This window comes from Neoarius graeffei, chromosome 15 (assembly GCF_027579695.1).
Source record: "Neoarius graeffei isolate fNeoGra1 chromosome 15, fNeoGra1.pri, whole genome shotgun sequence".
NCBI lineage: Eukaryota > Metazoa > Chordata > Actinopteri > Siluriformes > Ariidae > Neoarius > Neoarius graeffei.
Window position 1 is genome coordinate 13,761,800 of NC_083583.1, and position 144,179 is coordinate 13,905,978.

Sequence of the window (144,179 nt, forward strand, 5' to 3'; positions counted from 1 at the left end):
GTCCAGCCAATCACATAGCGTGACGTCACCAGCAGGCGCCGGAGCCCGAGCTGATCTGTAGATCTGATACCTACACTGAATCGACTGATGATCATCTGTCAGCTGTGCTTCACATCTCCGCCTCAGACATTCAACCTGACTTTGATGCACTCATTAAAGACCAACAGAGACTAGATTTCTCTCACTGAACAAATAAAAAACTGAAAAACATCAAATGAGGTGATTAGACTACAAATGTGGGCATCATTATTATAATATGATGCATCTTGCTTGATATTTGGAGTAGAAAGACAATATTGTGATGTCTTTATTGTGTTTTGGGGTGAATGTGACTGAAAAAAAAAGTACAAATGTTCACATTTTGTTAACCATTGTTTTGGGAAATTTGACTGAATAAATGACATTTTTGTAAGGCAACCTCGTTTTTTCCATACTCTTACCAGTCTTAGCAGCTTGTAAAAACAATGATATTTACTGCTTTATATAAAGAAATACACTTACGATTATGCAGAATTTAGTTCAGCCTTTTGGTCCGGCCCTCCACAAAATTTTCTGTTTCTCATGTGGCCCCATGGAAAAAAATAATTGCCCACCCCTGGCCTAGACGCTTACCAGTTTTTTGTGGCTGGCTTGGTAAGATGCATCTTCATTGGTAAAGCAACAGAAAATGTGAAGATTCTAATCAGAAAGGTTGGTATTTCTGAGGGATTACTTTGTTTATTTCCACTGGTAATTGACAAAGAGTCACTCAGCTTAAGCTTACATTATTCTACTAAGGCTAATCTCTCACAGTGACTAAATGAAACTCCTTTGAAACCTTGGATCACTGTTAAAAATGACAGTAGTGTATTAACAGCCCACTGCAACTGTATATGGCTGGCTGGGGTCAAGCCTGCTCACACCAAGTCCTGCTGAATTGGAGGCAGCCATGGGCCCAAAGGGTTGCCGGTTCGACCTAACCCCCAACTACTCCCCAGGCACAGTAGCATAGCTGCCCACTGCTCTGGGTATATTCTAAATGGGTATGGGTTAAATGCAGAGGAGGAATTTCACTGTGCTTGAGTCTACATCTCATCTCATCTCATTATCTCTAGCCGCTTTATCCTGTTCTACAGGGTCGCAGGCAAGCTGGAGCCTATCCCAGCTGACTACGGGCGAAAGGCGGGGTACACCCTGGACAAGTCGCCAGGTCATCACAGGGCTGACACATAGACACAGACAACCATTCACACTCACATTCACACCTATGGTCAATTTTAGAGTCACCAGTTAACCTAACCTGCATGTCTTTGGACTGTGGGGGAAACCGGAGCACCCGGAGGAAACCCACGCGGACACGGGGAGAACATGCAAACTCCGCACAGAAAGGCCCTCGCCGGCCACGGGGCTCGAACCCGGACCTTCTTGCTGTGAGGCGACAGCGCTAACCACTACACCACCGTGCCGCCCTTGAGTCTACATGTGATAAATAAAAGGCTTCTTCTATTCTTCTATGTAGGAGCATTACTATTTACAGTTGAAGCAGGAATTTGAATGATGAAAGCAAAAACATGTACGTCTGTTCCTTCTAAGTGGCTTATGCCTACAGAAAAGCATATTACATTCTGAAATTAAAATATTTTTGGGAATTCTTACCTTCATGGAAATGAAGTGAGCATACCATAGGGTTTTTGACCTCTCTGTTCGACGCCGAGTCCCGCCAAATGTTTGCGAGCCATTTTACCCTTATATGTTTCAAAATCTCTCTAGTTTTTTCCTCTTGAGGATGAATTACTTTTGGTAAATTAAAAAAAAAAAAAATCTGATGTCTTTGTTTCGTTCAGAACAATTCTGCACATCCAAAAACACAGCAAAACCTTCCCTTACTGATCACTAAAAACTAACTCATCTGAATGAAGCACTACAAGCTGCCTCCTGTCATGGCATTGTAGTTGCTATTGCTATGGGGGTCACGTAATGGTGCAAAGCCTCTATACCATCATATACCGTGTATACTGGTGAAATTTCAGAATGGTATGAAGGGATGAAAAAATAGATACCGCCGAAGTCTAGCGAGCAGCAGTTCTGTAGGTGAGACATGAAGTCCAAAGTAGCTGAAATGACCACTCTTTACAACTGTGGTGAGCAGAAAAGTATCTCCAACTGCACAGCATGCTAAACCCTAAGGTGGATAGGCTACAACAGTAGAAAAATAAATCAGGTTCCAACAACAGGAGTCTGAGGCTACAGGAGGCACAGACTCACCAAAAACTGGACAGGTATATGTTGGTAAAATGCTGCATAGTCTATTTCTTGTCCTATCTTTAACTGTTCAGTTTCATTGTGCCCACTGTAGCTTCAGATTCCTCAGAACATCCACTCACAGTTTGTTGTTTTTGTTGTTGTTGTTGTTGGATGGATAATTGCATGAATGAATAGGTGTACAGGTGTTCCTAATAAACAGTGCTATTAATGCATGCAAAACACTATATGAAGTGACCAGCGAGTGTATATTCAGAAATTCTACTGAAATTTCTGTGGATCTTCTCCAGCTACAGGCCCCTAGAATTCTCACCCTGTATCTGCAGATTGTACTCACTGCCTAAGCTAAGATGTTTATGACATTTCTTCTAAGAGGTTTGTTGCAATGCATAACAAAGTTGTCTCAGTAATGCAGCAAAAGCAATTCCATACAGTTGATTCGGGCAATTATAGAGCAGTGAATACAACGTGCATTATTCTATCCACATTCACTGGATATGAGCAATCATGTGCTCTGATTGGCTACTCTACTACTAGGATATCAGCTCATATACCGTAAGTAGAGAAAAACAAAATGGTGGAGCGTGTTGCTGAACCAACCGAGGATGAAATAAAAACTCGACTCAAAAACAAAACCCCCCAAAATACAAAAAAGGCAACAAAATATAGAATAAAAGTGTTTGAGGGTAAAAAATATATCTCTTTTTTATTTTTCAAGAATTATTATTATTATTATTATTATTATTATTATTATTATTATTATTATTATTATTATAGCATTTTGTTTACATTCCTAGCAGAAATAATTTTGTCGGACGTTTTGTATAAAGTTTTTATTTATTGAATTTGCAAAAAAAAATTTTCTGTTTCTCAAAATCCAGTGGATGTGCATAGAATAAAACAATTATTTATTCCACTCAATCTTGTCGTACATGGCTTATATATTTAATTGTTTTGCAAATTCGATAAATAAAAACTTTATACAAAACGTCCAACATGTTTTGTATAAAGTTTATATAATGTTACAGGTGCAGAAACTTGTCTCATTTATGACACTAAATGAGATAATCACTCACCTAATGGAGTTAAATTTGATTAAAATGTGGCGATATCAATGAGACATTATGATATCCATACGTAATTCCATAACATATTGAAATATATTCATAATGTTTTGCATATATTTATTTAATAATTCACTTGATGTACTTCCAATGTACAAGAAAAACAATTTAACACTGGCAGCAGATTCAACACCAGTCTCCACCCATTGATTGTGAGAGTCCCTCGGAGGCGCATTGCATTCTGAGTATTCGGCTGCAAGCAGATGCTCTTTGTTGTGAAAGAGTTATCCAGGTCCATCGTAAGTTAAGAGCAAACTAAAGCACTACTTTGGCTATGACATTGTTTGCGAAACCCATGTTATCTTAACGATGGAACGTAAGAGGCAGTTAAAGATGCTCTTAGCCTTAAGAGGCTTTCAGGAAACCCACCCTTGTTCGATTGAAAAATAAAAATGTATTATTTTGTGTTAATGTCTGAAAGCTGGGATCTTGTAACAACCAGGGCAAATCACACTGCCTATGACTATACATTTACTGTTCTCTGCTTTTCTTAATCATGTTTCTTTTCATTACAGGTGCTCTCTTTTTAAAACTGTACGTACCAAAAGCACAGCCCCTGCACTTTTATGGCCTGATGCCATCATGCCTATCATCAGCAATGCAAATGACTTCAGTAATTTCTCCATTAGCACAGATGACAGCAGCCTTGACCATTTTTTTACTGAGATCCCTGAGACAAAGACCATTAAAGGAGTGTACTTTCAGCGAGCCCAGCGAATACGTGACCCCTCTGCACTCACAAATGTCGATCACAGCAAACTGGCCCTCGTGAATGTTGGTGGGGATCGTTACATGTTTGCCTGGAGCACACTGGATGACTTCCCACTTTCCCGTTTAGGCCAGCTACGTCACTGCAGCAGTCCCGAAGACATTGCCCGGCTGTGCGATGACTATGATGAAGTTAGCCATGAGTTCTTCTTCGACCGCAGTGCCACTGCCTTCCGCGTCATCCTGAACTTCCTGGCAGCAGGGAAGCTGAGGCTGTTGAGGCAGGCATGTGCTGTTTTTCTCTCAGATGAGCTTGCTTATTGGGGCATTGAGACCAGTGGGATGGAGCGCTGCTGTAGACGTGTTATGATCACCTGTGTGGAGGAGGTGGCTGAGAAGAAGCGGAAAGCGGAAGCTAGGAGGCAGAAGAGGCTGATGAAACAACCAACACATGAGACAGAGGAAGGTTTCCGTGGCTTCTTGAGCCGCCTCCGAGACGTGGTGGAGAACCCACACTCTGGCTGGCTGGGCAAGAGCTTTGCCTGTGTCTCAGTGGCTATGATTGCTGTCACCGTGGTTAGCTTGTGCGTCAGCACTATGCCTGATCTCAGAGAGGAAGAGAGCCGAGTAGGTGCATCACTACAACACGTTTGTCATTATAGAGTGATTGTCTAATTAGAGTAGCGAGAGAGGAAAAAGTACCAAGAAACTGTACTTAAGTAAAAGCATGGGTATGGTATCAAAATCTGAATTAAAAGTAGAAATATTGAGATCTACTTGAGAGAAAGTCAACACATATCTACATTTAAACATAATCAAGTATTCAAGAATAAAAAATAAATTATTTTAACTGACCACAATTACCTCATGCCCGACTAGCTGGATCACTAAGAAATCAGCTATAAGAAAAATACTCCACAAACTCAAACAAACCTAGAATTTGGCTTGCAGATTAGCTAATGTTTAATAACCCTTTTGGAATGAATGCTAAGACATATTAGCAACAAAAACAAAACCTAACTAGATAGCTAAGTTAACAAGCTGATTTACAAAAAAAATTAACTGGCTTGCTAATTTAATTAAGCCTCACTCACAACCCGCCGTACATGCTGCTACGGGCAGTCTACGGTAAAAAAAAAATTGGCAAAACCATGCTTGAGACTTGTGCGACACTTGCGTGTGTTCAGCGCCGTAGAAGGTCGCAGACTGCCCGTGGAGACTTTTGGTCCTGCACATTCAAATTCTGTGGGTCTTGCGACAAATCAAGAATGCATACACTACATACAGGACCCGTACTCCTTTTGTACACCTGAACCAAGTCAGCAGCACGGCTAGTAGGGGCTTTTTGCAATGACAGTAAGACGCATGAGTGACACACGGTCATTGTATGAGTGACGTGCCTCAGAAGTACTACACAAGCATTCCACACTATTTGTGCGGCTCGCAAGACAAAAGTACATCCCACGTTCTACCCCGTGTGTGGTGTGCACGCAGCACACGCAACCTGCACGCAGCGCACGTGACCTGCACGTAGCGCACACAACCTGCATGCGACACGAGGGGCAAGACTCTGGGAGTCAGAGTCTAATGCCGCTTTTCCACTACAAACGCGGCTGAGTCGGGCTGAGCCGTGCCGTGCTGAGTCGGGCTGAGCGGGGCTGTTGGAGTTGCATTTCGACTACAACCGCGCTGAACCGTGCTGGCTGGAAGTGGGTGGACACACTGGGTGGAGTTAGCGAAAGTGGGTGGACGTCAGGTGATGTCGTTAAGCAGCGCAAACAGTGACATCAGTGATCTTTTAAGCGGTAGTCTCACAACCCGAATAGTAAACAATAAACATGGAGGACATGGAGTCGTTAGTGTTGCTGGTCTTGGTGCTGTGGCTTGTTGTCACCGACAACGCGGACAGATACTGGCAAGAGCGTATAGATGAGGCGAGGCGCATAAGGCTTCAGAAATTCTCGTAATTTGTAATTCTTCTCCTTCCGGGTTTGCGGTGTTTACAGATCCCAGTGCGCTCGCGGGGTGTGTGTGGGCATGTGAGGACACTCCTCCTCACCAATCAGTGCACAGGGGAGTGTCTGCTCACGCCCCCAGCCTCAGTCGGCTCGCTTTGGCTCGCTTCAGCCCCACTCCAAAACGGTGCGAGTTTTAGGGGCTAAGCAGGGCTGAAGCGAGCTGAGTCGTGCTGGTTTTTGGTAGTCGAAACGCGAGCCGTGTCGGGCTGAAGTGAGCTGAAAAAGGGTAGTGGAAAAGGGCCAAAAGTGTCTTTCAGTGTTCAAACTGTTGGGCTATTTAGTTGGGATTTTTTACAATGTAATAAAATGCATTATCAAGGAACCGATCATGTAGCATGTAGCATTGTAGAAAGGAAAAAGACCACCTCATTTGCTGTTTTTATTTGAGTATATGTTAATTTGCCATGCAAACGTCAAATAATAAAACATGAGTATAAGGGAATAACGCATTTTATTACATTGTAAAAAAAAATCCCAACTAAATAGCCCAACAGTTTGAACACTGAAACACACTTTGACTCTGACTCCGAGCTACTGTCCTGCTCCTACTCCTGCTGAGTGGTGGGACAGGGTGTTGGGATGTCCTTATCACTGAGCATGGCACAATGGCCTGACAGCAATGATTGCTGTGATTGCAATGTCCTCACTTCTGGGCGATGTTAGCTGAAACTTACATGAAAATCAGCATATAGTGGTGCTTGAAAGTTTGTGAACCCTTTAGAATTTTCAGTATTTCTGCATATGACCTAAAACATCATCAGATTGTCATACAAGTCCTGAAAGTAGTTAAACAAATGAAACAAAAATATTATACATGGTCATTTATTTATTGAGGAAAATGATCCAATATTACATATCTGTGAGTGTTAAAAGTATGTGAACCTCTAGGGTTAGTAGTTAATTTGAAGGTGAAATTAAAGTCAGGTGTTTTCAATCAATGGGATGACAATCAGGTGTGAGTGGGCACCCTGTTTTATTTAAAGAACATGGATCTATCAAAGTCTGATCTTCACAACATGTTTGTGGAAGTGTATCATGGCACGAACAAAGGAGATTTCTGAGGACCTCAGAAAAAGCATTGTTGATGCTCATCAGGCTGGAAAAGGTTACAAAACCGTCTCTAAAGAGTTTGGACTTCACCGATCCACAGTCAGACAGATTGTGTACAAATGGAGGAAATTCAAGACCACTGTTACCCTCCCCAGGAGTGGTTGACCAACAAAGATCATTCCAAGAGCAAGGTGTGTAATAGTTGGCAAGGTCACAAAGGACCCCAGGGTAACTTCTAAGTAACTGAAGGCCTCTCTCACATTGGCTAATATTAATGTTCATGAGTCCACCATCGGGCAGCACGGTGGTGTATTGGTTAGCACTGTCGCCTCACAGCAAGAAGATCCTGGGTTTGAGCCCAGTGGCCGACAGGGGCCTTTCTGTGTCGAGTTTGCATGCTCTCCCCGTGTCCACGTGGGTTTCCTCTGGGTGCTCCGGTTTCCCCCACAGTCCAAAGGCATGCAGGTTAGGCTAATTGGTGGCTCTAAATTGACTGTGAGTGTGAATGGTTGTCTATGTGTCAGCCCTGCAATGACCTGGCGACTTGTCCAGGGTGTACCCCACCTCTCGCCCATAGTCAGCTGGGATAGGCTCCAGCTTGCCTGTGACCCTGTAGGATAGGATAAGCGGCTACAGATAATGGATGTATGGATGGAGTCCACCATCAGGAGAACACTGAACAACAATGGTTGCAAGGAGAAAGCCACTGCTCTCCAAAAATAACATTGCTGCTCATCTGCAGTTTGCCAAAGATTACAAGAACAAGCCAGAAGGCTATTGGAAAAATGTTTTGTGGACGGACGAGACCAAAATAGAACTTTTTGGTTTAAATGAGAAGCGTTATGTTTGGAGAAAGGAAAACACTACATTCCAGCATAAGAACCTTGTCTCATCTGTGAAACATGGTTGTGGTAGTATCCATGGGCGTAGCGGACGCAGGGGACATATCCCCCGCACTTCCTGTATTTGTGCCTTCTGTCCACCGCACTTTTTACAGCCATTACAACCACTCAATTCATTTTTAACATGTGGAAACGCGTTTTTCCGAGCCGCCTCTAAACTCATCATGAGCAGGCGGAGCTGAGGCGGCAAACAAACACCGCTGTCATGTGTGATCAGAGACGCTTTAGAAAATATTGCATGAGTATCTTTGGTGTGATTCAGATCTGGGCAGTGCTTCTGTATGTTCAGCAAACCAGCCAAGAGGCTAAAGACTTTAGACAGTTTTTTTCCAAACAAACCGTGTAAGTTGAGTAATGCTGTTGAATGTAGATAATGATTAGCTAAAAGATGACAATTTAGTTAGTTAAGCTAGCTAGCTAACTTAGAGGCGGTAGTAACTAGTTACATTTACTCCGTTACATTTACTTGAGTAACTTTTTGGGTAAATTGTACTCTTAAGAGTTGTTTTGTTGCAAAATACGTTTTACTTTTACTTGAGTAATATTATTCTAAAGTAACAATACTCTTACTTGAGTAACATTACTATTTTGGCTACTCTAAGATTACTCACTTCTGGGTAGAAAATAAGAATATAAATGTATTTGTGTTCCTTTGACTGTTATTTTTGTAAAGATTTAATTTATTTTGTGGTAGTTAAAGTTTAAAGTACATGAGCTTGCTGATTATTATTACGATATTCCTAATTCTATTTCAAAATGTTGCTTTCCACATATTTTTTAATCTTTATTGCCGCAATAGAAAGAGCAGGGTGAGAGAGGAGACAGTGGACCAGAGGCCAACAGGGATGACTATACAGGGTCACAGGTGAGAAGAGAATATAACTAGCCATGTCACTACTACTATTCTTAATTATATTTATACATTTTACTTTATAGATTTATAGATTTTGACTTTAGATTTTGATAGTATATCATTTTAAAGAACTAAAGTCGGTTCCCTGGTACTGTGCTGTTTGTGGTTATGTGGTTCTTTAGCTGCTAAGGAGAGGTGCAATTGAATGCGAGAGGATGATAAATCACTCAATAGACCTCTGAACAATTTGTCCCCCTCACTTCTAAAATGATGGCTACGCCCCTGGTAGTATCATGGTTTGGGCCTGTTTTGCTGCATCTGGGCCAGGACAGCTTGCAATCATTGATGGAACAATGAATTCTGAATTATACCAGTGAATTCTAAAGGAAAATGTCAGGACATCTGTTCATGAACTGAATCTCAAGAGAAGGTGGGTCATGCAGCAAGACAACGACCCTAAGCACACAAGTCGTTCTACCAAAGAATGGTTAAAGAAGAATAAAGTTTATGTTTTGGAATGGCCAAGTCAAAGTCCTGACCTTAATCCAGTGGAAATGTTGTGGAAGGACCTAAAGCGAGCAGTTCATGTGAGGAAACCCACCAACATCCCAGAGTTGAGGCTGTTCTGTACATAAAATTCCTCCAAGCCGGTGTGCAGGACTGATCAACAGTCACCGGAAATGTTTAGTTGCAGTTATTGCTGCACAAGGGGGTCACACCAGATACTGAAAGGAAAGGTTCACATACTTTTGCCACTCACAGATATGTAATATTGGATCATTTTCCTCAATAAATAAATGACCAAGTATAATATTTTTGTCTCATTTGTTTAACTGGATTCTCTTTATCTACTTTTAGGACGTGTGAAAACCTGATGATGTCTTGGGTCATATTTATGCAGAAATATAGAAAATTCTAAAGGGTTCACAAACTTTCAAGTACCACTGTATATAATATTAATTACATAAGCATATAGATACTGAAATGAATGTTTAAAGCATGTGTATATACCTGTGAAAATCCCTCTGGCAGGATGCTGTGCTTTCTGCCGGCTTGAAGGCATACTTCTCCCTGTCCGTGCAGGGCTTGCCGGGGCTGCTACCATCGTCATCAAATTCTTCCTCCTCTTCCTCCTCTGCTGTTTCAGGCTGGGTTACTTCACTTTTGCTTGCTTCTTCTTGGGTCCTATTTTCTAAACTTTAAACTGAAAATTTTAAAAATTTTTCCACAAAATGGGGGATAGTGGCTCAGTTGGATAAGGCACCATACCATAAATCTGCGGACCTGGGTTCGATTCCGACCTGAGATCATTTCCTGATCCCTCCCTGTCTCTCTCTCCTGCTCATTCACTGTCCTATCTAAAAAAAAAAAAAAATTTCCACAAAATATCCAATGTTCTTCAGTCGAAAGACTGCTGCAGACACGCTGGTTTTATACCCACTCGTGGCTTGCATCACACGCAAGTTATGAGTGATTGTAACATGCTAATCACATGCTTCACAAGTGCGACCCGAACTCATAGCACAGGAAACTGGTAAAATGCAAATCTCACACACTCCGCACTGATAACGTGCGTCAGATATATGCTTTCCACAGGCTAACGGCGCAATTTTTCCCATGCCTCGAGGAAGTCAGGTGTGCAACCTGACAAGTACTTTGCCCGTACTCCTTCCCCAAACTTTCCCCCGGGTTCACCGCACCCCTGTGGCATGGCTGCGAGCCACCAAACCCTGCAACCCGTGTGTGTCCAAAACACTTACGGCGGGTTGTGAGTGAGGCTTTAGCAAGGTAATTTAACTAACTTACAAACCTATTAGCTGACTACCAAACAAAGTTATTTCTTTATTTTTTTATTATTTTATTTATTATTTTTATTATTTTATTATTTCTTTAGATTTGATTTGATGAATTGTCATGGAAATTTGCTCACATCAAAAAGAGTCAAAGGTCAAGGAAGTTGCAGAAAATAGACTTTTATTGAGTCAAACAAAAGCTGAGTCATCAGTCTGCAGAGTGATTCCTCAACAATGACAGAATTTCTCATTTTACAGTTCTAAAACATCATACCTGTAGTTCACACCCATTTTGATATTACCAACAATCTCTTTGGCTGACACTTCACATCAACCTTTGCCAGAATTCCACCAATATTTAACAGTTATTCCACAAAATCAAGTCGTACATGAGCTGATAGTCGATGAGGCACATAGTGCTGAATTGGCTATAAGCCATATATGATAAGATTGAGTGGAATAACTGTTTTATTATATTCACATTCACTGGATTTTGAGAAACAGAGCATTTTTATTTTAATTTTTTTGCAAATTCGATAAATAAAAACTTTATACAAAACGTCCAACAAAATCATCCCCACTTAGAATGTAAACAAACCAGTGAAATGACAATATCAATTTGTGAAAAATGCTATAATAATAATTCTTGAAAAATAGATACGTTCTTATCATCAAATACTTTCATTCCATATTTTGTGGCTTTTTTTTTGTATTTTTGGAGTTTTGTTTTCAAGTAAAGTTTTTATTTTGTCCTTGGTTGGTTCAACAACACGCGCCGCCATTTTGTTTTTCTCTACTCACGGTATATGAGCTGATATCTTAGTAGTAGAGTAGCCAATCAGAGCGCGCGATTGCTCATATCCAGTGAATGTGGATAGAATAATTTCTATTTGTCAGTACATCTCTCCTTATTCATACAATGTACGTGTAACTACCAATATTTCCAAGCCATCAACAACATGACTAAAAAAACACGTGATTTAATAGCACGATTCATGATACTTGGCAAAAACAGTAGTTAATTTTCTTTCTTTTACTTGTTAAACTTTAATACTGTATAAACATTCTTATAAGTTTTACTTTAACAGAATCAACTTTATTTATTCTTAATAAAATCAGCATAATAACTCACATGTCCCTCCAACTCATGCTCCTTACTTTCTCATACTTTGTCAACCGTGTGAATCAAACACTCCAATACATGAACACAGGATTGAGAACAAACAATACACAACTTAGGATGCTTTTGATACATTAATTTGCAAAACCAGCACAACACATAATTAAACCAATACATAATACAGAGTGGACAATTGCTTAATTCAGACTGACACATGCCTTGACTCAAAATGGTCTCGGCTAGGTCATGAAAACATATACTGCCCTGCCAAAAAAAAAATTGCACACTTTAATATTTGGTTGGACTGCCTTTAACTTTGATTACAGCATGCATTTGCCATGGCATTGCTTCGATAAACTTATGCAATGTCACAACATTTATTTCAATCCAGAGTTGTATTAATTTTTCACCAAGATCTTGTGTTGAGGACGGGAGAATTGAACCACTGCGTAAAGTCTTCTCCAGCACAGCCCAAAGATTCTCAATGGGGTTAACGTCAGGACTCCGTGGTGGTTAATTCTTGTGTGAAAATGATTCCTTATGCTTCCTGAACCACTCTTTCACAATCTGAGTCCTAATTTTATGCCCGTGCCATCAGGGAAGAAAAAAAATCCATTGATGTGATGAGATGATAACCTGGTCATTCAGTACATTCAGGTCATCAGCTGACTGCATTTTATTGCCCCATAATGTTGCTGAGCCTCGACCTGACCAATTGAAGCAACCCCAAATCATAACTCTGCCTCCACTGGCTTGTACAGTGGCCACTATGGATGAAGGCTGCATCGCTTCATGTGCTTCCTTTCTTACCCTGATGTGCCTATCACTCAGGAATAGGGTCAGTCTGGACTTATCAAACCATATGACCTTTTACCATTGCTCCAGAATCCAATCTTTATGCTCCCTAGCAAATTGAAGCCTTTTCTTCTGATTAGTCTCACTAACAAGTGGTTTTCTTATGGACACACAGCTGTTTAGTCTCAATCCTGTGAGTTCTCACTGCACTGTGAGTGTGGAAATGCTCTTAATTTCACTATTAACCATAGCCATGAGTTCTACTGTCGATTTTTTCCCTTTTTTTTTACGATTCAACTTCACCAAGCATTTAAGTGATCTCTGATCATGGTCAGCCAGGATCTTTTTCCAACCACATTTTCTCCACAAAATTGACGGTTCACCACTATCCTTCCAGGTTTAAATAATGCCTTGGGCAGTTATTAACCCAATTCCAGTCATTAAAGCAATCTCCTTAGTTTTCTTTGCTTGATCCAGGCCAATAATTTGACTCTTCTGAAACACAGTAGCATCTTTTCCATGAGCACGAGCATATGTCTTCGGACATGTTTGTTTAAGAGCTGAGAAGCTACTCACTGCATCAGTTAGGGTTAAAAGGATTGTTACTGTACCAGCTGAAACAAATTAATCACTGCAGTAATTATCCAATCAAAGGCTCTTATGTATTTGCATATTGAAATCCAAATGGCAAGTTTTGTTTTGGCTGGGCAGTGTATAAAAAAAAATCGCAGTGCAGGTGCAGAAGTTAGAACAATACACAATTTAGAAGGAAATAGGTTAGAATGACTTTGCAGAAAACAACCTCTCAGTAACATCAACCTGAACTCCTTTAAAAGAAGTAGCATATGAGTAGGCCAGTATAAAACATGATTTGGGGGGACTGAGGCAAATGAAATATGAATCTCCCAGTAAAGCCTCTTTAACACCTTCCACGTTTTTCACTTGGAAATGTAGCATTCAGTTTCAGTGGAATGACTGAATGATAGTCACAGTTCCACACATAACCTATGTTTATTTGTAGAAAATTGTAGGCTTCATCCGTGTGTGTGTGTGTGTGTGTGTGTGTGTGTGTGTGTGTGATTGCTCCAGACAAGATCCAACATGTTTCCCTGTACGAAAATAACCACAAAAACCATCCTGACTAAAAACTCAGTGATGCAGCATATCTAAGGGTGTTCCAATAAAAAAATTGTTTTAAAATTCTGTGAACATATAACAGCTTCAAAACATTTACATTTACACTTTAATAATAACATTTTTGACTGACAGAGATGAGAGAAAGTCTTATGAAAGCTGTTCTTAGCAAATCACTGCTGTAAAAGTTACTCTTATTGCTTAATGGTTTTTACAGTATCTGTGAGTGATCAGCAAAAACTAAGGCACATTTGTACATAGCAATTAGGTGGCAAAAGGTAGTTCCATGTATGTATGATAGGATTAACTATCTGAAGTCACCCAGAAGAGGTTCCATTTTTGCATCTGGTTTCTCTGCAGGTTTCTTCCTCATGTAGTCTCATCTGGTTTGTTCATTAGGGATCTTTAGGGATCTAAATCCACATTTTCTGTAGCTTTCTGTAAAGCTGCCTTGTGTATAAATATCTATTGTGAAAAGTGCTACACAAATCAAATGATACTGAATAGATTTATGCTGAATGGTTCATGAAAGCTTCTATAAAAATACACATTCCTCATAAATGCTTGTTGACTTTATACCCCTACAAAACAATCCTGTTTTATCAAGCAGTATCCTTTCTTATTACAGGGAAACGTCAAAATGCTTGTTTGTAGTAATCACACATACACATACTCTATAGGTGTGCTAAATTTAGATTAAGGCTTAACATTGTTCACAAACAGGGCGAATGTTCCCCAAGGTGTCAACAGATGTTCATCGTGGAGACTGTGTGTGTGGCCTGGTTTACCCTCGAGCTTGCTCTACGCTTCCTGCAGGCCCGTAGCAAGCTAGAATTTGCACGTGGGCCACTCAACGTCATTGATGCTGTGGCCATTCTGCCGTACTATATTTCCCTGGTGGTGGATGAGAAAGATCTGAGGATGGGAGATCGTATAAATGTAGGTGGAGGGTATTTGGATAAGCTGGGTCTGATTCTGAGGCTCATGCGTGCCCTGCGTATCTTGTACGTCATGCGGCTGGCCAGACACTCACTGGGTTTGCAGACTCTTGGCCTGACGGTGCAAAGGAGCATGCACGATTTTGGTCTTCTGCTACTTTTTGTGTGCGTGGCTGTCACATTGTTCTCTCCTCTCATACACTTGGCTGAGAGTGAGCACCATGGCTTCAGCAGCATCCCTGCCTGCTATTGGTGGGCTATCATCTCCATGACCACAGTGGGCTACGGTGACATGGTCCCACGCACCATCCCGGGTCAGGTGGTGGCCTTCAGCAGCATCCTGAGCGGCATCCTTATCATGGCTTTCCCAGCTACCTCTATTTTCCATGTGTTCTCACGCTCCTATCGTGAGCTGAGACAGGAACATGAAATGATATGCAAAGAGGAAAAAGCTGCCTTATTAGCTGTGGAGGAGGTCTGGATAGAATCAGAGAGGGACTCTTTTGGTTGGATGCAAGAATATCTCAACAAAATCCATGAGGATAAGAATGAGGATGGGCCTGAAAAATCTGTTTTAACAGCAACAGCATGCTCAGACTTGCAATAGATGCTGGAACTAGTGATCATGTGGGTCGCAGTAGCACTTGGCATGGTGAGTTAATCTTGCACTATAGAAACAAAAGACTCAGGATTGGAGCTGTAGCTTAAAATGCTTCTGGAGTTTTCTTTTGGTCTTGTCACATCATGACTTCTAAATCCTGGTATGTTGAAGCAAAGTACATGACTGAAGTACTTTACTGCATACTACCAGTAAGAGCATGTGTATCTCTTTTTATTCTATTCACATTCACTGGATATGAGCAATCGCACACTCTGATTGGCTACTCTATTACTAGGCTGTCGGCTCATATACCATGAGTAGAGAAAAACAAAATGGCGGAGTGCATCAAGTCAGATATAATCACTTTATTATCAAGTATTTAAAAGAAACAGAAATAGCGAAAGGAATATTGTACCCCCCCATATATCCTGTTCCACACTCCAGCCCAGTTGGTGGCAGTAATGCACCTTTAAGTTGGTTTGCCAACCACCAAAAAAACCCTGAAGAAGCAGAGGAAAATGGTGCCTGTGTTGCTGAGGACAAACCGAGTGCAAAATATAAACTCTGCTTGAAAACAAAACCCCAAAATATAAAAAAAAATGGAATGAAATTATTTCATGGTAAGAATGTATCTTTTTTACTTTTCAATAATTATTATTATCATCACATTTTTCACAAATTGTTACTGTCATTTCACCAGTTTGTTTACATTCTAAGCGGAAATTATTTTGTTGGACGTTTTGAATAAAGTTTTTATTCATCGAATTTGCAAAAAAAAAAATAAAAATGCTCTGTTTCTCAAAATCCAGTGAATGTGGATAGAAGAAAACAGTTATTCCACTCAATCTCGTCGTCCATGGCTTATAGTCAACTCGTGCTATGCGCCTCGTCACTTACCAGCTCATGTATGACTCGATTTTGTGGAATAACTGTTACATATATGTCTAAAATATTCTGTCTGCACTTTTCATAAAGAACTACAGCATCAATGTGACCGAGTATTGGTACAGTGGTAATAATAACACAACAACTGTGATTTAGGATTAGACTATGCTTTCTGCTTTTGGTTTGTCACAGGCATAATCTTGAAGATTACCGAATTAACCTGAATTATACCTTGGGCTTGTATAGGTTTGAGTTTCAACAACATCTGTCAAAAATTCTCCTGGCTTTAAACTCAGTGATGTAGGATATCTAAGGATGTTTCATCAATAAACGTTTAAAGTTTTGTGAATATATAACGTTTTCAAAACTATTACATTTACACTTTAATAATAAAAGTGTTAGACTGACAGAGAGATGAGGGAAAGTCTTGTGAAAGCTGCACTTACCAAAGCACTGCTGTAAAAGTTATTCTAGTTGCTAAATTGTTTTTGCAGTATCTGTGAGTGAGCAGCAGAAACTAAGGCACATTTATACACAGCAATTAGGCGACAAAAGGTAATTCCATGTATGTATGATAGGATTAACTATCTGAAGTCACCCAGAAGAGGTTCCATTTTTGCATCTGGTTTCTCTGCAGGTTTCTTCCTCATATAGTCTCGTCTGGTTTGTTCATTAGGGATCTAAATCCACATTTTCTGTATCTTTCTGTGAAGCTGCCTTGTGTATACAGTAAATGTCTATTGTAAAAAGTGCTACACAAATCAAATAATACTGAACAGATTTATGCTGAATGGTTCATGAAAGCTTCTACAAAAATACACTTTCCTCATAAATGCTTATTGACTTTACCTCATACCCCGACAAAACAATCCTGTTTTAGCAAGCAGTATCCATTCTTATTACAGGGAAATGTCAAAATGCTTGTTTGTAGTAATCACACATACACATACACTATAGGTGTGCTAAATGAAGATTAAGGCTTAACATTGTTCACAAACAGGGCAAATGTTCCCCGAGGTGTCAACAGATGTTCATCGTGGAGACCGTGTGTGTGTTTGTGGCCTGGTTTACCCTCGAGCTTGCTCTATGCTTACTGCAGGCCCATAGCAAGCTAGAATTTGCATGTGGGCCACTCAACGTCATTGATGCTGTGGCCATTCTGCCATACTATATTTCCCTGGTGGTGGATGAGAAAGATCTGAGGATGGGAGATCGTATAAATGTAGGTGGAGGGTATTTGGATAAGCTGGGTCTAACTTTGAGGCTCATGCGAGCCCTGCATATCTTGTACGTCATGCGGCTGGCCAGACACTCACTGGGTTTGCAGACTCTCAGCCTGACGGTGCAAAGGAGCATGCACGATTTTGGTCTTCTGCTACTTTTTGTGTGCGTGGCTGTCACATTGTTCTCCCCTGTCATACACTTGGCTGAGAGCGAGCACCATGGCTTCAGCAGCATCCCCGCCTGCTATTGGTGGGCCATCATCTCCATGACCACACCAGCATGCTCGGACTTGCAATAGATGCTGAAACTAGTGATCATGGGGGTTGCAGTAGGACTTGGCATGGTGAGTCAGTCTTTACACAGTAAAAACAAAAGACTGTAAAAAGATTGGAGATATGGCTTAAAATGTAGAAAAACTGGGTCTCTCTCTCTCTCTCTCTCTCTCTCTCACACACACACACACCTGAATTACTAGCTACAATTTTTTTTTTCTGAGATCATAAGATAAGATAAGATAAGATAAGATAAGATAAGATAAGATAAGATAAGATAACCTTTTATTATCCCACAAGGGGAAATTTACACTGTTACAGCAGCAAAATAAATACATTATATTGCCAAAAGTATTTGCTCACCCATCCAAATTATCAGAATCAGGTGTTCCAATCACTTCCATGGCCACAGGTGTATAACATCAAGCACCTAGGCATGCAGACTGTTTTTACAGTTTGGAGCTGGCCCCTTCCTCTTCCAACATGACTGTGCACCAGTGCACAAAGCAAGGTCCATAAAGACATGGATGACAGAGTCTGGTGTGGATGAACTTAACTGGCCTGCACAGAGTCCTGACCTCAACCGGATAGAACACCTTTGGGATGAATTAGGGCAGAGACTGAGAGCCAGGCCTTCTCGTCCAACATCAGTGTGTGACCTCACAAATGCACTTCTGGAAGAATGGTCAAAAATTCCCATAAACACACTCCTAAACCTTGTGGACAGCCTTCCCAGAAGAGTTGAAGCTGTTAGCTGCAAAGGGTGGACCGACATCATATTGAACCCTATGGATTAGGAATGGGATGTCACTTAAGCTCATATGTGAGTCAAGGCAGGTGAGCAAATACTTTTGGCAATATAGTGTATAAAGAGAAAACGGTGAAATTTTTGTATTCTCATCATCTCTAGCCACTTTATCCTGTTCTACAGGGTCGCAGGCAAGCTGGAGCCTATCCCAGCTGACTACAGGTGAAAGGCAGGGTACACCCTGGACAAGTCGCCAGGTCATCACAGGGCTGACACATAGACACAGACAACCATTCACACTCACGGTCAATTTAGAGTCACCAGTTAACCTAACCTGCATGTCTTTGGACTGTGGGGGAAACCGGAGCACCTAGAGGAAACCCACACAGACACAGGGAGAACATGCAAACTCCGCACAGAAAGGCCCTCACCGGCCACGGGGCTCGAACCCAGACCTTCTTGCCGTGAGACGACAGCACTAACCACTACACCACTGTGCCGCCCTGTAGATTATCTGAAGTGTTAAAACATTAAAACCCATAGTTTGAACCAAGTGCTCAGTGACCTGAACTCATTTAGTGAATCAATCACTCTTTTGACAATACCATAAACAATCTTCACCTAGTGAAACACAATTTGCAGATCTTATTGACTCTTTTTGCAAAACTCTAAACACATTCTCATGCATTTTGTACTGCGATGCACTTACGATGCATCATGGTAATCACAAGTGGCAAAAGGTAAACACAAATAAAGCACAGATGTCATAAATTAAACATGACTCAAAATTGATCACACTTGTTTCAAATGATGTGACACAACCAATATAAGCCAGTTCAGAGTGTACACAGATTGTTGAAGGTTGCAGGTTCATATCAACAATGGACAGAAACTGTCACAGGTAGAGGACGAGTGTGTGTAAGAGGTGGGGTACAAGGAGGAAGAGGAGGGTGGCAAGGAGGAGGAAGAGCAGGCTGAGGAAAAGCAAGACAAAGAATAGTAATTTCTGATGAAATTTGAGCTACAATCGTCAACCATCGGAGGGAAGTGATTCCAAGGTATAATGTTCTATTAGTAATGAATTCAAATAGTAGATTGGTGTTCATTCATGAAACAGCAAACCAGTGTTGTAACAATTAGGAATTAAGCAGGAAATGAAGTACCATCTTTAGTTGTGGATAATATTGGAAAGGGGGACTCTCACGGTTAAATTGAATCAGTACTGTACTATTCATACAAATACATTATCACATGCAAACTAACAGGGATATGAATCTAACACTGCATGAAATCATCAGCATGGATGATGCACTCATCTAAGTGCTACATAGAATTCATGCTCACCTTGACTCTGTGGACGCCTCAGTCAGGATCATGTTCTTCGACTTCTCAAGTGCCTTCAACACAATTCAACCTAGGCTGCTTGGTGAGAAGATGAGGATAATGAAGGTTGAGCCAGGGGTAGTCTCCTGGGTCACTGACTATCTAACCTGCAGACCACAGTATGTGCGGCTCCCAAACTGTGTCTCTGAAAAGCTTGTGAGCAGCACAGGTGCCCCACAAGGAGGAGTCCTGTCCCCTTTTCTGTTCACATTATATACAGCAGACTTCCAATACAACTCCAGCAGCTGTTTTCTCCAGAAGTTCTCTGATGATACAGCAGTGGTTGGGTGTTGTCAGGGAAGTAGTGAGCAGGAATACAGGGGCCTCATCGAGGACTTTGTGGACTGGTGCAGCCTCAACTATCTACAGCTCAATGTCCAGAAAACAAAGGAAATGACTGTAGATTTCAGGAGAAAAAGACCTTCTTGAGACCTAGTCACCATTCAAGGAGCAGCAGTGGAACAGGTCTCCAGCTACAGATATCTGGGAGTTGTGTTAGACAACAAGCTGGACTGGTCCACCCACATGGATGCCTTATATAAGAAAGGATAAAGCAGGCTGTACTTTCTAAGAAGACTACGATCTTTTAATCTCTCCTATGCACTTTTTATCAAGCAGTTGTAGCTAGTGTCTTTTTTTTGTTGTTGTTAAAGTGGTTGTTAAAGTGTTTGTGTCTTTGCTGCTGTAACAATCTAATTCCCTGCAAAGGATCATTAAAGTATATCTTAAATGTTTACAGGTCAGCCCATGCTAATACCACATTTACAGTTTTTTACTTTTGCTAAAACACAATTTTTTAAACTATGGCCCTTTTGTCAAAACTTGACACACAAAAACCAAAAACATATACACAAAATTTTGGACATCTCTTTCAAAAGCAAACACTTCATTCAAAACTATATAAACTCTTCTAAAAATGGTATTTTTCCATCACAATTTTACACACAAACAGCAAATAAACAGGTTTTTCCACATGCCATTTGCACACTGACGTACCAAGTATAAGACATTATTATCTAGAGTCTTGCATTCTCATTTGTAGCATGCTGTAAATAAGACTATGAACAAAAATGCAATGGGGAAACAGTTGTTTTTATTTTTTAAATCAGACACATTTACTGTAATTTCAGTTAATGTATGTTGCAATTACTGTCTATCCCGTCTTCCATGTGCATCCGGCCACAGCACTTCATCAACATCACAAAGGATGTCCTCTCTGGCCAAACATCAGGGGAAGGAATGTCTTGAATAGCATATCCAGCCCTGGCATGCCTCCACATCAACATCACCACAGATCTCTTCCATTGCCTTGCACATTGGTATGGTATGTAGAACTTCAGGGGTTACAATAAAGCAAGAAAGATTTGAGAGCCTGAATAGCTGTCTAGGAGGAAATGCGTACAATGTATTGAATTACAGTAAGTATTATATGAATATGAAACTGATTGCTTGTGAATTTTAAGTCATTTACCTTTCAACGCCATGCAGAAAAGAACTCCTCAATTGAGGTATTTCACCTGACGTCACAGGGTCACGTGACGCCCCGGTGTCCGCCATTTTGAACGTCAAGCTACATACTAATGCTGCAGACGTTCACACTGCAGGCTGAAGTGACTCAAATCCGATCTTTTCGCCCATATGTGACCTGTATCCGATCTTTTATTGACAATATGAACGACACAGATCCGATTTTTTCAAATCCGACCCAGGCCGTTTGGATATGTGGTCCTAATTCCGATTCCTATCCGCTCTTTTCATATGCGACTTCAGTCTGAACCGCCAGGTCGCATTCATCCGACTTACACGTCATCAACAAGCCACAAACGTCACTATTCTGTGCTGAAGTAGGCGGCGGGTCTCTCAAAAAAAGTTACAACAACATGGCGCATGACCACGGGCGCAGATAGAGGGTGGGACTCATCCCACCCAGATTTAAATTCACTTCGTTCGGTCCCCCCCACTTACAGGGAGGAAAAAACGTCTATGCTGTCTTTCTTTGCATAAGGCAAACCTCACGGAAAAATCAAAAGACTAATTACCATTCGGTTTATTGAGGTGCACAGCAGTGTATACATAGTTGCAACAACTCACATAAAACAAAACAAAGACTGATATTCGGTTGGTTGAGCTGCGCAGACTGCACAGGTTGCGAGCTCGAGCTTGGTTGCTATGGTTACTAACAACAAGTTTGACAGGCATATCGGGGTTGGGGTTGGTTTGCTGGCAGCTTTGTCCCTCCCAGTTTTTTGTCCCCCCCCAGTTCAAAAAACGTATCTGCGCCCCTGCGCATGACATCAATGCGAGGGACGCTTCGGGCTGTGAAGGTTCTGAATCTTCTCAATGTAAGGACGCAGAGGTTAGGGAGCTGATTTCCATTTGGGGGGATACAGCTATTCAAGCTAGATTGGATGGGTCATACCGCAACCGGGCAGTTTTACTTCCGTAAACACTGGCCATGCTCACTGCGTGTGACGTCGTCGTATCCTGCAATGCGCATGCGGAACACTTTTAGGTCGCTTTTCGTTCATACTGAGGATCACATACAAGTCACATATATTTGTTAATGTGAACGACCTCACAAAAAAATCGGATTTCACAAAAAAATCGGAATTGAGCATTAAGCCTTGCAGTGTGAACGTAGCGAGAGAGGGAGAACCAGCTTGAAAAAAAATGTGTTACAGACACCTAGAATAGATTAATTTGTCAGTAAGCACTCTATAAATAACCATGGTGTTTGCTTGTTGTGCTGTGGGCTGCCACAACAGACAGGGACAGCGTGCAGGACGCTCCTTTTACCGGTTTCTAGTGATGGGAATTTCGGCTCTTTTTCGAGAGCCGGCTCTTTTGGCTCTTCTTACTATAAGGAGCCGGCTCTTTCGGCTCCCAAACGACTCCTGATATTTTATTTTTGATTTAATTGCTGCAATTAACTAGTTAATTAATTACATTATTATTTATATTTTATCAATAGGATGTTTTCCATTTTATTTTTTAGTTTTTGTAGCCATTGTAAAGCTTTGTAAAGTATAGCAGTGTAACAATGTTCTAGCTATAGAAATAAAACTTACTTACCAATTAATAAATTATTTTCTCACAAACATAATGCAAAACTGTGTTATATTACCAATATAAAATACACAGCTGATTTTCCCCTCCTCAGGTGCCTCACAGACTCCTCTCCCCTGTGCTCCACAGCTTTAAGCATTACACCAATTTTCGTATTTTCGCAGCTGTGAATGACATCAACCCCCCCAACCAAAAAAAGTAGGCGTACACCATGCTTTTTTTCCTTTGAATGGTAATAGACAACACAAAGACGCAATCGGACAGCAACTGTTTTTGTGAAAGTCTCTCTCTCTGAGGCACCTAAGGACAAAAAACTAATTCGGCTCCCCAACTCGGCTCCCACCGAAGAGCCGGCTCCCGTCGTTCACTTCAAAGAGCCGGCTCTTTGAACCGGATCGTTCGCGACCGACACATCACTACCGGTTTCCTACTGACCCAGACAAGAGGGCCAAATGGATTGCAGCTGTGAAGAGACAGGATTGGGAGCCAACAGAGTACTCCAGACTTTGCAGTGATCATTTCATTTCAGGTTAGTTTATCAGTTAACGCAATTTTGATAAAATATATAGCAAAAAGTAAATGGCTCAGTGTTTGTTAACCCATCTGAGCAGTGAAACAAGGCAGTGTTAATTTGTCTAGGGTTGCATGTAGCAGACATCAGACATAAAACGCAATAACAAAGGCTAGAAAGAAACGGGACACAGAAATAAATAAACAGGGCTCCATACCAAGGCTGGGTACAGTGTTTGTGATAAAAGACAGATCCAATTTAACACGAATCACAGCTTACTTTCTTGTTAAAATGTGCAAAGGTCTCCACCATCTCATACCGCCTTGCACTGAAGGACTTAAGCGTGCCGTCCAAAATGGCTGTGTCACGTGACTTGGTCACGTGGGTGAAATACCTCAATAGGGTTTAGGAAAGGAGAGTATGGTGGAAGGGTGAGAACCTGAAACCTTGGGTGATTGGTGAACCAACTGTGGACCTCAGCAAATCGATGAAAACTTACATTGTCCCATGAGACAACAAATGTGAATTTCCCTGCCACATTGTATTGGTCATTAAGGATGATGCCATGCAGGGTGTCAAGGAATTCAATGATGTGAACAGTGTTATATGGGCCAAGAGTGGCATGGTGGTGAAGGACACCATTTTGGCCAATTGCAGCACACATTGTAATGTTCCCACCATACTGCCCAGGAACACTGACAATGGCCCGCTACCCAATGATGTTTCTCCCCCGGCATCTGCTTTTGGCAAGATTGAAGCCAACCTCATCAATGTATATAAAAACATGTGGGTCTGCAGCAGCATCTAGCTCCATAACTCTCCGATACAGCCAGGAAAAAGCATATGACAGAAAGGATACAGATATCAGTCCATATAGTGTAGCATAGTAATACAGTAAACTGGAATACAGTACCAATTATTTTAATGGGCTAATATATAAAATGTAACTTACTTGCACATATTCATAGCGCAGTTGTTTCACTCAGAGTTTCTCTCAAATGGCACTCTGTACAGCTGTTTCATCAGGATTTGATGGCGCTTCAGTAGACGGCCCAGGGTGGATAAACTTACCCTATCAATGTTGTTGAATGTTGTGTTGTCATTAATGATGTGGTGTAGCAGTTGTCTCAAAAGTATATTGTTGTTTGCAATGACCATGTTGATAATTTGTTGTTCCTGTTCTTGTGTGAACAAGTGATTTCTTCCTCCTGCAAGGAGGAAGTCACCATGCAATTCTACAAAAACAGTATGCAAAAGTTTATGGTCTAACATGTCTCATCTCATCTCATTATCTCTAGCCGCTTTATCCTTCTACAGGGTCGCAGGCAAGCTGGAGCCTATCCCAGCTGACTACGGGCGAAAGGCGGGGTACACCCTGGACAAGTCGCCAGGTCATCACAGGGCTGACACATAGACACAGACAACCATTCACACCTACGGTCAATTTAGAGTCACCAGTTAACCTAACCTGCATGTCTTTGGACTGTGGGGGAAACCAGAGCACCCGGAGGAAACCCACACGGACACGGGGAGAACATGCAAACTCCGCACAGAAAGGCCCTCGCCGGCCACGGGGCTCGAACCCGGACCTTCTTGCTGTGAGGCAACAGCGCTAACCACTACACCACCGTGCCGCCGGTCTAACATGTCCTTATGAAATACTGTAAAATCACCTGTTACAGTAAATCATATGAGATTAGGATTTCTTTCCTGTTCTCATTTTGAAAAGTCCTGATGATACCTCCTACAGTGCAGCAGCTCAAATTAGGTTGGACCCTCTGACCAGCCTCCTGCAGACTCAACCCATGGTTGATAACATGGCTAATTAGAGTTGCCCAGCTCTCATTTGTGACATTTCTCCTATTTCGTCCTCTTGCCACTCCTCATCCTCTTTGTCCTCCTACTCTTGTGCCTTCTCTTCTTCCTCCTCTTACACGAACACCTCTGACTCTGATTCTGTCTCCAACATAGGCCTGCATTGTTATGCAAGCCAAAGAGCAAACCCGAATCCTATGTATAGTGTTGAAGTTCTGATTTTCACGTGATTCATTGGTTACAGGTGTTTTCACAGGTGCATTCTGTTTACAGGTGATTGATAATTGAGTTTGTATCTCAGTGGCAGTGTTTAGCGAACAACACACACAGGCTTGTAGTTTTGAATGATGTGTGTAATGTAGATAATCGTGTGTAGTCATTTGCAAAAAGTGTGTTTTAGAATTTCAAATTCAGTGTAAAGCAGAGAATGTGCTTATGGTTCAGCATATCTGGTCAATAGCTCGGCTACATGAATTAGTGGTTTCAATAATTGTGCCACAAGCAACAGTTTTGTGTCTTAGCAATTGCAAAAAACTGTAAGCAGGAAATGAGGTGAATATCATCTTTTAGTTGTGGATAATATTGGAAAGGGGGACAAGTTATCTATTCACAGGAACAGTTAAGAGTACCCGAACCGGAAGAGAAGTAGGATAGTTTGCTCCAGGAGATCAGGTATATCTCAAGGTCTTCAGGAGAAAGGGAATGATTTGAGGAGAATTGGTCCTCATATGGTGATGACAGCAACCCTTACTGCTGTCCAGGTAGAAAACAGTACGACATAACACTTTAATCATTGTACAAGGGTGTTTGGAGATTTTCTCCTCAGGGTTCTACAGTGGTGCTTGAAAGTTTGTGAACCCTTTAGAATTTTCTATATTTCTGCATGAATATGACCTAAAACATCATCAGATTTTCACACAAGTCCTAAAAGTAGATAAAGAGAACCCAGTTAAACAAATGAGACAAAAATATGATACTTGGTCATTTATTTATTGAGGAAAATGATCCAATATTACATATCTGTGAGTGGGAAAAGTATGTGAACCTCTAGGATTAGCAGTTAATTTGAAGGTGAAATTAGAGTCGGGTGTTTTTAATCAATGGGATGACAATCAGGTGTGAGTGGGCACCCTGTTTTATTTAAAGAACAGGGATCTATCAAAGTCTGATCTTCACAACACATGTTTGTGGAAGTGTATCATGGCATGAACAAAGGAGATTTCTGAGGACCTCAGAAAAAGCATTGTTGATGCTCATCAGGCTGGAAAAGGTTACAAAACCATCTCTAAAGAGTTTGGACTCCACCAATCCACAGTCAGACAGATTGTGTACAAACGGAGGAAATTCAAGACCAGTGTTACCCTCCCCAGGAGTGGTTGACCAACAAAGATCATTCCAAGAGCAAGGCGTGTAATAGTCGGCGAGGTCACAAAGGACCCTAGGGTAACTTCTAAGTAACTGAAGGCCTCTCTCACATTGGCTAATGTTAATGTTCATGAGTCCACCATCAGGAGAACACTGAACAACAATGGTGTGCATTGGCAGGGTTGCAAGGAGAAAGCCACTGCTCTCCAAAAATGTTAAAATTCCTCCAAGCTGGTGTGCAGGACTGATCAACAGTTACCGGAAATGTTTAGTTGCAGTTATTGCTGCACAAGGGGGTCACACCAGATACTGAAAGCAAAGGTTCACATACTTTTGCCACTCACAGATATGTAATATTGGATCATTTTCCTCAATGAATAAATGACCAAGTGTAATATTTTTGTCTCATTTGTTTAACTGGGTTCTCCTTATCTACTTTTCGGACTTGTGTGAAAATCTGATGATATTTTAGTTCATATTTATGCAGAAATATAGAAAATTCTCAAGGGTTCACAAACTTTCAAGCACCATTGTAAATTGTAGTCATAGCTAAATTGATGATCTAGCCTAAATGAGTGGCCTTAATCAAAATGTGTATTCTGCAACACATCACAAATTATACAAATTACTGACACTTTGGTAACATTACCATAAGCCTCCAGCTTGACATAGCCAGCTACTCTGTGGGATAACACACCGATTTGGGTGTACATTAGCTTATGCTGTTGAACTGTTACATTTTTACTTCAGCTGGATTTCTGTTACAGTAGCGCTACATCTAGCAACAACTTCAGCTGACTGACTGGTGCTGCACTGAGCTTTCTCCTGCTAGCATTGGTCGCAGTAGGCTACGGTTTTTAGGTCAACCGCTACATCTCAATTCAGTGTGACAAGCAATGTTATGTCATATACAACATCACAAAATGTAGCTTACACATTTAAAGGCTAAATAACAGATGACAAACAATGTCACTTAGGCCTACAAGAAAAGATTATGATTCACCTGTCCAGGAGCAAATGAAACAAAGCTGAATGAATGACTTTAGTTTAGGCAAAGATTCTAGCATTCTGCTAAAAAGTTGTTCCTCAGCTCCACCAATCAAAATACAGGAAAGGCTATCGCCAGAGGTGTTCTGAGGCGGGTCCAGGAAAATGGGAAGGGGGGTGTCAACCCAGTAAAGCCGGGGGTCCAGGGACAACCAGAGGCCCTCGGAAGTCCTGCAGTTTTTAAATGCCTGGAGATGCATTTTGAGCTGTCAGCGACATGTTGCAAATGAAATCTCTTAAAGAAAATTACCATATCAAAAATATTTTTTAAAAGTAGTAACTTTCAAAACCATTTTATTAGTCACTGAAAATGATATTGTCAGAGTTGCAGGTATAGGGGAGAGCGGGGTAAGATGAGCCACTTTTTACATTTTTCATCATAACTACATGTTAAAGCCATTTTTGCTTCCAGTCTACACACCATACCAAATTTCAAAGTGTACTGTTACTATCTGAGCAAACAATAATTGATAAGCTCTTATGGTTAGAGTGATATTACCTCTTGAAAAAAAAATGTCAAGTGGCTCAACTTACCCCATGCACGGGGTAAGATGAGCCACTGTGTGGGGTAAATTGAGCCAACACAAAACATGTTAGGTTAACAAAGTAAACAACTTTTATTATTAGAAATGCAATCAGTGAATCAAGTCAAGTCAATCAAGTGGGGGATAGGGCCGTTGCATAGAGAAGGGGAGATGAAGAGAGAGGTGATAGAACGAGATGGGATAGGGAGGGATAGATAGATGGATAGAGAGAGAGAGATATGCATAGATAGATAGAAAGAAGGATGGTTAGAGAGGGAATGAGAGATATACTATATTATAGAAAGTACTAAAACAGTAGAACAGTGCCAAAAAATCTTATTTCTTTCAGTAGGTTAAAACATTGCTAAAACATGCAGCAATCATTCCATCAATCATTTCATCATTATTCAATGTTCCAAGCATTCAAATTGCAAGGGAACACCATTTGCCTCTCCCTCCGTGCTGTCCCCCCAACAGTAAAGGGGTGGGGCAATTTTTTCACAATATCCTGTCTTGACAGGACAGCCTTATCTTTCTCTTTGAAGACAAAGGTCGGCTTTCTTGCAGAGCCATGGCATGACCGGCTTCTTTTGACAAATCTTGCCTCTATTTCGAAGACATCCAATTTGATTATCTGGCTAATGAAGAAATGCACTTTCTTCTTCCCCATGAATTTTGCCACAACATAATCCCCCACATCTAACAACTGGTCTTCCTCATCTGATGTCATATATATATATATATATATATATATATATATATATAATGTTGTCATATATGACCAGTAAATGTGAAAACTTAAGTGTCATCCATATTGGGTAAGCTCAGCCACCAATGGGGTAAGTTGAGCCAGTGGCTCAACTTGCCCCACATCTAATGGCTCGTCTTACCCCGTGGCCACCATTTTGTAGAAAAATGCTAATAAAGGGGATTAGGCTAATCAAAATTATTTTTATTAGCATTCATATCGTAGCTTAGAAAGCCACTAACTTAACCCTAATGTGTCTAAATATTATTCTACTTTTGTCTTCTCTAAATCATCTTCACTGTGGACAAACATGGAATTGACTTAGAAAGCACAAAAACACATTTTTATAAATATCTCCCTCACCTAGTTTGACGTGGTGCTCCTCTCCACAAGTGTAAGTAAATGGTCCCGCCCCCCCTTTGAATGTGGTCACATGATCACATTTGTTTACTGTTTCTTAGAAACAGGGGGTGGCTCATCTTACCCTCTGGCTCATCTTACCCCGCTCTCCCCTATGCATAGAACATAATTACAACTGATATATTCATATTTATAAAAGTTGAATTGTCATATAATGCATTACCACATGGCACACTTCAGTGTAGTACACTGACCTCAAAACATCTTATATCAATAAATTATGATTTTAGCAACTGCAATCTGAGCTCCTGCTCAGGAGCTTCAATGTACATACAGACCCTTTCCAAAAAATTAGAATATCATGGAAAAGTTGTTTAATTTCCATAATTCCATTCAAAAAGTTAAACTTTCATAGATTATAGATTTAAATTTAAACAATTTCAAGTATTTATTTGTTTATTTTTACATAATTTGGGCTTCCAGCTCATAAAACCCACGAAAACAGGAATTCAAAAAATTAGAATACTGTGAACAAATCAGCCCAAATTTTGCAGGGCATGAATGTTTTAAACTGAGTGTCACACACTAATCATCTACTAAACTCAAAGCACCTGCACAGGTTTCCCCAGGTGTCATTAAATTGCTTCAGTTTGGTTCAATATGGGGAAGACTGCAGACTTGACAACTGGCCAGAAGACCATCATTGATACCCTCCATAGGATGGCCACAAAAGTTCATGGCTAAGGAGGCTGGCTGTTCACAGATTGCTGTGTCCAAGAATATCAATGGAAAGTCTAGTGGAAGGGCAAAATGTGGCAGGAGAAGATCTCATCTCATTATCTCTAGCCGCTTTATCCTTCTACAGGGTCGCAGGCAAGCTGGAGCCTATCCCAGCTGACTACAGGTGAAAGGCGGGGTACACCCTGGACAAGTCACCAGGTCATCACAGGGCTGACACATAGACACAGACAACCATTCACACCTACAGTCAATTTAGAGTCACCAGTTAACCTAACCTGCATGTCTTTGGACTGTGGGGGTAACCAGAGCACCTGGAGGAAACCCACATGGACAACATGCAAACTCCACACAGAAAGGCCCTCGCCAGCCATGGGGCTCGAACCCGGACCTTCTTGCTGTGAGGCGACAGCGCTAACCACTACACCACCGTGCTGCCAGCAGGAGAAGATGCACCAGCAAAAGAGATGACCGTGGGCTTCAGCGGATTATCAAACAGAGAAGATTCAAGAATCTGGCAGAGATCCAGAAAGAGTGGAATGAGGTGGGAGTCACAGCTTCAAAAACCACCACATTCAGACGCATCCGGGAGATGGGTTACAACTGTCGGGTTCCTTGGGTCAAGCCACTTCTGAACCTGAACCAACGTAGGAAGCGTCTCAACTGGGCCAAGGAGAAGAAGGACTGGACTGTTGGCCAGTGGTCCAAGGTCCTCTTTTCCGATGAAAGTAAAGTGTGCCTTTCATTCGGGAATCAAGGTCCAAGGGTTTGGAGGAAGACGGGTGAGGAACAGAACCCAAGCTGCTTGAGGTCCAGTGTGAAATATCCACAGTCAGTCATGATTTGGGGTGCAATGTCCGGTGCAGGTGTTGGTAAACTCTGCTTTCTTAAATCCAAGGTCACCGCAACAGTCTATCAGAATGTTTTAGAGGACTTCATGATTCCTTCTGCTGAGGATCTGTATGGAGATGCAGATTTCATCTTCCAGCAGGACTTGGCCCCTGCCCATACCACCAGAAGCACCAAAACCTGGTTTGATGCCCATGCCATCACAGTGCTTGACTGGCCAGCCAACTCGCCGGACCTAAACCCCATTGAGAATCTATGGGGTATTCTCAAGAGGAAAATGAGGGGCACCAGACCCAACAACAAAGAAGAGCTGACAGCAAGCATCAAGGAAATCTGGGCTTCCATAACTCCCAGGCAATGCCACAGGCTGATTGCCTCAATGCCACGTCGCATCGAGGCAGTGATTAAGGCAAAGAGATTCCCAACCAAGTATTGAAGATTGACATATCGTTTTGAAAGTACCATATTTTGATTGATTTGATGTGATCCTAATTTCTTTCTTTTTTTTCTGCAAAAACTGAGAAGTAAATGGTGATTTGTTCACAGTATTCTAATTTTTTTAATTACTGTTTTCGTGGGTTTTATGAGCTGGAAGCCCAAATTGTGTAAAAATAAACAAATAAATACTTGAAATCGTTTAAATTGTGGGCCCTGAATCTATAATCTGGGGTGGCACGGTGGTGTAGTGGTTAGCGCTGTCGCCTCACAGCAAGAAGGTCCTGGGTTCGAGCCCTGGGGCTGGCGAGGGCCTTTCTGTGTGGAGTTTGCATGTTCTCCCCGTGTCCGCGTGGGTTTCCTCCGGGTGCTCCGGTTTCCCCCACAGTCCAAAGACATGCAGGTTAGGTTAAATGGTGACTCTAAATTGACCGTAGGTGTGAATGTGAATGTGAGTGTGAATGGTTGTCTGTGTCTATGTGTCAGCCCTGTGATGACCTGGCGACTTGTCCAGGGTGTACCCCACCTTTTGCCCGTAGTCAGCTGGGATAGGCTCCAGCTTGCCTGCGACCCTGTAGAAGGATAAAGCGGCTAGAGATGATGAGATGAATCTATAATCTATGAAAGTTTAACTTTTTGAATGGAATTATGGAAATTAAACAACTTTTCCATGATATTCAAATTTTTTGGAAAGGGTCTGTATATACAGTGAATATTGAGGTATTTCACCTGACGTCACAGGGTCACGTGATGCCCCGGTGTCCGCCATTTTGGACGGCAAGCTAGCTAATGTCAACAACAGTAGCTGGTATGTTACTGTAGCAATGTTTACGTTCAGTCATTTGGATGACTGTTAAAACCTTTCAGTCTCAAGTTTTTCCTTTACTGGATTTACTAGTTTACTGAGCTAGCGTGTGCTGGCTCCCGGCTTGCTGGCTAGCGCGCGCTGGCTCCCGGCTTGCCGGCTAGCGCGCACTGGCTCCCGGCTTGCCGGCTAGCGCGCGCTGGCTCAGTAAACTAGTAAATCCAATAAAGGAAAAACTTGAGACTGAAAGGTTTTAACAGTCATCCAAATGACTGAACGTAAACATTGCTACAGTAACATACCAGCTATGATGTTGTTGACATTAGCTAGTGCTAACAGCTAGTTGCTAATACACTGCTACAACTACACCGACCCTAATAATACAGTTCTTAGTCATTGCCTGGTAACAGCAAATTTATAACGGGCCATGTCTCAACAGACTAAGAAGTTATTTCAATGACATTTAATAATATTTTGTTTATCCTGAGGACCGAAAGTAAATGAAAATGTGAACAAACCTTAGCTGTAATAAGATGGCGACCACCGGCTCCAGGGACGACCCGCTGATGTAGGCATGTTACCCAGCCTGACACAAAATATTTGTAGGCATCCAAACTCTTATACGCTTTCAGATCAATACCTGTGTATGGCGATGGGTTTTTAATGACATAGGTATACAGATCATGTGGGCCGAAGTCAGGTAAAGACAAGGGCTTCGTGTACTTCCGTACGTCAGTGAACAATCCTGGTGGAAGCAGGTAAACGTCGTTCTCTAAGCCTGCTAACCTCAATTTTTGCAAATACCTCTCCCTCTGCTTGCCCTGTAAATGCCCTACGTCGCTGGATAGTGAAGGTGTTTTCTGCATCTCGCTCCTTTTTCTTTTATGTTTTTCGTTTGTTGCCTTCCTCGCATACAAACTGATTCGAGCCGTGCCATCCAAAATGGCAGCATCACATGACTTGGTCACGTGAGTGAAATACCTCAATAGCCAGGTAAACTGAGGGAATGTAAGTGGCCACTTAAGACAGCTTAAAGCTCATAGGCAACGGTTTTAATTTTATGCACATTTGAAACTTTATATGTTAAACCCTCTGTAATTTTCTTCTGGTCCCAAGAAGTATTGTTAATACGTAATAATTAAAATAAGTTGGCGCGGATCGTGGCAAATTTCTGTTCGGCTATTTTCGTGACCACTCAGTGCATGACGTCATTTAAGCCAAACAAACCACTTGAGTTGAGTCCACCCTGGTGAAAAATAAATGTGCTAAGTGTACTAAAATTTAGCATACTTTTGTGTACTTGAAGCCACACTAATCATCAATATACTTCAAGTGTGTTTGATTAGTTAACTTGAGGCATGCTATTTTGAAACAACTAATTTTGTACTAAATATATTTTAATTGTAATTAAATTGTAGAAAAGTGCAACTTGAAGTGTATTTAGTGTACTTTTATGTGCTAAATTACACATCCTTCACTTAAAGTATATTTTAGTATAATATATTTCTATAAAGTTTAAAATAGTATAATTATTTTAAAGTGTGTTAAAAGTGTTAGCGTGAAAGCGTGATGTTAGTATACTTTTTATATATTCATGAGACCGACCCAAATGACTAGAATTTAGCCCCTAACTGAAGCTACTTCAGTCCGAGTGAATCACTCTTAAATTAATCTGTAGTGTTCCTCCACAGAGCAGGCCATTCAATTAAATGAATGTAGCAGACGCATGATTCCTCAAATGCAATACTTTTTAAGAATTCATTTCAATATAAAAATATATTTAAAAACATGCAAATGTAGCTCCAGTATAACTTGTATGAATTGGGCCTCAAGAGGCAGCAGTGTAGCAATGCGACATAGGCTCAGTCCACCTAACCCCACAAACCAAACAAATAATCACAGCACTCTACAGCAAAAGCCAAATAAAAAATAAAAAATAAAAACACACCCAAATAATACACTCAATAAGACCTGTTACAAGAGACACCCAAATGAAAATAACCCACAGCCAACAAAAAACAAGATATGCATGTAAGCCAGTACACTTGCCTCCCCCTTAGATGTAATTACCCAAGCCAGTACTGAGAGATTACAGTGCAATATAAAAAAAAAAAAACCCACAAATTATCTAAAATCAAAATGGACTTATCGGACAATACAAACAAACACAAAACAAACAAACGGACACACAGACAAACAAACCAACACTCAAGCACAGCACAATTAATGCAAGACACAGACGACACTATTCACCCTCACAAGTAGGAGACACGTCACCATGCACACACAACATAGACACCAAACATACCACAAACACACCAAGCCGCCATACAATGGCCCACAGGAAAAGTGGAGAGCAGCGGCCTTAGATTAAGACCCATAAAGGTAGTTTAGAAACGTTAAGCCAAGTAGCAGAAGATGGCAGTAGAAAGCAGCAACCGCATGCAGCATACGGTATGTAGCAAGCCGAATCGAAATAGCAAAGCAACAACAGCGAAGCAGCAGCCAACAAGTTTCTGTGGCGGTGCGTTTTGAGCTTACGACCAGGAAGCACTATAGTCGTCCCACACAACACAACCTCGAACTCGAAAATATTAACCTCGAATCTCAAGGTCCACTTTCAAGCGTAAGAGCCCTTGACGAACATCCAGCATACCTGTCTCCACACAAACGTGAGCTGCAATCACGCCGCCTGTGCCTTAAAAAGACCAACTGCACTGATGGCTAAATTAATGCCACGCCCCCGTTCTCACCTCCATTGCGCTTCGTCCTACCACATTTACAAAAAGTACAATTTGTGTAAGTACATTTTCAATGTACTATTGAAAATATGAATATACTTTAAATACAATAAAGTACATTTATTTTTCACCAGGGCACTTCCGTTTACTTACTTACTGCTTGAGTGCAGACATGCGTTCAGGAATTTCCAAAGAAAAAACATGCCTTATTGTTGTGCAGTGAACTGTAACAACGGGACCGGTTCAGGAAGAAGTTTTTACCTTTTACCAAGAGAGGAGAAGAGGCAGAGTGGATTGACTTTTTCCGAAAGAGGAGAAGAGGCGGAGCGAGAGGGTTGGCTTTTTTCCAAAAAAGGAGAAGAGGCAGAGCGAGTAGGTTCGCTTTTTTCCGAAAAAGGAGAAGAGGCGGAGAGAGTGGATTGTGTGTGTGAAGCCAGAGGGTTGTTTTTTTCCAGAAGAGGAGACGAGGCAGAGAGAGTGGATTGTGCGCGTGAAACAAAATCAAGCAGTCAAAGAAGAAATGGAGCAGCAATGCTCAAGCAAAAAGGAGAAGATTGGAGGTAAACATTTTTACTTTTGCTTCCAATTGACAAGTCAAGAATCCTGAGGGATCCTGTACAATCATTGTGGAAATGAGACAAAGGGATATTTCCTTGCTTAGAGTCGGCTATAAATAGTGTAATGCCGTGGATGGCTGGCAGGCTAATGTGGCCTACCGGCGCACTGTCAAGTAATTATTACCTATATCCACTAGGGAGGGTGGTTTAATTATTCTTCAAAAGGGCTCTTATTTAGTATTACGATGAAAGTAGGAATTTATCATAATTACCAGGATAAATCATTTGGTCGTGAGTCTTATTGAGGTCCGGGGTCACCGCGATCAGAGTCAGCCAAGTCGCTGTCCGATTCCGAGGCTGCACTGTCAAACCAGTGAGCCATATTCACCGATTGCTTCGCAATGGCCATAGGTTCATACTGGTTTCACCTCTCGATATTTAATTTGGAGAGTTCCTACTTCAAAATCGCTATCACTTTCCGACATTTTACACAGCCTCTCATGACCAAAGTCCGTACATGTATGCTCGGTTAGCAAGTAAACACAGAACTGCTCCCAGTCTGTTTGGCTTAAATGATGTCACGATGACAGTCCCCTGGTGGTGAAAGTGCGCATAAGTGAGATATAAACAAACCTTTGGAAATTGGGCAAAACAGTATATTTTAACCGTTTTATTCAATTTTAGGGTGCAAATTAAACATTAGGAAAATTGAATTCGCTTTTTGGGTCATTCTTCTAGACAATAAAGTTGATATTCTACGTTTCACCTCGGACCATTGCCTATGACCTTTAATACCGAGATAACGATAAACAAAGACTGCAAGAGCTGCATGTCTATAATATAAAGTCAGTAACCAAGGGCGGCTGGTGCATAAGGGCGATTGGGCGACGCACTGCCAAAACAAAAAAAAAAGGGTTTTTTTCTTTTTTTAAAACAAAACTTTCACCAGTGCTGCTCAAGGCCGTTTTAATCTGTCTCTGGATATCATTGTCCAATCAGGGTGGTCTTGCTTCTAGAGTACCGCCCCTTTTGGGATGATTTCAGTCACGCTGAAAATCGCCCAAGAGTTCACTGATAGAGTCCCATGTTAATATATATTTTTTCTCCTGACTGACACTTCAATGCAATCTCTATGGGTTCCGGGGGGCTTGCCCTAACATGCTTATGTCACTGCGAAGTGCAGCAAAGCTGCGTTCGATCCGCTCAGTTTCTGAGGTGAGATGGATGCGGAAAGCAATTCAGTGCGGTCCTTAAAAGAAGTTCCATTTAGTCAGCGATCAAATCGAGCTAAATTGGCAACAAAACAAGCTGGACCCCCCTCGACCAAATCTAAACATAAAACAAATTTTGACAAGGGGGGGAAATCATATACTCGAGGTTTTACTTCAACATGGTCCCAGCGCAAATCCTGGCGAGCTGGCTGCAAGGACGCCTCAGCGGTTTTCTGCTACCCCTGCTTACTTTTCCACCCTGGAGGTGGCTCCACGGACAACACTGCTTGGATGGTCACTGGAGTTTCGGATATGCATCATTTGTCGGAGAAAATAAAAAAACGTGAGTCATCAAAGATTCACATGGGCAGCTGCCTGAAATTTTCGGCTTTTGGGAGAGTGAACATCGCTACACAACCGGATGAGGGCTACAGGCTAGCAGTTCGCCGCCACAACGATGAGGTGAGCAAGAACAGGCACATATTAAACCCATAGACATATAAACATAGACACCGCATTCTGCGTAGAATCATATGTCATCCTCGCCGCCATATTGGATGTGGCAAAGTGGAGATTCTTCAACCGTCTCTGGTATAGCGTCTAGACAGTAGCCTCATAAAGATGCCTCATTCATGTGCTGCGTTTAACTGTACCAACAGGTTTACCGTCCAAACGAGATCACATGGGATTACCTTTCACAGGTGAGACTGGAAAAATACTTTTCATTGTATTTGGTCATTATAACGTAATTTTACGAACAGATTTTTCTGACTTTGTGGCTAATATGAAGGATTTTGACAGAGCAGGTCAGACAGTCAGGATCAGAGAGGGAGCCGTTCCTTCAGTCTTCAGTTTCCCAGCTCATCTCCACCAGGTAGGTGTATAGTTATAAGCAGTGAGAATTAGATAATACAGTGCCACACTATGATGAACGTTTTTGAACGTATGATGAATGTTTTTAACCTTTCTGAATGTGAAGGAATCAGTGATGTATTTTGTTTTGGTATGACGTTAGAACCTGGCCGAACTCAGTTTGGCGGTCATTCAGCTCACTTTATTCAATGAGAGTAGGTCTGTGTGGTGACTCAATAAATAAAACAGTAAATTTTTATTTTCATTCACTATTTCCAGTTTTTCCACTATTTCCATCATTTATCATATTCAGTCTTGTAGGTTGGTTATTGTGGCCTCAGGTTTTGGTAGCTTGCTACGGTATGCTGACTGATTAGCTTACCTGAGCTATCTATCGCGTATCTGTCGCTAGTTTGCAGTGTACAGGGTATTTCACACACTATTTATAACCATCACATTAAAAGTTATGTGTGTTGTTTTGATGCCTGTTTGTTTCCCAAATATATACGTGTGTGTCTTAATGGGTGAATAAAAGGCATCGAGTTAAATATTATTGTAGAAAGGGACTTTATGAAGTTCAGTCCATTTACTTGCATTGGTTTACGGAGAAGATTTGCCACATCAAATATGGCGGACGCTCTGACGTATCCCAGCAACGGGGCCACCAGTTCAATGCGACGTCTATGTTTATATGTCTATGATTAAACCGGCTCACCCAATGCGTGAAATTTTGTGGAGTGTTCGAGTTAGCTCTACGAGGCAAAGATGAAACTGAGGGCTCCAGTCACCGTGGTGTTTTTATGTGTTTGGTTGACTACTGACTTGCTACCTAGGTCAATTTACTTCAGTCCTGTGGACATTTATGGACCGTGTAGACATAATTGGGGAAAATTGCCCCCCCTGAAAAAAAATACACTGTCAGTAACTGCAATAGGAGCTCCAGAGTCTAAGAGACTGGGAGAACGATCCGATGATTGTGTGAGTTGCACATGAACAAGTCCTATAATAAGTCTTAGTTCCCAAGACTCAGGGGATTTCAAGCAGATTTTCTTCAGAGCCGTTGCAAAAATCAACATTTCTCACAGACCTATCCAGCTGCTATCGAAAAGATCAAAGCGAGGCTCACCCCCAAAACAGCATGTGTTCCATGTGCATACACAGGGTATAGTAAGTACAGGGATACCCTATTAATGAATACAAGCAGTAGCTGGACAGCTGACCCATGTGTGTACGCAGTAAACCTGCTGCAGCATCTTATCATTTTTGGCTTGTGAACGTGTGTTAATGATACCATAAACATAAAAGGATGGCACACACCCTTTACATGTAGTCTGTAGTGCAGTCCAGGAATACAGTATGTTGTTATGTCGATGCATGAAGTTCCCACACCCTGTTAAAAGCCAACAGGACTCGCCCAGTGTAGGGACGGACTGCCATGCCGTAGCCATAGTAAATTCCCTTTTACTGTACAGCACTGAACACACCAATCCCTGTACTCGATGCCATGTTCTATCTCTGCCCATTCTTCTGACTTCCTGTAATGGTATTGGATACAGAGATGATACCGGATACCAAATACAGTGATGTCATGACTGTGCTTTAAACCCGCGGCGGAATCGAAATTCCTTCTCTCTGGTGGTTGGTTTCCATGCTTGAAAGAGTCAAGTCAAGTCAAGTCAACCTTATTGTCAAATATGCTATACATGCTCGACATACAGCACAGATGAAATTTCAGTCCTCTCTGACCCATGGTGCAAACAGGCAATGCAATAAATAAAAATAAAAATAGAATAATTGAAAAAACAAACAATATAAACAGTATAAATACTCTAGATAGGAACTAGACATAGACTAAACACTCAGACAAACAATATAAACAGTATAAATAAACAGTATAAACACTAGATAAGAACTAAACATAGACTAAACACTCAGACAATATAAACAGTGTAAACACTAGATAAGAACTAGACAAAGACTAAACACTCAGACAATATAAACACTCTAGATAAGAACTAGACTAAACACTCATATGTTAGGGTTTTGCTGGGATTCAAACCTGGTTCACTGGTGTGATAATCCAGCAAACCCCCACTAGAATGACTCAAATGCAGAGGCATGAGGTGGAAGTAGAAAAGTATCAAAAGGTTTATTTACAATATATACAATCCACGGCAAAAAACAAAAGTAATCCAAAAGCTCAGAAGATAAAGGGAAAATAAAAAATATCCAAAAGTTCAAAGTCCAAAAATAAGAAAAGAAAAGGCAAAAATGCAAATGCTCAGAAGATCCAAAAAACAGTAAATACTAAGTCCAAAAGTCCAAAAAGCAAAGCAAAGTGCAAAACCAAAAAGACAAAGGCAAGGAACACGGTACAGAGGAAACTGGAGCTAAACATAACAGCACAAAGACTCCGTGACAAGAGGACTGAACTCAGGGGTATAAATACACAAACTAATTAAGGACAGGGCGGGGCAGGAAACAGGCAATAAGACAAAAACAAAACACAGAACACAGTGGTGACCTCTAGAGGCCAAAACAAACATGACCAGAAAAGGAAATAACAGCGGCCTCTAGAGGCCAAAACAGTCCCAGTCCTAACAGGACCCCCCCCCCCCCAGGAGCGTCTCCTGACGTTCCCAGGATGATCAGGATGGGCCGAATGGAAGTCCCGACAAAGTTCTTTGTCTAGTATGTCCCGAGCTGGGACCCAGCAGTGCTCCTCAGGGCCATAGCCCTCCCAGTCCACAAGATATTGGAGACCCCTGCGAACCCAGCGGGAGTCCAGCAGGCGGCGCACGGTGAAAACAGTCTGACCCTGGAAGATGCGGGGGGGCGGGGGGTTCCTAGGGGCAGGGGCATATGTGGACGTCAGTACGGGCCGCAACAGGGAAACATGGAATGTGGGGTTGATCCTTAGCGTACATGGTAACTGGAGCCGGTAGGAGACAGGGTTAACTCTGCGTACAACCTTGAAGGGGCCAATGTAGCGAGGAGCAAGCTTGCGGTTCTCCACCCGCAGCGGAAGGTCCTTGGTGGACAGCCAAACCCGCTGCCCAGGGCAGAAAGTGTGGGCAGGTCTCCTATGGCGGTTGGCCTGAGTCTGGTTGGTACTGGAGGTCTGGATGAGTGTCCTTCTGACCTTGCTCTAGGTCTTGCGACACCGTCTCACGTATTGGTTGACCGAGGGCACCCCAGCGTCCTCTGCCGGGGAATAGGCAGAGGATGCAGGAGACCCTGAGGACGCTGTCGCGGGTTCTTGGTTCTGGTGCAGACCTCACAGGACAGGACGAATGACCTTACTTCCTTCTCCATGTTAGGCCACCAGAAGCATCTTTTCAAGAAGTCCAGGGTCCTCCGAGCTCCCGGGTGGGCGGTGAGAGGGGAAGAGTGACCCCACTGGAGAACCTTGGCCCGGGCTTGACGAGGGACGTACAGGAGGCCCGGTGGCCCCGTCCCAGGATCAGGGTCCCGGCGTTGAGCTTGTCGAACGGTCTCCTCAATACCCCAGCAGACAGGAGCCACAATCCGGGATACAGGGATGATAGGCCCAACTTCACTCTCCCTGTTGTTTGGTGAGAACAGCCTGGAGAGCGCATTCGGTTTGGTGTTCTTAGAGCCCGGGCGGTATGATAGGGTGAAATTGAAACGGCTGAAAAACAAAGCCCACCTAGCCTGTCGTGGGTTCAGCCTCTTGGCTTGCTGGAGGTACTCCAGGTTCTTATGGTCCATCCACACCAGGAATGGATGTTGCGCTCCCTCCAGCCAGTGCCTCCACTCCTCAAGGGCTCTTTTAACCGCTAGCAGTTCCCGATCCCCCACATCATAGCGGGACTCCGCAGGGCTCAGGCGGTGGGAGAAGTAAGTGCAGGGGTGCAGATTCCCTTCCGAGCGTTGAGAGAGCACCGCGCCGACACCACTGTCCAAGGCATCCACCTCCACGATGAATGGTTGGAAGGTGTCCGGGAGAACCAGAATAGGTGCCATGCAAAAGCGGTGTTTGAGGTCATTAAACGCCTTTTCCGCCTGAGGGGACCAGACATACAGTAGCAGCAATTTAATTTTTCCCGTTCCAACCGCACGCCATGCGACTGCCATGCGACTGCCATGCAGTTCCCAGCTGAACGCCAGGGGGCTGCCATGAATGGCTCAGACCCCCCTTCCTCCCCTATTTTAATTCTAAACACGCCCATTCATTCGATTCCACGGTGTCGCCATTAGATGGCGCTTCTCTCATAAAAAAAAAATCTTGAAATGTTATGTGAAGCTTGCTGTCCTGCACTTCCCGATTTCAGTGAGAAAGTAGCTGTAGAATAGATACATAAATGTGAGGTAAATTTTACCCAATTTAAGTATTTCATAGCTTTTTATTTCAGTTATTTTATACTCAATATATGGAATTAAATCTACCCCAAACAAGTCAATGCAAATTGTTACCTCAGATTTATTGGGTAAATTCTATATGGTAGGTTACTTTTTCAGTGCAGGAGCAGACGAAACTGCGGGTCTTGGTAGTCTGGTGGTTACTGCACATGTCCTGTACCGGTAACTCCTGAAACATGGTTCGATTCTTGCCTTGGGTTTACTTGCTCAAAAATAAATATTTAAAAAAAAATGACTCTTGCAATGAAGCACTGTGCACTTTTTAGTGTTACATGTAGGTCCTTGTATCATCCGATCATTCAAGTATTCCATTAAATCTGAAAAAAAACACTCAATGTTTTGTTTTCCTGTTTTTCTGTATGACCAAAAAATGAGGGATGGGTTTGTTTTCCTTTTTCCAACTCAAAACAGAACAAATAATAAACAGGGAAACCAAAACAAAATAATAACTCTAATTTACGATTATTGATTTTCTCTATTCCCCACACTACATTAGTCTTCCCATGATCCTCAGCGACAGTCCATCATCATCTCTGCATCTATGAAACAGAAAAATTGCATGTGCATGTATATATGAAGTAATTTATTCATACATCCTATTCATTTAATATATTAAGCTGTTAATGTTAAGCTGATGATCTCTTAATTATTATTATCTCAATATAATAGTAATCTGTACTCGAGTTGAGGGGGGATGGGGGGGATGCCATCCCCCCTGGAATAAAAAATGGTCAAAATCATCCCCCCTCTAAAATGGGCATCCCCCCTCCCTTCCCTTGAGCAATTTTATCAATAAATGTGGACATTACTTCTATTTAACATTGGAATTAGAAATGCCATTCCACGTACTGTAGCTTTGCTGAAACTGAGCATACAGTAAGCTACCGTGAGAGAGGGTACGCGCAAGCGAAGCGTTTGAGGAGGTGACATTCAGTTGGAGTTCCGTTATTTTTTATTTAATTTGGCGTCAGTGACAGCAGCGGATTGCAGCATCATGGCCAAGCAGAGTGGACAGCAAGACCTAGGCAAGTTCGGATTTAAGATCGCAAGAAAAAACATGGGGCGGCACGGTGGTGTAGTGGTTAGTACTGTCACCTCACAGCAAGAAGGTCCTGGGTTCGAGCCCCGGGGCCGGCGAGGGCCTTTCTGTGTGGAGTTTGCATGTTCTCCCCGTGTCCGCGTGGGTTTCCTCCGGGTGCTCCGGTTTCCCCCACAGTCCAAAGACATGCAGGTTAGGTTAACTGGTGACTCTAAATTGAGCGTAGGTGTGAATGTGAGTGTGAATGGTTGTCTGTGTCTATGTGTCAGCCCTGTGATGACCTGGCGACTTGTCCAGGGTGTACCCCGCCTTTCGCCCGTAGTCAGCTGGGATAGGCTCCAGCTTGCCTGCGACCCTGTAGAAGGATAAAGCGGCTAGAGATAATGAGATGAGATGAGATGAGAAAAAAACATTTCAGGAGGTAAGTCAAGAGTTACGAATATCAGTCACACTTTCTGTGAGCCCACCACTATCATGCTGTAAAGTTACCGATATGTAGCCTAATTTGTGGGCAGCGGATAACAACACAGCTATCATAATGAATGTTAGTTTGGAGTCTATCCAGCTATCGATAGCTTACTCAGGTTCATGTTAGCTTTGATTTCTTGTATAAGGCCATTAATTTAATCAGCCTGGATGTTCGTTTGTTATTCTTCAGGCAACAAAAAGTGTTATTCAAGACAGGAAGGCTAAAATAAATGACACTAGCAGTTTTGAAGGCTTCATTGCCTCATTAAAGAGCCGGTCACAACATGTAAAGCAGAGCAGGATTGGTGTAGGACTTGGCAAAGTGTCTGCTAAAATGCAGCTTTCTTTTTCTTTGTCATAGGCTCTTCTTCTGTCTCCTCAATGGGCCTTTTCCCCTTTCCAAAGAAACTTTCCAAAGATGCCTGCTTTTAACTCATTTTGCTAGCTTGTATCCAGTATGTATCAAAGTGCTGGTATGTATCGAAGCAAAGTATCAAAGTATCCAAGGCAGCTCCTTGGTAACCGTCAATGTTAAGGTGTCACGTGACCTAGATAACAGCAGGAATCAAGGTTATAGAAAGAATCCGGTCATTTTTCAAAGCTCAAATCCTCGTTCAGATAATAAATAAATCAGAAATAACATTATAATTATATTTAATTAAATTATCTTATCCACTGCTCTTTATTCCAGATGACAGTCAGCAGCAACTGCAACACAGTGCGACAGGAGCTGGAGGACCCGGAGTGTGAGACAATACAGGAGCAGGAGCAAGCAGGAGAACCAACAGCTGAAGAGCTAAAGATTTACAATTTACTGTTGCTTGTTTTAGCTTATTGGTTACCTACCTACCTCTGTATTTAATTCAATGTTCCCAATGTTCAGCTTTGAATAAAAATTCTATTGACTTGATATGAAAAGATTCAGTTGTTCATTTACATTGCCTGCTGAGGTTTTAATAAATTATTTACCAAATTATTTAAAAGGAGCCTACCATGACTATGAAGTTGCACTTCAAATTTGTCATCTGCATTTCACCCTAATATGGAGAATGTGGTAGGTATGTCAGCCAGGAGACTGACTAAATATGACACGACATCCACACTGTGCATGTTTTACAGTAAAATACCAGTGTATTATGTTTTTTTACAACAATAAAAAGGGTACACAGTGTGTACTACACACTTTATCAGCACAAAATACTGTATGTCTGGTAAATGAACAAGGTCCACAGACCTACGTTGTATGCAAACCCTCCTAAACCAGTTTCCCACCGACGGACCGACCGATGGGTCGACACGCGACTAAAAATTTCACCATCCCCCCTGGTTTGATTTTACAACTCGACCACTGATAGTAATAATAAATAATGATAACAATAACAACATGGCATTCATTTTGTCGCTTTCAACATATTGTGTCAGACCAACTTTGCTTTTTATTAGAGGACATGAATCAGTGTATCATTCGTTCTTTCTATTTTCAAATGGCAATCAAAAATCAAAAAATGAAAAAGTGACTGGTTATTTTGTTATTTGTTTTTATTTTAACACAAAAAAATGAAAAAATGACTGGTTTTTCATTTTTTTATATGAGCCTAAAATTGAAATGAAAAACAATTTTTTTTTCATTTTTTGATTGCCAATTAAAAATGGAAAGAACGAATGATACACAATCCGTGTATCATTCGTTCTTTTTTTTTTTCAGTAATACGCAATGACTCGGCCAGGCCCTTTCTTTAGTGTAATAAGAGACAGTAGAGAGGTTCATGCCATTTGTCTATTTTTATTAACCGGTACAGTGTAATCACAAAACAGTATCATATTTGAACTGACAAGAGACAGTTACCATATCATTTCCCACTATGCCCTCCTTTGTTCCTAATAACCAGATTTATCACGTTTAATTATTAACAATTATAATAATAATAAATCAATATAAAACTCCGACATCTACAGAAGATTTTCAACAAATAGGGGGCAGGGAAGCTCGCACACAGCAGCGAGTGATCTGTGATGAGATGATTTTGAGAAGCAAAAAAAAAAACGCTCAACACCAGCAAATGTGGATTAAAGGAGAAAATTTCGTTAGGTAAAATCATTTTAGAAATTTTAGAAATCATTACATTCTTGTTTTTTCAATAAAAATAATATTTTTTAACTTTATAATGCTTAGTTACGTGCCGGGGCTCTGTCAGTCATTGATAGCCCAACTAATCACAGCGCTGTGGTTCTTTTCCTGATCCTTGGCATTGTTTTTTTTCTTTCTTTGTTGTTAATATTTTACCATATGTGATAAACACGGTTCATTAAAAAGGCCCAGAGATTTTCACTTCTGCTGCATGCCCCCTCCTCTCTGCAAAAATTGTGTATTCCTCTCAAGGTGCTAATTGTCTCCATTGTATTGTGAACAGCCACTCCACCCCCCACTGAGGTTGCTATTCATGAATGGTAATTTGGTTTTAGGTTACACCTTAATTTCAGTGACAATTTACTCTGCCAAGCTTATACAATGTCAGAGGACAGAGGACTGGAATTAGTGGCCCAAAAAACACAATTTCAGCTTGGAAAAACTACAGACGGTATAACTTCAGGAAGAAAATAAACATTTATTTCACACTAAGAAAAGCAGGCTTGCTACACATGGAGGCTATACAAAGCACAGAGATGTAGCATAGAGTTGTCCCATCTAGTAGTTTCCACATTCCCATGGTGAGTCTTTCCTATGGTACATTTGCCACAGGTGTATCTGTGGCAGCATACACAAAGTTCAGTGCTTCTGTTATTATTGCAGGGTGCACTGTCCTTCCCAAGCCCCATCCTCAATGCTCCACAAGTGCCTGGTCAGCACCCCCATGTTATATTTGGGTTATTATTCCATTATTATTTGAGGCTAGGTTTTGGGCTAGGGGCTAAGGCTAGGGGTTGGGTTAGGGGTGAGCCCAGGTTGGGGTTAGAGCCAGGATTTGGGGTTAGGGTTAGAACTGATCCTTCTTGGTTGCCTTGGTTGTGACGAAGTCTGGTTAGGGTTAGAAACAAAGAGGCTATTTCTCAGGTAACACAATAATTAGGCTTCTTTACACAACAATGGGAGGCAGGTAATGGTACGTTAGACTTATTCACAAATTTGGGGGGGATTTCATTGCAGACTAAAGTCTGCACTTTGGGCCTTCTAGTGTTAAAAATATGCTGTTAACTCAAAACACTTCTTTACGGAGCCGTAGAGTATGGAGCCGTAGAGGGGACATGGTGAATAAAAAAATAACAAAGCGTGGGAACGACTTATAAGGCGTGTGCACGAGATATTAATGCGCGCGCACGAGTTATAGACCCTTTTCACGTGACGTCACGACAAACGTGGCTGCCATTTTGGACATGTACTACCAGTAGTTTACCACAGCCAGCATTGAGGAACGGCAGCAAAGAAAGTGTTTATTTTCAGCAAGACTTCCATCATGCCACTATATTGTTGTGCACCTGGATGTAGTAACCATCAACAAACAAGGCAAGGGTTATCATTTTATCGGATCCCGACGGAGAAGATGGATAGCGGCCATAAACAGGAAAGCTTGGCAGCCCTCAGCATACCAGCGCTTGTGTAGTGACCACTTTGTTGGAGGTAAGACGAATAAAATTAGCCAGAAAAGGCATTACATTGCTGTTAACATTCTGTGGCGGCGAGTGTGTAACCAAATAGGCTAAAATAACCCATTGTAACCTCTTTGTTCTTCTGTAGTAGCTATTAGCTAACGACATTAGCTAGCGTTGTGTTCCTTTGCTGTTGGTAGACTGTAGGACAGATCAGAGGCAGTGTCCTACAAACAGCGCTTAATTTGAGGGGGAGCAAGCCGGAGCGCGCTCCGGAACCTCGGGCATTGGCTCCGGCAGCTATTTACACTGGATCCGGTGATCCGACACCTCTTTTGACTATGTAACAAAAAAAAAACAAAATAATTAAATTAAAAAAATGCAAGTTTATTTAGTGTTAATGTCTGATTTTGATATCTGTCTTGTTGGTGATTTCTCTCATGAAACGACATCCACAAAATATCTGCAGATGAACTTAATTTGCAGTGTTATTACAAAACATGCCCAGAAGCGCAGCGCCGCGCCCCCTCTTTTTTTCCGCACCGGAGCCGCTCATCCTCTGCGCTCCGGGACCTCTCACTTTACAAATTAAGCACTGCCTACAAATAAGTGTTCAAAACAAGAGGAACATGTATTTGTCTCTTAAATCCAGGCCGTTCCCTGTAATCTGTAACACTGGGTTGGAGAAAGTAATGGCAAATAGTGAGTGCACAAACCGTAGAAGGTAAACTGTACACAGCGCCAGGGCAGTGTGATGGTATGTCTACTTTTAGATTGTGTTAGCTTATCAATGAACACACTCGTCACTCGACGAGTTTCACGTCTTTACGACGGATACTTAAATGCGTGTTAGGTATTATTGTTGCAGTCTAAGCAGTCATTGTAGCAGCTAGATGAGCAAGAACTGAAAGGGTCTGTGCCATAAACCGTTATTTCTGTACGGCGTTGCTAATGTGTCGTTACTGTTGTTATTTCTCCCTCTGCTCGCCCTGTAAATGCCCTACGTCGCTGGATAGCGAAGGTATTTTCTGCATCTCGCTCCTTTTTCTTGTATGTTCTCCATTTGTCGCCTTCCTCGCATTCAAACCAATTCAAGCCGAAGTCCGCTACATGTCCAAAATGGTGGTCGCGTTTACGAAGGTCACGTGACTGAAAAGGGTCTATAACCCGTGCGCACGCTTTGCGTTAAGGCGTGCGCTCGGGTAGTTAAAAGTGAGGGGACGAGTTACAAATCATTCCCTCGCTTTCATTAAGGCGTGTGCACGAGATATTAATACGTGCGCTCGAGTTATAAAGGCGTGCGCACGGGTTATTAAAAAGTGAGGGAACGTCTTAAAACGCCTTCCCTCGGTTTATATCCAAGGCGTGGGAATGATATCCTATGTCGTTCCCTCGACTTATTAAAATATTCCCACAATATCCTTGTTTTCGTTGATCTCGTTGCCTACACACACACGTACACACAGGCTGTAGCTCACCATGGTAGCTCCGGAAATACTAGACGCTATTTTATTCTATTTTAATATTGGACTCAGATACACAGAAATCCTTGATGCACTTGCATCCCAACATGGCTTTATTATAAGTCTGAGACACCTCAAGAGAGTTCTGAGAGAGAATGGGCTTCGCCGGGAGGTGTCTCAGACTTATAATAAAGCCATGTTGGGATGCAAGTGCATCGAGGATTTCTGTGTATCTGAGTCCAATATTAAAATAGAATAAAATAGCATCTAGTATTTCCGGAGCTACCATGGTGAGCTACAGCCTGTGTGTACGTGTGTGTGTAGGCAACGAGATCAACGAAAACAAGGATATTGTGGGAATATTTTAATAAGTCGAGGGAACGACATAGGATATCATTCCCACGCCTTGGATATAAACCGAGGGAAGGCGTTTTAAGACGTTCCCTCACTTTTTAATAACCCGTGCGCATGCCTTTATAACTCGAGCGCACGTATTAATATCTCGTGCACACGCCTTAATGAAAGCAAGGGAACGATTTGTAACTCGTCCCCTCACTTTTAACTACCCAAGCGCACGCCTTAACGCAAAGCGTGCGCATGGGTTATAACTCGTGTGCGCGCATTAATATCTCGTGCACACGCCTTATAAGTCATTCCCATGCTTTGTTATTTTTTTATTCACCATGTCCCCTCTACGGCTCCGTACTTCTTATTCATTGCAAAACGTTTATTTCAGCGCTGTATACAGGTATTGAGCACACAATGTGACCGCTTTTATGCGATAGCCTAATAATAATAGAACAACCCGAAAATTGCAGGGTAACCCCAGACCTGCGCAAGTGATGCACTACTGGCAAAAGAGCCAGCGACGTATGAAAAAAACCCACACCTTGGACCAAATACATATTATTTTCGGCACGCTGCTCCACCAGTCTGTAATGGTATTTTTCATATGATTACATTACGGTGTAAATGTGGTCTTGAGAAAAAAAAACATGTTTGCAGACCTTTTGTTAAAATTGCTAAAAGTGATGTTGTAATATTAATATGTAATAAAAAATAATAATAATATCAGACACAGTGGTGTAGTGGTTAGCACTGTCGCCTCACAGCAAGAAGGTCCTGGGTTCAAGACAAGGGCCTTTCTGCGTGGAGTTTGCCTGTTGTCCGCATGGGTTTCCTCCGGGTGCTCCGGTTTCCCCCACACTCCAAAGACATGCAGGTTAGGTTAACTGGTAACTCTAAATTGAGTGTGAATGGTTGTCTGTGTCTATGTGTCAGCCCTGTGATGACCTGGCGACTTGTCCAGGGTGTACCCTGCCTTTTGCCCGTAGTCAGCTGGGATAGGTTCCAGCTTGCCTGCGACCCTGTAGGACAGGATAAAAGCGGCTAGAGATAATGAGATGAGATATCAGACATTATGATCTTAGAAAACGCTTTAGTGACGAACAGTTACAGACAGTAATATGTCGTGATATTATATTATAAAATATTATTTTTCATTAGGCTATATATTAAATTATATATTAAATTTATCTTCTAAAATAACAGACTGTACTCATATCACAACCGGTTTATTTCACCATTGGAGATCAGATCACACAAGACATGCATTACATGACTCATTTTAAGGATTTAAGTAGGCTATTTAAAAGCAATGCCAGCAGGATTTTGTGGCTCAGGTGGATAAGGCGCCACACCATAAATCCGGGGACCCGGGTTTGATTCCGGCCTGCAGTAATTTTCCGAGCCCTCCCTGTTTTTCTCCTGCTCATTTCTACACTGTTCTAAATGAGTTTGGATGTCTGTAAACCAATCAGGATGCTTTTTGTCGAGCATGCGCTACATGAACAGGCACACACACAGGCTCCCTCGCGCACTCCGTCATATGCGCGATGCAGACATTAATGTTTCGCGTGCACGCACTTGCTCTAGATTCCGGGAGATATTCTCCAATTTGCGGGCATCAGGGAGCCACTATCAATATGCGGGAGACTCCCGGAACTTCCGGGAGACTTGGGATGTCTGCACTCATGGATTAAAGCAAAAAAAAAAAAATTCATCTGACTGAAAAAAAAAAGCTCCATGTCGTTGGCCCCTACCACATCAGCGATGCGTCAAATTTTAAACGCCGTGTTGTCCATTATCCCCTCGGCCCCTACTTATAGTACATTTACATAATTTTAACAATGACTAAAGCTAAGGCAAGACTTTACCATTGTCATTACTGGCTATAAATGATGAAACATCAAGTTTTCAGCGCAAAGTGCAAATTTATTTCAACAATACTTTAGTAATGCACAACAGTGGTTAAGAGAAAAGTGCAAGTGCAGTCGAACTTGAACCATGCTTTCAAAAGAGTGGAACAGAAAGAACTTGCAAGAAAAGTAAAGTGAAAGTTCACTTTTTCTGCTTCTTCGCAGTGAAGCTAAAGTCATCTAGTTTTTTGCCATTGCTTCCATAGACTTTTTTTATGGCAAACTACACAAAAGCACACACCTGCCATTTTCATCTTTTTGCACCATGAACTAAATGGCTTGCCACTATCGCCCATTTCATTTAGCCAAGCCCATCTCCACTTATTCTTTACCGTTTTGTCGATGTCTGACACATCTGTGCTTTCATTTAAAAGAAGCGCGTCCATGCTGGCAAAACCGAAAGTAATTTGACGCGCTCTAGTGATGGAAATCGAAAGGCCTATATCTGGTGGCCTTATACGCAGTACTCAAGTTGGGGGGGATGTAGGGGGAGGCATCCCCCTTCTGAAATAAAAATCTCAAATCATTCCCCTTATAAAACAGCCATCCCCCCATCACATCCCTTGTGCCATTTTACCGATTAATGTGGAAATTAGCCTACTATTATTTTAACAAATATTACTATTTCAACATTAAAGGCTTTGCGCAGTGATAGCCTACATGTAGCCAGATAAAAAAGACGCATATTTATTTATTCGGTTGCACCTCTCATTCACACCTATACGGAGGTTTCAGTCACTGAAAACAGCTACTTTTGCAAACTCTGGGCAGAGTGGAGATTTCTGAAAACTCCATCTTCAGACACGAGTGTAAATCGGGAAAACGAAGCAGCAGTGGGCAAGAGGGCGCGCGTGAATATAATGAGTCATAGGTATGAATCTTTCACCGAATGCCAATTGTCCCGGTTCTTCATGAAATCGCACGTGCACGCACAAATTCATCAGATTAACTTTCAAATAACTGTTCTTGTGCACTTGTGACACCGGAGCCACTTTCCTGAATTTTGAGCTTCGGAGTATTGGCTTCTTTATCTATTTAATCAATGAACTTATTTGTCACATACATTAAATTACTAATGTAAACCATTAGTAGCCTATTTAAGCAATCGCTGTTTTCTCCACTGTTTTCCGACCTTTTGTGTTTAGTGAATGAGACACTTCATTACACTCCACTGACCGACTTCCAATTCCGGACTTTTTTGAAAATGTAAAATATAGGCCTACGAGATGTTTTTTGGGACTTAATTCACATTGGTCCTTCACTATTAATTTTTGAGACTGACGAGGCACTAAATACTGTGGAATTATTTTCTCCTTACTATGAAGTTTGACATCTTAAAGTGTCGGGAAATCTTGCAGCCCGACTCCGCAGCTTCCAATGTTTAAGCGAACTGCTGAAACCATAATGTTTAAAGATTAAATCGTAGGCTAATCAAACAAAAGAAAAATACAGCCTTTCCAGAACGTTGTCTGCCGAAGCCTGTTTAACCTACAAAAGGCTTAATAGCATAGGTCTTGCTGCGGCTTCAACTTTTCACCTGATCACCTTTCAGTAGGCAAATATCATTATTACTACTACTATTACAACAAAAGGCCTAGTATTAGACAAGTAGTTGCCTAGTAGTAGGACAGCCAAATAGTTTCATCAGTGGCCTACGCCGAGCCTCCCTGGGACTAGACAGTAGCGGAGGCTGTATTTATTTATTTATTTATTTATGCCTATGCTGCACTAGACAGTGTTTATGTAGAGAGCATGCACACTTCAATCAATCAATCTATCTTTTATTTCAATTATATATAAACATATTCAAACTTGCTGTATGAGCGCATTAAAATCTTATGGCTTTTTAACTCATGGTGAAACTCCTCCGGGTTGAATTAACTCACTGAAATCAGCTGTTCTCAGCATTTGATAAACCTGCTTTGTGAAACGGACAATCACTGCGCCTCCCCATGGAAAAATGAGGGATAGCAGCTGGTTTTCACACAAGCTGCTTAGGGGCGTCACCAGTCAGGACTGCATTGACTACGTCATTGTGGGGGATAAATTATCTGCACGGACCAATCGGCAGACAGTCACGAACCAGTCAGGGGATGGCCAAGGGCCTGCTGAGGGCCAGTCACAGAAACGTGGAACAAATTCAATGGCTGCCACTGTAGGAACCACCAGTCCTTTTGGTGAGGTCCGACATAGGTGCTGCTACGGAGCTGAAGTTCCTGATGAACTTGCGGTAGAAGTTAGCGAATCCTAAGAACCACTGAACCTCCTTAACGGACTTGGGAGTAGGCCAGTCCCGGATGGCCAGGGTCTTGGCTGGGTCCATTTGGAGTTGCCCCGTTCGTATGATAAATCCCAGGAAGGAGACCTCGGGGACATGAAACTTGCATTTCTGGGCTTTAGCAAACAGATTATTCTGTAAAAGTCTCTGGAGGACATGGTGGTGGTGCTCCTGTAAGGTCTTGGAGAATATCAGGATGTCGTTGAGGTAGACGAAAACGTATTGATTAATCATATCCCTCAAGACATTGTTGATAAGGGCCTGAAAAACAGCTGGTGCATTGGTGAGTCCGAAGGGCATGACCTGGTACTCGTAGTGCCCTGACGGGGTGTTAAAGGCAGTCTTCCACTTGTCTCCCTGTCGGATATGGACGAGATGGTATGCGTTCCGTAAGTCCAACTTGGTGAAGATGGTGGCGCCTTGGAGCAGGTCGAATGCTGTGGACATCAGCGGAAGGGGATAGCGGTTGCGCACGGTGATCTTGTTCAGGCCCCTATAATCAATACATGGCCGGAGCCCCCCATCCTTCTTGCCGACAAAGAAGAAGCCGGCACCAGCGGGTGATGTGGAGGGTCGAATGAACCCAGAGGCCAAGGCCTCCTTGATATACTCCTCCATGGCCTTGCGTTCTGGCTGAGAGAGGGAAAACAGTCTGCCATGAGGAGGGGTAGTCCCAGGGATCAAGTCGATGACACAGTCATAGGCACGGTGCAGAGGGAGAATGGCGGCCCTGCTCTTACTGAAAACTTCCTTGAGATCCCAGTACTCTGTGGAAACTTGAGATAACTCGGTGAGATCAGGAGGCTCGGCAGGAGACACAGGAGAGCTAGAGAGCAGACAAGAGGCATAGCAAGCAGGACCCCACTCCACAACCTGGCTAGTGACCCAGTCTATACGAGGGTTGTGGCGGGTAAGCCAAGGAAGACCTAGAATAACTGGGAACTCAGGTGAAGGAATCAGGTGCAGGGATATTTCTTCCTTGTGACCTTGAGACTGGAGGAAGACTGGAGAAGTAACTTGGGTGACTCTTCCATCACCTAACGCTTGGCCATCGAGGGCAGACACAGACTTCCGGACTTCAAGAGGCGCAGTCGGGACATTGATGCTTTGGGCGAAATGGATATCCATAAAGTTTCCAGCCGCCCCTGAGTCTAACAAGGCTTGACAAGAGTGGACGGACTCACCCCAGGAGATGGAGACCGGGATGTAGATTCCTTGGCCAGGGAGTCCGGGAGAGAGGGTAGGCCCCGTCACAACCCTCCCTCGGCTGGACGGGGCGGTCCTTTTCCCAAGAGCTCGGGACATGATGCTCGGAAGTGACCAGGCTTGCCACAGTAGATGCAGCACTTGTCCCTCCTTCTGCGCTCCCTCTCGGCTACGGAGAGACGAGTACGGCCAACTTGCATGGGCTCTGGACAGTCACTGGAGGAAGTAGACGGGCTCCAGGTAGAGGCAGGGAGGCCAGGGAGGCTCAGGACTTGGCAGCGTTCTCTCATCCTGTTGTCAAGGTGAGTAGAATGTAAGATCAGAGTTTCGAGGTCACTTGGGCATCCGATAGAAGCCAGATCGTCTTTGATGGGGTCAGACAGACCATGGTGGAAGGCTGACACCAGGGCAGTCTTGTTCCATCCACTTACTGCTGCGAGGGTCCGGAATGAGATGGCGTAGTCTGCAACGCTTCCCTCCTGTCGGACAGACATGAGCTTCCTGGCTGCATCTTTACTGATGTCTGCCTGATCAAAGACCCGAAGCATCTCCTCCGTAAATAGCTTGAAGTCAGAACACTCGGGTCCCTGTCTTTGCCAGATGGCCGTTGCCCAAGCTCGTGCCTTACCAGCTAACAAGGTTATCACAAAGGCAATCTTGTGGCGATCTGTAGTGTAGGTGGTAGGCTGGAGCTCAAAGGTGAGTTGGCACTGGGTAAGGAACTCCCGGCACTCACCGTCATACCTCTGTGGTGCAGGAAGGCTGGGTTCGCGAGGTGAAGGAGACAGCGTGGCGGGAGGCACTGGAGCGGGAGCAGGAGCCGGATCAGGATGAGGAGATGCAGGCAGAGGTGTCAGCTGTGCCAGGGTTTTCCCAATTTGCTGGAGCAGTTCCTCGTGGCGAGCACGTTGGCTGGTGAGCGTTCGTCCATGAGCTTCCATGGTCGCTCCGAAGCGGCCCTGAAGGTTGGCCGGGTAGACAGTTGAAGCAGCCTCTGCTGAGTCAGTCATAACGGAGTCTTTCCATTAGAGTTTTGCTGGGATTCGAACCTGGTTCGCTGGTGTGATAATCCAGCAAACCCCCACTAGGCCACCAGGCGGAAGTAGAAAAGTATCAAAAGGTTTATTTACAATATATACAATCCACAGCAAAAAACAAAAGTAATCCAAAAGCTCAGAAGATAAAGGGAAAATAAAAAATATCCAAAAGTTCAAAGTCCAAAAATAAGAAAAGAAAAGGCAAAAATGCAAACGCTCAGAAGATCCAAAAAACAGTAAATACTAAGTCCAAAAGTCCAAAAAGAAAAGCAAAGTGCAAAACCAAAAAGACAAAGGCAAGGAACACGGTACAGAGGAAACTGGAGCTAAACATAACAGCACAAAGACTCCGTGACAAGAGGACTGAACTCAGGGGTATAAATACACAAACTAATTAAGGACAGGGCGGGGCAGGAAACAGGCAATAAGACAAAAACAAAACACAGAACACAGTGGTGACCTCTAGAGGCCAAAACAAACATGACCAGAAAAAGAAATAACAGCGGCCTCTAGAGGCCAAAACAGTCCCAGTCCTAACAATATATACATACTTATACACACACACACACACACACACACACACACACACACACACACACACGTAAATTGGTGCAAATAAACAAACAGTCAAGGGCACTTGAGGTATAGCAGGTAAACATGAAATAAGCAGTATAAACAAACTAGCAGCTGTTAAGATGAGGTAGTGCGGAATAGTGCAAATGAGTAAGGTAAAGTGAGATCTGCGGTCCCTGAGTTCAGTGTGTTAATGAACGATGAGGTGTGTGTGTGTGTGTGTGTGTGTGTGTGTGTGTGTGCGTTTGGGGGGGAACTGTGAGGATGACATGTCAGATGCTGAAGGAGGGTGTGCGAGCAGAATCTGTGGCAGGGGGCAGAGGGGGGAGGAGGGGCAGAACAGGGAGGGAGTTGAGCCTCCTGACTGCCTGGTGAAAGAAACTGTTCTTGAGCCTGCTGGTTTTGGCCCAGAGACTCCACAGTCTCCTCCCCGACGGCAGCAGGCTGAAGAGGCTGTGAGATGGGTGGGTGGGGTCACCTGCAATCCTGATGGCTTTGCGGGTGAGGCGGGAGTTATAAATATCCATTAGAAAAGGGAGAGAGACACCAATGATCCTCTCAGCTGCTCTCATGATGCGCTGCAGAGACTTGCAGCAGGACACGGTGCAGGCGCCATACCACACGGTGATGCAGCTGGTCAGAATGTTCTCGATGGTGCCTCTGTAGAAAGTGTGCATGATGGGGGCCGGGGCTCTTGCTCTTCTCAGTTTGCGGAGGAAGTACAGACGCTGTTGGGCTTTTTTGGCCAGTGATGCGGTGTTGTTGCTCCAGGACAGGTCTTCAGAGATGTGCACACCCAGAAACTTGGTGCTGCTCACCCTCTCCACTGCAGCACCGTCGATAGATAGTGGAGCATGCTGGGTGTGCTCTCTCCTGAAGTCCACAACAATCTCCTTAGTATTTTCCACGTTCAGACGGAGATTGTTGTCCTTGCACCACATGGCCAAGTGGCTCACCTCACTCCTGTAGATTGTCTCATCGCCATTGTTGATGAGACCCACCACATTCGTGTCATCCGCAAACTTAATGAAGAGATTTGAGCTGGATGTTGGTGCGCAGTCATTTTTCAGCAGAGTGAAGAGGAGGGGGCTTAGCACACATCCTTGGGGGGCCCCCGTGTTCAGTGTGATGGTGCTGGAGGAGTTGCTGCCGACCCGTACAGTCTGTGGGCTCCCCGTCAGGAAGTCCAGCAGCCAGTTGCACAGGGAGGTGTTGAGTCCCAGCTGGTCCAGTTTATGAATGAGCTGCTGAGGAATGATTGTGTTGAATGCTGAGCTAAAGTCTATGAACAGCATTCTGACATAGACTTTTCTGAAAGAGATGTCGTTGCATCTGTGCTACAGAAGAACAAAGGACAAAGAACTAGCCATTGATACCGGACCTTTAGCCAAAGTTCAATGTATTTGATCTTCGCATAGTTGCAATAATAACTGAACCGGTTAGTTACTGCAGCCCATGCAGTATTTTAAAGACAAAAGGCAACCAGATCCCTTTTCCCTTTTGCAATGTCGACAAACTACAAACAAGATTCCTTCCAGATCATCGGATGACCGACGGGACACCGAAGATCTTCAGCTGACAAGCTGTAAAAGTGAAAGGAACAGAACTGTTTTCTCCCTGGACCTGCGCTCCGCGCGGCCTTCAGATAACAGACGGCGCACTTTCAGTCACCAAACAAGAGCGATCTCAAGTAAGGCTGGCATCTGGGCAATTGTTAGTCTTAGTTGTGGCTAGTTAAAGTGAAGAGTGTTGTTTATTTGAATTCATTTATGGTTTAAATTTGCGCATTTTGATTCACATGATAGTCGGTCTTAGACCGCGTGTTGTTTGATTTACTTTGTTTACTATCTGTATTTAGTTAGATTGTGCATGCTCTCTCTTTTTAACTCCCTCTGTCGCACTACACTCCTCAACAGTGGGATTTCAGGAGTAGCTAAGGGTTGAGTAGAAGTTGGGTTTAAGGCCTAGCCGAGACTAGTTTTTAAACTACAGATCCTTTGTCTCTCTCTCTCTCTCTCTCTCTCTCTCATGCACTCTCCTTGTTGCCCATCCCCCTTTAAGCAAGACCTAGCACAATACTCGCGCATTCCATTCACATACTTTCACACACACACCCTTACACACACACTCTCACACACACATTCACACAGACACACATAAACACGTGATTTCCCTCTCACATTTTAACAATCACTCGCCCCTACACTGTAAACTTGCATATAGCTTATTACTTCTGATCATCATTAGTGCTTTAGTTATTATCATATACACTATTGATTCTTATTGGGTGACATTGTATCACCATTTATATTGAATTATTCCTTGGCTGCTATTGTTGCTACGTCTGATCAGTATTAGTTTGCTAATTCATGTCAGCTATTTCAATAAATGGTACCATTGGAATAAACTGTGTCCTGTCTATTGCTACAACATTCACTGAGTGCCAACCTCTGCCAAACAAGTATTCTAATAGCCTTCACCCATTTGGTTGTTATATGAATGTTATAAATCTAGAGTAAATGTATTTAAATTAGAGCTACAATACTCACTAAAACCATAGCAACATCACCACTAAGTTATTCCATTGATTTTAATAGTTTAGCTATAAACTATTAGACACTTGAATTGATTAATGAATTTATGAGACTGATTCCTTTTTACATGAGACTGATTTGATAAGCCTGTTGCACCTACACACAGTTTGCTTTTCACTGCATTCAAGTCATGAGCGAAAAAACCTAAACTATAGGACCTACTATTAATTATAAATTTATACCATAAACTCTTCAGCTCAATCTCACATAGCAATTTACTTAAAAAAAAAAAACCTTATTGATTAAATAAAAAATGGCAAGGATATCTCGGTATCTGCAATAGTAATTTTTTTTTAAGGGCTTCCCCCCAAAAAAAATCTGCACTGGTGTTCTAGAACATCTCTGCTATCGGCCTGAGCCTGTCTTAAAGTGACCCACAAAACAATATGCAAGGCGTCTGCTGAAATCTGGTAGATGTTTCGGTCTGGGGTTTTTTCAGTCTTTTTTTTCAGGTCTGTCAGTCACGGTTAAAAACGGGAACATTTCCGGGGACAGACCCAGAAATAAGGCACCGTTTTTGGTGGCCTGTCCCCGGAAAATGGGGACGTCTGGGCACCCTACCTTATTTTGTACCTCAAACTTGCTGTTTAGAGCATTAGAATGTGATAGGATTCCTGTCCATAGCCACAGTTGTTTCTTATTTTGATAACAAGGCTCCATTTTATGAGGGCCAGACTGTGGCTACCTTTTGTTAGGTAAGGCTGTGAAGTGTTTTCCCTTGTATCCTTTTTTTAGCTAGTTTAGAAAGAGTACTGTCTCATTTCAGTATTTTATGAGCCTGCCACGCAACAAAAAAAAACTTAATTACTAGCTACAATTATTTTTCTGAGATCATGGTGAAATTGTTGCATTATTTAGCATGAATTTCTGATTATATTATACATAGGAGGTATTTTAACACAAATCTTTTTTAAGGTGAGTCTAGGTACATTTTCAGTTTAAATGTTCAGACAATCTTGTGTGAGAATGTGTCAGAAACCATCTTGTGGTCTTCACCACTGACTTGCATTAAAACCATTTCTTGTAACAAATACAGACTTGTTATGAAGTAGTAAAACCCTTAAAATGCCATATGGTACAGTGGACTACAGCAACATGGTCCTACACACCATCCCAGGTCACGTGGTGGCTCAGCATCCTAAGCGGCATACTTATCATAGCTTTCCCAGCTACCTCTATTTTCTATGTGTTCTGATGCTCCTACCATGAGCTGAAACAGAAACATGCAATTGATGTGCAAAGAAGAAAGAGTTGCCTTTTTAACCATGGAGGTGGCCACATTGTTCTAATTTTGGTTTGGTGTCACACTCTTACCATGAGCTGAGACAGGAACACAAAATGGTGTGCAGAGAGAAAAGAGCTGCTTTATAAGCCACGGAGGAGGTCTGGATAGAATCAGAGAAGGATTCTTACTGTTGGATGCAAGAATATCCCAACAAACTCCATGAGGGTGAAAATAATCAATCAATCAATCAATCAATCAATCAATCAATCAATCAATCATAAGGATGGGTCTAAAAAATCTGTTTTAACAGCCACAGTCTGTTTGGACTTGCAATAGATACTGAAACTAGTGATTATGGGAGTTGCAGTAGGACTTGGTATGGTGAGTTCATCTTTGCACAATAAAGACAAAAGACTCAGGATTGAAGCTGTGGCTTAAAATGCTTCTGGGGTTTTCTTTTGGTCTTGTCACATCATGACTTCTAAATCCTGGTGTGTTGAAGCAAAGTACATGACTGAAGTACTTTACTGCATATTACCAGTAAGAGCATGTGTATCTCCTTATATGTCTAAAATATTCTGTGCACTTTTCATAAAGAAGTACAGCAACAATGACACTGAGTATTGGTACAGTTGTAACAGTAACACAATAACTGCGATTTAGGATTAGACCATGCTTTCTGTTTTAGGTTTGTCACAGACATAATCTTCTTGAAGGTTACCGAATTAACTTGAATTATACTCAGGGTGGGGCAGCACAGTGGTGTAGTGGTTAGCGCTGTCGCCTCACAGCAAGAAGGTCCAGGTTTGAGCCCTGTGGCCGACAAGGGCCTTTCTGTACGGAGTTTGCATGTTCTCCCCGTGTCCGCGTGGGTTTCCTCCGGGTGCTCCGGTTTCCCCCACAGTCCAAAGACATGCAGGTTAGGTTAACTGGTGACTCTAAATTGACTGCAAGTGTGAATGGTTGTCTGTGTCTATGTGTCAGCCCTGTGATGACCTGGTGACTTGTCCAGGGTGTACCCCGCATTTCACCCGCAGTCAGCTGGGATAGGCGAAAATTTTGCTTATAATCCTGTGTGTGTGTGTGTGTGTGTGTGTGTGTGTGTGTGTGTGTGTGTGTGTGTGTGTTTTAGTGTTTTCAAGTACAAATTCAAAACCTATATTTCATTTTATTTATTTATTTAAATCACAAATATGTTTGGTACACGATTCCCATTCATTTCTAAATATATTATGCTTCTTAATTTAAATCTACTATGAAATACTGTACCTACAAATGTTTTACATAATCACAGACTCCCTTAATGGTATTTATGTACATGATGTGATCTATTGTTGTTGCATTCTTCACCAGAGCATTGCCAAAGTTAATTCCTGTGCTTTACCCCATGATTGTGCTAAGTGATTCTCATTCTGATGGTTTTATTTTAAAGCCCATCCACTCCACTGTAGTTTTATTTCACAAATAGTGAGTCCCAGGTTTGATACATTGATTAAACAGCAGAAATAAGGGGGGGGGGGTCAATATATGATATAGTGACAGAAGGAAACAGAGTCAGGTTACATGGGGTATGTGTCACTTTATACAATCAGCTTTCATCTAAAAAAATTAGGAAATCTGAGATGAAGCTTCCTCAAAGTCTATCTAAAACCACTTTTCCGTGGAGGTGCTTCTGCTTATAGGTTTTGAATTTGTACTTTAAAACACTAAAACACACACACACACACACACACACACACACACACACACACACACAGAGTGCACCAGACACAGGATTATGAGCAAAATTTACATGCTTGCGACAGCCGATCTTATCATATCTGATGCACTTTAAGGAAGAAAAATGTGTGCATGCAATCATCATTAATTATTAACTGAAACGTCTTAAATGCTCTCAGATTGCAATATTGCAAGACTTGATTTGTGTTTTGTTTTGTTCAGGAAAACATATATAGCTCATCTCATTATCTCTAGCCGCTTTATCCTGTTCTACAGGGTCGCAGGTAAGCTGGAGCATGTCTGTGAAGATTCTCAATCATCCAGGTCATAGTAAACTGTGGGTGGTAGAAATGGGCAACTGGACTTGCTTGAAGATTCTTGAAAATGTTTCACCTCTCGTCCGAAAGGCTTCCTCAGTTCTGTCTGACTAATAGGGAGTATCAGATATTTATGATCATAAATATCTGATACTCCCTATTAGTCAGACAGAACTGAGGAAGCCTTTCGGACGAGAGGTGAAACGTTTTCAAGAATCTTCAAGCAAGTCCAGTTGCCCATTTCTACCACCCACAGTAAGCTGGAGCCTATCCCAGCTGACTACGGGCGAAAGGCGGGGTACACCCTGGACAAGTCGCCAGGTCATCACAGGGCTGACATAGACAACCATTCACACTCACATTCATACTATGGTCAATTTAGAGTCACCAGTTAACCTAACCTGCATGTCTTTGGACTGTGGGGGAAACCAGAGCACCCAGAGGAAACCCACGCGGACACGGGGAGAACATGCAAACTCCGCACAGAAAGGCCCTCGCCGGCCACGGGGCTCGAACCCGGACCTTCTTGCTGTGAGGCGACAGCGCTAACCACTACACCACCGTGCCGCCTGAAAACATATGGGTCTGTCTCAGAAACTGGGTACTATAGGGGTACCCCACTAAACATGCTCACAGTCAATAAACTATACTGTACGGTTTTGAATGGTGATGTTGGTTTTAAATTGAAATAAAATGATGAAAGAAATAATACAGATAAAACTAAATCTTTGATGTGAATATTCAGAATTTGGCAAAAATTCTGCAAATTTGTGGAAAAATGGCAGCTTGATCTGAGACATGATAAATGGTTGACTACATCGCATTCCCTTAAAGGAACAGTCCACCGTACTTCCATAATGAAATATGTTCTTCTCTGAATTGAGACGAGCTGATCCGTACCTCTCCGAGCTTTGTGCGACCTCCCAGTCAGTCAGACACGCTGTCACTCCTGTTAGCAATGTAGCTAGGCTCAGCATGGCCAACGGTATTTTTTGGGGCTGTAGTTAGATGCGACCAAACTCTTCCACGTTTTTCCTGTTTACATAGGTTTATATGACCAGTGACATGAAACAAAGTTCAGTTACACAAATTGAAACGTGGCGATTTTCTATGCTATGGAAAGTCCGCACTATAATGACAGGCGTACTAACACCTTCTGTGCGCTTCGACAGCACATTGATACCTTCACTCCTCTTCAGGCACGGCCAGGTGGGCGAATGCCCTGGTCCGTCCGCCCTGTCTAAAAAAATGGTACAACTTGAGCCCCATGGTAAAATTGGGACTTTGTCATTTTTCCGCATGAGGCCCATGGTAAAACCACACTTCCAGGAGGGGCTGCCATCTGCCTCCCAAGCCGGCTGAGAGCGCTCCTCGTCGGGCACGGCCAGGCGGGCGAATGCTCTGGTCTGTCCGCCCTGTCTAAAAAAAATGGTACAACTCCGAGTGAAGGTATCAATGCGCTGTCGAAGCGCACAGAAGGTGTTAGTACGCCTGTCATTATAGTGCGGACTTTCCATAGCATAGAAAATCGCCACGTTTCAATTTGTGTAACTGAACTTTGTTTCATGTCACTGGTCATATAAACCTATGTAAACAGGAAAAACGTGGAAGAGTTTGGTCGCATCTAACTACAGCCCCAAAAAATACCATTGGCCATGCTGAGCCTAGCTACATTGCTAACAGGAGTGACAGCGCGTCTGACTGACTGGGAGGTCGCGCAAAGCTTGGAGAGGTACGGATCAGCTCATCTCAATTCAGAGAAGAACATATTTCATTATGGAAGTACGGTGGACTGTTCCTTTAAAAAGGTTGTAGTCCACTGAAAAGTCTACAGTTATCAATAATTGTATTTTAAGTTGTAACTTTATACACCTAAGGATTGGTGTACTCACAGAATAATCACAACCGTAATAAAACATCATGCAAAATATTTGATCACCGTTGTAACTCCATTTTCCGCAAACCCAAAACCAATACGATCGTGTGTTTTGATCTAAACAGAAAGCCTCAGGGTCAAGGTCACTACCTCACCAAAAGTAGGAACTTAAAATCACTATGCCATATAAAAACTTAGTTATAAATCTGCAATTTTGTTTTTTAAAATGAAAGCTGAAAGTTAGGTATAGAATATGTTTCTTACAGAATATGTTACGATGGTAGCTGGTCTTGTATGAATTTCTGAGCTATAAAATGAGTTGTGGTCTATTTTTTACTGTAGCGTGTTAGTTGTGTGCGGGGAAGGACACACATTAATAATTTGCATGTGTAGAATGGAATTTTCCACTCCAACAGTTAGAAGTTGATCGTGCTACCATTTGCGGTCTTTCTGTTACGCGAGTGATCTGTTCGGATGTTATCGCTGAAAAGGTGAGTTTTGACAGTTTTATTTTGTTTTAGTCTTGCAGTATAAGGCAATAGAATGTTTCTTTTTCATCTTTCTTTCATATTTCATAGTGTTTGCATATTTTTGGCCAATATTTTGCAACCATGGTCAATTTAGATCGAACTTTTGATAGAATCTACGGCCAGTCATTTTGCCCCGCCCCCACCTCGCGCTCTGTCCAGTGCGGTAGTGATGTCCCGTTGCTTGCGCGCCGCAGCAAAGACCCGCGTGGCTTTCAGCCGGTACAGTCGTTGTTCTTTTACCAGCGCCGTTATTCTAATCTTTCTGGTGTGTTCTCGATGTTTCCATTCTGTCCTATTTCACCATATCTCATCTCATCTCATTATCTCTAGCCACTTTATCCTTCTACAGGGTCGCAGGCAAGCTGGAGCCTATCCCAGCTGACTACGGGTGAAAGGCAGGGTACACCCTGGACAAGTCGCCAGGTCATCACAGGGCTGACACATAGACACAGACAACCATTCACACTCACACCTACGGTCAATTTAGAGTCACCAGTTAACCTAACCTGCATGTCTTTGGACTGTGGGGGAAACCGGAGCACCTGGAGGAAACCCACGCGGACACGGGGAGAACATGCAAACTCCACACAGAAAGGCCCTCGCCGGCCACGGGGCTCGAACCCGGACCTTCTTGCTGTGAGGCGACAGCACTAACCACTACACCACCGTGCCGCCGTAGTTATTTTATATGTAAATCAATTTTACAAAAGCATTTGAATTGTAATTAAAAAAATTTCCACAGTGGAGGCCAGATAAAGCAAGATGCTATCTTTATTCTTATTAAACATGACAAAAGAAACACTGAGTGTTAGGTAAATGCAAAAAAAATAGTAAAATTAGAAAATTTATTTTTTGACCATAATGTCCCAAATGAGAGACCGGTTTCTGAGATGGACCCATATATATATATATATATATATATATATATATATATATATATATATATATATATATATATATATATATATATTGTGTATATATATATATATATATATATATATATATATATATAATGATATTACATAGTGGTGCGAAGATATATTTATCTTCAAGTGGTGAACATATTTCATGAACAGTGAATGAGTGAAGTATTTTTGAACACAAGAAGATAAATTTCATATCTTTTTGCCACTGTGTAATATTATTTTTATTATATAGACACATCCACAAAAGATGCACAAGTATATCAAAAGAATTTTCATTTTGAACCAGTTCACTATTTTGACAACGTGTGCCAAGCCAGTGGGAAAACATTGAAAGTGACATCATCGATACCCTCATGAGTGAAGATACTGGAAAAATATGTCACTCAGATCTCTGATGTATTTCATCTGAAAAATACGAGTTTTTCAACGAGAAGATAAATTTCATATCTTCAAGTCAACATATGATTTTCTTTTTATTATATAGACACATTCACGGGCGGCACGGTGGTGTAGTGGTTAGCGCTGTCGCCTCACAGCAAGAAGGTCCGGGTTCGAGCCCCGTGGCCGGCGAGGGCCTTTCTGTGTGGAGTTTGCATGTTGTCCACGTGGGTTTCCTCCGGGTGCTCCGGTTTCCCCCACAGTCCAAAGACATGCAGGTTAGGTTAACTGGTGACTCTAAATTGACCGTGAGTGTGAATGGTTGTCTGTGTCTATGTGTCAGCCCTGTGATGACCTGGCGACTTGTCCAGGGTGTACCCCGCCTTTCACCCATAGTCAGCTGGGATAGGCTCCAGCTTGCCTGCAACCCTGTAGAAGGATAACGCGGCTAGAGATAATGAGATGAGATGAGATGAGACACATTCACAAACAAAAAGTACCTAAATTTATCAAAACAATTCATCGATATCCTCACAAGTGGAGATATTGGAAAATATGTTACTCAATGACCCAGATGTACTTTGTATGAAAAATACCACTGGTGTATTTCCCAATAAAACACTCATGTCCATATAATAAATATGTATTACACTTTACTAGTGTATTACAATTTACTAGTGTATTACACTTGTACATAATATGAATATGAACTGCACACCACAGAAACAGCTTTTCAAGGCAGAATCTTTAATGATGTTGAGTACAATCGTCATTTTGACATCCTTACAAACTGCAGTACTGTAGGGCAGCAGTCAAATTTCAAAACAGCACACACCAAAGTTGATATTTTACCACAATCTCTGATTTGCACATATTTGTTTTCTCCATTCTCTAGAATCTTCTTTTTCGGTGCAGGTTTGCAAATTCAAATTCAAAGACAACAAACTTTACATGTTCATGTCTAGGCATCACTGTTCTCACACACATATATTATGTCTAAATGCTTGCCCCAAGTGCTGTCCTATGTCTTTACTTCCTCTTTTTAGTTCAGTAGAAAGACTGCTTGAAGTGCAATTCGAATACATCAGCTGTTGCACCACTGCATAAAATTAGCTGAAGCTATTTAAACCTTTCTGTGCTCAATCAGTAAAACAATTTTTTTTTTTACATTTTGTTTTTCTCAGTAAGACAGTGGGTTAATAAATACAATGAAATAAAGCAGATTTCAATTAGTTGTAATATATTTCACACTTCAGTCTCAAAATTCCACCAGTCTTCCCAATGTTAACCTGTCAAGTGGATCAAAATTTTTACTGGTGCTGTTTTTCTGTATTTGGAATTAAATTCTTCTGGTAAGTTTTCAATGTTGTGAGTTACATTTGTGCAAAATGTAAATTTGTATAGCCCCTTCAGACATAATGTGTACAATTGTACACATGAAGTTCTATAGCATTTTTCTTTGTGTCCGAAGGGGATAGCACATTTTGCATATGTAAACTGTCTCTACCACCATCATCAAAACACCAAGTGATAAAAGCTCAAAAGATCAACTGAGATTTTAGAAGAGTTGTATTCATCTCTTCAGTACAGGTCCATGGACTTGTTGAATTGATGCCAAGGTGCATTGAAAATACTTCAGAATGAGGTGACTATTCAACATATCTCTATCTTCTTATAATCCATTACAGACTCCTACACAGCAAATTCCTCAGTGTTGAATTAACACTTTCAGAGTTAATTTGTGTCCAATTGGACCTATATAAACACAGTAGGGTGTTAAATCAACACTCTGGGTGTTAATTCAACACTGGGAATTTTGCTGTGTAAATCATTTTATATGCTCATCCAAGTTTAACAAGGTGGACCTGGTTTCTTAAGGTCTTTCCAAGAATTCACTTGTTCCTCCAGGCTATTTGTTGTTGTAGCAATGAGTTTTGAATAACGACAGCGGTCGTAAGGAACAGGGAAGACATTAAAGAGGCTCTGATCATCTGGACTGGTGAAAGGTATTTCTAGATACCTCATACACAGTCCTAAAAATACATCTTCAATGTAGATACCTTTGACATGCTTCGCTCCTTCAATGAGCTTGTTAGGAAGGTCCATGGAGAGCACATAGCCCAAGCCCAGAGCGTAAGGTGGATAAAAGTCTTCAGGAAACACATGTTTTGGCAGATACCATTTGGAGTTGGGGTTTCTGAGAACAACAGCACCCTTGGTCACAAGTCCTGTCATATAGTTCTCCCTGGGCGCTTGGAGAAGCACATTCATTAAAACATCCAGGTTTAGGAACATGTCAGAATCAATTTTCATAGCGTATGTAGCATTTTGGCAGTAGGTTGCCAACCATTCCATAGTCACCATAGTTTTGATGGTGAGGTTTTTATAGCTGTCCAGGAAATCACTCTGAATAATGTCATGGTGTTCCTCACTCTCTTGAAAGATCTTCTGTTGGAGCTCCTCTCTCCCTTCATGTCCAGGCTGACCAAGCAAAAAGAAAAGGCTCACCACTTTATCCATAACCATCTTCTCAGACCCCCAGGTGGCACGGACAGCATCCCGAGCTTCTCTGTTGTTTGGTGCTACGGGTACTAACAAGACTAAGAAGGGCTTGTCGTTCTGACACCTCTCTGATTCATTTAAAATGTAATGATAATTACAGGGATATGCCACGAGATATGGACTTTCACTTGTACATTGTTCACTTGGTATCTCACTTTCTTGAATGAAGGAAGATATCCATTCTCCAGCAGATGCAGTGGTGAAGGAATTTGAACTTGCTCTTGTAGTGTTGAATATCATCTGAACAGTCTCAGACCAAATTTCTGACACTTTTGATAAGTCCACATAGTAGAAAAGTAACATGGCTGTAATAACAAGTATCAAGAAGCCACCTTGGATACGAGAACATCGACATCCAAATGCTTCTTCCGGATGATCCGGGCTGAAAATGAAATAGATTATAATGTTTTCAACAAAGACACCATGTTTATTCGTTGGTGACCATGATAATCATAAATATGTTAATTCATCACAATTAAACAACCAAAAAAATTTCTAAAACAACTTCTCACTCCTTTTCATTAGCTGTATTATTAGCTGTGTCGTGAAGACTACATGCTGCGCGCGCACGCACACACACACACACACACACACACACATCAGTGTTAGGTAAAGCCTGGTGGAGTAAAGATAAATGCTGTACCTTCTTTCTCTAATTTTGCTGGTGCCTGCCACCATTTTTCCGTTGTTGCTACAGTGCCAACTTCTTCCTGGTCATCTGGCATGCCTTGTTTCCACATGAAAGTCAAAGCTTGTGTACTATCACAGAAAGATACAACTTTTTTCAGAGGTAAAACACAGAAACACTACCTGTTCCCTGCATTTAGCCACACCCCATATAAACCTACTTCACTGTAAAAAGAGGTTGTAGGGCGGACTGATGTAATCCGTTAAACCTCAAAGAAAAGAACTGCCAAAAGGATTAATTTCATACCTGACAAAATGTACTCTGTTAAAAGTAGATGGGATTGTGCTATAGGTTTGTTGTGGCAAGTGCCGGATGTGGGAGGCGCTATTTCTGAGAGGTTATTTGCACTTTGTAACCATAGTACTACCTCGAGAGGTTTCCAAAGGGCATGGTGTTTCAAAGAGAAGGAGTCTTCATGAGCTCAGAGTTTTCATGAGCTTGGTCTGATGACCAAACCTGGTCTATGAAAACCTGAATTTTTCCCCTTGCTTTCAGATCAAATTAAACTACCACCTGTTAGCAGCTGTACGTTAAAAGTAACATGAATGTTGGATTCCGTATACCATACATCTATAGCACTTGCATATGTTAGTGTATTAGACACAGAGAGAATGGAATGGCTTAAGACAATGATATCAGGTTATGCCCTTTATTGTGTGCTGTAATCCAGCACTGCAAACTGAATGAGGGGGGAAAAGGATGGAATATCTGAAACATTAGACATGTGGCAACCCATTTTATCAGCACACAGTGAAGTGAGACTTACACTATACATTGTTTCATTTGCCTAGCCTTCGGTTTAACCAGAAACTCCTCATTTGCAGTTTTATTTGCTAAGGTTGCGAATATCACAGCTTTAACAGATTAGAATGTGAGTTAAAAATTAAGAGCTATGGAGAAAATAAAAAACAATATTCCAAATGTAAAGGTGGAATGGAAGTACTGTAATAATTCCCAGAATTATTATTACACCCACACACACGTGTGTGTTTTAAAGTACAAATACAAAAATAGCCTTCAGTTGAACCAGAAACTCCTCATTTGCAGTCTTATTTGCAAAGGTTGTGAATTAACAGTTTAGAATGCGAGTTAAAAATGAAGAGCTATGGAAAAAGTCCATCCATTATCTGTAGCCGCTTATCCTGTAGAGTGTCACAGGCAAGCTGGAGCCTATCCCAGCTGACTATGGGCAAGAGGCAGGGTACACCCTGGACAAGTCACCAGGTCATTGCAAGGCTGACACATAGAGACAAACAACCATTCACACCTATGGTCAATTGAGAGCCACGAATTAGCCTAACCTGAATGTTTTTGGGGGAAACTGGAGCACCCGGAGGAAACCCACGCAGACATGGGGAGAACATGCAAACTCCACACTCGTCGGCCACTGGGCTCAAACCCAGGACCTTCTTGCTGTGAGGCAACAGTGCTAACCTTTAATAAATGACATTTGATCTGGCATTTGGACAGTTTGTTGATTCCCCTTTTATCACACACACACATGGGTGTAATAATAATTCTGGGAATTATTACAATACTTTCATTCCACCTTTACATTTGGAATATTATTTTTCATTTTCTCCATAGGGGCGGCATGGTGGTGTAGTGTTTCTTTGTGCGCCAATAATTCCCATGTGGTTGTTCTGTTGGTGATGAACACTTGATGAATCACATTTATTATTAGTAGGTGACATGAAATCTGCCTGCTTCGTTTGCATAAGTCAAGTCAAGTCAACTTTATTATCAATAATGCCATATGTGCAGGACATACAGAGAATTGAAATTGCATTTCCCTCTTATCCGCGGTGCCTTCTGTGGCGTCCTCAACTGGTCTCCCTGCACCCAGCGATATGTGAAGCGCCAAACTATAACCTCTCCATATTGAATGACCGTCTGTGTGTGGTGAAGAGCCATATCCTTCTCGAGGTAACCCTGTTAATATGCATGGGCATAGACAAAACACAGCGGATCTAGAGGAGTAAACCTTGAACAAAAATCCTGCTCTTTTCCATGGGTAGCAGTAGTTCCAGTGGCGTTCATTAAAAAACCAATGATACAGTGTTGAGAATGCAGTGGCCTCGCAGATGATCATACCTGGCAATGGGAGGGCACAAATGCTCCAGATAGCGGAGAACTATGGAAAGGATCGCACTATCCTAAAGTATGTTAGAGGCTGGCGACTTCTAGAAAACATAGCTAACAATCCGAGAATAAGTGATTTGTCAAAATATGTTGAATATGGCTACCGCGTACGGGGGAACCGACGGAACCGCTACCGCGTACGGGGAAACCGACGAAACAAACACAAGACAAGCTAGAAGGATACTCAGTCCTAAGAAAATCACGAGGCTAGGCTTCTGGAATGTAAGAACACTAAATCTTGTTGGTAAAGATGAACTTCTTGTTGATGAGTTAGACAAGTACAATATAGACATTGCTACAATATCAGAAGTGCATTGGACAGGATGTGGTGAAAAGTTTGTAATGTCGTCTAACTATACATGCAGTTACACTATCTTCTACTCAGGCAAGGCAAGGCAAGTTTATTTATATAGCGCATTTCATACACAGTGGCAGTTCAATGTGCTTTACAGAGGTAAAGGCAAAACAGTAAACAATAGAAAATAAAATTACATAAAATAAAGGGGAAAGAAGAGAGAAAAATAAAAATAATATAAGAATTAAACAATAGTAGAAATAAAATAATAAAATGAAGTAAAAGTTCAGTAAAAACAGCAGAATATAATAGAATAAAAGTTAAGTAAAGTTTAAAACATGCAAAGACTGTAAAAGTTAAGTAAAGTTTAAAACATGTAAAGATGATGATATTTATCAGTTAGCAGAAAGCATCTGAAAACAGCTTGGTCTTTAATCTAGATTTGAAGCTGCCAACAGCAGGAGCATTTTTAATGTCCTCTGGGAGTTGGTTCCATAGCTGTACTGCATAGTAGCTAAAAGCTGCTTCACCACACTTTGTTTTAACAACAGGTTTTACCAGTAAATTTTGCTGCTGCGATCTGGTAGATCTGATTGGGTTAGGCTGCTGCAACATATCAGAGAGGTAATTGGGCCCTGTACCATTTAGAGATTTGTACACAAGCAACAATGCTTTAAAGTCAGTTCTGTAGCTTACTGGAAGCCAGTGAAGGGACCTTAGAATTGGAGTAATGTGTTCTGTTCTTTTTGTTCGTGTGAGAACCCTAGCTGCTGCATTTTGAATCACCTGAAGTCGTTTGATGGTCTTTTTTGGCAGGCCTGTGAAAAGGCCATTGCAGTAGTCAACCCTACTAGAGATGAAGGCATGTATAAGTTTTTCCAGATCATTTTTTGACATAAGTCCTCTTAGTTTGGAAATGTTTTTTAGGTGATAAAATGCTGATTTAGTGATTGCTTTCATGTGACTGTCAAAGTTTAGCTTGCTGTCAATGAAAACACCAATATTTTTAACCATATCTTTTGTTTTAATCCCCTTTGTGTCAAGAATAGTGGTAATCCTGAGTCTTTCATCTTTTTTCCCAAATAGAATTACTTCTGTTCTATCTGTGTTCAGCTGAAGAAAATTTTGTGACATCCAGTTGTTGATTTGGTCGATACACTGGTAGAGACATTCAAGGGGGGCATAATCATTAGGTGATACAGCAAAATAAATTTGGGTGTCATCTGCATAGTAGTGATACAAAATTGAGTTGTTCTTGATAATTTGTCCAAGTGGAAGCATATAAAGGTTGAATAGTAATGGTCCAAGGATCGACCCCTGGGGGACACCATAGGTCAAGGACATTGATGTTGAGGTACAATTTCCCATGGTAACAAAGAAGCTTCTATCTTTTAAGTATGATTTTAACCAATTGATAACTTTACCAGTCAACCCAACCCAGTGTTCAAGTCGATATAGCAGTATGTTGTGATCAACATTATCAAAAGCTGCACTGAGGTCCAGTAACACCAGGACCGATGTTTTGCCTGCATCAGTATTAAGATGTATGTCATTTATAACTTTAATCAGCGCTGTTTCAGTGCTGTGATTGGCACGAAATCCTGACTGAAAGTTATCAAAACAGCTGTTTGATATCAAGAAGGCAGTTAATTGATTGAAAACAATTTTTTCAAGGATTTTCCCGATGAATGGTAGATTTGATATTGGCCTGTAGTTGTTCAATACTGAAGCATCCAGATTATTATTTTTAAGTAGGGGCTTTACAACGGCTTTTTTCAGGGACACAGGAAAAATGCCAGTCTCTAGGGATGTATTTATGATCTGAAGCACATCTGTAATTATGAGGTGAAGAACAGACTTAAAAAAGCTGGTGGGCAGAATGTCCAATTCAGGTGTTGAGGAACTGAGATTTTGTACAGTTTTTTCAAGAGTCTCGTAATCAATCAAACAAAATTCTGACATTGTGTTGAAATTGTCTGTCTGTGTTACTGGTGATTGCAGCTTTTCAGTTATTTGCAACTGAGATATAATATGAGCAATATTCTGCTGTATTTTATCAATTTTACCTTTGAAGAAGGATGCAAACTCATTGCATTTATTAACTGAGAGAAGTTTGGGTGCTAATTGTGGTGGCGGATTAGTTAGCTTCTCTACTGTTGAAAATAGCACATGGGCATTGTTCATATTCCTGTTGATGATGTTGGAGAAGAAAGACTGTCTTGCTTTACCAATTTCATAATTATATTTACAAAGCATCTCTTTATGGATTTGATAATGGATGTGAAGTTTAGATTTGCGCCATTTTCTTTCAGTCTTCCTACATTCTCCCTTTAGCAATTTAACAGCTAGGTATTGCTTCCATGGTGCTTTCTGCTTGTCATTGACTCTTTTGATTTTGAATGGAGCAATATCATCCATAATTTGGGTCATATTTAAATTAAAAATTTCCAGTAAGTCGTCTACAGAGTCTGACATTTTAGTTGAGATCCGTGAGAGAGCTTGCTCAAAGAGAACACGTGTTGTCGTTTATGACTCTCCTACCCATAGTCATTGAGCTGTTCTGAATGTGAGGGGACATAGAAACATCAGAGAAAACACAGAAATGATCAGATAAGGCCAGGTCAACAACAGTAGTAGAAACAGTAAGACCCTTTGCGATAACAAGGTCAAGGGTATGACCACGAGAGTGGGTCGGCCCTTGTACATATTGTACTAGGTTGAAGTTGTCAATAAGTGCAAGTAGTTCTCTGGCATAAGTGCTTTCAGGATTATCTACATGCAAGTTAAAATCCCCAGATATAATAAGACAGTCAAACTCTAAGCACATGACTGACAACAGTTCACCAAACTCTTCCAGAAAAACTTTGGCTGAATGTCTCGGAGGCCTGTAAATAGTTAATAACAATATGTTAGGAGAGCATGTAACAAGTGCACATAAGTGTTCAAAGGATGTAAAATCACCAAGTGAGGATTGTTTACATTGAAAAGAGGCTTTGCATATATTTGCAATCCCTCCACCTTTCCCATGTCGGGTAGCACTCATGAAATTAAAATTTGGGGGAGCTGCTTCAATTAGGGTGGTAGCACTCTTTGCTTGATCCAGCCATGTTTCAGTTAGAAGCAAAAAATCAAGATTGTGTTTGCAAATAAGATCATTAATTAAAAATGACTTGTTTGAAAGTGATCTAACGTTCAGAAGAGCTAGCTTTACAGAAAGTCTAGAAGTAATATCCGCTTGGGCACTCTGATGTTGTTTTGAAACAGGAAGGAGACTAGACTGGTTTACCCCCTGGGTTAAATATGCTCTATGTTTTCTATTTCTTATCAGCACAGGAATAGAGAATGGCACACAGTTCAGTCTGTTGGTTGATTTTCGATGAACTGGGTACACTGCTTGTCGTGAATGATTTGGGCTGGAAAAAGAGAGTGCAGCCATTGGCAGCAATCTCTGCATACTTTTAGGGAAATCCATGCAGGGGGGAGACGGAGCTGGTACAATAAAGTCAGAAGAGCGAGACTGAGATTGGGACTTTGGTGAGGTCTTTGTGAGTGTCTCCATGACTGTCTCTGTGGTGACTGTCTCCCTGACAGTCTCTATGATACTTGCATGGGGTTGAGATGTGGATGATGCAGCCTTGGCATGATTGTCTTTGGTCAGGTCCTCAATCTGGCTGGGCGATGCAGATATCTGTGGCTGCCCATTGTTAACAACATGCTCACATTCTCCATGTGATTGTTGATATCCTTGGTAGTCTGCCCCAGATGGTCCTTGGCAGTCTGCCCCAGATGGCTGTGTGTCCTTGTTGAAGCATCTTGAAGCACTTGTTTGAAGTGTGTCCTGTGCTTGCATGGGTAGTTGTTTTGGCTTTGCAGAGGTTTGTTGATATCTGTAACTGGGTCAGTCTGTGAGCACTTACCAGCAGTTCTGCTCAATGTTGGCTGAGAAAAGAATGCATGCTGGAGAGAGAGGCTGTAGTGATCAGCCAAAACTTTGGTCCCAATCCGGCTGAGTTCAGTGCTATTTGGCTTGAAGAATTCTCTGCGATTCCAGAAAAGGTTAAAATTGTCTATGAAGTTCATACCAAATGAAAAACAAGTTTTTCCAAGCCAGGTGTTAAGACTGAAGAGTCTAGTAAATGCAAAACTTCCCCTTGCAGGGAGTGAGCCACTGATAAAAGATTGTATTCTAGTCTTATAGAGGTCAGAAAAAAGTTTTCTGAAATCATCTTGGACAAACAGCTGTTCTCTGAAAACATCATTTGCTCCCACATGCACAACAATACGTTGGAAATCACATCATTATGGTGTAGCTTTCGCACCATAATGGAGGAAAATCACATCATTATGGTGTAGCTTTCGCAATACATACACAGTTTAAATCTGCCATTTCCTCATTTCTTCCAATCTCAGATCGCATAGCGGTCTTAGAAGTATCAGGACTTAGACCGATCTCCATCTTCTCTATATATGCTCCCACAGATGTCAGCATTACAAACGAAAAGGATAAGTTCTACAATGACCTACAGCGAGAAATAGCCAAAGTACCTCAAAACAACATAATCCTCATAGCAGACGATTTCAATGCAGAAACAGGTGCAGCACCTGTAGCAGATGTCATCGGCAACTTTGGCTACGGCACTTTGAACAACAATGGTGAAAGAATGCTAACATTCTGTGGACACAATCAGTTAGTAGCGGCAAACTCGTGGTTCTGTCACAAAAAACACCTCCAGCACACATTTGAATCAAATGATGGTAGAACAGTTAAGCAAATTGATAATCTACTTGTGTCAAGGAGAGATCGTTCGACTGTAGAGGATGTTAAAGTCAACCATAAAGCTAACATTCTATCAGATCACAAGCTAGTACTTGCAAAACTACAATTTCATCTGAAAGTAAGGAGATCCTCTAAACGTGAACCAGCAAGAAATCTCAAGGTATTAAAAGACGAACACGTACTGGAGCAATTTAATTTAAAGCTATCTAACAGATTCTCTGCTCTTTCTGACCTAAATGAAAATGATGACACTAATATAGAAACCTCTTGGAGGGAGATGGAGGATGCTCTGAAAGAGACTGTTAAGGAAGTTTGTCCAAAAAAGACAATCAGATCGAAAAAATGGCTATCTATACGCACTCTAAATAATGTGCAGAAACGTAAAACTACAAGAAACAATAGACAAAAGCGATTTCTGCAAAGAGAGATCAAAAGAAATCTTATTGAGGATGAAGAAAACTGGTGGATATCAAAAGCTACAATAATGGAGGAAGCTGGTGGAAAGGGAGATTCTAAGACTCTATTCCGGACCATAAATGAAGTGTCAGGGCAGACAAGATCGAGAATGCCTGCAATATTGAAGGATGAAAGCAACCGTCTGCTGAAAACTCCTGAAGATCGCCTTAAAGGCTGGACACAGTATTTCAGTAAGCTACATAATCGACCAGACCCACTTGAACAGGACCCAGAACTTGATAATGCTGTTCCTATTATCCCTCAAATGGAGATATCTATTGAGGTGCCAACAAATCATGAAATTCTAAAAGCTATCCAAAAGCTCAAAAATGAGAAATCACCTGGTGTGTATGATATTCCCCCTGAGGTACTTAAATCTTTACAAGGCAGAGGGTTTGAAAGGTTCTCAAAACTGTTAATGTGCATGTGGCAACAAAAGAATGTACCAAAGGACTTCAAAGATGGTATCATCGTACCTGTCTATAAAAAGGGAGATAAGGCGAAACTTGCAAATTACTGGGGCATCACCCTTCTATCAATTGCTGGAAAAGTCCTAACAACAATCATTCGAATGCGTCTAAGTGACCACTATGAAAAAATCCTGAGAAAACAACAAGCTGGATTTCGGAATGGAAAAGGATGTGTTGACCAAATCTTTAGCATACGTCAATGTATTGAAAAGAGATTGAGACATGGAAAATCAACGATCATCACCTTCATTGGTTTTGCTGCTGCATTTGATAGTGTACATAGGGGTTCGATGTGGAAAGTCCTCAGAAGAGCTGGTATACCAACACATATCATTGAAATTCTGACCAGCATGTACACTGATGCATCCTCTGTTGTCCGAACTGAAGATGGTACCTCTTCCCCCTTTGTTATATCCTCTGGTGTGCAGCAAGGTGATATCACCAATGATTTTTAATATTGTGCTGGACTACATCATGTTCAAGTCGATTCAAGAAGATGATGGTGTAATAGTTGCTGAAAATTTGGTTGCCTCAGATTTTGATTGTGCCGATGACATTGCCATAATACAGCCAGATGAAAGAACCACTCAACTTCTTCTTAACAGAATATGCCACCACGCCGAGAAATTAGGTCTCAGAATTAAACCTAGCAAAATCAAAGTGATGTTGATTCATTTAGAAAATCCATCTTTAACTGTGTATGATGAAGAAATCGAAGTTGTTGAAACATTCACTTACCTGGGATCTGTCATATCAGCCACTCAAATAACACCGACTGAGGATATCACCAATCGAATTGCAAAAGCATCTGCAGTGTTTGGTCATCTGAGGAAAGGACTCTGGTCAAGAAACAACATTTCTATTGCCACAAAAATGAAAGTCTATAAAACAGCTGTTCTGCCAACCCTTCTTTATGCCTCAGAAACATGGTGTATGACAAAAGCTGATGCGCAACGACTTGAGGTCTTTCAAATGGCATGTCTGCGATCCATAGCCGGCATCAGCTTACGATCTCACATCAGAAATGTGAACATCCAAGAAATGTGCTGCAACCAGCCAAACATTGAAGTGATAATCAGAAAAAATAGATTGCGATGGCTAGGACATGTGGCACATATGGAAGATGGTGCATTCTTCAAAGAGACTTAGAGAAGTAAGAAACCAAATGAATGGAGATGCACAAGAAATGCACCAAAGAAGACATGGAATAAAGTTATCGCCGAAGACCTTGAAGCGATGAAAAGAAGATATGGAGCTGCTAGATGGTGTCGAGAACAAACATCCATCATTTGTGAATTAGCTAGCAATAGGCAACATTGGAGACAAATTGTTTCATCTTTGGGACAGGTGACAGCTGTTTAAAGATGAGCTAAAGCCTTAAGTACAAGTAAGTACAAGTACAGTACACACAAGCTAAAGCTATCTAAGAAAAGACAGTGGCAATCCAGAAAGTATAAATATGGCAAATGTGGCAGTGTGAACAGAATTAACGGTATAAATTTAAATGTGATGAATGACAATATAAACAGAATGAACAATGCAAACGGGAACAGCAGTCTGACAGTATAGCAGGGCAATATAGCACGATATAAACAGAATTATCAGTATACATATGGCAGTATGAGCAGAATTTACAGTATAAGTATAAATATGGCATATATGACAATATAAACAGTATAGCAGTGAAGTCTATCAAAGATAAAAGATGTATAAAGTGTAAACAGTGTTGTAAACAGTTTTTATATAGTGCAATTGAGTAAAAAATATAATGTGTAGACAGTATTGTAAACAGTTTTTACATAGTGCAATTTAATTTCGTTAAAGTTTGTTAAAGTGGCTGGTGATATTTGGTTTGTTTATTAAGAGAAGGGGGTACTGGCCTGGGAGGGAGTTCAGCATCCTGACGGCTTGGTGGATGAAGCTGTCTCTCAGTCTGCTGGTTCTCGCCCGGAGGCTTCTCATTCTCCTCCCAGAAGGCAGGAGGCTGAAGAATTGGTGGTTGCGATGGGTGGAGTCACCTGCAATGCTGAGTGCTCTGCGGGCCAGGCGTGTGTTGTAAATATCCTGAAGGGAGGGTAGGGGGACACCGATGATCTTCTCAACTGCTCTCACTATGCGCTGCAGGGTCTTCCGGCAGGATGTAGTACAGCCGCTGTACCACACAGTGATGCAGCTGGTCAGGATGCTCTCGGTGGTTCCGCGGTAGAAGGTGTGCATGAAAGGGACTGGTGCTCTAGCTCTTTTCAGTCTGTGGAGGAAGTAGAGGCACTGCTGAGCTTTCCTGGCCAGCGATGCAGTGTTGCTGCTCCAGGAGAGATCCTCGGTGAGGTACACACCCAGGAACTTGGTGCTCACTCTCTCCACAGCTGCACCGTTGATGGTCAGTGGAGGATGCTGGGTGGAGGCTCTCCAGAAGTCGACAACCATCTCCCTCATCTTCTCCACATTAAGAGAGAGATTGTTGTCTCTGCACCACGCGGCCAGTTGACTCACCTCGTCCCTGTAGTATGACTCTTCATTGTTGTTAATGAGTCCCACCACAGTCGTGCCATCCACAAACTTAATGAAGAGGTTGCTGTTGTGTGTTGGTGTGCAGTCGTGGGTCAGCAGGGTGAAGAGAAGGGGGCTGAGCACACATCCTTGGGGGGGCCCTGTGTTCAGTATTATGGTGCTGGATGTGTTCAGGGTTCCTACAGATATTTTATGTTGAATTTACTACCTTTTTACTACCTTTTTACTACCTTCACAATTTTTTTTACTACCACAGTGACAATTTGGATTTGGACATTTTCTCACAATTTAACAAGGTAATCTTTGAGTGTATGCGTTAGTCCAAGTGAATGTGCTACATATAAGTTAGTGACAACTCTACCCAAAGAGTTGGATTGATGAGACAAGATAGAAAGAAAATCTGAATGTACCGGTAGTGTAACTCTTTCCCTTTGGACGCATAATAGAACCTCCCATTGCTAGGGCTACACATGGAGTAATGCATATTTGCATAAAAGAAAACAAACTTCCACATATAAGTTATAATTTTATTGAACTGTGAAACTGTGGCCCATAACCTCTTAACGGGTACACAGATTTGCACTAAACCTTGTGTGTCAACACTTCACATTAGGTACAAGATCTGATTACATTTTGTCGGCCAACACTTTCAAGATGGCCAACCTTTTGTTTGTGGAATAATCTTTTGAACAGGTGAACAGATTTGCACAAAAAATCTTGTGTGCTTAGGTACATCAACTCATTACATTTAAATCAGGTCAAATGGCAAACACGAACCCCCCCCCCCACACACACACACACACACACACACAAAGCGCACCAGGTGCACACACACATGGGTGCACACATGCATGACAAAGACAAGACACACACCCTAAAGATACAAAACACACATAACCCAAGCCCTATTTTGGCAGTCTCTCAACACATTGCCAAGTTTGCTTAAGATAGTCATTTGCACCAGTCCTGTAGTCGTGAAGGCCCGTGGGCAGAGTCAACACCTTCCTCCCAGAGATCAGTGTTTTAGAGGGTTAATCTTAATCATTTGAACAGTTCAACAGATTTGCTCATCACATTTTGGATGCCTCAAATGGCGCGCACACAATGCACCAGGCGCGCGCGCACAACGCACCAGGCGCACGCGCACACACAACATACCAGGCACACACACACAACGCATTACATGTGCCTCAGTTGTTTGACCTTTTCTTCGATCAACTTTTCAATGAACGCCTCTCGCTGATTGCCATCTACCGCCTTTAGCCAGTCTTTAAAATCAGGTTCCTCCAGCCAGAGGTCTGAAAATTTGCATTTCCCCATTGTTTAATTCTCATGCAGATGTCGCCAGTCGGGTTAACAGATAGATTCGACTAGAGCCGTATAAACAAAGTCAGTCTCGTACTAAACAATCTCTGGTATAAATTTATACTGGATTCGACCGTTATTGGAATTCAATGCGCATGCGCCACCAACTCCTCACTGCGGTCCTCCTCGATACATAAAAATAAATTCGCCCAAATGTAGTAATTTATGGATATTATGGCATGCAGGTTAATTAAACGAATTAGAAAACACATAGGCCAGTTGGATGGGGGTTAAAAAAAAAATTTATTACCACATCAGATTACGTTTACTACCTTTTACTACTTTTTACTGGCCATAATTTAGCCTATTTTAATTAACTACCTTTTACTACCTTTTAAAACCCCGCGGGAACCCTGGTGTTGCTGCCGACCCAGACTGCCTGTGGTCTTCCGGTCAGGAATTCCAGCAACCAGTTGCAGAAGGAGGTGTTAAGTCCTAGACAGTCCAGTTTCTGTATCAGCTGCTGGGGGATGATTGTGTTAAATACTGAACTAAAGTCTAAGAACAGCATCCGCATGTAAGAGTTCTTAGTGTCCAGGTGAGTGAGAGCTGAGTGGAGAGTGGTGGATATTGCATCATCAGTGGACCAGTTGGCCCGATATGCAAATTGGTATGGGTCCATGGAGGGAGGGAGGATGGATTTGATGTGCTGCATGACTAACTGCTCGAAGCACTTCATAATGATGGGGGTCAGTGCCACAGGGTGGTAGTCATTGAAGCAGGATGAAGAGGCCTTCTTTGGAACAGGGATGATGGTGGTGCTCTTGAAGCAGGTGGGGACAACAGCTTGGCTCAGGGAGGTGTTGAAGATGTCTGTGAGGACATCTGTGAGCTCCTCTGCACAGTCCTTTAGCACACGACCTGGAATGTTGTCAGGTCCTACAGCTTTGCGGGTGTTGATCCTGGAGAGGGATCTCCTCACACTGGCTGGAGACAGGGACAGCACCTGGTCATCCAGAAGGGGTGGTGTCTTCTGTGCAGGCATGCTGTTGTCGGCTTCAAACCGTCCAAAGAAGTTGTTCAGACTGTTCAGCAGAGTGATGTCCTTGTCACAGGTCTATGGTTGAGGTTTATAGTCCGTGATGGTCTGTATCCCCTGCCACAGGCTCCTTGTGTCTCTGCTGCCAGTGAAATGATGGGTTATCCTGCTACTGTACTGCCTCTTTGCTAGTCTGATGCTACAGGACAAGTTGGCTCTTGCTGATCTCAGACCAGCCTCATCACCTGCTCCGAAAGCAGTGTTTCGGGCTTTCAGTAACTGATAGACTTCACCCGTCAGCCATGGTTTCTGGTTGGCCCATACTGTGATGATCTTAATGTCCATGACATCATCAATGCATTTACTAATGTAGGCTGTAACAGTGTCTGAATACTCCTGGATGTTGATCTGGTGGTTGTAAGTGGCTGCCTGCTTAAACATGTCCCTGTTAGGACTTGGACTGTTTTGGCCTCTAGAGGCCGCTGTTATTTCCTTTTCGTGTCATGTTTATTTTGGCCTCTAGAGGTCGCCACTGTTCCTGTGTTTTGTGTTTTTGTTAATTGCCTGTTTGTCCTGATTATCTTCACCTGTGTCCTTAATTAGTTTGTGTATTTATACCCCTGAGTTCAGTCCTCTTGTCACGGAGTCTTTGTGCTGTTATGTTTATCTCCAGTTTCCTTTGTACTGTGTTTTGTGGATCTTCTGAGCTTTTGCATTTTTGCCTTTTTCTTTTTGAATTATACTCTTTGTTTTTGTTTTTTTTGTTTTTGCCCTGGATTGTATATAGTGTACATAGTATAAATAAACCTTTTGTTACTTTTTCTACTTCCGCCTCACGCCTCTGCATTTGAGTCATTCCCCTGGTGGCCTAGTGGGGGTTTGCTGGATCATCACACCAACGAACCAGGTTCGAATCCCAGCAAAACCCTAACAGAAAGACTCCGTCATGACCGACTCAGCAGAGGCTGCTTCAACTGTCTACCCAGCCAACCTTCAGGGAATTATGACAGCTTTGACACGCTTCGGAGCGACCATGGATGCTCATGGACGTACGCTCACCAGCCAACGTGAGGCCCTTGCTCGCCACGAGGAACTGCTTCAGCAAATTGGGAAAACCCTGGCACAGCTGACATCTCTGCCTGCATCTCCTGCTCCTGATCCAGTTCCTGCTCCTGATCCAGCTCCCACTCCTGCTCCAGTGCCTCCTGCCATGCTGCCTTCTTCACCTCGCGAACCCAGCCTTCCTGCACCACAGAGGTATGACGGCAAGCACAGTGAGTGCCGAGAGTTCCTTACCCAGTGTCAACTCACCTTTGAGCTTCAGCCTACCACCTACACTACGGATCGCCGCAAGATTGCCTTTGTGATCACCTTATTAGCTGGTAAGGCGCGAGCCTGGGCTACTGCTATCTGGCAAAGACAGGGACCTGAGTGCTTTGATTTCAAGCTGTTTTCTGAAGAGATGCTTCGGGTCTTCGATCAGGCAGACATCAGTACCGACGCAGCCCGAAAGCTCATGTCCATCCGGCAAGGAGGAAGCGTCGCAGATTACGCCATTTCGTTCCGAACACTCGCAGCAGTAAGTGGATGGAACGAGACTGCCCTGGTGTCAGCCTTCCACCATGGTCTGTCTGACCCCATCAAGGACGGTCTGGCCTCTATTGGATGCCCAAGTGACCTTGAAACCCTCATCTCACATGCTATTCATCTGGACAACAGGATGAGAGAACGCCACCAAGCCTTGAGCCCCCCCAGCCTCCCTACCTCTACCTGGAGACCGTCTACCTCCTTCAGTGACTGTCCAGAACCCATGCAAGTGGGTCGTACTCGCCTCTCCGCATCTGAGAGGGAGCGCAGAAGGAGGGACAAGTGCTGCATCTACTGTGGCAAGCCTGGTTACTTCCGAGCATCATGTCCCGAACTCTTGGGAAAAGGACCGCCCCGTCCAGCCGAGGGAGGGTTGTGACGGGGCCTACCCTCTCTCCCGGACTCCCTGGCCAAGGAATCTACATCCCGGTCTCCATCTCCTGGGGTGAGTCTGTCCACTCTTGTCAAGCTTTGATAGACTCAGGGGCGGCTGGGAACTTTATGGATATTCACTTCGCTCAAAGCATCAATATACCTACTGCACCTCTTGAAGTCCCTCTGTCTGTGTCTGCCCTCGATGGCCAAGCGTTAGGTGATGGAAGAGTCACTCAAGTTACTTCTCCAGTCTTCCTCCAGTCTCAAGGTCACAAGGAAGAAATATCCCTGCACCTGATTCCTTCACCTGAGTTCCCAGTTATTCTAGGCCTTCCTTGGCTTACTCGCCACAACCCTCGCATAGACTGGGTAACAAGCCAGGTTGTGGAATGGGGCCCTGCATGCCATGCCTCTTGTCTGCTCTCTAGCTATCCTGTGTCTCCTGCCGAGCCCCCTGATCTCACCGAGTTATCTCAAGTTCCCACAGAGTACTGGGATCTCAAGGAGGTATTCAGCAAGAGCAGGGCCGCCGTTCTTCCTCCGCACCGGGCCTACGACTGTGCCATCGACTTGCTCCCTGGGACTACCCCTCCTCGTGGCAGACTGGGATGGGGGGCTTCGACCATGTATTGACTACAGGGGCCTGAACAAGATCACTGTGCGCAACCGATATCCCCTTCCGCTGATGTCCACTGCTTTCGACCTGCTCCAAGGCGCCACCGTCTTCACCAAGTTGGACCTACGGAACGCATACCACCTCATCCGTATCCGACAGGGAGACGAGTGGAAGACTGCCTTTAACACCCCATCTGGGCACTACGAATACCAGGTGATGCCCTTCGGACTCACCAACGCACCAGCTGTTTTTCAGGCCCTAATCAACGACGTCTTAAGGGACATGATTAACCTGTACGTCTTTGTCTACCTCGATGACATCCTTATCTTTTCCAAGACCATGCAGGAGCACCGCCACCATGTCCGCCAGGTTCTCCAGAGGCTGCTACAGAACAATCTGTTCGCCAAGGCCCAGAAATGCGAATTTCATGTTCCCGAGGTCTCCTTTCTGGGATTTATTGTACGGACAGGCCAACTCCAAATGGACCCTGCCAAGACCCTGGCCGTCTGGGACTGGCCTACTCCCAAGTCTGTTAAGGAGGTTCAGCGGTTCTTAGGATTCGCTAACTTCTACCGCAAGTTCATCAGGAACTTCAGTTCTGTGGCAGCACCCATGTCAGACCTCACCAAAGGGACAGGTGGATCTTATGGCTGGTCTCCTCAGGCAGAAAAGGCGTTCAAAGACCTCAAGGCCCGCTTCTGCACGGCACCCATTCTGGTCCTCCCGGACACCTCCCAACCATTCATCGTGGAGGTGGACGCCTCGGACAGTGGTGTCGGCACGGTACTCTCTCAACGTTCGGAAGGAAAGCTGCACCCCTGCGCTTACTTCTCCCACCGCCTGAGTCCTGCGGAGTCCCGGTACGATGTGGGGGATCGAGAACTGCTAGCGGTCAAACTGGCCCTTGAGGAGTGGAGGCACTGGCTGGATGGAGCGCAACATCCATTCCTGGTTTGGACTGACCACAAGAACCTGGAGTACCTCCAGCAAGCCAAGAGACTGAACCCTCGACAGGCTAGGTGGGCCCTGTTTTTCAGTCGGTTTGACTTCACCCTCTCGTACCGTCCCGGCTCCAAGAACACCAAACCTGACGCACTGTCCAGGCTGTTCTCTGCCACTAACAGGGAGAATGAAGTCGGGCCTATTATCCCGGTGTCCCGGATTGTGGCCCCTGTCCGCTGGGGTATTGAGGAGGCTGTTCGACGAGCCCAACGCCAGGACCCCGGTCCTGGGACGGGGCCACCGGGCCTCTTGTACGTCCCACATCAAGCCCGGGCCAAGGTTCTCCAGTGGGGTCACTCTTCCCCTCTCACCGCCCACCCGGGAGCTCGGAGGACCCTGGACTTCCTGAAAAGACGCTTCTGGTGGCCTAACATGGAGCAGGAAGTAAGGTCATTTGTCCTGTCCTGTGAGGTTTGCACCAGAACCAAGAACCCACGACAGCGTCCCCAGGGTCTCCTGCATCCTCTGACCATTCCCCGGCGTCCCTGGTCCCACGTGGCAGTCGACTTCATCACGGGTCTCCCTGAGTCACAAGGTAACATGGTCATTTTGGTCATTGTTGACAGATTCTCCAAGGCCTGCCGCTTCATACCTCTGTGCAAACTCCCCTCTGCTCTTGAAACAGCTAAACTTATATTTAATCATGTCTTCCGAGTCTTTGGTCTTCCACAGGACATCGTCTCAGACCGAGGGCCCCAGTTCTCCTCCCGAGTGTGGCACGGGTTCTGCAAGGTCATTGGAGCCACTGCCAGCCTCTCCTCTGGGTTTCACCCACAGTCCAATGGTCAGACGGAGAGGCTCAACCAGGACCTGGAAACAACCCTGCGAAGCCTGGCTATGGATAACCCGACATCGTGGAGCACCTGGCTGCCATGGGCAGAGTACACCCACAACACCCTGCAGTCATCGGCCACCAAGCTGTCGCCATTCCAGTGCCAATTTGGGTTCCAGCCACCTCTGTTCCCGGACCAGGAGGAGGACGCGGGGGTGCCCTCGGTCAACCAATATGTGAGACGGTGTCGCAAGACCTGGAGCAAGGTCAGGAAGACCCTCATACAGACCTCCAGAACCAACCAGATTCAGGCCAACCGCCATAGAAGACCTGCACACACTTTCCGCCCTGGGCAGCGGGTTTGGCTGTCCACTAAGGACCTTCCGCTGCGGGTGGAGAACCGCAAGCTTGCTCCTTGCTACATTGGCCCCTTCAAGGTGGTGCGCAGGGTGAACCCTGTCTCCTACCGGCTCCAGTTGCCCCGGACTCTGAGGATCAACCCCACTTTCCATGTTTCCCTGTTGCGGCCCGTACTTACGTCTACGTATGCCCCTGCCCCTAGGAACCCCCCACCCCCCCGCATCTTCCAGGGGCAGACTGTGTTCACTGTGCATCGCCTGCTTGACTCCCGCCGGGTCCGCGGCGGGTTGCAATACCTGGTGGACTGGGAGGGCTATGGTCCTGAGGAGCACTGCTGGGTTCCTGCTCGGGATGTCCTAGATAAAGAACTGTGTCGGGACTTCCATTCGGCCCATCCGGATCGCCCTGGGAACGTCAGGAGACGCTCCTAGAGGGGGGGGGTCCTGTTAGGACTTGGACTGTTTTGGCCTCTAGAGGCCGCTGTTATTTCCTTTTCGTGTCATGTTTATTTTGGCCTCTAGAGGTCGCCACTGTTCCTGTGTTTTGTGTTTTTGTTAATTGCCTGTTTGTCCTGATTATCTTCACCTGTGTCCTTAATTAGTTTGTGTATTTATACCCCTGAGTTCAGTCCTCTTGTCACGGAGTCTTTGTGCTGTTATGTTTATCTCCAGTTTCCTTTGTACTGTGTTTTGTGGATCTTCTGAGCTTTTGCATTTTTGCCTTTTTCTTTTTGAATTATACTCTTTGTTTTTGTTTTTTTTTGTTTTTGCCCTGGATTGTATATAGTGTACATAGTATAAATAAACCTTTTGTTACTTTTTCTACTTCCGCCTCACGCCTCTGCATTTGAGTCATTCCCCTGGTGGCCTAGTGGGGGTTTGCTGGATCATCACACCAACGAACCAGGTTCGAATCCCAGCCCAACCCTAACAGTCCCAGTCTGTGATGTTAAAGCAGTCCTGAAGTGCTGAGGAAGCACCCTCTGGCCACACCCGTACCTGCTTCTGGACCGGTCTGGTGACTTTGACCTTCGGCCTGTATGCTGGCATTAGCATAACAGTGATGTGGTCTGAAGCACCGAGATGGGGGAGGGGTGAGGCCTTGTATGCTCTTCTCAGTGTTGTGTAAACCAGGTCCAGTGTGTTGTTTCCCCATGTTGCAAAGTCAATGTGTTGATGTAACTGAGGAAACACTGTTTTGAGATTTGCGTGGTTGAAATCTCCAGCTTCGATGAGAAGTCCCTCTGGATGGGCTGTCTGTTGGTCACTGATGGAGCAGTACAGTCCCAGATAGCAGAGGGTCGTTGATTCGACGTGGAATCATCGGCATGTTCTTCGACCTATACGCCGTCGAATCACCGTCGATCACCGACGTTGATTCAACACCGCTTTGCTCATACGAGTTTCCGTTGAAACGACGTTGAAAAGTGGCTGGTGGTCGACAGAGAATAGACCCCCTTTCACCCTTTATTCAACTATGTATTTCGGTCGATTTATAGTTTAATTTTCGGCGATGATTCATCCAACTTTACTTCCTGTTTTATGTACAACAGGAAGGCTACAAATTAAGCAAAACAGGCTAAATTAAACTAGCTAACAATAAAGCATCGGGGCTCTTGCCTAGGATGAACACACACATGCATACTTCAACCATGAAAGTGAAACTTAATTTATATCAATGTGCGTAGGCTACGTCCTGTTTTATGTACAACAGGATATAAAAAATGCATGCAACAATGCACCTCTCCTAATGTTTGTCAAGCTATCTAATGAGGCATAACTTTTAACATTTATAAGGAACAGAACACACTTGAACAAGTTCTTAGAAACATTTTATGATTTATTTATAATTGTGGCCTATTCCTCCTGCGGCGCAGACCTGTACATGGAAACAGAAAAACATAACCAAAATTAATTTGATGCAGCATTGATAAAGAAAGTCAGCAGTAGGCTATGGGTTTCTAAATGCCACCCTACCTCATTATTTGGACATGGGGAAAAACTATATTTAAAATCCAAAGAGGGATGGAGGGAGGAAAATTAAAACAAAAGAAAGAAATGAAATATAGAGTAGAGAATATTTGATAAAATTAAGGATGTTTTTATTCAGTAAACATTTAAAAAAATGTTCTACAACACTCTAGCCTAGTGACTTACCAGTAACAAAATAGACTTGAAGTATTCAGATCCGCTCTGCATAAAGCAGCTAAATCCTCTCTCTGTCTCCTGGCAGAAAGCTCCTTGGTTTGCTTGTGTCTCAATCACAGCTGGTATTCTGTAGAAAGACTTCTTTTCACCTTTCCCATCAGCTTTGTTAGAACACCCTAACACAGCACAAAAGTTTACCATTGTAGGTTTTAGATGAACCAAGTGCCTCGTGGGTTCACATACCGCGCGCTGCCGTTATTTCCCCCTAATCACGAGTTTGTTGGTCTTCCAATGTGGCGCAGGGTTTGTTTACTTCCGGTTTCGGGTGACGTCAGTGAAAGGGGTCTAATGGGGGCATTACCGCCACCCACTGGATTGGGGTGTAAAGCAGTCTGAACAAAACGTGTAAACATAAACATAGGAGAAATGAACCCGTTTTTCTAACTCGTCCTCACTTAGTCTACTTTTCTTTTTTGATTAGTCTGGATTTGATATTGTAAATTTAAATGTGAATCAATGTATATTCATCGGACATGAACAAATGAATAAATCTTGAGTAATCTTGAGGGGCATGTGTGTCCGGGGCGCGGTGTCGCGGGGGGGATCGAACGAACCCTCCGATCCCCCCTGGCTACGGGCCAGTTGCTCCTACCAATGTTGAAAACTGGCCGGCAAAAGTGACGATGGTTCAACGTCGTATATTCAACCTTCTCTGACGGTCGACAGATCAACCTTTACCCACGTTGATTCAATGGTGATAAATCGACCCTCTCAGACAGCGGAGAAATCGACGTTTCACGGCGCCGTTTCAACGTTGATTTTCTGACGTACGACGGAAACCGACCATTCTGACCAAAACTCTACGTCGTTTCAACGACCCTCTGCTATCGGGGGTTCACTCAGTGCCTTGTCCCTATTGTTGTTGTTGCAGCTGGGAGGAATGTAAACTGCAACAAGCAGGATGGCAGAAAACTCCCTCGGTAGATAGAAGGGCCGGCACTTGATGATCATAAACTCCACAAGGGGTGAACAGTGTCTGCAAACTACCACAGTGTCCTGAGACCAAGCATCCCTGATGTAAACACAGACCCCGCCACCACGGGTCTTACCTCCTTCAATGAGGGCTCTGTCTGCTCGATAGCATGTTAGCCGGTCGAGCTGGATGGCAGAGTCCGGTATGCTGTCGTTGAGCCATGTTTCCATGAACACAAAAACACAGCACTCTCTCACCCACTGACGCTTTAGATTTGTGTGTTTTTTCTTGGAAAGTCGTGAACCGAATGTCCTGTTGTATAGGAATTTGAACATCCAAACACAATGCAGTGCTCTCCCATTGTTATTTGTGTAAGATTCCTACAACAATATCCAATTTCAGTGAGTAAAAAAGCAGGGAGTCAGATGAACCGAAATGACCCAGATAACCGGGGTGCCACGCATGACGTCATGCGAGATTAGCCCTGGGGCAAGGCTGCCTTTTTCCAGGATCCAGAAACCATGATTTATCAATAGTTTTGTGCATGATAATAAAATAACAAATAATTTATATTATTTTTCCCCCTGCTTTATTAATTCATTTTGGACATTACTAATGATGTATATTCATTTTAAAGCAGGACAAAAAGGCATTGCATACACTTTAAGAGCCTGTAATAAGTCCCTGATGTGGGTGGAGTACAGAAGCATGGCAGGCAAAAGATGATGTTCACACACACATACACACACACACTTATTTTTCTTTTGCTTTTCAGTTTAATGTCTGTTTAGACACACACAGACACATGCACACACAGCTATGTTCTGGTCTGGGGGGATCCCTTCTCTCTGCTCTTTCCATCCTTTTCTATCCTCCACTGTCACTGCAACAAACAAACACACACACACACACACACACACACACACACACACACACACACACACACACACACACACAATGTTAATTGACAACCAGTGCATTGACTTTGCCCCTCACCTTCCCTGGCCCCGCCCTCCATTCACAAACTGATGCTAGGCCACAGCCCTGCTGCCACATACCCCCACCACCCGACTCAGGCCGGGGAGACCTCCGGCCTGCAGCTTACTCCCCCCCCCCCGATGGGACAGGAAGTCCGCCACCACCATCTGCACCCCCGGCCTGTGGACCACCTCGAATTTAAATGGCTGGAGGGTGAGATACCAATGGGTGATCCACACATTGGCATCTTTCATGCAGTGGAGCCACTGGAGGGGTCTGAACAGAGGGTGAAAGGGTGCCCCAGCAGGTAGTATTGCAGGGTGAGGATGGCCCACTTGATGGCCAGGCACTCCTTTTCTATGGTGCTGTACTTACTTTAATGCATCGAGAGCTTGTGGCTAATGTACAACATAGGACGTTCCTCGCCCTCCACCTTCTGGGACAAAATGGCCCCCAGCACTCTGTCCGATGCATCTGTCTGTAAAACAACAGGGAGGCAGAAGTCAGGGGAGTGTAAAAGTGGCTCCCCCACACAGTGCAGTTTTTACCTTGGTGAAAGCCTGTTGGCACTGCTCTGTCCACTGAACTGGATCTGGTGCTCCCTTTTTAGTGAGATCAGTCAGCGGGCTGCTGACGTCCAAATAATTAGGTATGAACCTACGATAGTAGCCAGCCAGCCCCAGGAACTGTGTCACCCCCTTTTTTGGTCTTGGGCCTCGGGCAGGCCGCAATCACTGTCCAGGTGAGGATTGGTTCCCTTTTGGGTCTGGTTCCTCTTGAGGTTTCTTCCTCGTGTCGTCTGGGGGAGTTTTTCCTTGCCACCATTGCCACAGGCTTGCTCATAGGGGATAGATTAGGGATAAAATTGGCTCATGTCTTGGGTCATTCAGATTCTGTAAAGCTGCTTTGGGACAATGTCTATTGTTAAAAGCGCTATACAAACAAACTTGACTTGACTCTTGTCAATTTGGGGATGCACCTGTCCATGACCCAAGTGGAAACCCAGATACCATACTTCCACCCACCCAATTGCACACTTTGTTGGGTTAGCCGTGAGACCCACACGCCTCAGTGATTCTAGGACAGCTCTAAGGTGTTCAAGGTGCTGCGGCCAATAATTGCTATACACAATAATGTCGTCGAGTATGTGGCAGAATGGGGACGGAGGACCTTGTCCATGAGCCACTGGAATGTAGAAGGAGCCCCAAATAACCCAGAAGAAAGCGTAACAAACTGGTGTAATCCAAATGGTGTGGAAAAGCTGTTTTCTCTCAGGATAGAGGAGTCAAGGGGATCTGCCAATATCCCGTCATTAAATCCAGTGTCGAATAAAAGTGAGCAGCACCTAACTGACTGAGCAACTCATCAATGTGAGGCACTGGGTATGCGTCAAATTTAGAAACCGTGTTGACTTTTCTATCGTCTACATAGAACTGGACTGACCTTTCGGTCTTGGGTACCAGGACCACTGGGCTGCTCTAGTCACTGTGTGACTCCTTGATTATGCCCATGTCGAGCATGGCCTTGAGTTCATCCCAAACCACATTTCTTTGTGTTTGGGTAAGCGGTAAGGGCAGCTATGCACCACCACCCCCGGGGGCGTTTCAGTGTGGTGTTTTAATGAGGTGGGTGTGGCCGGGAAGGGGTGAGAACACATCAGAAAATTTCTCTTGCAACTTTGCAACCTCTATGAGTTGGGCTGGTGAGAGGTGGTCTCCACAAGAAACCAAAGCGATTTGGGTTGTTGTTTTGGTTGTTTTTACCTCCGGCCCCACCTCCGCCTTCTCTGGAACTACCAACGCCAATGCCACAGGGATCCCCTTGTTCCAACATTTTAATAGGTTGAGGTGGTATATTTGCAGAGCCCCGCTCCTATCTGTTTGCCTCACCTTATAGTCAACATCCTGATTTGCCGTGTGACTTCAAAGGGCCCTTGCCACTTGGTGACTAATTTGGAGCTCAACGTGAACAATAACATGAGTACTTTGTCTCCCAGGGTAAACTCTCTAAGGCATATGTCCCTGTCATACAGCCGGGCTTGACATTCTTGTGCCTGCCACAAATTCTCCTGGGTTAAGTGTGTGAGAGTGTGGAGCTTTGCGAGCAGGTCGGGAACATATTGAATTCCATTCTTACTAGGTGAAGGTCCCTCCTCCCAATTTTCCCACAGCACGTCCAAAATGCCTTTTGTATGTAATGCCTTTTTGTAATGCTTTAAAATGAATATGCATCATTAGTAATGACCAAAATTAATTAATAAAGTGTGGGGGGAATAATATAAATTATTTGTTATTTTATTATCAAGCACAAAACTATCAATAAATCGCAGCTTCCAGATCCTGGAAAAAGGCAGCCTTGCTCCAGGGCTAATCTCGCATGATATCACACGTGGAACCCCGGTTATCTGGGTCATTTCCGTTCATCTGACTCTGTGCTTGTTTACTCACTGAAATTGGATATTGTTGTAGGAATCTTACAAAAATAACGACGCGAAAGCGCTGTGTTGTGTTTGGATGTTCAAATTCCTATACAACAGGACATTCAGTTCACGAATTTCCAAGAAAAATCTAATCTAAAGCGACAGTGGGTGAGGTTTGTGCAAACGAAGCGGCCGGATTTCGTGTCGCCTACTAATAATAAATCTGATTCATCAAGTGTTCATCACCACCAGAACAACCACATGGGAATTACTGGAGCAAAAAGAAACCCATTTATTTAATAAATGACATTTGATTTGGCATTTAGACAGTTCATCGATTCCCCTATTATCTCACACACACACACACACACACACACACACACACACACACACACACAGAGTGCACCAGATGCAGGATTATGAGCAACATTTACACACTCACGGTATCCAATCTTTTTTGTGTGTGTACAAGTCTATATAGCTCTGTAAATGTGTACCAGTATACAAAATATACATGCATAGTTCAGTACATATGTGACAAATCTGTAAACTCAATTTGCCTCTCAATTGGCTCCTTTTACTTGTGACTTTTCTGATTAAATACACATGGATTGAGATATAGTTACGCAACTATCCACTCACATTTGTAAATTGTTTTGGTACAATAATGGTCCCATAGGAGTAGCAGCATGTTTTTGATCACAGGCAGCTGTTCTTGTACCTTGCCATTCCAATGTGTACACCAGAGATGCAGATTTTACGATTTAATTCAGGAACTTGAATTTGCACATGAATGTGATTGTTGAAGTCAGTCACATTTTTGTAATTTAAATTTAAACATTAATTGTGGACAATTAAGCCAATGGTGTAGCACAACTTATTACACCTTGATCAACATGATTGACAAATAGATTGCCAGGATACATTTTATCCCTGTTGTACACACTGTACAATTCTGTACATGGTTACTGTCTTGTAGCCACTCTGTGTATTTTATTGTTGTATTTTGGCATTTTGCACTTGGAAAATGTTGCATTTTCATGTTTAGAGGCAAATAAATGTTTACCTGCTGTTCCTTTTATTCATGTTGATCTATTGACTCAACTTAATTAAGCTGTGGTACCAAAAATGCATGATTTTGTGTAGAATAGAAAGTTTGGCAACAAAAGTGACATGCAATATTATTGAATAGTGTTAAAGGTGGAGTACGAGATTTTTTTCAGGAGTATTTTTTACCATATTGCTTGAAAAGCTCCTCACACCCATGTTGCAAGCAGTACAATAGAAGGTTTGACCCAAAAACGAAATATTTTAATCCAGTCTACAGTGTAAAATAAAGGAAAAACGCCATCAAATCCTATCGAGGTACCACCTCAAAATGATTGGATACTGACACGTCAATCAGACTGAAGCCTGCGACCCCAAACCCCCCATCCCTCACCGCCCCACCCCTGCCCCTACCCTTGCGCGTACAGTATGCGCAGGGACCACTCCAGCCATTTCAAAGCAACAGATACACAATGTAGGTTTTGCTAAGTTAGCATGATTTGCAAAGTTAGCTGACACGGATTGTTATACTAACGCGTATAGTCGTATTACGTCCTTGATGGTAGTTTTTCCATGGTATTTATTTCATGCATACAAACGATTTGTTAGCTTAGCTGTATGTGGCACAAACGATAACTCTTATTTATTGTTTTCTTAGTTATGAAGGCATGGCACAAGCCAGTTCGACACCAATGAAGCATGGGTTTTTGAAACCACCTCCTCCTCCCGTATCCACTATTCGTTCGGATTCACTCTCAGGCTCTGACCTGTAAGTACCATTATGTTCACATAAACATGGTTTTGGCAACATGCTTTGGAGGCACGGGTAGGGAGGGGGGTGGAGATGCGGGGTGAGGAGGGGTGGAGACGCGGGGGGTGGAAGCATGGCGAGGGCGGACGTGTTTCTTTTCAAAATATGGTTTGCGGGAACCGTTATTCCAAAATCTCGTACTCCACCTTTAATGTCCTGTGTTACCAATTAAAGCTGTAATTTAAACAAATTATTTAGGTACGGATATAAAAGAATAGCAGTGGAAATGTAGTGAATTAAGCAACAATGTGCTAAAAATATGAGTTATAATTTACTGTAGTCAGTAAATCCAAATCATTTTTATCATATAATTGTGTGCTTTCAACTTTCTTGCAACAAGTTCAAAAAGGCTCACTTATGGGTGTCACGGGCAAGGTGTCCACAAATTTTTAGATATATAGTGTAGATATGTATATTACCATATATATAAAATCAAAGTAGAAATTTGTTGTGTCGCAGCTCAACACAAACACAACTGTGTGTGCGTGTGTGCGCTTGTGTGTGTGTAAAGAGTAGCCTTTTATCTCATCTCATTATCTCTAGCCGCTTTATCCTGTCCTACAGGGTTGCAGGCAAGCTGGAGCCTATCCCAGCTGACTACGGGCGAAAGGCGGGGTACACCCTGGACAAGTCACCAGGTCATCACAGGGCTGACACATAGACACAGATAACCATTCACACTCACATTCACACCTACGGTCAATTTAGAGTCACCAGTTAACCTAACCTGCATGTCTTTGGACTGTGGGGGAAAGACATGCAGGTTAAAGACAAATCGATTAAAAAACAGCTTCTTTCCAAAAGCCATAACCGCCCTGAACTCGGATATGCTCTGACTTTATAGTCTATTTATTTTACTATTTTACTATTTACTAATTTATAATGTGCAGTACTTTATAAGGTGACTCTCTCTATGCAATACTTTTATAATGTGCAATACCTTACTCCATAATGTGAAACGCAACACATTCACCTCAGGACTGTGCACCTTACACACAACACATACACCTCAGGACTGTGCACCTTACACACAGCACATACTCCTCAAGTCTGTGCACCTTACCTTACCTTGCAATACTTCATAATGTGTAATATTTTATCTTATAATGTGACTCTCTCGTGCAATAATTTATAATGTGACTATCTCTGTGCAATACCTCACTCCATAATGTGTAACACAACACATACACCTCAGACTGCGCACCTTACCCCCCCTCTCCACACTGTTTGCACTGTTAGTGGAGATGCTTTAATCTCATTGTACATGTGTGTAGTGACAATAAAGGCATTCTATTCTATACCGGAGCAAACCCACATGGACAACATGTAAACTCTGCACAGAAAGGCCCTCACCGCCCACGGGGCTCGAACCCTGACCTTCTTGCTGTGAGGCGACAGCGCTAACCATTACACCACCGTGCTGCCTGAGTAGCTGTTTACGAAACATGAAAATGAATCATCAGGTTACCCCTTGATGTTTCCGCCTGAAAGACAGTCTCCCCCCCTCCCCCTGCCATCAGGCTTGTAAATAAAACCCAGCCACTGCCTCACCTCCCAGTCCTGTAGAGTTTGCACTGAACTATCAATTTATTTGCACTGACATTTAACACACTTTGCTGCACCTTCTTTTTTTTTACTATTTATGTCCTTGTTTGTAATTACTTTTTATCTCTTTCATTTCTTTATTTCAATTACTTTATTGTTTAACTTTAATTACTTTCTTTTGTTTGTTTGTTTTTTCTTTTTTAAATGTCTTTATTCATGTTTAGGTAATGTTGCTGGAGGACTCACAGAATAAGAATTTTATTGTACTGTGTGACACTGTCTCGACCTGTCTTTCAGGTCCTTAGGCATTGTTTGCATTCAGAAAACATAGAATAACACTGATTGTATCTCAGGTTCAGATCTAAGATAAAGGAGCTGCATGCTTATGCACAGCAGTTCAGTGGTGTCAAAGACAAATTCAAGTTTGTCATTCCTTATCATAGTTGTTGAATGAGGAACTAAATACCAGGATACATTTCTACATTTAACATGAAACCAAGGCAGAAAACAATGCAAACCAGTGGCGTGCACAGATAGACACGAGGTGGTGCTCAAGCACCTGCCCCTCTGCCCTCTGTCCAAAAAAGTGCCCTTTTGAATTTTTTTTTTTTTACAGTTTACTGAGGCCAATGTCGACATGATCTTTTAGAAAAGCCGCGGCATTAAAAGCGTGTGTGAAAATGATGTCCCGATGCGTGCCCCCTCCACACACACACCGGACCTCTGTCTCTCTTGCTCTGTCACGTGAACAAGCGTGCAGTGCATTCAATGTGAGGTTGCAGCAGCATAGCGTCCTGGAAGCCACGGCCTTGTCGTAGCGCAGACAACACATCGGGCAGTCAGTCAGCTCTTCCCCTGCCCCACCAGCCAGGTAACACATGAATCGAGTGAAAATGTATTGTTTGCCCTCTAAGCCCAAGCTGTAATTATTTTGTCGTGAAGTAGCCCGTCGCATACAGAAACAACTGCACATAAGTATTATATTTTTTGCTAGACCATTTTCAGATTTAGGAAAACAAAAATTTCTTTTTCTATTTTGTTCAACTAGAGATTCCTGGCAAAGTCAAAAAGCCTTGATGTAATAAATTAACATTAAGTGGTTGTTTTACACCTTTAAAAACTAAAACGGGTCAGTGGCGACCCAAACACAAGAGGAGGGTTAAATCTCAGACTTTTATAATAAGGTGTTCCACATGCGCAAAAAAGTGCCCTTTTTTCCCCCCAGAGCACTTGCCCCCCAAAATGTCTGTGCATGCCACTTCAGACAGTAAAGTGTGTGTGTGTGTGTGTGTGTGTGTGTGTGTGTGTGTGTGTGTGTTGGTCATTCTATTTTCACGTCAGTAACAGAAATAAAAACAAAAAATAAAACATAAATGGTGATTTAATTGTGGTTTCAAAGTCCAGGCAGGGGAAACAAAAAGAAGCCTTTTTTTTAAATCACAGATACAAGATTTAAAAGCAACGTTAGTTTTTCCCAATAATTGTAAATCCATCCATCCATTTTCTATACTGCTTATCTGTCAGGGTCATTGGTAAGCTGGAGCCAATCCCAGCTGTCTTCAGGTGAGAAAAGTGTCAATTTTCTGAAACTGTTTACCTGTCTCCGAACAACAACTCAAAAGTATGACAAAGCTACTTAGCACAACTGTGCACATGCCTCACTGGGTGAATCAATTAGTTTACATGATTGACTCATACCCCTTTTCCATCAAGGCAGTTCCAGGGCTGGGTCAGAGCCAGTGCCTCATCTTGAATCAGTTCTTCAGATTTTGACAATCAAAGAACAGGCTTTTGGACAGAAAAATTGCTTCCAAAGTGGCACCAACTCTTTGCTGATCTAGAACCAAGACCTGCATATGTCAAGAGCAAGTGGTAGGATTATCATGACTAACAAGAGCAGCTAAAACTTTGTGACTGCCATGTTTAAAAAACCAGAGCTAGTGTACCATCTAGTCTGACTAATCCAAAGAAGAAGAAAAAAACCCCACATGATGTACAGTGGTGCTTGAAAGTTTGTGAGCCCGAACCAGAAGAGAAGTAGGATAGTTTGATTGCTCCAGGAGATCAGGTATATCTCAAGGTGTTCAGGAGAAAGGGAATGAGTTGAGGAGAATTGGTCCTCATACGGTGATGACAGCAACCCTTACTGCTGTCCAGGTAGAAAACAGGACGACATAATAACACTTTAATCATTGTACAAGGGTGTTTGGAGATTTTCTCCTCAGAGTTCTACAGTGGTGCTTGAAAGTTTGTGAACCTTTTAGAATTTTCTATATTTCTGCATAAATATGACCTAAAACATCATCAGATTTTCACACAAGTTCTAAACGTAGATAAAGAGAACCCAGTTAAACAAATGAGGCAAAATATTATACTTGGTAATTTATTTATTGAGGACAATGATCCAATATTACATATCTGTGAGTGGCAGAAGTATGTGAACATCTAGGATTAGCAGTTAATTTGAAGGTGAAATTAGAGTCAGGTGTTTTCAATCAATAGGATGACAATCAGGTGTGAGTGGGCACCCTGTTTTATTTAAAGAACAGGGATCTATCAAAGTCTGATCTTCACAACATGTTTGTGGAAGTGTATCATGGCACGAACAAAGGAGATTTCTGAGGACCTCAGAAAAAGAGTTGTTGATGCTCATCAGGCTGGAAAAGGTTACAAAACCATCTCTAAAGAGTTTGGACTCCACCAATCCACAGTCAGACAGATTGTGTACAAATGGAGGAAATTCAAGACCATTGTTACCCTCCCCAGGAGTGGTCGACCAACAAAGATCACTCTGAGAGCAAGGCGTGTAATATTCGGCGAGTTTACAAAGGACCCCAGGGTAACTTCTAAGCAACTGAAGGCCTCTCTCACATTGGCTAATGTGAATGTTCATGAGTCCACCATCAGGAGAACACTGAACAACATGGTGTGCATGGCAGGGTTGCAAGGAGAAAGCCACTGCTGTCCAAAAAGAACATTGCTGCTCGTCTGCAGTTTGCTAAAGATTACATGGACAAGCCAGAAGGTGATTGGAAAAATGTTTTGTGGACAGATGAGACCAAAATAGAACTTTTTGGTTTAAATGAGAAGCGTTCTGTTTGGAGAAAGGAAAATACTGCATTCCAGCATAAGAACCTTATCCCATCTGTGAAACATGGTGGTGGTAGTATCATGGTTTGGGCCTGTTTTGCTGCATCTGGGCCAGGACGGCTTGCCATCATTGATGGAACAATTAATTCAGAATTATACCAGCGAATTCTGAAGGAAAATGTCAGGACATCTATCCATGAACTGAATCTCAAGAGAAGGTGGGTCATACAGCAAGACAATGACCCTAAGCACAAAAGTTGTTCTACCAAAGAATGGTTAAAGAAGAATAAAGTTCATGTTTTGGAATGGCCAAGTCAAAGTCCTGACCTTAATCCAATCGAAATGTTGTGGAAGAACCTGAAGCGAGCAGTCCATGTGAGGAAACCCACCAACATCCCAGAGTTGAAGCTGTTCTGTATGGAGGAATGAGCTAAAATTCCTCCAAGCCGGTGTGCAGGACTGATCAACAGTTACTGGAAACGTTTAGTTGCAGTTATTGCTGCACAAGGGGATCACACCAGATACTGAAAGGAAAGGTTCACATACTTTTGCCACTCACAGATATGTAATATTGGATCATTTTCCTCAATAAATAAATGACCCAGTATAATACTTTTGTCTCCTTTGTTTAAGTGGGTTCTCTTTATCTACTTTTCGCTGGTATAATGGTTCCAAGATGGCGGCACGCGTGGTTGCAGAGGCTCACGGCTCTCCTTTTCAGTGCTCTTTTTTTTTTTGTTTTGTTTTTGTATTTTTTTCTTGCTTGTTTGTGCACCATAGGTTCTGCGAACATCCAGTACACCCACCAGACACTTTTGGTCATCAGTGACCAACACCAGATATCTGTTTTGAGCGACTTTCACTACACGTATAACATCCCAGATGACATAGCGAGACCGCCGGGCTCTCCGTGGATTGTTGTCGGGTCTAGGAGGCGGCACAGATGGAGGAGGGAGAGGAAGCAGAAGCTGGGCTGCAGGTCTGGCGCTATGCTAAGGCTAAGAAAACAACCACACAAGCCACCTCTACCGAGCCTGTATCTCTCCAATGCCAGATCCCTGGTGCATAAAACAGATGATTTGGAATTACAACTCACTGGAAATCACTATGTTCATGACTGCTGTGTTTTAATTATCACCGAAACCTGGCTTCATCCGGAAATACCCGATGCTAGCTTGCAGCTAGCAGATCACACTCTGCTCCGCTGGGGCAGGACTGAAGACTCTGGTAAGAGCAGAGGAGGGGGGCTCTGTATTTATGTGCATGATAATTGGTGTAACAATGGAACAATTATAGACAAACACTGTTCCCCAGACCTCGAGTACATGTCTGTAAGATGCCGGCCTTTTTTTCTACCGAGAGAGCTAACTGTAGTGATTGTCACAGCTGTGTATATTCCACCCAACACCAGTGTAAACACAGCGTTCTCTCTCCTGCTGAACACCGTGTTAGGACTGGGGACTGTCTTGGCCTCTAGAGGCTGCTGTTATGTTTTTTTTCTTGTCATGTTTGTTTTGGGCCTCTAGAGGTCGCCACTGCTTCTGTGTTTTGTGTTTGTTTTGATTGCCTGTTTAGTCCTCATTATTGTCACCTGTTTCCCATTTAGCTTGTGTATAAATACTTCCTCAGTTTGGTCCCCAGTCACGGAGTCTTTGTGCTACCTATGGTTTGTTTCCTCTGTCCCGTGTACCTTGCTTATGCTCTTGTGTTTTTTGGAATTTTGTTTTCTTTGGATTTTGTTCTACCTTTTTGGATCTTCTGAGCGTTTTGCATTTTGCCTTTTCTTTTCTTATCTTTGGACTTTGTACTACCTTTTTGGATCTTCTGAGCGTTTTGCATTTTGCCTCTTCTTTTCGCATTTTTGGACTTTGAACCTTTGGATCATACTTTTTTTTTTTTTGCCCTGGATTGTATATATTGTAAATAAACTGTTTTTCTACTCTACTTTCGCCTCACTCCTCTGCACTTGAGTCATTCCCCTGGTGGCCTAGTGGGGGTTTGCTGGATCACTACACCAGCGACCCGGGTTTGATCCCCAGCAAAACCCTAACAGAAAGACTCCGTCATGACCGACTCAGCAGAGGCATCTTCAACGGTCTACCCGGCTAACCTTCAGGGAATTATGGCTGCTTTAACACGCTTCGGAGCTATCATGGACAACCACTTGCAAGCCAATGTGAGGCCCTTGCTCGCCATGAGGTACTGCTTCAGCAAATTGGGAAAACCCTGGCACAGCTGACTTCTCTGCCCCATCTCCTCCGCCTGATTCTGCTCCTGCTCCACCATCTGCTCCTGCTCCAGTGCCTCCTGCCATGCTGCCTCCTTCACCTCGCGAACCCAGCCTTCCTGCACCACAGAGGTATGATGGCAAGCACAGTGAGTGCCGGGAGTTCCTTACCCAGTGCCAACTCACCTTTGAGCTCCAGCCCACCACCTACACTATGGATCGCCGCAAGATTGCCTTTGTGATAACCTTGTTAGCTGGTAAGGCACAAGCTTGGGCAACAGCCATCTTGCAGAGACAGGGCCCTGAGTGCTCTGATTTCCAGCTGTTTACAGAGGAGATGCTTCGTGTCTTCAATCAAGCAGACATCAGTAAAGACGCAGCCAGAACGCTCATGTCCATCCGGCAAGGAGGAAGTGTCGCAGACTACGCCATTTCGTTCCGGATGCTCGCAGCAGTAAGTGGATGGAACGAGACTGCCCTGGTTCCAGCCTTCCACCATGGTCTGTCTGACCCCATCAAAGACGGTCTGGCCTCTATCGGATGCCCAAGTGACCTCGAAACACTGATTTCACATGCCATTCGTCTTGACAACAGGATTAGAGAGTGTCGCCAAGTCCTGAGCCTCCCCGGCCTCACTGCCTCAACTTGGAACCCATCTACCTCCTCCAGTGACTGTCCAGAGCCCATGCAAGTGGGTCGGACTTGTCTCTCCACATCTGAGAGGGAGCACAGAAGGAGGGACAAGTGCTGCATCTACTGTGGCAAGCCTGGCCATTTCCGAGCATCATGTCCCGAGCTCTCGGGAAAAGGACCGCCCCGTCCAGCCGAGGGAGGGTTGTGATGGGGCCTACCCTCTCTCCTGAACTCCCTGGCCAAGGAATCTACATCCCGGTCTCCGTCTCATGGGGGGAGTCCGTCCACTCTTGCCAGGCCTTGTTAGACTCCGGGGCAGCTGGAAACTTTATGGATGTCCACTTCGCCCAAAGTATCAATGTCCCGACTGCGCCTCTTGAAGTCCCACTGTCTGTGTCTGCCCTGGATGGCCAAGCCTTAGGTGACGGAAGAGTCACCCAAGTAACTTCTCCAGTCTTCCTCCAGTCTCAAGGTCACAAAGAAGAAATTTCCCTGCATCTTATTCATTCGCCAGAGTTCCCAGTTATTCTAGGCCTTCCTTGGCTTACCCGCCACAACCCACGCATAGACTGGGTAACAAGCCAGGTTGTGGAATGGGGTCCTGCATGCTATGCCTCTTGTCTGCTCTCTAGCTCTCCTGTGTCTCCTGCCGAGCCTCCTGGTCTCACCGAGTTATCTCAAGTTCCCACAGAGTACTGGGATCTCAAAGAAGTTTTCAGCAAGAGCAGGGCTGCCGTTCTTCCTCCGCACTGTGCCTACAACTGTGCCATCGACTTGCTCCCTGGGGCTACCCCTCCTCACGGCAGACTGTTTTCCCTCTCTCAGCCAGAACGCAAGGCCTCTGGGTTCATTGGCCTCTGGGTTCATTCGACCCTCCATCTCACCCCCTGGTGCCGGCTTCTTCTTTGTCGGCAAGAAGGATGGGGGGCTCCGGCCGTGTATTGATTACAGGGGCCTGAACAAGATCACTGTGCGCAACCGCTATCCCCTTCTGCTGATGTCCACAGCGTTCAATCTGCTCCAAGGCGCCACTGTCTTCACCAAGTTGGACTTACGGAATGCATATCACCTCATCCGCATCCGACAGGGAGATGAGTGGAAGACTGCCTTTAACACCCCGTCAGGGCACTACGAGTACCAAGTTATGCCCTTCGGACTCACCAATGTGCCAGCTGTGTTTCAGGCCCTTATCAACGATGTCTTGAGGGATATGATCAATCAGTACGTTTTCATCTACCTCGATGACATCCTGATATTTTCTAAGACATTGCAGGAGCACTGCCACCATGTCCGCCAGGTTCTCCAGAGGCTGCTATGGAACAATCTGTTTGCTAAGGCCCAGAAATGCGAGTTTCATGTCCCCGAGGTCTCCTTCCTGGGATTTATTGTACGGACGGGACAACTCCAAATGGACCCAGCCAAGACCCTGGCCGTCCGGGACTGGCCCACTCCCAAGTCCATTAAGGAGGTGCAGCGGTTCTTAGGATTTGCTAAGTTCTACCACAAGTTCGTCAGGAACTTCAGTTCCGTAGCAGCACCCATGTCGGATCTCACCAAAAGAACTGGTGGATCTTATGTCTGGTCTCCTCAGGCAGAAAAGGCATTTAAGGACCTCAAGCACCGCTTCTGCACGGCACCCATTCTGGTCCTCCCGGACACTTCTCAACCATTCATCGTCGAGGTGGACGCCTCGGCTCTAAGAACACCAAGCCTGACGCGCTTTCCAGGCTGTTCTCTGCCACCAACAGGGAGAGTGAAGTTGGGCCTATCATCCCTGTGTCCTGGATTGTGGCCCCTGTCCGCTGGAGTGTCAAGGAGGTCGTCCGACGGGCTCAACGCCAGGACCCCGGTCCTGGGACAGGGCCACCGGGCCCCTTGTATATCCCTCGTCAAGCCCTGGCCAAGGTTCTCCAGTGGGGTCACTCGTCCCCTCTCACCACCCACCCGGGAGCTAGGAGGACCCTGGACTTCTTGAAAAGACGCTTCTTGTGGCCGAGCATGGAGAAGGAAGTGAGGTCATTCGTCCTGTCCTGCGATGTTTGCACCAGAACCAAGAACCCATGACAGCATCCCCAGGGTCTCCTGCATCCTCTGCCTATTCCCCAGCGTCCCTGGTCCCATGTGGCAGTCGACTTCATCACGGGCCTTCCTGACTCTCAAGGTAACACTGTCATTTTAGTCATAGTCGACAGATTTTCTAAGGCCTGCCACTTCATACCGCTGTGCAAGCTCCCTTCTGCCCTTGAAACAGCGAAACTAATGTTTATGCATGTCTTCTGAGTCTTTGGTCTCCCACAGGACATCGTCTCAGACCGGGGGCCCCAGTTCTCCTTCCGAGTGTGGCATGAGTTCTGCAAGCTCATCGGGGCCACTTCCAGCCTCTCCTCTGGGTTCCACCCCCAGTCCAATGGCCAGACGGAGAGGCTCAACCAGGACCTGGAAACAACCCTGCGAGGCCTGGTGATGGATAACCCGACATCGTGGAGCACCTGGCTGCCATGGGCAGAGTACGCCCACAACACCCTGCAGTCATTGGCCACCAAGCTGTCGCCGTTCCAGTGCCAATTCAGGTTCCAGCCACCTCTGTTCCCGGACCAGGAGGAGGACACTGGGGTGCCCTCAGTCAACCAATATGTGAGACGGTGTCGCAAGACCTGGAGCAAGGTCAGGAGGACCCTCATCCAGACTTCCAGGTCCAACCAGACTCAGGCCAACCGCCATAGAAGGCCTGCCCACGTTTTCCGCCCTGGGCAGTGGGTTTGGCTGTCCGCCAAGGACCTTCCGCTGCTGGTGGAGAATCACAAGCTTGCTCCTCACTATGTTGGTCCCTTCAAAGTTGTGCGCAGGGTGAACCCTGTCTCCTACCGGCTCCAGTTACCACGGATGCTAAGGATCAACCCCACATTCCATGTTTCCCTGTTGCGGCCCGTACTGTCGTCCACGTATGCCCCTGCCCCTAGGAATCCCCCGCCCCCCCGCATCCTCCAGGGTCAGACTGTGTTCACTGTGCGCCGCCTGCTTGACTCCCGCCGGGTCCACGGTGGGCTCCAATATTTAGTGGACTGGGAGGGCTATGGCCCTGAGGAGTGCTGCTGGGTCCCCACTTGGGATGTATTAGATAAAGAACTTTGTCGGGACTTCCATTCGGCCCATCCGGATCGCCTTGGGAACGTCAGGAGACGCTCCTGGGGGGGGGGGGGGGGGGGGGGGTCCTGTTAGGACTGGGGACTGTCTTGGCCTCTAGAGGCTGCTGTTATGTTTTTTTTCTTGTCATATTTGTTTTGGGCCTCTAGAGGTCGCCACTGCTTCTGTGTTTTGTGTTTGTTTTGATTGCCTGTTTAGTCCTCATTATTGTCACCTGTTTCCCATTTAGCTTGTGTATAAATACTTCCTCAGTTTGGTCCCCAGTCACGGAGTCTTTGTGCTACCTATGGTTTGTTTCCTCTGTCCCGTGTACCTTGCTTATGCTCTTGTGTTTTTTGGAATTTTGTTTTCTTTGGATTTTGTTCTACCTTTTTGGATCTTCTGAGCGTTTTGCATTTTGCCTTTTCTTTTCTTATAATTGGACTTTGTACTACCTTTTTGGACCTTCTGAGCGTTTTGCATTTTGCCTCTTCTTTTCACATTTTTGGACTTTGAACCTTTGGATCATACTTTTTTTTTGCCCTGGATTGTATATATTGTAAATATTGTAAATGAACTGTTTTTCTACTCTACTTTTGCCACACTTCTTTGCACTTGAATCATTCCCCTGGTGGCCTGGGGGTTTGCTGGATCACTACGCCAGCGACCTGGGTTCGATCCCCACCAAAACCCTAACACACCGTAAATGAACAGCAGCGAGTCCACCCTGATGGTGTTCACATAATCGCAGGAGACTTTAATAAGGCCAACTTGAAGACTATACTGCTGAAGTTTTACCAACATGTTAAGTGTTCCACTAGAGGGGAGAACACTCTGGATCATGTTTACTCCAACATCAAGCATGCATACAGAGCCATACCCTTCCCCCACCTCAGCCAGTCAGACCATCTTTCCCTCCTGCTCTCCCCAGCCTATACCCCCCTCAGACGCAGAGCCAGGACCACCACAAGGACTATCACAACCTGGCCTGACAACGCACTCTCCAAACTACAGGACTGCTTTAAATGGACAGACTGGGACTTATTTGAACACCAGGAGCTGGAGACATTCACAGGAATGGTACTGGACTATATCAAGTTCTGCACCAGGAATGTGACGGTGGATAAAAACATCCAGGTTTTCCCAAACCAGAAACCCTGGATGACCAGCCAGGTCTGCTCACTCCTCAGGGCTCGCGATGCTGCCTTCAGGTCAGGTGACAGAGCTCTGTACAGAGCCGCTCAAGCTGATCTGAAAAGAGGAATTAAAAAAGCCAAGGCGGACCATAGGTTGTGTATAGAGTCCCACCTATCCAGCAACAACACACGGGAGGTGTGGCGGTGCATACAAGACATCACTTTTTTTTTCTGAGCCTCTCAATAAGGCAATATTTCTATACTTTTCAAGGTAGATAATGCAAATAGCCCTCTGTATTTAATCTTTTGTTTGTCTAATTTTTATTTCAGTTTTTATTTATCTGTATGACTTTTTCTTGCTACTGTAACACGTGAATTTCCCCGATGTGGGATCAGTAAAGTGAATCTAATCTAATTTAATCTAATCACAAACTTCAGGGACTGTGATGCGTCAACAGGAGACTGGAGCGCGCCGCTGGCAGAGGAGCTAAATTGCTTCTTTGCTCGCTTTGAAACATCTCAGCAGCACTCATCTGCTCCAGCCCTGCCCTACACCACTCCATTCACTGTACAGGAGCACGATGTCAGACGGGTGCTCCTGGCAGTGAACCCCAAGAAAGCTGCTGGCCCAGATGGAGTACCTGGTAAGGTGCTCAGAGCATGTGCCCACCAGCTCGCCCCTACCTTCACCAGGATCTTTAACCTCTCCCTGGCTCAAGCAGTCATCCCACCCTGCCTAAAATCAGCAACAATAATCCCAGTGCCGAAGAAGTCTCCCGTCACCAGCCTGAATGATTATCGTCCTGTGGCCCTCACCCCGGTAATCATGAAGTGCTTCGAGAGACTAGTTCTTCAGCACATTAAGGACCACCTCCCCCCAGACTTCGACCCCTACCAGTTCGCATATTGCGCGAACAGATCCACAGAGGACGCCATCAGCGTAGCCCTCCACTCTGCGCTGAACCACCTGGAGCAGCAGCAGAGCTACGTCCGCATACTCTTTGTGGATTACAGTTCAGCTTTTAACACAATAATCCCAGACATCCTTATCAGAAAACTGGACACTCTCGGCCTCCCCCCTCTCACATGTGCCTGGATAAAGGACTTTCTTACCAACCGGCCCCAGACTGTGAGACTTGGCCCCCACTTCTCTTCCACCCGCACGTTGAGCACCGGTTCTCCACAGGGCTGTGTGCTGAGCCCCCTCCTGTACTGCCTCTACACCCATGACTGTAGTTCGACCCACAACAACAACCTCATCATCAAGTTTGCTGACTACACCACAGTGGTTGGACTCATCTCAAAGGGAGACGAGGCAGCCTACAGAGAGGAGGTCCTGAAGTTGGCAGCCTGGTATTCAGAGAATAACCTCGCTCTGAACACCAAGAAAACCAAAGAGCTCATCGTTGACTTCAGGAAGCACAGCACCGACCTAGCCCCCCTTTACATCAACAACGAGTATGTGGAGAGGGTCCACACCTTCCGGTTTCTCAGCGTCCTCATCTCTGCAGACATCTCCTGGTCAGAGAACATTACAGCAGTCATTAAGAAGGCTTGGCAGTGGCTACACTTCCTGAGAATCCTCAGGAAGCACAACCTAGACTCCAACCTGCTGCTGACCTTCTACCGCTCATCCATCGAGAGCCTGCTGATGTACTGTATCACAGTATGGTATGGCAGCTGCACTGCTGCAGACAGCGAAAGGCTCCAGAGAGTAGTAAAGGCAGCACAGAAGATCATCGGCTGCCCTCTCCCCTCCCTGATGGACATTTACACCTCCCGCTGCCTTAGCAGAGCTAAGAACATTATCAAGGACAGCTCCCACCCTGGCTTTGATCTGTTTGACCCTGTGCAATACTTCATAATGTGCAATATTTTATTTTATAATGTGACTCTCTTCGTGCAATAATTTATAATGTGCAATACTTTATAATGTGACTCTCTCTGTGAAATACTTTATAATGTGCAATACCTCACTCCATAATGTGAAACACAACACATACGCCTCAGGACTGTGCACCTTACCCCCCTTACACCCTCACCTTTTTTTCTACACGCTGTTTGCACTGTTATTGGAGTTGCTTTTAATCTCATTGTACATGGGTATAGTGACAATAAAGGCATTCTATTCTATTCTATTCTATTCTATTCTATTCTATTATTAAGACTTGTGTGAAAATCTGATGATGTTTTAGGTCATATTTATGCAGAAATACAGAAAATTCTACAGGGTTCACAAACTTTCAAGCACCACTGTACACATTATAGGAGGAGATTTCACTCAAGCATGTTTTTAAAAAGTACTCCCTAATTTCCATCAGCATGTAAAATGTGCAACAAGAGGGAATAATACTTTGGATCACGTTTATTCCAACATAAAACATGCTTACAGAACTATTACTCTCTCTCACCTCAGACAGTCAGACCACCTGTCATTACTCCTGTTTCCTGCATACACACCACTCAAAAGAACAACAAAGCTAAGTATTAAAACCATCACAATTTGGCCTGAGGAGGCCCTTTTACAGCTGCAGGACTGCTTTGACTGCACACAATGGGATCTATTTGATGAAGGGGATCTGGAGGAATACACAGAGACTGTGCTTTTTTACATCAAAAGCTGTGCTGATAATTTCATCTCATCTCATTATCTCTAGCCGCTTTATCCTTCTACAGGGTCGCAGGCAAGCTGGAGCCTATCCCAGCTGACTATGGGCGAAAGGCGGGGTACACCCTGGACAAGTCGCCAGGTCATCACAGGGCTGACACATAGACACAAACAACCATTCACACTCACATTCACACCTACGGTCAATTTAGAGTCACCAGTTAACCTAACCTGCATGTCTTTGGACTATGGGGGAAACCGGAGCACCCGGAGGAAACCCACGCGGACACGGGGAGAACATGCAAACTCCACACAGAAAGGCCCTCGCCGGCCACGGGGCTCGAACCTGGACCTTCTTGCTGTGAGGCGACAGCGCTAACCACTACACCACCGTGCCGCCCGCCGTGCTGATAATGTTACTGTTAAAAAAAATGCGTCAGAGTGTTTCCCAGCCATGGATGATGACTGAGGTTCAAACACTCCCCACAAACCGTAACATTGCCTACAGGTCAGGTTACAAAGCCCACTACAGCACTGCAAGAGCCAACCTGAAGAGAGGCATAAAGGAGGCTAAGAGGACCTACAAGAGGAGGATTGAAGACCATCTAACACACAACGACTCACGAAGGGTGTGGCAAGGGTTACAGCACATGACCAACTACAGAGGCAGCACCAATAACACTGTAAATGACAGTGCTGAGGAGCTAAACTGTTTCTTTGCTCAGTTTGAGGCCAGCAAGCCTGTAACAGACTCCCTGCTTTCTTTGCCACCACCTGCCCCCAACACCCACACACTAACACTGAAGGAATAGGATGTGAGGCATGCACTCAGGTCAGTAAATCTAAGAAAGGCAGCTGGACCTGATGGAGTACCAAGCAAAGTACTCCAGGCATGTGCTGACCAGCTCGCTGGGGTCTTGACAAAGATCTTTAACACCTCCCTGTCACTAGCCACCATCCCATCCTGTCTAAAGTCATCCAGCATAATCCCTGTTGCCAAAAAGCCAGTCTCTGTGGACCTGAATGAGTACAGACCCATCGCACTCACTCCGGTGATTTTGAAGTACTTCAAGAAACTAGTCCTGCATCACACCAAAACTAGCCTCCCTCCCTCCCTCCCTCCCTCATTCAACCCATGTCAGTTTGCTTACAGGACTAATAGATCAACAGAAGATGCCATCACCATCATAACCCACACAGCACTCAACCACCTGGAACATCGAGAGAGCTATGTGAGGATGCTCTTCATTGACTATAGTTCAGCATTCAATACTATCATCTCAGACATATTAATCAGCAAACTACAAGACTTGGGCCTCTCCATCCCCACCTGCACATGGATCAAAGACTTTCTCACAAACCGACCGCAGAGTCAAAATAGGCCCCCATCTCTCCTCCTCCATCTCACTAAGCACTGGCGCACCCCAAGGCTATGTGCTGAGTCCAGTCCTTTACTCCCTCTACACCAATGACTGCACACCAGTACACTCATCTAACACCATAGTTGAATTTGCTGATGACACAACTATCATCAGACTCATTACAAGGGAAGATGAGTCAGCATACAGAGATGAGATACAGAGACTGTCAGAGTGGTGTTCAGTGAATAACCTGACACTGAACACTACAAAGACCAAGGAGTTAATACTGGACTAAAGGAGGAAACGAGACTCAGAACTGGTCCCTCTCTGCATCAATGGGACAAGTGTGGAAAGGCTGCAAACTTTCAAGTTCCTAGGAGTCCTCATCTCAGAGGACCTCTCCTGGTCAGCCAACACCACAGCAACCATCAAGAGAGCAGAGCAAAGATTGCACTTCCTGAGAGTGCTTAAGAGGCACAACATGGAAAGAAGCTGCTGGTGGCCTTTTACCGGGTGACCATAGAGAGCCTGCTAACCTATTGCATAATGGTGTAGTATGCAGGCTGCTCTGCTGCAGAGATGAAAGTGCTCCAGAGAGTGGTGAAGTCAGCAGAGAAAATAATAGGCTGCCCACTGCCATCTCTGGAGGATATTGCCACCTCATGCTACCTCAGCAGAGCTACCAACATCATCAAGGACTCCACGCACCCCGACCACCACCTCTTTGAACTGTTACCCTCTAGCAGGCATTATAGGTTGGCCAAAGCACGCAACTCCAGATCCAGAGGCAGTTTCTTTCTGAAAGCAATTTGCTTTTTAGTAATAGCAAGTACAAATAAGTATACAATTCATTCATGCTGCTATGCACCTGCACTTTATTTTTATGCAGATTATTTAATTCAATTTGTAGTATCACAATTCTCATTTTATGTATTTTTTCCTCACCCTTTCCCCCTGTCTTCAATGTCCTATGTTTCTATGTTTGCACCATAGCGTAGCAATTTTAATTTCGTTGTATACACTCACAATGATAATAAAGGCAATTCATTCATTCATTCATTCATTCATTCATTCATGCTGCTGTGCCTTCTTTACCAGTGCTATGATGTTAGTATTCCAGGACAGGTCATCATCCACATGTAAGCCCAGGAACCTGAAGTCCAAAACCCTCTCCACACAGCCTCTGTTGATGTACAGAGGATGTGGATCAGATTTTTTCCTTCTGTAGTCGATGATCAGCTTTTTGGTTTTGGAGGTGTTCAGGTGTTTGTTCTGTGTGCCTCTGGACCTCATCTCTGTATGCTGCCTCATCTTCTCCAGAGATGAGCCCCACCACAATTGTATCATCCACAAATTTAATAATGGTATTACTCAGATGTGTGGGGGTGCAGTTGTGTGCATAAAGAGTGTAGAGCAGGGGGCTCAGCACACAACCCTGTGGAGAGCCAGTGCTGAGACTAAGGGCTGTGGAGAGATGGGGGCTTACTCTGACTCTCTGAGAGTGATCCATCAGAAAGTCTCTGATCCAGTAGCAGATGGTGTGTGGCAGTTCTAAGTCCAGTAGTTGGTTGACCAGTCTGCTTGTGATGATTATGTTGAAGGCAGAGCTAAAGTCTATGACGAGCAGCCTTGCATAGCTACCCTGATGTTCCAAATGGGTCAGTACTGTGTGGACAGCTGTGACAATGGCATCTTCTCTAGACCTGTTTGCTCTGTACACAAACTAATGTGAGTCCAATGTGGGTGGAAGACTGGAAATGATGTGATGTCTGACCAGTTTATCAAAACGCTTAATGACCACTGGTGTGAGTGCCACCGGGTGGTAGTCATTAAGGCTGCTGATGGTGTTTTTTTTTGGCAATGGGATAATTGTAGCAGATTACAGGCAGATTGGGATCATGGACTGAGACAGGGATAGGTTGGAGATTTTTGTGAAGACCCCAGCGAGTTGGTTTACACATTCCTTCAGCACCCTCTCAGACAGCCTATCAGGTCCCGTAGCTTTCCTTGGGTTCACCACCCTCAGTATGCACCTTATCTCAAGTTCCTGCACTGTGAGGGTATGGCTGCTGTGGGTTGTTGGATGGAATGTAGCTGTTTCTGGTGCCTTCACCTCAAAGTGGGCAAAGAAACAGTTCAGTTCCTCAGCCAGTGCCACGTCTCCATCAGCAGCTGTGAGATTACTGGGCTTGTAGTTGGCAATGTGTTGAACTCCCTGCCACACCTTCTGTGTGCTATGACTGTAGAAGTGGTCCTTGATCTTCCTCTTATAAGCTTCCTTGGCTGCTTTGATGCCTCTTCTCAAGGTGGCTCTGGCAGCACTGTACTGTGCCTCATCACCAGCCCTGAAAGCGGTGTTCTTATCCCTCAGGAGGATCTGGACTTTTTTTGTCGTTCATGGTTTGCGGTTAGGATATACCTGGATACACTTCTCAACAGAAACAGTATCAGTACAGTTCTTAATCTAGTTGAGTACAGTTAAAGTGTACTCTTTCAGGTCATGAAATAATTAGCAGAGCTAATTAATGAATTTTGAGCTATTTCTGCCCAGGGTAAATATTTTGACCAGTTGGCTTGATTATCATGACAATAAATTCTCAAAAATTTCCCTAGTTCTTGGTTCACTCTTTCGCATTGACCATTAGACTGAGGATGGTAACTGGATGTAAGACTTACTCTCAGTCTCTCAAAGAATGCTGTCCACACACGAGAGGTGAATTGAGGCCCTTGATCTGATACTATACCCTCAGGAACACCAAATATATGGAACACATAGTCGAAAATAGCTTCAGCTGTCTGAAAGGCTGTAGGTAGGCTAACAAAGGGAATCAATCTAACTCCTCATGAGAACCTATCAGCAATGGTCAGGATGACCGTGTAGGTCTGTGAGGGGGGCAAATCAGTGACAAAGTCTATAGTTAAATGTGACCATGGACGAGAAGGGACAGGCAAGGGCATTAGTTTACCAGCAGTGAGAGTCTTGGGTGTTTTGCATTTAGCACAAGTGGTGCATGACAAAACAAACCTATGAATATCTGACAGCATATTCTCCCACCAATATCTGCCAGACAATAAGTGGTGTGTCTCCCCCGGGTGGCCAGAAGTTAAAGAGAAGTGAGCCCACGTAATTAATTTGTCCCTGCATTGGATAGGCGCATACTTCTTTCCCGCGGGGCACGGTTCAGGGGCAGGAGTGACAGTTAATTCCTGATTAATTTCTTCATCTATTTCCCATCTAATGGGAGCAACTATGACTGACGAAGGTAACATATTGTCAACTTCAGTAGAGGACTCAGGGCTGGGATATAAACATGAATGGGCATCTGCTTTAGTATTATGGGAACCGGGATGATATGTAATGGAAAAATTGAAACGTGAGAAAAATAAGGACCACCAAGCCTGATGGGGGTTGAGCCGTTTAGCCGGTTGTAAATATTCAAGGTTTTTGTGAGCCATTAAAACTAGGAAAGGATGTGTAGCTCCTTCTAGCCAATGGCGCCATTCTTCAAAAGCCAGCTTCATGGCCAGCAATTCTCTATCTCCTGTACCATAATTGCATTCAGCAGGGGTTAGTTTATGGGAGTAGAAGGATATCAAATTTAATTTACAGGGATTACCTACATGCTGGAACAACACAGCTTCAGTGCCTACCTCAGAGGCATCCACCTCTACTACAAAAGGCTGAGTGGGATCGGGATGCTTCAGAATGGGAGATGAGGTGAAAGCTATTTTGAGGGTTTTGAATGCCTCCTGTGCCTGAGGGTTCCATGTTAGTTTTCTGGTGTTTCCCTTCAACAAAGTGTTAAGAGGGGCTGCTATGCTACTGAAATTATGAATGAACCGTCGATAGAAGTTAGCAAACACAGGAAATCACTGGAGGTCCTTTATGGAAGTAGGGATGGGCCAGTTAGCTACAGCTTCTACCTTCCTATCATCCATAACAACACCCTCCAGACTGATGACGTAACCTAAGAAAGAAGTAGAAGGTAGATGAAATTTGCACTTCTCCCCCTTCACATATAACTGATTCACAAGCAGACAATTAAGGACAGAACGAGCATGTTGAATGTGAGTTTCAAGATTGGGGGAATAAATCAGGATATCGTCAATGTAGGCAATAACATAATGACCAAGCATATCCCTTAGGACAGGGGTGTCCAAAATGATCCATAAAGGGCCGTGTGGCTGCAGGTTTTCATTCCAGCCATGCAGCAGCACACCTGACTTGGCTCATTCAATCAACTGATCTGTCTTCACACAGTCAAATACTTGCAGCCACACCCACCCTTAATTAAAGCGTGGGTGTGTCAGTTGATTGAATAAGCCAAATCAGGTGTGCTGCTGCATGGCTGGAATGAAAACTTGCAGCCACATGGCCCTTTATGGATCAGTTTGGACACCCCTGCCTTAGGACATCATTTATAAATGCTTGGAACACTGATGGAGCATTATGCAACCCAAACGGCATTACTAAATACTCGTAGTGCCCCCTAGTGGTGAGGAATGTAGTTTTCCACTCATCACCTTCCTTTATATGGACTAGATTGTATGCGCTTCTTAAGTCTAGTTTAGTGAAAATGTATGCCCCACGAAGTTGTTCTAGAGCTACGAGGACCAAAGGCAAGGGGTAAGAGTAGGGTTTAGTAATTAGATTAAGACCATGATAATCAGTGCAGGGCCTAAGCCCCCCATCCTTCTTATTTACAAAAAAAGAACCCTGCAGCTGCAGGAGATGTAGAAGGATGGATGAAACCCTGTTCTAAAGCTTCCTGAATATGCTCTTCCATCACTTTCTCCTCTGCTTGAGTGAGTTGATAAATTCTGGATTTAGGTGGAATAGTATCATCTGTCAACTCAATGGAACAGTCATATTCTCTGTGAGGAGGAAGTTTAGTAGCATTTTTCTTGCTAAACACTTCTAGCAGATCACTGTACTCAGGGGGAACAGAAACTGCAACATTAGCATTGGGGCTTTCAATAGTAGTTGAAGTTACCGTTACAGTGGAGAATGCTAAACAGGTGTCATAACAGTAACTAGACCAGGGGTTGGCAACCTATGGCACGCGTGCCACTGGTGGCACGCGGCGTCATAACCACTGGCACGCAGAACCGAAGCAAAAAAAAAAAAAATCAAGCAAAAAAAAAAGCAACGAGCACTGAGTGACAGTGTGATCCTCCAATAACATTCGCTCTACAGCGCTCTCCGCAGAGATCCCGCCCATTTTCCCAGAATTCAAAGTCAAAGTTAGCACTGATAATGTTACGTTACAAATGCAGAGAAGATGACAGAGCCCCCGGCTAAAAAATCTAAAGCGCGGCTATTTCAGCCTTTCTGGACAGAGGAATTTGGTTTCGTTTGTGTGAAAGACCGTGCTGTATGTACATTGTGCTGTGAAAACGTTGTATGTCGCACCTCAAGTGTTAAAAGACATTTCGAGACAAAACATGAGAAGAACTATAAAGACGCTGCCGATAGAGCCGAATCCCTCAAACGTGCCGTGGCTAGTTATGGGAAACAGTCAAGTTCTCTTAAAACGTTTGCCAACACCAAAGACCTTGTCACAGAAGCCAGTTACAATCTGGCTAACTGCATTGCTAAATATGGAAAGCCATTCACTGATGGTGAATATACAAAGGAGGCCTTTCTGAGTTGCGCAGAGAGACTTTTTGAGGACTTGCCCAACAAAGACACCATTAAAAATCGAATAAAGGACATGCCCACGTCCGCTAGAACAATTCAGCGACGTGTCGATGAAATGGCTAACGATGTCCGATATCAGCAAACAGAAGGACTGAATAATGCAAAGATTTTCAGCCTAGCTCTTGATGAGAGTGTGGACGTGAATGACATTCCACGATTAGCTGTCATGGCAAGATACTGTGACGAATCCAAGTCATCAGTGAGAGAGGAGCTCTGCTGTTTGAAACCTATGCCGGACACAACTAAAGGTGAGGACGTAGCTACGGTGACTGCGCAACATTTTGATGAGAGAGGGGTTGACATGGCGAAGATTTTTGCAATAACGACAGACGGCGCTCCCTCCATGGTTGGGAGGCAGAAGGGAGCCGTCAAACTTATTGAGGAAAAGGTCGGGCACCCCGTAATGAAGCTCCACTGTATAATTCACCAGGAAAATTTGTGTGCAAAAATGTCAAATTCAGATCTCAATGGTGTTATGGCTACGGTGGCAAAGGTTATCAACTTCCTCATCAAACGATCGGCACTGACACACCGACAGTTTCGATCCCTGCTGGAAGAAATGGACAGCGCGTACACAGATCTCCCTCTCCACTCAGCGGTGAGATGGCTGAGCTGCGGGAAAGTTTTACAGCGATTTGTCAGTTGCATCGATGCAATCAAGGTGTTTTTGGCGGAGAAGGGCCAACATTATCCGCAACTGGAGGACGAGGGGTGGATTGTTAAACTCGCGTTTCTTGCGGACATCACTGGGCACCTCAACGAGCTTAATGTCAAACTGCAAGGTGCAGGACAAACTGTTTTGGACATGTTTGAAACGTGGACTGCTTTTGTTGCCAAACTTGCGGTATTCTCACGTGACATTGCGTCCTCAACCTTTCGCTACTTCGGACACTTGAGGGAGTTGTCCACACAACGCAACATCAGCACCACAGAAATAGCTGAATACATGCGGGAACTAGAGGCGGAGTTCACTGCCCGCTTTGTGGATTTTAAACGCTACGGTCCGATGTTCGATTTTTTGATCAAGCCCGACAGCTTTGATGAGCACGACCTGGACACAGAGCTGTTCGGTTGGATGGATGTACAGGGCATGGAGATGCAGCTGATCGAATTGAAGAGCTCATCACTGTGGGTGACGAAGTTCGCAGAGCTGCGCAAGCAGTTGGAGTCCAGCACTGTGCAACAGCATGGAGCCTGCATCCTCGCATGCTGGACATCTACACCGGAGAAGTTCAGCTGTCTCAAAAACATCGCATTGGCCCTCTTGTCTGTTTTTGGATCAACGTACCTGTGTGAGCAGGTATTTTCGCACATGAAAAATGTGCTCAGCACCACCCGCAGTCGTTTGACGACGGATCATTCTGAGGCCTGTTTACAATTAAAAGTGACAAACTACGAACCCCAGATAAAAAAGCTCAGCCAAGAAAAGCAAGGACAGGGATCACATTGACTGGTAGGCAAGTTACTGGAGGCATAGCCTATGATTGAGAGTCAAAGTTAAATAAGTTGCTTTTTCCTTAAAAATGTTTGGCCGTTTTGTTTGCTAGGCATTCTGTCTTACTTGCCTTTGTTAAAATTATTTATGAGAGGTTTATTTTCATTCATAAGATTTTTAAGATGTTTAAAAAGATTACAATTTCTCTCTCTCTCTCTCTCTCTCTCACACACACACACACACACACACACACACACACAGTGTATGGGTCCTCCTCAGCAGAGAACAGAGACAGAGAAGTTGACACGTTCTTACAAAAAAATGCAGAATATAAATCCAACTATCAGTTCTGTGCTGGGGTAAAAAGTAATCTGTTAACCACTGAAGGCAAACATGTTTTTGTTGTTGTTGTCTACTGTTTTTGTTTGAGATTGCAGTCAATCTATTTCCTTCAGGAATACCCATGTTTGTCAGTTGGCCTAGGCCTATAATAAAATTCCAAATTTGTTGGAAAATGTACTTTTACGTCATTTTTACGCGTCATTTTACCATTGTTGTTGATGGTGGCACACTCAATGATTAGAAAATCAAAAGTGGCACTCAATGTCTCAAAGGTTGCCGAACCCTGAACTAGACCAAGAGAGTATTTCTTTATCAGACCAAGAAATAACTGGATTATGTTTTCTAAGCCAGGGCAAACCTAAGATGATGGCATACTCTGAAGAGTTTAATACAAAAAAACTGATATCCTCTGAAGGTAAAACAGTCATATTGATAGGTTTCATGACCCAGTTAACAACTCCCTCTCCAAAAGGATCCCCATTGACAGCAGTCAGTCTGAGTGGTGTTTCCAGAGGTTCCACAGGAATCTGAAGTTGCTCCACCAACTCGGCTTGAATACAATTTCCTTCTGCTCCGGAATCAATTAACGCTGAAAACACAGAGACAGACTGCGGGCAGTTAACTGTCACGGGTAGGAGAAAGGACATTGAGACCAACCCCTTAGTGGGTGTACTCATCACATTAGCTTTCCCAGGGTTGGTGCCAGAGTTCTGTGTCAACGGATTTGACAGTCACGTAAAATGTGACTGGCAGTTCCGCAATAGAGACACAAATCACTATGGAGACGTTGGTGCCTTTATTCTGCAGACAAATGAAATGCATCACACTGCATAGGTTCCGGGGGTTCTGGATCTTCACGAGTCTGGGTCGTTGGAGGATTTGAGTGGCGAAGAGTTAACGCAGCAGATGAAGCAGTAGGAGATTTACGTAGACTTCTCCCATGTTTCAGTTGGTCTAGGCAAATGGCCAATGAAATCAGCTCCTTTAGTGAAAGACCATCGTCCTTACAAGCCATTTCAGACAGGATGTCAGTGTTCAGTCCATTGTGAAATGTCACTAATAATGCAGGCTCATTCCAACCACTCCCAGCCATGAAATTTATCAAATTTATCCGGCTTACTTACAACAAACGTACTGGTAACAGCCATAGAGGGAGCAGCTTGAGTGGAAACCACAGGAGAGCCAGAGGAGCTGAGTAGTTGAAGTTGGGTGGTGATTTTTCTCATGCTTTCAACAATTTGTGCTAACTGTTTCTGCTGCTCACCTTGCTGTTGTGTAAGAGTATTGATGGACTGAGTCATGGAATCAAAATGCTGGTGATGTTGTCCAAGCATCTGTCCTTGGCTGCTAATCACTACCTGTAGCTCAGTGTAATCCACTGTCTGCATGGTGGTGCAGTATTCTGTAACGTGGCTGTGACGAACCAGACGCTCACAGGTTTTCAATAAAATCAAAGCTTTAATGTGAGAAGGGTAATCCAAAGTCAATGTACAAAAGTCAAGCCAGATCAAAACCGAGAATAACCACAACAGTAACATGGGCAAGGCAAATCAGTGTCAGAAAACAGGCAGTAGTCGAAAAAACAGGAATCAAGAGATACAGGCGACCAATACAAAAGGGCTAGGCAATAGGAAAAACCAGAAGGCAAAAAGAGTCATACACATAGAAACAAACCATACAAGAACGCTCAGTACGCTTTTGAGGATAGAAGACAATACTGCACAATAGACAAAACAGACAAAGGGGTATAAACACAAACACAGACAAATAGGTACAGGTGATTGCAATTAGAATTCAGGGGATGCGCTTCTACGTAGTGGTTCTGGATTGGTTGATGGAGTACATGTGATAGTAACTGGTGTGTGAGGGGGAATTTGGGAAATGGAGTCCTGAGGGTTAGTGCAGACAGAGGACGAGCCCAGAAGTGTGACATAAACAACACAACTGTTTTCAGAACGTCAAAGATACCCAGATCCAGATGTACTGCTTCCGGCAAATATCCCAATATGTGTCAAGGCTATATTTGTTGTGTCCTGTCAAACTAATGTGCAGAGAAGAAGTCAAGTTCTACTTCTCATGGTGAATTTGACATGTACTTTTAGGTATGTATCTATTCCTGATTCCTGATCAGGATCATGGTGGATCTAGAGCTAATCCCAGGATCATTGGACTCCAGGCAGAATTCACCCCAGCTATTGGGGCATCAGTCCATTGGTGGGCACCATGCACACACACACACACACACACACACATAGTCACACACTCAATTTAGAGTCACTAATCCACCTCCTGGCATGGAAGGTGAAAGGAGAACCCATGAGAACCCAAAGGAAACCCAAGCAGACATGTGAAAACATCTACACTGTGCATTTATTACTGTGTAATTCTAAGTATTTATGACATTTACATATAAAATAGGTCACATTTAACACATTTAATGTTAAATTGTTGATATAGTGAAGTTTTCTGTAAAGCAACATTTATTTAACTTTTATGAAAAGAGTCTACAACGTCAGTTGCTTTGTACCAGTCAGCTTGTTGTTCTTAAAAATCTATTGTAATTCTAAGCTGTCAACTGAAAAGCAGATAGAGAAGAGAAAAAAATTATACCTCCTTTACCAGAAACAGCTTCTTTGCCAGGCAGCACAGTGGTGTAATGGTTATCATGGCACAGCAAGAAAGATTCTGGGTTCGAATCTTACAGCCAGCTGTGGCCGTTCTGTGTGGAGTTTGCATGTTCTTCCTGTGCCTGCATGGATTTCCTCCCACAGTATACAAAGACATGAGGATTAGGTCAGCTGACTACTCTAAATTGGCCATAGATGTGAACATGAGTGTGGTTGTTCATCCTTGTGATAGACAGGCGACCTGCCCAAGGCAAGGCAAGGCAAGGCAAGTTTATTTATATAGCACATTTCATACACAGTGGCAGTTCAATGTGCTTTACAGAAGTAAAAGCAAAACAGTAAACAATAGAAAATAAAATTACATAAAATAAATGGGGAAGAAAATTAATAAGAATTAAACAATAGTAGAAATAAAATAATAAAATGAGTTAAAAATTCAATTAAAAAAAACAAAACAGCAGAATAAAATAGAATAAAAGTTAAGTAAAATTTAAAACATGGAGAGACTGTAAAAGTAAAGAGTTTAAAACATGTAGAGATGGCAATATTAATAATTTAGCAGAAAGCATCTGAAAACAGCTTGGTCTTTAACCTAGATTTGTAGCTGCCAACAGCAGGAGCATTTTTGATGTCCTCTGGCAGTTGGTTCCATAGCTGTACTGCATAGTAGCTAAAAGCTGCTTCACCACACTTTGTTTTAACAACAGGTTTTAACAGTAAATTTTTCTGCTGCGATCTGGTAGATCTGATTGGGTTAGGCCGCTGCAACATATCAGAGAGGTAATTGGGCCCTGTACCACTTAGAGATTTGTACACCAGCAGCAATGCTTTAAAGTCAATTCTGTAGCTTACTGGAAGCCAGTGAAGGGACCTTAGAATTGGAGTAATGTGCTCTGTTCTTTTTGTTCGTGTGAGAACCCTAGCTGCTGCATTTTGAACCAGGTGCCCCAGGGTGTGCCCTGTCTCTCATCTGAAGTCAAATGGGATTTGCACCAATTTCTCCTGCAACCTTGACAGATAAGTGCTATAGATAATGGATGGATAGAGCATCTTTGCTTCATTGATTGTAATACATCAAAGAGAGAAAGATGGGCTCTTTATATTTGCACATTAAATGAATTATGAATCATTGTGTGTAAAAACCCACAACTGCAGGCAAATGAAAGGACTGGGCTTGTGCATCTCACTGCAGTGTATTAAAGTCATAGTGGAAGGCATGGCCTAATGGTTAGAGAAGCAGCTTTAGGGCCAAAAGGTTGCAGGTTTGATTCCCTGGACCAGCAGGAAGGGCTGAAGTGCCTCTGAGCAAGGCACCTAACCCCCAGCTGCTCTCCAGGCTGCTCTGGGTATGTGGTACCTGTATACATCTGGAGGTTGCACAATCGCTTGATACTGACTCCTGTATACATGCATTCAGACGCTTTGTTGCTAGAAGAGGGCAAGTGTCTGAGTTGTGGTCTGACAATGGAACAAACCTTGTCTCAGCTGAAAAGGAATTGAAAGAAGCTTTGAAATCCTGGAACTTGCAACAGATAGAACAAAGTCTACTCCAAAAGGGAGTGAAATGGACCTTTAATCCTCCCCATGGTGCACATCATGGTGGGATATGGGAGAGACTCATTCGCATGGTTAAGAGAATACTACAGTCCGTGACCAGCCAACAGTATCTGGATGATGAAGGCCTTCAGACAGTGATGTGTGATATTGAGGCCATTCTTAATAGCCATCCACTCACAACGGTCTCTGATGATCCAAATGATTTAGAGCCACTAACACCTAACCATCTCTTACAGCTTAAGGTTCAGCCTGTCTTACCTCCAGGGTTGTTTGCAAAGGAAGACTTGTATGTGAGGCACTGCTGGAGGCAAGTACAGTACATTGCCGACCTATTCTGGAAGCATTGGATCCAAGAATATCTCCCCCTTTTGCAGATGCGGCAAAAAAGGACTCGCATCAAATGCAACATCCAACGGGGAGACACTGTACTTGTAGCAGACGCCACGGCACCATGAGTTTCGTGGATGTTGGCCAGAGTTACTGAAGCCCTCCCTGATTCTAAAGGCTTGGTTCGCAGTGTACGACTTCAGACCAAAACAAGCCAGTTTGAGAGACCTGTCAGCAAGATTTGCTTGCTAGTAGAAGGCCAGCAACCTAAAACTGAATAAGCCTGTATGAACTTGCGCACGTGCACACACTCACACAGATGCATGCACTGATTCTTTGTATACAGTAGATTTTGTATAGTACATGGCTCTTTAGAAAATTTACATTTTTGTTTTGTTATAGCTTGCTTCCCATGGTAACTTTAAGGGGCGGGCTGTGTAAGAGCCATTTTTGAGTTTAAAGTAAAATTGTAATATTTGCTACAGGAGCTCCCTTACCCCCTAGTTCTTTTATTTTGAAAAGAACCCTTAGTTTGATAGAGTTGGATAGAGGCTTGAAGTTAAGATGGCTGCCGTTCACCTTTGATCTCAGAAGCAGAGAACAAAGGAATTTGTTTGGAGACTAGTGGCATATAGTTCTTTACAAGCCTTTGAATTTTAATATATTTAGTTTATTTTTTATCTCTCCTTGGATATACTTTGTACCTTTTTTAGCCACCTTGCCTACTGACCATTTTGTTTGGATTACGAGATTTATTTGGAGCATTCTTTGTCTACTCAACTATCTGCCTGCTTGCCTGCTACCCTGTCTGCCTGCCTGCCTCGCTTGACATTCATCCAGCTATCCATCCCTCTGTTATCATCCATCTGAAAAGGTACAAGTTATACTTTAATTGAAAGCTTGTCAAAGAAGTGACCAAAGTCAATTTTGAAATGTGGCACAACAATTCTGTCTAGACTCTTTCTATCTGTGAGTTGCTGGAACATGTAAATTTCCCCACCAAGGGAAGAATAAAGTTTAGATTATCTTATATACAGTGGGGCAAAAAAGTATTTAGTCAGTCACCAATTGTGCAAGTTCTCCCACTTAAAAAGATGAGAGAGGCCTGTAATTTTCATCATAGGTATACCTCAACTATGAGAGACAGAATGAGAAAAAAAATCCAGAAAATCACATTGTCTGTCTGATTTTTAAAGAATTTATTTGCAAATTATGGTGGAAAATAAGTATTTGGTCAATAACAAAAGTTCATCTCAATACTTTGTTATATACCCTTTGTTGGCAATGACAGAGGTCAAACGTTTTCTGTAAGTCTTCACAAGGTTTTCACACACTGTTGCTGGTATTTTGGCCCATTCCTCCATGCAGATCTCCTCTAGAGCAGTGATGTTTTGGGGCTGTGGCTGGGCAACACGGACTTTCAACTCCCTCCAAAGATTTTCTATGGGGTTGAAATCTGGAGACTGGCTAGGCCACTCCAGGACCTTGAAATGCTTCTTACGAAGCCACTCCTTCGTTGCCCGGGCGGTGTGTTTGGGATCATTATCATGCTGAAAGACCCAGCCACGTTTCATCTTCAATGCCATTGCTGATGGAAGGAGGTTTTCACTCAAAATCTCACGATACATGGCCCCATTCATTCTTTCCTTTACACGGATCAGTCGTCCTGGTCTCTTTGCAGAAAAACAGCCCCAAAGCATGATGTTTCCACCCCCATGCTTCACAGTAGGTATGGTGTTCTTTGGATGCAACTCAGCATTCTTTCTCCTCCAAACACAACAAGTTGAGTTTTTACCAAAAAGTTCTATTTTGGTTTCATCTGACCATATGACATTCTTCCAATCCTCTTCTGGATCATCCAAATGCTCTCTAGCAAACTTCAGATGGGCCTGGACATGTACTGGCTTAAGCAGGGGGACATCTCAATCCTGGGATTGAGATGCTGGCCTCTTCTGCCCCTCGGACCTGCTTGATCCATCCTGGTGCCCTGTGTCTGGTCGGAGTTTTATCGCCCCACTCCTGTGAAGGACGGCCCCATGAGGACAGTTGAGGGTTATACCTGTTAAAACTGTTAATATTATAGTCAGGCTGTCTGTTGTTGCCCAAATGAGGATGGGTTCCCTTTTGAGTCTGGTTCCTCTCGAGGTTTCTTCCTCATGTCGTCTGAGGGAGTTTTTCCTTGCCACCGTCGCCACAGGCTTGCTCATTGGGGATAGATTAGGGATAAAATTAGCTCATGTTTTAAGTCGTTCAAATTCTGTAAAGCTGCTTTGCGACAATGTTTATTGTTAAAAGCGCTATACAAATAAACTTGATTTGAAAAATAAAACTTGACATGTCTGGCACTGCAGGATTTGAGTCCCTGGCGGCGTAGTGTGTTACTGATGGTAGCCTTTGTTACTTTGGTCCCAGCTCTCTGCAGGTCATTCACTAGGTCCCCCTGTGTGGTTCTGGGATTTTTGCTCACCGTTCTTGTGATCATTTTGACCCCACGGGGTGAGATCTTGTGTGGAGCCCCAGATCGAGGGAAATTATTAGTGGTCTTGTATGTCTTCCATTTTCTAATAATTGCTCCCACAGTTGATTTCTTCACACCAAGCTGCTTACCTATTGCAGATTCAGTCTTCCCAGCCTGGTGCAGGTCTACAATTTTGTTTCTAGTGTCCTTTGACAGCTCTTTGGTCTTGGCCATAGTGGAGTTTGGAGTGTGACTGTTTGAGGTTGTGGACAGGTGTCTTTTATACTGATAACGAGTTCAAACAGGTGCCATTAATACAGGTAACGAGTGGAGGACAGAGGAGCCTCTTAAAGAAGTTGTTACAGGTCTGTGAGAGCCAGAAATCTTGCTTGTTTGTAGGTGACCAAATACTTATTTTACCGAGGAATTTACCAATTAATTCATTAAAAATTCTACAATGTGATTTCCTGGATTCTTTCCCCCCATTCTGTCTCTCATAGTTGAAGTGTACCTATGATGACAATTACAGGCCTCTCTCATCTTTTTAAGTGGGAGAACTTGCACGATTGGTGGCTGACTAAATACTTTTTTGCCCCACTGTAGTTATAACAAGAAAAGTTTCTTGTTATAATGTAATAAGTTTTTATGTTGTATATCCTATGTAAGAATATCTTTTGTTAAAACGTGAAAAACTTTTTGCTATCACAAACTTTTCATGTTATAAAGTGATACTAATCCGTTTTTCTCTTTCTGTCATGGCAGTTATGACACTCAGTTTCTCTGAAACGGATGTAGCTAGTGACAAGATTCTCTGTATAGACTGAGTGTGGAGTTAAAGGGATAGTTCGGGATTTTTGACATGAATCTGTATGGCATCCCCATCAATAGTGTCGTGCAAACACACTGACTTACCCCTGACAGCATCCTGTGAGTCCAGTTCTTGTCTAGTTTTGGTCCAGACGAAAGTAGTCCGGCAAGTTTGTTGGGGTCACGAAAGTAAAACGTTTTTCATCTCAAAACAGTATGTGTTCAAAAGAGTGATATATTTGCATCACAAAACCGTTGTCAAATAAAAAGTCAGACCTCGAAATCGCTTGGCACTATTTTCTCTCCCTTCTTATCACTGCGCGCTGCCGCCAGGTGACAGCCACGGCTGTTTCATTCATTGTTTACTAGTGATGGGAATTTCGGCTCTTTTGGCTCTTCTTACTATAAGGAGCCGGCTCTTTCGGAAGATTTTTTATAATTATTTCTCATGACTTGTACATTCACATCGAGTACACATATCAATGCAAATTAACACGAAGGGATTTACTAGACCAATTTATATCTGGAACTATTTTCAGCCACAGCACAGGCAAAGCACCGCTGCAGGCGCAAAGACACCGCGCAGCGCCTGAAAACGGGTTTTCAGGTGCTGCGCACCCGTTTTCAGGCACTGCGCAGTGTCTTTGCACCTGCAGCGGTGCTTTGCCTGTGCTGTGGCTGAAAATAGTTCCAGATATAAATTGGTCTAGTAAATCCCTTCGTGTTAATTTGCATTGATATGTGTACTCGATGTGACTGTACAAGTCATGAGAAATAATTATAAAAAATCTTCCGAAAGAGCCGGCTCCTTATAGTAAGAAGAGCCAAAAGAGCCGAAATTCCCATCACTAGTAAACAATGAATGAAACAGCCGTGGCTGTCACCTGGCGGCAGCGCGCAGTGATAAGAAGGGAGAGAAAATAGTGCCAAGCGATTTCGAGGTCTGACTTTTTATTTGACAACGGTTTTGTGATGCAAATATATCACTCTTTTGAACACGTACTGTTTTGAGACGAAAAACGTTTTACTTTCGTGACCCCAACAAACTTGCCAGACTACTTTCGTCTGGACCAAAACTGGACAAGAACTGTTCTCACAGGATGCTGTCAGGGGTAAGTCAGTGTGTTTGCACGACACTATTGATGGGGATGCCATACAGATTCATGTCAAAAATCCCGAACTATCCCTTTAAACTAATATCTGAAAATGCACCTCTCTAGCAGTCAACTATCAGGTGTGGTTTCTACTTGGTTAGAACACATAACTTGTAGCTTTTTACAGTTAAGATTGCACAGTCCTCACCTAGAATACTTTCTATGATGGTAGATTTTAATCACATACATATTTGTATATAAATGCACACATTTTGTACGTATGTACACTCTGAGAGCATGCACTGCTGCCTATAACACCGGGCTCTTAACTGGGAACTTGGAGGAATATAAGGCTGCTTCTTACAACATTCGCAAAGCAGTGAAGGAGGCTAAACGGTGGTATGGGAGGAAGCTGGAGGATCATTTGTACCAGCAGGATCCCAGGGGGCTATGGCAAGGACTACAGATCATCACGGACTATAAATCAGCTCGCACTCCTCTGACGTATGCCGACAAATCTTTCGCCGATGAACTGAACAACTTTTATGCCCGCTTCGAGATGACCTGCAAATGAACTGACATAATCACTGGCAGAGAGGAGACGGCGCTCACTGTGATGGAGCATGATGTGAGGATGGCACTCAGGAGAGTGAATCCCAGGAGGGCAGCAGGTCCGGATGGGATCTGAGGTTGTGTCCTTAAGGCATGTACTAACCAGCTAGCAAGTGTCTTCACGGTAATATTCAACCTCTCCCTTTCTCAGTGCATTGTCCCCACCTGCTTTAAACAGTCTGTTATAGTTCCTGTGCCTAAGAAACCCCAGCCCAGCTGCCTGAACGACTATCGCCCCATAGCCCTAACATCTGTGGTGATGAAGTGTTTCGAAAGGCTAGTCAAATCCCTCATCACCTCCTCCCTGCCTGCTACCCTGGATCTGCTACAGTTTGCCTATCATCCCAGCAGATCCACAGATGACGCCATTTCTCACCTACTTCACACCACCTTGGCTCATCTGGACACCAAGAGGGGATCCTATGCTAGACTGCTGTTCATTGACTACAGCTCAGCGTTTAACACCATAATCCCCTCCAGGCTGGTCCAAAAACTGTGTGATCTCAGCCTGCACCTCTCATTGTGCCGGTGGATCCACAGCTTCCTTACAGGCAGACCACAGGTGGTGCATGTAGGCCACCACACTTTATCTCCCCTCACCCTCAACACTGGTTTCCCCCAAGGATGGGTTCTGAGCCCTTTGCTGTACTCCCTGTACACTCATGACTGTATGGCCACTTCAGACTCCAACACCATCATTAAGTTTGCTGATGATACAGTTGTAGTGGGCCTCATCTCCTATAATGATGAGTCTGCCTACCGGACTGAGATTAAACATCTCGTGGACTGGAGTGAGGAGAACAACCTCACACTCAGCACCAGCAAAACGAAGGAGCTGATAGTGGACTTCAGTAGGAAGCAGCAGAGGGACCTCCAACCCATCTGCATCAACGGGGCCCAGGTAGAGAGAGTGGACAATTTCAAATACCTGGGTGTCCACATCTCACAAGACCTCTCTTGGTCCTGTCATACCAACAGTTTGGTTAAGAAAGGCCACCAGCGCCTCTACTTCTTAAGGAGACTGAAGGACTTCAAACTCCCACTAAGATACTAAGGAACTTTTACTCCTGCACTATTGAGAGTGTCCTGAGTGGGAGCATCACTAACTGGATGGGAAGCACCACCAGGAGAGATTAGCTGGCTCTCAGGAGGGTGGTTCGCTCTGCTGAGAGAATCATCAGGACCACCCTCCCTAACCTACAGGACATGTACACCAACTGCTGCAGGGACAGAGCCAGAAAGATCACCAGTGACCCCAACCACCCAAATAATAGACTGTTCTCCCTGCTGCCTTCAGGGAGACGCTACCAACAGCTGAAGGCCAACACTGAGAGAATGAGGAGGAGCTTCTTCCCTCAGGCCATCAGACTGTTGAACTGTTCACAATGATAACAAGGTACACTACTATGCACTATTGCACTTTGGACTTTAAGGACTCGTAACCGCACAATCATCACATCTCTGCCATGCTTCCACTCATTAATATAGTTTTTTTCCCCCTTCCCCTTTATTTCTGTAGTTTTTAATTTATCTTATCTATATACTTTTACACTCGCAACGACCTAAGGTACATAAGAATTTCACTGTAATTACTTGTAATTATATGTGACCAATAAAACTTGAACTTGATAATTGCAAATGAAGATTCTGTTAAAACACATCAAGAAACATTTATTTAGTAATATGTAATCATCTAATTATTAATAACTAGTTGTAGGTACAACACAGTCCCTTTAAGAAACTACATTTCCCATCAGCCAACTTCTGCGTTGACCTACGTCACGCCTGGGCGGGATCACCTACGTCACATCCTCCATGACGTCACTTCCTCCCTGAAGGCATAAGTAACAGAACAATGCTTCCGTCTCCCTGTCTCTCATCCTGGATGTCAAGCCATCTGGACACAAAGAGATACCCCGCACCAGAAAACCCAAGAAAAGACGTCTTTCTCCCGAGAATATGATTCAACACGGTTTTTGTTTACCCTTGGCCACGGTAGAATCATTTAAATTGTGCTATCTCTCTCTTGGTTGAGCTACAACCGGTTTTTCATTTGTTCCTTATAAGTACTTACAAACTGCCGCCAAGCAGTTAATTTAAAAGGTTAGAAGTGACCGGATCCTTCTAATTTTAAAGCGCTGTGCACATTATTCTGATCAGATCATTTCTTTTCATCACGAGCGACCACGCATCGGACCAAGAAATCCTCTGCTTTCCACGGAAGCAACTCACGTGCTTCACAACGATGAAACTCCAAAAGTCTCGGAACATCTTCTCATAATCTTGCATAGAGACGAGATACTGAAGTAAGAGACTGGCATTTGGGCATAAAACTAGTCTTAGGAATTAGCTTTATTGAAGTAGTGCGAATTTAAACCCAGGAACGGTTTAATTGTTTACACTGTAGACACGCAGCATGTCGAATGGATGATTGTTCTATTTTGTTAATCTTTCAATTGTTTAATAGATAGAAGCATGCACAGCCTCTGTTCCTTACTAACATCCTCAATTTCCTCATTACACATTTTGACCTCATCAAGATTTCAGTGGATTTAGTAGTGTTATGAGCTAGTGGGTTAGCTACCGGCTAGTCCTTTGTTACTTAGAAACACGTGGCCACAGGCCTCACAAGCACACCTTAGCTAAACACACGGCTAATTCTTTTGTCTCGTTAGCAAGCTAGGCTAACCTTTTTGCTTAGGCCACAGGCCACACACAAACACACCTTAGCTAGCAATCCATGCTAACTTTTGTTCAGGCCACACACACAGGCCTCACAAACGCATCTTAGCTAGCATTCCTTTGTCTTAGCTAGCGACACAAGGCTAATCTGTCTCTCCACATGTGGCCAACACATCTCAATTAGCAACCAAAGCTAACTCTCTTGCTGTACTTAGAAACACGTGGTCATAAGGCCTCTCACACACACGCACGCATGCACACACACACACACACACACACAAGCACACATACCATATCACATTTGTATATAATGATTCCAACTGCTATTATCCATTTTTATCTTTGTTATAATAAATTCATTTATTATTGAAACTGTGTTTAATTGTGTTCTAATATTTTTGAAGTCGCCCAACCTCAAAGAATTCCAAGGTGCATATGAGTTGTATAATACGGTAAGTGATCATAATAATTTGGAATATACCATAATTTAGCTGTTTGATAATTTATTATTAAGCATCAAAATTAAAGGTATTATTTAATGAGACTGATTTAATGAGATTGATCACTTAATTACTAATTGCACCTACACTAGTTTATTACTTAAATTACTTAATAGCAAATAAGCTTTTTGCATGGTTAGCCTGCATACTTTACTCATTTAAACTTTTTTCTTATAAACTTGCTCCTCCTACTCAAGCGAGTAGGACGCTTCTTTGCTTTGCTCCTGCTTTCTTAATCTTTATTTCTATACTTTACTTTCTCATTGAATTTCCACTTTTTTTTCTCTTCATCTTTATAAGCTTTTAATTTAATTTTAATTTCCACTTTTTTTTTTTAAATGCCAGGAAGCAAAAAATCCTGCAGAAAATGCATGGAATTAGAACAGAGGATTTCTATTCTGGAATCAAAGATTAATGCTCTGCCAAAGACGGATGAATTAAAAGCGATATCTCAGGAAAGGAGTACAGAAACAGTGGCTGAGAATGCAGAGATTGCGCTCTGACAGACTGAGGACATTGCAGACCAAGTGGAAGAATTCATAACTCAAGCTGTACAAAATGTGAGTACTGAAAACTGGCAAATGATGGGTGCTAAGCCCAAAAACAAAAACAGAAGAGTAATTACTTCAACACCAGCTCATTCTACAAATTACAATAGGATCTACAATCCTATGGAAAATCCACAGCCCATAAAGCTTCAGAACAAATTTGAATGCCTCAGGGATGTGGAAGAGGATTTGTCAAGTGGACAAACACATAGTAAAAAGAGATCGCACCAAGATCGAAGAGCTGTGAGAAGAGGCAAAAAGCAGCTCGTAACACCACCTGATCCCACAACCCTTGTTCTTGGTGATTCCACTGTAAGACAATTAAAAGGTTATGAGATGATTATTTGTTGTCTTCCAAATGCATCCATCTCTGACACCAAAGACAGCATTTTGAAACTCATGTCCGAGCATAAAACGATTAAGCGTATCGTTGTGCATGTGGGAGCAAACGATGTTTTCAGAGAACAGCTGTTTGTCCAAGATGATTTCAGAAAACTTTTTTCTGAGCTCTATAAGACTGGAATTCAATCTTTTATCAGTGGCCCACTCCCAGCGAGAGGAAGTTTTGCTTTTTCTCGACTCTTCAGTCTTAACACCTGGCTTGGAAAAACTTGTTCTTCATTTGGTATGAATTTCATAGACAATTTTAATCTTTTTTGGAATCGCAAAGAATTCTACAAGCCAAATAGCACTGAACTCAGCTGGATTGGAGCCAAAGTCTTAGCAGACCACTACAAACTTGCAATCTTTTCTCAGCCAGCACCGAGGAAAACAGTTGATAAGATGTCGCAGACTGACATAGTTACAAAGCCTAAACAATCATCTTTGCAAGTCGTCATCAAGGACACACAAACATCTGACTTGCAGGCCTCCCAACATTCAAGGACAGACGACTCCACTTCTCCTCGGATGGATTTCCCAAATAGCATGAAAAAATTGCTCCAAATGGCTACACTCTCTTTTTCCAGCCCAAATTTGTCGCGACAAGCAGTGTACCCAGTTCATCAAAATTGTGTTCGTCCAGGACTTTCAGCTGGCTACAAATCTTTTTCACCATCCAAGAGATACATGTCATCTCCAGTCCTTTCACCATCAAACCAAATGGAACATTTAGAAAGTCTTGTTTGATGTACTTTGGGTCCCTGCAAATGGATGTAGAAAAAAGCTGGGACCCGATGTTGACACTATTCCTGTGTTGATAAGAAACAGAAAACATAGAGCACATTTAACCCTGGGGGTAAACCAATCTAATCTCCTTCCTGTTTTAAAACAGCATCAGAGTGCACAACCAAATATTACTGTAAAACTAGCCCTTTTGAACATTAGATCACTTTTAAACAAGTCATTTTTGATTAATGATCTTATTTGTAAACACAATCTTGATTTTTTGCTTCTAACTGAAACCTGGCTGGATCAAGCAAATAGTGCTACCACCCTTATCGAAGCAGCTCCCCCAAATTTTAATTTTTTGAATGTTACCCGACAAGGGAAAGGTGGAGGGATTGCAAATATATTCAAAGTCTCTTTTCAATGTAAACAATCCTCACTTGGTGATTTTATGTCCTTTGAACACTTATGTGCACTTGTTACATGCTCTCCTAACATATTATTATTAACTATTTACAGGCCTCCGAGACATTCAGCCAAAGTCTTTCTTGAAGAGTTTGGTGAATTGTTATCAGTCATTTGCTTAGAGTTTGATTGTCTTATTATATCTGGGGATTTTAACTTGCATGTAGATAATACTGATAACATTTATGCCAAAGAACTATTTGCAATTATTGATAACTTTAACCTAGTACAACATGTACACGGACCGACCCACTCTCGTGGTCATACTCTTGACCTTGTCATCACAAAGGGTCTTACTGTTTCTTATACTGTTGTTGACCTGGCCTTATCTGATCATTTTTGTGTTTTCTTTGAAGTTTCTATGTCTCCTCACATTCAGAATAGCTCAACGACTATAGGCAGGAGAGTCATAAACGACAACACGTGCTCTTTTTAAGCAAGCTCTCTCTCAGAACTCAACCAAAATGTCAGACTCTGTAGATGATTTACTGGAATTTTTTAATTTAAATATGACCCAAATTATGGATGATATTGCTCCATTCAAAATAAAAAGAGTCAATGATAAGCAGAAAGCACCATGGAAGCAGTACCCGGCTGTTAAACTGCTAAAGAGAGAATGTAGAAAGACTGAAAGAAAATGGCGCAAATCTAAACTTCACATCCATTATCAAATCCATAAAGAGATGCTTTGTAATTATAATTATGAAATTCGTAAAGCAAGACAGTCTTTCTTCTCCAATATCATCAGCAGGAATATGAACAATGCCCGTGTGCTATTTTCAACAGTAGAGAAGCTAACTAATCCCCCACCACAATTAGCACCTGAACTTCTCTCAGTTAATAAATGCAATGAGTTTGCATCTTTCTTCAAAGGTAAAATTGATAAAATACGGCAGAATATTTCTCATAATATATCTCAGTTGCAAGAAATTGAAAAACTGCAATCACCAATGACACAGATAACTTTAACACAATGTCAGAATTTTGTTTAATTGATTATGAGACTCTTGAAAAAACTGTACAAAATCTCAGTTCCTCAACATCTGAACTGGACATTCTGCCCACCAACTTTTTTAAGTCTGTTCTTCATCTTATAATTACAGATGTGCTTCAAATTATTAATACATCCTTGGAGACTGGTGTTGTTCCTGTGTCCCTAAAAAAAGCTGTTGTAAAGCCCCTTCTTAAAAAAATAATCTGGATCCTTCAGTGTTAAATAATTACAGGCCAATATCAAATCTACCATTCATCGGGAAAATCCTGGAAAAAATTGTCTTCAATCAATTAACTGCCTTCTTGATATCAAACAGCCGTTTTGATAATTTTCAGTCAGGATTTCGTGCCAATCATAGCACTGAAACAGCGCTGATTAAAGTTATAAATGACATACGTCTTAATACTGATGCAGGCAAAACATCGGTCCTGGTATTACTGGACCTCAGTGCAGCTTTTGATACTGTTGATCACAACATACTGCTATATCGACTTGAACACTGGGTTGGATTGACTGGTAAAGTTATCAGTTGGTTAAAATCATACTTAAAAGATAGAAGCTTCTTTGTTACCCTGGGAAATTGTTCCTCAACGTCAATGCCCTTGACCTGTGGTGTCCCCCAGGGGTCGATTCTTGGACCATTACTTTTCAACCTTTATATGCTCCCACTTGGGCAAATTATCAATAAAAATTCAATTTTGTATCACTGCTATGCAGATGATACCCAAATTTATTTTGCTCTATCACCAAATGATTATGCCCCCCCTTGAATGTCTCTACCAGTGTATCGATCAAATCAATAGCTGGATATCACAAAATTTTCTTCAGCTGAACACAGATAAAACAGAAGTAATTCTATTTGGAAAAAAAGATGAAAGACTCAGGATTACCACTATTCTTGACACAAAAGGGATTAAAACTAAAGAAATGGTTAAAAATCTTGGTGTTTTCATTGACAGCGAGCTAAACTTTGACAGTCACATGAAAGCAATCACTAAAACAGCATTTTATCACCTAAAAAACATTTCCAAACTAAGAGGACTTATGTCAAAACATGATCTGGAAAAACTAATACATGCCTTCATCTCTAGTAGGGTTGATTACTGCAATGGCCTTTTCACAGGCCTGCCAAAAAAGACCATCAAACGACTTCAGCTGGTTCAAAATGCAGCGGCTAGGGTTCTCACACGAACAAAAAGAACAGAGCACATTACTCCAATTCTAAGGTCCCTTCACTGGCTTCCAGTAAGCTACAGAATTGACTTTAAAGTATTGCTGCTGGTGTACAAATCTCTAAATGGTACAGGGCCCAATTACCTCTCTGATATGTTGCAGCGGCCTAACCCAATCAGATCTACCAGATCGCAACAGAAAAATTTACTATTAAAACCTGTTGTTAAAACAAAGTGTGGTGAAGCAGCTTTTAGCTACTAAGCAGTACAGCTATGGAACCAACTGCCAGAGGACATTAAAAATGCTCCTGCTGTTGGCAGCTTCAAATCTAGGTTAAAGACCAAGCTGTTTTCAGATGCTTTCTGTTTAATATTTTTACATTTTTTATAATCTTTACTTTCTCTGCATGTTTTAAATTTACTTTAACTTTATTCTATTTTATTCTGCTAGTTTCTTTTTCTTTCTTTTTCTCCTTTTTCTTTTTCTTTTTGGCATTTTAATATTTTATTTCTACTATTGTTTAATTCTTATTTTCTTTTAATTCTTTTAATTAATTATTTTAGAATAAAGATACAATTATTTTATGTAATTTTATTTCTCTATTGTTTACTGTTTTTGTTTTTACTTCTGTAAAGCACATTGAACTGCCATTGTGTATGAAATGTGCTATATAAATAAACTTGCCTTGCCTTGCATGGCTTTTCCTTTCTTTGCTGCTGTATTCTTCCAGTTCACTCAAGAAGGTGTGGCTGCCTGTTTTGCCACATATGTTCTCTTATCTAGCCCTGAAATGTGTACTCAGAGGGCAGCTGAAGCTTTTGATCTAGCTCAGGTGTACCAAAAACATCATGCAGAGCTGGAAGCAAGACTGGACTACTAGTATATGACTACAGTCATATTTACATTTAAATCATCAGTCAGTTGGTTGTGAGGAAATGGTGTACGTATATACTGTATGTGGTTTGAAAATCTACTGCCACAGAAAGTATCCTAGACAAGTCATTTACAGTGGGGCAAAAAAGTATTTAGTCAATCACCAATTGTGCAAGTTCTCCCACTTAAAAAGATGAGAGATGCCTGTAATTTTCATCATAGTTATACCTCAACTATGAGAGACAAAATGAGAAAAAAAAATCCAAAAAATCACATTGTCTGATTTTTAAAGAATTTATTTGCAAATTATGGTGGAAAATAAGTATTTGGTCAATAACAAAAGTTCATCTCAATACTTTGTTATATACCCTTTGTTGGCAATGACAGAGGTCAAACGTTTTCTGTAAGTCTTCACAAGGTTTTCACACACTGTTGCTGGTATTTTGGCCCATTCCTCCATGCAGATCTCCTCTAGAGCAGTGATGTTTTGGGGTTGTCACTGGGCAACACAGACTTTCAACTCCCTCCAAAGATTTTCCATGGGGTTGAGATCTGGAGACTGGCTAGGCCACTCCAGGACCTTGAAATGCTTCTTACGAAGCCACTCCTTCGTTGCCCGGGCGGTGTGTTTGGGATCATTGTCATGCTGAAAGACCCAGCCATATTTCATCTTCAATGCCCTTGCTGATGGAAGGAGGTTTTCCCTCAAAATCCCACGATACATGGCCCTGGGGTGCCATGGTAACGGCCCGCGGGCCGGATACGGCCCGATTGGTCATCACATCCGGCCTGGTGGTTCATGAGACTTTTTTTTTAAATAATAAATTAATAAAAATCGAATGTTGTGTTGTTTTTTTTCGTAATGATTTTAAATCTAATGTTTCAATTTGATTCCATTTTCATGTAATCCATCGGTTCGTTTTTAGCTGCTCTCTGCTTGCTGCAGCACGCGCAGGTGCAATGACCCGGATTTAATGTAGAGTAGGCTAGTTGTTGCTCGTTCACAAGCAACAACAGTCTAAAAAGAGAAAAGTTGATTCTGAGGGTCGCATCTTTCAGGAAAAATGGAGAGAGAAATACTTTTACTGGGAAGTAGGGGGAAAAACCTGTTTGTCTGATTTGTTCGCAACAAGTGGCTGTACCGAAGGAATACAATGTCAAAAGACATTACGAGACCCACGCCGACAAATACAGCCAATTCACCGGGCAACGCAGGACTGAAAAGCTAAATGAGCTTGCCTCAGACCTTCAAAAACAGCAAGCAGCTTTCTCAAAGTCTCGAGAGACACATGAAGGTTCGTTTTAATATCATACATCATCTTCAGTTCTCCTTTAATGTTAAATGCGGCTGTTTTCAAAGAGGGGTGTCTCAATATCTTTGTTGTACATTTTATGTCATGTTAGAGGCAGTGAAGGCGAGCTACATCATCGCGTGGGAGATCGCAAAAGTGTCCAAGCCATTTTCGGAGGGTGCATTCATCAAGGATAAATACGCATCTGTTGGAATCCAATCTTTCTATCAGTCATTGCCACCAGAGTACCCAATTATCACGGCTTTTGCCAGTAAAATACTCTATGTTCGGGACAACATATTTATGTGAACAGGCATTTTCAGTAATGAATATTAATAAATCGAAACTGCGTAGTCGTCTGACCCATGGACATCTCAACGATGTCATGAAAATAGCAACTGCCCAGAGTCTGTCCCCCAATGTCGACAAGCTGGTAAAAAGTAAAAGACTTCTGGCTTCCACATGTAAAATGTAGCTGGTATTTCTCCCCCATGTAACCTTGTGCTGTGTGCTTGAGGGGGAATAAACAGGATGGGTGTGTGGAAATATATGTGGGACTTGACCAGCAAAGTTAATGTGCCATCTGTAGTTTGTTTTTATTGGTATGTTCAGTCATATTTGGCTCTTTTAAACTAATGCTACTGGATATTTAGTCACTTGACCTATTGGTGGAATTATTTACCCTGGCACTTCTTCTTTCTTTTGACTCGTTTAGGCCTACTTGCCAATCGTTTTAATTGGCCTAATTAGGCCTATGCATTGACATGTTTTTGATGTGCAAGATCAATAAATCTGATCCAAGTCATTTACAGTTTACACTTGTGTTATTTGTGTCTTAGTCCATTTCTGTAGCATTTTTTTTTATAAATGTAGGCTACTTGCATGCTTAGACTGTTACATTTTCAGAGGGTAAATTGCTTTTGTCTGCCATGTTATTGTGCGCCTCATTTTGAGGCTATAGCTTTACAATTCCTTTTGGGCGTATAGGCCTTCAAAAATCATATAAAATAATGTCCTTTTGTTGAGTTAGTGTCTGGTCTTTTCAGGCCAAAAGTGTAATTCGGCCCCCAAGGTCCCACTTGAAAAAAATCTGGCCCCCTTACCAATTTCACCCTGGCACCCCTGCTTTACACGGATCAGTCGTCCTGGTCCCTTTGCAGAAAAACAGCCCCAAAGCATGATGTTTCCACCCCCATGCTTCACAGTAGGTATGGTGTTCTTTGGATGCAACTCAGCATTCTTTCTCCTCCAAACACAAGTTGAATTTTTACCAAAAAGTTCTATTTTGGTTTCATCTGACCATATGACATTCTCCCAGTCCTCTTCTGGATCATCCAAATGCTCTCTAGCAAACTTCAGATGGGCCTGGACATGTACTGGCTTAAGCAAGGGGACATGTCTGGCACTGCAGGATTTGAGTCCCTGGCGGTGTAGTGTGTTACTGATGGTAGCCTTTGTTACTTTGGTCCCAGCTCTCTGCAGGTCATTCACTAGGTCCCCCCGTGTGGTTCTGGGATTTTTGCTCACCGTTCTTGTGATCATTTTGACCCCACGGGGTGAGATCTTGCGTGGAGCCCCAGATCGAGGGAAATTATTAGTGGTCTTGTATGTCTTCCATTTTCTAATAATTGCTCCCACAGTTGATTTCTTCACACCAAGCTGCTTACCTATTGCAGATTCAGTCTTCCCAGCCTGGTGCAGGTCTACAATTTTGTTTCTAGTGTCCTTTGACAGCTCTTTGGTCTTGGCCATAGTGGAGTTTGGAGTGTGACTGTTTGAGGTTGTGGACAGGTGTCTTTTATACTGATAACGAGTTCAAACAGGTGCCATTAATACAGGTAACGAGTGGAGGACAGAGGAGCCTCTAAAGAAGTTGTTACAGGTCTGTGAGAGCCAGAAATCTTGCTTGTTCGTAGGTGACCAAATACTTATTTTACCGAGGAATTTACCAATTAATTCATTAAAAATCCTACAATGTGATTTCCTGGATTCTTTCCCCCATTCTGTCTCTCATAGTTGAAGTGTACCTATGATGAAAATTACAGGCCTCTCTCATCTTTTTAAGTGGGAAAACTTGCACAATTGGTGGCTGACTAAATACTTTTTTGCCCTACTGTATACTTGTATCAACAAAAAGCTTGTCTGCAAAACGGTTTGTTTAATCCAAATAAAAGCTATACCTGAAAGTTGATGGGAGACGAATATTTACTTATACAAATAGAAGCAGATTTGGCTTTTGCTGATAAGGTGTGCAAAGTTACGAAAGTCAAACTACGCACATTTAAACTTTATAATCTAATCTGAGGCAGAATAGTGTTGTAGCAGGTAATGTCAGGGTTCAACCCTGAACTCTGGTTACCATCTGTACAGTTTTGTACATCTTCCAAAAATGCACATTTCATTCTTGTACTCTGGCTTCCTCTCGCCTCTAAAAAAAAAAAATGCCTGCAGGTAGATTGTAGGTGTGTTAATGTTTGCATAAGATTATGTCCTAATCAGAGTGCATTCTACCATCTGTCTAGTGTTCCAGGCTTCAGAAAAATTAATGTTGTACCCTTTAAAAAAAAATTTATTATTAAACCACAAAAGGTGAGTCGCCAGTTCAGCAGCTATTAGCAATGGTCTGCTATGAAAATATACTGAGTATACAAGATAAGAAAAGGTGCATGTGGACTCTGCACATACTAGGACGTAACTCTGAGGGTTTCATGCAACTGACACATGGTTAAGAAAGAAATCATTTGAATAATTAGAAAACTCTTGTCATGATCTGCCCCGAACTTCCACTCCAGAGATTTACTATCTCCCGGTTCAGCACAATCTGGATCCGGGACAGGACTTCCATCTTGCTAGCATTCACTTCCTGGTCTGCTCTGCTGTGTATAAATAGGCCGTTCTCAGAAGGGGACTTTGCCAGAATGTCTTGTCTGTTTCTCACATCATCTCTGTGCCATTTTTTGCTTCCTAGATTTTTGCTCTCTGTTTTGCCTAGTCTTAGCCACAGTTTTTTGCACTCACAGTTTTTCACGTTTTTTGTCTCCAGTTTTTGTCAGAACTATTAGCACTTTGTCTACCTCATTGTTGTCTGGATTATTTTTGCTATTTTTGTTCGTTGACTCTTTTTGGATGTTAATTAAATCATTTTTTTATTCATTGGATTTTCTGGTTTGTGTTCTGCAATTGGATCCTAACTCACCACATCTCGCCACCCTTAACAGTACATTCTGGCCAACATGGATCCAGCGGAACTTAACCATCTGAGAACGGCTATGCAGCAGCAAGGAGCCCTCCTTGGGACCCACCAACAGGAACTCAGGCAGATCACTCAGAACCTGGCCACCCTGTCCGAGTCACTCAACCTCCTAGCCACACAACTCCAGCACTCCCAAGCCGTGCCTACCCCTGCCCAGCCATCTCTTTCTTCACCTCCCACCACTGCTGCTCTCCACGAACAAAGACTCCCTTCGCCTCAGCCCTACAGTGGAGAACCAGGTACCTGCAGATCTTTTTTGTCACAGTGTTTGCTGATCTTGGAGCTTCAACCTCTGGCTTTCCCTACAGAACACTCCCGGGTAGCCTGTACCATCATGCTCTTCACCAGCAAGGCCAGGGAACGGGGGATGGCAGTCTGGGATGCTGATGCACCCTGTTGTTCCAGCTTCAAGGAATTCTCTGAGGAAATGAGGTGAACATTCGACTGCTCTCTGTCCGGCCGGGAGGTGGCAAGAGAGCTCATGGAGCTGCAGCAGGGGTCCCGATCTACCTCGGATTATGCCATCAAGTTCCGGATGTTGGCAGCGTCATGTGGTTGGAACAAGAGTGCCCTGGTCGACGCATTCCTACATGGCTTATCTGACACCATCGAGGATGAACTTGTCTCGCAGGAACTGTTGTCGGACCTCTCCAGCCTGATGGGCCTTGCCAATCATATTGATGCATGGGTCCAACAATGGAGGAGGGAGAGGAGCCGCCACAACTTCAACTCCTCTCCACCACCCGCCTCATCCATTGAACCCATGCAGGTAGATCAGGTATGGGTGTCAGCAGAGGAACAACTGCACCGACGGAGCACAGGGGCTTGTTTCTATTGCAGTCAGCAGGGACACATCTGCTGAGCCTGCCTGCTAAAAGGACGAGCCCACCAGTGAATCGAGGGGCCCTGGTGGGCAATGCTCGGAACCAGTCCCCTGCCGACCGACCATTGCTCCCCGTCATCATCACTCAACAATCGGCATCACCATCTTCAGGCGCTTGTTGACTCAGGGGCAGACAGAAACCTGATCTGCTCCGCCACTGCCAAGGATCTCGGAATCCCGTTACTCGCCCTCGAGGTCCCTCTCACCATCCTGACACTCAATGGCACTGGCTTGACCACCATCACTCACCTCACCACCCTGCTCACCCTAAGGATTTCAGGCAATCACTCCAAAACTATACAACTTCACATCATGAACAACCCTCATGTTCCCGTTATTCTTGGATTACCCTGGTTGATGCAGCACAACCCCCACTTAAACTGGACTGACCACACCATCTTAGGCTGGAGTCCTTCCCGCCTGGCCTCCTGCCTGAACTCTGCTCTGCCTCCAGCCAAACCACCTCAGCCCTCAGCCAGCGAGTTTCCTGACCTTTCTCATGTGCTTCCGGAATATCTGGACCTCAAGCCTGTCTTCAGTAAGACCCGAGCAGTGTCCCTTCCCCCTCATAGGCCCTATGACTGCGGTACTGACCTCCTGCCAGGGATGGTGCCACCCAAGGGACGTCTCTACTCTCTTTCCCCCGCCGAGAGACAAGCCATGGAGAAATACATCACTGAGTCTCTGGCAGCTGGGATCATTCACCCTTCCTCCTCCCCAGCAGGGGCGGGATTCTTATTTGTGGAGAAGAAAGACAAGTTGTTCCACCCCTGCATTGATTATCGAGGTCTCAGCACCATCACAGTCAAGAACCACTACCTACTACCGCTCATGACTACAGCCTTCAAACTACTCCAGGGAGCTAAGGTGTTCACTTAACTGGACTTATGCAACGCCTATCACCTAGTTAGGATCAGGGAAGGGGATGAGTGGAAGATGGCCTTCAACAACACCACAGGCCACTATGAGTACCTCATAGTCCCTTTCAGCCTGACTAATGTGCCCGTGGTATTCCAGGCATTGGTTAATGATGCCTTGAGGGACTTTCTTAACACCTTTTTCTTTGTTTACCTGGATGATATCTTGATTTTCTCTCACTCCCTGGAGGGACATCGGGGTCACATCCGGCAGGTTCTTCAATGCCTGCTGGAGAATAAGCTGTTCGTTAAGGCAGAGAAGAGCAAGTTCCACCAAGGCTCTGTCTCATTCCTGGGGTTCATCATTTCACCAGCCAAGATCCAGATGGACCCTCTCAAGCTGGAGGCAGTTGCTGACTGGCCCACCCCATCTTCAAGACAAGAGCTCCAGCGCTTCCTGGGGTTCACTAACTTTTACAGGCGTTTCATCCACAACTTCAGCATGGTGGCCAGACCTCTCTTAGCCCTGACCTCAACCAAGACCAAGTTCAAGTGGGGGGAGGAAGCAGAGAAAGCCTTTTCCAGTCTCAAGCACAGGTTTACCACAGCACCCATTCTTAGCATACCCGATTCTACCAAGCAGTTTATCGAGTCAGGGGTCAGAGCCATCCTATCCCAAAGGGCCAACGACAACAGGGTCCACCCATGATCCTTCTTCTCCCGTCGGCTATCCCCAGCTGAACGAAACTATGACATCAGCGACCAAGAACTACTGGCCGTGAAACTAGCCTTGGAGGAGTGGAGGCACTGGCTCGAGGGGTCTGACCTCCCATTCCTAGTCTGGACCGACCATAAAAACCTGGAGTACCTCAAGTTTGCCAAACATCTCAACTCTCGTCAAGCCTGTTGGTCTCTCTTCTTCTCCTGATTCAACTTCACAATCTCCTACCACCCAGGCTCCAAGAACAGCAAACCTGACACCCTGTCCAGGATGTTCTCTTCCCACCAAGAGGAGTCCAAGCCACCCAAGACTATCCTTCCTCCACGCTGCCTGGTGGGAGTCGCTATTCTAGAAGTTGAGATGCTCGTGCAGAAGGCCCTGGAGCAGGACCCCGGTGAAGGTAACTCCAACAATATTCCTCGTAACCATCTGTCTGTTCCCTGTCATTTGCAAACTCAGGTGCTGCAGTGGGGTCACGGTTCCAAGCTGGCCTGTCATCCGGGAGCCGCCCGAACCCTGGCTCTCATCCAGCAGCGCTTTTGGTGGCCATCCATCAAGGAGGACATCCAGGAGTTCGTGGCAGCCTGTGATACATGCTCCCGGAACAAGACAGCCAATTGACCCCCTGCCGGCTTACTAAGACCCCTTCCTACTCCGCATCAACCTTGGTCTCATATTGCCCTGGGTATTTTACCTAATCTGCATGTCTTTGAACTGTGGGAGGAAACCAGACCACCCTAAAGAAATCCATGCAGACAACATGCAAACTCCAAACAGACAGGCCCCCATTGGCTGTGAGGTTCAAACCTAGAACCTTCTTGCTGTGAGGCAACTGGGCTAACCACTGCACCACTGTGCTGCACAGGACCTTACACACCTTTCTGAAACGTGCAAATGGCACAAAAGTAGCCACAGTCATCACGACAACTTTGGCAGGCTTAGCATTGCTGAGCAAATAAATGAGGACTACAGGATTGGCATTAGAATGCACAACTAAGAGGTGACAAAATAAGTGGCACATCCTGTCTAGAATAATTGACTGAAATTTTGTGGAGCCTTTGAGCTTGCCTTATCAAGTCAAGTCAACTTTATTGTCAAATATGCTATACATGCTCGACATACAGCACAAATGAAATTTCAGTCCTCTCTGACCCACGGTGCAAACAGGCAATACAATAAATAAAAATAGAATAATTGAAATAATATAAACAATATAAACACTCTAGATAAGAACTAGACATAGACTAAACACTATATATATATATATATATATATATATATATATATATATATATATATATATATATATAATATACACATAAATTGGAGCAAATAAACAGTCAAGGGCACTTGAGGTATAGCAGGTAAACATGAAATAAGCAGTAAACACAATAAACTAATAGCTGTTAAGGTGAGGTAGTGCAGAATAGTGCAAATGAGCGAGGTAAAGTGAAATGTGCAGTCCCTGAGTTCAGTGTGTGAATGAACATTGAAAGTGTGTGTGTGTGTGTGTGTGTTGGGGGGGGGGGAACTGTGAGGGTGACATGT

General features: G+C 43.3%; 3 protein-coding genes and 1 pseudogene across 4 annotated transcripts; 3 read left to right on the top strand and 1 right to left on the bottom strand.

Annotated features, from left to right (window-relative positions):
• Positions 1–3,947: 3,947 nt before the first annotated feature.
• kcng4b (potassium voltage-gated channel, subfamily G, member 4b) lies at positions 3,948–15,283 on the top strand. Its single transcript, XM_060941908.1, has 2 exons — positions 3,948–4,700; positions 14,462–15,283. The coding sequence occupies exons 1-2, from the start codon at positions 3,948–3,950 to the stop codon at positions 15,281–15,283; spliced, it is 1,575 nt and encodes a 524-aa protein (XP_060797891.1).
• Positions 15,284–17,189: 1,906 nt separating this feature from the next.
• Positions 17,190–59,621, top strand: LOC132899792 (potassium voltage-gated channel subfamily G member 4-like; annotated as a pseudogene).
• On the top strand, positions 35,219–44,215 carry LOC132899184 (uncharacterized). Of its 2 annotated transcripts, none has more exons than XM_060940885.1 (4): positions 35,219–37,023; positions 37,221–37,262; positions 37,363–37,435; positions 43,995–44,215. In XM_060940885.1, exons 1-4 carry the CDS (start codon positions 36,571–36,573, stop codon positions 44,051–44,053), a joined length of 627 nt encoding a protein of 208 aa, XP_060796868.1. In that variant the 5' UTR covers positions 35,219–36,570; the 3' UTR covers positions 44,054–44,215. The 2 variants fall into 2 exon arrangements, with proteins under 2 accessions (XP_060796868.1, XP_060796869.1); XM_060940886.1 differs by having other exon boundaries at positions 37,368–37,435.
• A 7,498-nt stretch (positions 59,622–67,119) lies between the features above and the next one.
• Positions 67,120–68,508, bottom strand: LOC132899793 (beta-1,3-galactosyltransferase 1). The gene is made up of 2 exons (XM_060941909.1): positions 68,474–68,508; positions 67,120–68,212 (listed from the first exon to the last, which is right to left on the bottom strand). Exons 1-2 carry the CDS (start codon positions 68,506–68,508, stop codon positions 67,120–67,122), a joined length of 1,128 nt encoding a protein of 375 aa, XP_060797892.1.
• Positions 68,509–144,179: the final 75,671 nt, after the last annotated feature.

Bases quoted from the DNA above. Each gene is read 5' to 3' on its own strand.
- LOC132899184 (XM_060940885.1), top strand. From the start codon at position 36,571: ATGGATGCGGAAAGCAATTCAGTGCGGTCCTTAAAAGAAGTTCCATTT. The intron at 37,263-37,362 runs GTGAGACTGGAA...GGATTTTGACAG, and splicing joins CATGGGATTACCTTTCACAG to AGCAGGTCAGACAGTCAGGA. The intron at 37,436-43,994 runs GTAGGTGTATAG...TCTTTATTCCAG, and splicing joins TCCCAGCTCATCTCCACCAG to ATGACAGTCAGCAGCAACTG.
- kcng4b (XM_060941908.1), top strand. From the start codon at position 3,948: ATGCCTATCATCAGCAATGCAAATGACTTCAGTAATTTCTCCATTAGC. The intron at 4,701-14,461 runs GTAGGTGCATCA...GTTCACAAACAG, and splicing joins TCAGAGAGGAAGAGAGCCGA to GGCGAATGTTCCCCAAGGTG.
- LOC132899793 (XM_060941909.1), bottom strand. From the start codon at position 68,508: ATGGTGGCAGGCACCAGCAAAATTAGAGAAAGAAG. The intron at 68,213-68,473 runs GTACAGCATTTA...TTTCATTTTCAG, and splicing joins AGCAAAATTAGAGAAAGAAG to CCCGGATCATCCGGAAGAAG.